At 41.2% G+C, this 144,179-nt stretch overlaps 5 protein-coding genes, 1 long non-coding RNA gene and 1 pseudogene across 10 annotated transcripts in view; 4 read left to right on the top strand and 3 right to left on the bottom strand.

Annotated features, from left to right (window-relative positions):
• pmpca (peptidase, mitochondrial processing subunit alpha) overlaps positions 1-7,042 on the bottom strand; it is an 8,996-nt gene extending 1,954 nt beyond the window's left edge. Inside the window, exons 1-11 of the mRNA XM_080432937.1 lie at positions 6,983-7,042; positions 5,311-5,513; positions 3,923-4,002; positions 3,587-3,669; positions 3,344-3,438; positions 2,634-2,734; positions 1,861-2,124; positions 1,429-1,521; positions 1,198-1,316; positions 441-531; positions 57-119 (exon numbers count right to left, since the gene is read on the bottom strand). Coding sequence (XP_080289063.1) covers positions 57-119; positions 441-531; positions 1,198-1,316; positions 1,429-1,521; positions 1,861-2,124; positions 2,634-2,734; positions 3,344-3,438; positions 3,587-3,669; positions 3,923-4,002; positions 5,311-5,513; positions 6,983-7,032 — 1,242 coding nt within the window. The 5' untranslated portion in view covers positions 7,033-7,042. The remainder of the gene's footprint in view (positions 1-56; positions 120-440; positions 532-1,197; positions 1,317-1,428; positions 1,522-1,860; positions 2,125-2,633; positions 2,735-3,343; positions 3,439-3,586; positions 3,670-3,922; positions 4,003-5,310; positions 5,514-6,982) is intronic.
• A 35,220-nt stretch (positions 7,043-42,262) lies between these two features.
• On the top strand, positions 42,263-58,031 carry LOC308088187 (mucosa-associated lymphoid tissue lymphoma translocation protein 1-like; annotated as a pseudogene). The gene is made up of 16 exons (XR_013935089.1): positions 42,263-42,513; positions 43,659-43,825; positions 44,462-44,583; positions 45,129-45,282; positions 46,803-46,980; positions 47,297-47,393; positions 47,894-47,941; positions 48,750-48,773; positions 48,898-48,948; positions 49,525-49,728; positions 50,667-50,844; positions 50,937-51,008; positions 51,238-51,365; positions 52,284-52,433; positions 53,782-53,924; positions 54,562-58,031. The product of XR_013935089.1 is annotated as a mucosa-associated lymphoid tissue lymphoma translocation protein 1-like (transcript).
• Positions 58,032-67,929: 9,898 nt separating this feature from the next.
• Positions 67,930-83,532, top strand: dis3l (DIS3 like exosome 3'-5' exoribonuclease). Its single transcript, XM_080432372.1, has 18 exons — positions 67,930-68,183; positions 69,505-69,658; positions 70,255-70,383; positions 70,903-71,038; positions 71,593-71,763; positions 72,360-72,438; positions 73,498-73,677; positions 74,530-74,699; positions 75,751-75,912; positions 76,168-76,409; positions 77,175-77,267; positions 78,063-78,351; positions 78,935-79,170; positions 80,420-80,574; positions 81,242-81,429; positions 81,963-82,108; positions 82,379-82,550; positions 83,028-83,532. Exons 1-18 carry the CDS (start codon positions 68,054-68,056, stop codon positions 83,334-83,336), a joined length of 3,141 nt encoding a protein of 1,046 aa, XP_080288498.1. The 5' UTR covers positions 67,930-68,053; the 3' UTR covers positions 83,337-83,532.
• Positions 83,533-84,891: 1,359 nt separating this feature from the next.
• Positions 84,892-103,045, top strand: LOC308088553 (beta-1,4-galactosyltransferase galt-1-like). The gene is made up of 6 exons (XM_080433030.1): positions 84,892-84,924; positions 85,025-85,190; positions 98,908-99,581; positions 100,722-101,049; positions 102,175-102,350; positions 102,686-103,045. The coding sequence occupies exons 3-6, from the start codon at positions 98,989-98,991 to the stop codon at positions 102,909-102,911; spliced, it is 1,323 nt and encodes a 440-aa protein (XP_080289156.1). The 5' UTR covers positions 84,892-84,924; positions 85,025-85,190; positions 98,908-98,988; the 3' UTR covers positions 102,912-103,045.
• LOC308088332 lies at positions 96,122-97,394 on the bottom strand. Its single transcript, XR_013933433.1, has 3 exons — positions 97,361-97,394; positions 97,185-97,259; positions 96,122-97,086 (listed from the first exon to the last, which is right to left on the bottom strand). It is a non-coding gene; the product is annotated as an uncharacterized lncRNA (long non-coding RNA).
• A 22,910-nt stretch (positions 103,046-125,955) lies between the features above and the next one.
• Positions 125,956-136,113, bottom strand: dpp7 (dipeptidyl-peptidase 7). Of its 3 annotated transcripts, none has more exons than XM_080434376.1 (14): positions 135,962-136,113; positions 135,296-135,428; positions 135,032-135,171; positions 134,387-134,550; positions 133,766-133,901; positions 133,173-133,254; positions 132,791-132,957; positions 132,012-132,072; positions 131,138-131,256; positions 129,886-130,042; positions 129,291-129,355; positions 129,142-129,212; positions 128,939-129,026; positions 125,956-126,412 (listed from the first exon to the last, which is right to left on the bottom strand). In XM_080434376.1, the coding sequence occupies exons 1-14, from the start codon at positions 136,052-136,054 to the stop codon at positions 126,305-126,307; spliced, it is 1,584 nt and encodes a 527-aa protein (XP_080290502.1). In that variant the 5' UTR covers positions 136,055-136,113; the 3' UTR covers positions 125,956-126,304. The 3 variants fall into 3 exon arrangements, with proteins under 3 accessions (XP_080290502.1, XP_080290503.1, XP_080290504.1); XM_080434377.1 differs by having other exon boundaries at positions 125,956-126,394; XM_080434378.1 differs by lacking the exon at positions 125,956-126,412 and adding an exon at positions 126,434-127,376.
• Positions 136,114-139,482: 3,369 nt separating this feature from the next.
• The window catches only part of noxa1 (NADPH oxidase activator 1), a 14,909-nt gene continuing 10,212 nt past the window's right edge, over positions 139,483-144,179 (top strand). The window contains exons 1-4 of one of the 2 annotated variants that reach the window (XM_080432864.1): positions 139,483-139,560; positions 140,602-140,808; positions 142,675-142,757; positions 143,897-144,005. In XM_080432864.1, the coding sequence (XP_080288990.1) occupies positions 140,635-140,808; positions 142,675-142,757; positions 143,897-144,005 (366 nt within the window). In that variant the 5' untranslated portion in view covers positions 139,483-139,560; positions 140,602-140,634. Of the gene's footprint in view, positions 139,561-140,569; positions 140,809-142,674; positions 142,758-143,896; positions 144,006-144,179 lie in introns of both variants that reach the window. The other variant, XM_080432865.1, reaches the window with a different exon arrangement.

The raw sequence follows: 144,179 nt of genomic DNA, 5'->3' as shown, positions 1-144,179 counted from the left end.
TAACAGTAAGCCATATCCATTAGTGTAGTTTTCCCTCTAGGAACTACTCCCCTTACCTCTCCTACTGTGCCAGCCATCTGAATGAATTCTCTGGTGATGATTTCCACCATTTCCCGTACCTGAAGAGGAAGGCATGTGTTGAGAGCAGAACTCAGCCGGACGCACATCCGGAAACTTATTTTTTAGGAACAGTAGCTCACAACGCAAGGTGCATATATTTTTTGCCACCTTCAACTGCGGCGAAAATATTATACATCTGCATTTGCAGGGACCCCCATTTAAACCAAAGAAAAATATGGGAACAAAGATCATTAGGTCCTTTTGTGAATTATCCCACACCCAACCCAGAACATTAAAAACAAAGTTGCCTTTTTAATCTGCCTGAATTCCAGAAGCACATGCGGGACGCAACGCAACGCACAACGCTAGCCTGTACCAACCTGTCTGGGGTCAGCGCTGGCGTGGATACACAACAAGCCACTGTCCTCATAGCTGTGGTGGTAGGCGGTTGCATTGTACATCCAATGATGCCTGGAAAGAGTGTCAGTTAATTAAAACACAGTATCTCAAGACTCAAACCTACTGTAAGATAACGTGGTAGGCTCACTGACAAGGGTTATTATAGTTAACTAAAACCAAGACTGATAAGAAAACTGAGGTAAAATAAATTGTTAACTGGAACGAAAAATAAATCAATTAAAATAAACTAAATAAACTAAAATGAAAACTAACCTAAAGATCATCTTTGTTTTAGGTTTTCTACCATGATTTCTGAAAACTAAATGACTAAACTAAAAATTGTTAATTCCTAAAACTACTAATGCACTCATAAAACATGATATATTTTGGTTAAAACTTTAAGTATTTTAGATATTCTGATTAATTGCTATAAAGTATTTGTTCAGTGACAGTGATCTCTTCATCTCTTGAATAAACAGAAAATACATTTTCAGGTGGGATGCCATAACTTGCCAATATCATCTAATCAGGAGAGAGTACCATTTTATTGGCTTCAGTTTTAGTGTTCCAGTCTCAATTCTTTTGCACAAAACACATCACTTACTGCACCTTTAAACTAAACTGAAATCAAACACCAAACTGAAAAACTAAAATACTACCAAGTAATTACAAAAAACGATTACAGAACTACAAGTGCTGCAGGTTCAAACGCCGTAATTATGGATGGAAGATGTTCACCTATTGAGGACATTCAGGTATAGACGGGTGAACATCCCCTTCCCAGGCCCTCCCGCCGAAAAGGAGCCACCTCCGCCCATCATCATGTTGAGCACGGCGAACGGGATGAAGTCGTCCTCCTACCAAAGAGAAACAAAACACCTGCATTGACTCGGGGACACCGTGGTTGACACAAACCGCTCCAACTGTTGGCGATTCTCCAAGGGGAAACTGATCTCTACAAGCACTCACCAGGAAGGAGCAGCTCTCCAAGCCGATCATGATGTGTGCGAGCTCTGGGATGGGGGTGGGGCCGAGGCTGACGTCTGACATGTCCTTTTCCATCTAAGTGGGATCAAAGTGACAGTTTTAATGCATCAGAATTAGGGGTTCAACAGTTAATCATACTAAAGAAAATATTAATAATTGATTTGAGTAAAAAATATATTTTTTTCTTTTGCGAAACTGTTGTATGACTTAAGTGTTCAATCAGACTAATACATCTATTAGATTTTTTTCACATAGCTTCGTTGATATGTAAAACAAACAAAATTCAAAAAAGTAATCGATAGAACAAGAAAATAATCAATAGTTGCAGGCAGTCCTAATTAGAATCATTATTCTAACTGAGAAGCTCCATCTGGTGGACAAATCTGCAGAAAAGTGACAAATGTACAGACAAACCTTCATGATGCCACCAGTGTACTGCGCTACAGAAAGGTCAACGTTGGCGGGCGTGCTCGCTCCCCACACCGGCTTGGCGTCCAGAAGGTACTTCCTGGCACACTCCACCAGCTGCTCGTGCTCGATGCCCACTCCTGCCAGCACCATGCGCTCAGGACAGTAGTAGCTGCTCAGGTAGTTGTGAAGCACTTTCCTGTCGATCTTGTCCACGTGGTCCACAGGGCAAAAGCGTGGCAGACCCACTGTGTTGCCTCGATATGCTGCCTGTAAAAAACAAACAAACGTTGCTATGACTTTAAAAGTGCTAGGATACTGTTAGGTGTTATGATATGATATTTAGGTACTACACACCAATAGTCCATTCTACAGGTCTTGGTATAGTCCCTTTTTCACTAAACTTCCTGAACTACATGTTTCAACAATATATGTTAATGTTTTATTCATATCCATTTGTTAACTAAAATCAGACTTCTGTATAACATAGGTTAAAGGGAATGAAGAGAAGATAGAGATTAAGTTGATCAATTACTTTCCAGTTAAAATAAAGAAGGCTCCAATGAAAACAAGAACATTTTTGTTCAATTCATTCATTAAAATAATACCCCGTCAGCGCAGTGTACAGTAACGCCTGTATAATATGAAGGGCTTGATATACTTTGTTGAGTGCGGTGTCGCTCACTAAGAATAACAGATCTACAAGCTCACAACACGCCGCAATGCAGTATTCTCACACAGAAGCAATGCATATTCAGTGGACCAACTGCTTGACTCACCGCGTGGATCATCTCTGTCAATAAGGGTTCGGGGTCTGGCCTCATGTTCAGGTCCTCAAGCTCAAAACGTACCGCCATTCGGGTCATCTCAATCTCCTCATCTACACAGGAGTCACACAGAAAACATCTCAGGGTGAAAGTCATAACAGTGATCGGGGAAAGAGACTTAAACAGTGCATGTGTAATCAGAGTGATTTGTCAGCATCAGTGGAAATTAATTTAAAGTATAAAAGGGCCAAGCCCATCCACTCCAAGAATGATATTAACTATAAATATATTGTTTTAAAAATCGAATCCAAACCACAACGATAACTATAATAACAGAGGCGAACGATATCATAGGGATCACTTTCAGAGCCGTTTTATGAAGAATAGAAAAACAGACAGCCAATCAAAATCCATCCAAAATAACAGGGCGTCCGTTCATTTTTTTTTACAGAACATTATCGTTCTTGCTCATATCGTTATACTTAATAAATAAATCATATCAAGTATCACGACAGTTATCAAGCTTGGTGTGGACGGCCCTTACCAGCTTTCAAACTGGCATCTCTATTTCGCACACATTATAGGCGAACATTTATTTATTTAAAAAATATATCAGATCTAAAAGCTCACAACATGATGTGATGCATTGTGAAGCTATAGATCTAATATTTTTGAAAGTCTTTTGAAAGTATAAAATATGGTTTAAAGTGGTTAAGACCGACCTAGGAGGCGAGGATGCAGAACAGCATCAGATAGAAGGCTGACGACTGTTTCTAAGCCTTTCACTTCAGCAGACACTGCATACATAGTGGTATCTCTGTAAAAGGAAGGTGCATTGTATCACATCTCAATGAAAAAAACACTCCTCAAGCCAGTGGAAAAGCCTATTTTGTCTTTAGAACATTCTGTGATACATAAGTACTTTGTTAATATGCTGAATGACGTGGTAGTGTGAAACAGTATACCTGGATGTTTGGCAGTCACATATTCCGCCGTGTTTTTCAAGCGTGAGGAGGATCTCATCTTTACTACCGTATTGAGCTGTGGACTACAATTGCAGACCAAGTCAATTATACACAGACAAATCCTCAGTTTTAATTTAACTATGAGTGTGTTCAAATGTAACCAAAATGGACCGTTGTGTGACATTTTAAGGTTATATTTCAGGAGGTTACATTTTAATCAAATGAACACTTGGGATTTTACAGTTCAAATGGCCATAGATGATAGTGGACATGTAGCTATTCAAGAGGAGGGAAGAAAGGTGTGAGCACATTGATCATCAACAGTTATATACTTACAGAAAAGGCAAGTTTCTCTAAGAAGTGTGCAATCCCACTTGGATACTTTGCCTCATACCTGGATCCAGAGTTTACTAAAACTAAGACAGACAGAGAAAGTTGTCCCAATATAATACATTATACATAATGTCATGTTGCTGTCGGGTCACTCGGGTGGAAACCCTGTACGTCTAAAACAGATACTTTTCAGGAAATAAAGTAAAACAGTTTTCCAATAGTTCCAATGTATTTATTATTTAGTCACAACAAGCTTGTCAATACTTTTCATTGGTTAAATATTTATAAAATAAAACCCATAGAGAGACTTGACCACTTTTCAACCTGGTGTCCACGCCTTATTTTGACCATGTTATTATAGGCAAAACTATTCAAAGATTTTCAAATAGCACATTTACAAGGTTACAATGTGGATCAGCTATATTCACAACTTTTGCTCAACGCTGTCATACTGCAAAGTATAAACTTGGCATTAGTTTATGAAAAATCATTAAATATGGAGATAAAAGGTTTCTGCCCGACAGCGACAATAATCTAGATCAGGGGTCTTCAACGTTTTCAGGCCAAGGACCCCCATTTTTTGTTTACGTGGTCTGCTCTTTTTTCCCTCTACACCTATAGCCTCTTTGCCAAAAATAGCAGATCTACAAGCTGCGAGGCGTTGTGAGCTTGTAGATCTGCTATTTTTGGCCAAAGTTCTCCTCAGAAAAGGGATACTAGGGTTCAAGTGGTTAAGGTAAAATAAAAAATCCTATCACACAAAGATTTGGCGGACCCCCTGTAGTAACTCTGAGGACCCCCTGTTGAAGACCCCTGATCTAGATCAGTCATTTTTCTCATTACTTTTTTTTATTTCAAGGATCCTCAACTTGAGCATTAGGCCAATTGATAAGATTTTGTCAATGGGATACCAATTTCAGAAGATTTTTTGTCATTAGACAAGATTTGGTCCAGAATAGCACAACTGTACTGTAGGTACAGCAATAACCGCGAAACCCATCAAAATAGTTTTCCAATTGTAAAAAGAGACGCATTGAGAAATACTAATCTAGACAGCAACTACAGGGTAAAAACCTCAGTGTTCATTTGTCCGTAACATAGAGAGTTATAGAGACTAGATATTACGCTTTGAGCTTCATGCAACACAAGTCTAGTCAACCACTAGTGGTCTTATCCGACTACAGGATCTACATTTCTCAATAGAAGAGCAGGGAGAGTGAGACCACCTCCAACCACCACTGTTGTGTTAGTTAGCCTATATTGTATTAACATACTCTACCATAAAGATGGTAAAAAGAAAACTATAAAAACAAATGGATTGCAGCTTTAAATGAACACAGAGAGGATTTTACATGGTGTAAATATACAGCACAACGGAACAGAGAACTTACTTCCAACCGTGCAGAATTGACCGAACTTATCCTGCGATGCAACTTTAAGGCCATTTTCCAAAGTAGTGATCTTGGTCTCGTATTTCTCCTGACCGTCCACCGACGCAAACACTGGCTTGGGGATGCCGGGCAGGGGCGAGGACAGCGAGATATTGGGGTATCCAGTACCACTGCTGTACCTTCTGTATGCTGCGACGCCAAACCTTTTGAGAACGTAACATAACGAGAGAACGTAACATAACGTGACTGTAGAAACTATCACTCGGCTGACTCGTTACCAGGGCACTATGAGGATATGTTTTAGGCTATGGGAATCGACTATTCCTGGATTCTCTTAGATGCTTCTCTCTCTGTAGGTAGTTAATGTCTCTCAAGACGTCTCCATATATGGAGCTGCCTATGTCAGTTATGCCCAAATATGGGACCGTGACGGTTATGCCTATATATGGAGTTTAATTCTGGGAAGGGTTCGCTGATGTCAGACTCCGTATATATGACACGTTTAGGTCTCTATGACGACCTTGTCGGTCGATTGTCTCCATCAATGTGCTCACATCTATGGGGATCTCCATATATAGGCTAGTGCTGGCAAATATGCCCTGAATGCTTTCTACAGTGACATTCCTTCACCATCAATCGGTCACAGTAACGTGGGATGAGCGACAAATCTCAAATGACCAAACACAAGAACAACATAGGTGAACATTCTGAGAGAATAGCAGCTCTATAAGCTCACAATGGATTTGCAATGAAATTAGCTATTTTCACTATTTGAGATGTACTACAAAGTATAAAGGCTTTAAGTGATTAAATGTACTAACACTGTACCTGAAAGGATGAAATGTGTGGTAATATGCAGGGTTGGAAAGTGCCTAAGTACATTTACTCAAATTCTGTACTAGAGTAATATTTTGAGGTACTTTTACTTTACTTAGGCGTTTCCATTCTTGATACTTTATACTTCTACTCCACTATCTCAGAAGCAAATATTGTACTTTATACTCAACTACAATTATTGGACTGCTTTACCAGCTACTTTGCAGATACAAAACACATACATTAGCTGATAAATTATGAAATATATAAATCATTATAGGTTAAGCTACCAGCAGCACAAAGTAATTCAAAATCAGCCCCACCTTTACCAGCTGCAAGGTCAAAGTAATAAACACAATGCATTTAGTAATTACAATCCAATATAGTATAATTGTCAAAGTACTTTCTTTGACACTTCAAGTATACAGTACGCCAAAACCTGTATACTTTTACTCAAGTAGTAACATTTGGGATGCAGGTCTTTTACTTGTAACAGTGGTTAATGTATTTTTTGTAATAATAATCAAAAACTACAAAGTTTGTCAAACTTGTCATATAATTGTAGTGGAGTAAAAGTACAATATTTTCCTCTGAGATGCAGTGGAGTAGAAGCAACTGAAGAAAGTAAAAAAATATCAAAAAGTTGTACTCAAGTACAGTACTTGAGTAACTGTACTTCGTTACTTTCCACCACTGGTTTGACAGCTAGGTTAGCATCATGCTAGCCTAGCAGGCTGACGACATGTAACATTAAGTGACACAGCAGAAGCTAACGGGTTAAATGAGCCAGGCTGTAGAAGTCGGTGTTGTTGTTAATGTCAGTGAGATGAATGAATGGATGATGGTGTGTTAATACCTGTGGACACGACGACTCCAGGTTCTACACTTGGACATGTGTGTCGCCATCTTGGCTCCTGTGTGACCACTGGAGAACCGCGCATGCGCGATGACATTATTCAAGCGCTTCCGTGACGGGAAGCAGGAGAGGACAAATGTCACTTTCTCAAACTTTTTCATGTCAAGGACCCCCAAAATGATATGTGTTTGGCCGCGGACCACCATCTCAAAATATTTAGCTCCAGGGACCCCCAGAAGCAAAGATTTGAGTTACAAATGTTCGCTTTAAGAATATATATAATTCAAAGATTTGCAAAAATGTAGATCTGCTATTTTTGAATAGCCAAAGTACAAAATATGGATAAAGGGTTAAAATGATTGTGACGCTTGATTAACAAATTATGCTGAGGACCCCCTGGTACCCCCCCAAGGACTCCACTTTGAGAACCAATGTATTAAGTGGTTCATGGTTCTCAAGGACAAGGACCAATTGATGTCCTTTTACCTCGTTGTTGTGTTGTGTTTGGGGTTTTAAAAAACATTGGGTTAAATATCACTTCCCAACAACAAAGCAGCATGCTCTGTAAAATTAAAAAACACTTGTGGACATGAATCCTAATTCCGGTGCCCACACATGTCCCTGTAGTGCCCAGATGGTTTTGGTGCCCAGTTGTCCTGGTGCCCACTCGTCCAGGTGCCCAGATGGTTTTGGTGCCCACCTCTCCAGGTACCCACTCGTCCAGGTCCACAGTTATCTCCACCCCTAAGTGCCCACATGTCCCTAGTGCCCAGATGGTTTTGGTGCCCAGTTGTCCCTAGTGCCCAGATGGTTTTGGTGCCCACCTGTCCTGTAACTAGAATGAACTAGAAAAAGTGCTCCTTGGAGCACAGGTCTCCGCGCAGGTCAGGTCAGGTAGGTAGCTGTTTTGTGGGCCAGCAATGTTGATGGAATATGAAGAATTTCGGATAGATCCGTTTTTGATCACATGACAGATGTGTACCGATTTGCGTGATGTTTGGACAAAATCTGTAGGAGTAATATAAAAAAATGTGTTTTGCGAAAATCGGCCTCCTGGTGGCCTATAATAGGGCAATGTCAAAAGGGTGGCATTTGTTCCTCAATGTAGTGTGAATGTGCGTACAAAGTTTCACCGCAATCGGACGCTGCATTGATGATTTGAGGCATTTTGTTCAAAACAGGCCACTCCTGCAAACTTTAGATGTCAATCTTAGCCAATCAGGATGGAATATGAAAAATCAAACAGATTTGTCTTGATCACATATAGAGATCATGTGTACCTATTTGTGTGAAATGTGGCTAAAATCTGAAGGCTTAATATCGAGTGGGCACCTAAATTTAACCAAAGGGTTACATTTGGGCCACAGTTGTGTTGTAGTCAGTGTGTTCTCAAACTTTTTCATATCAGGACCCCCAAATTAATTATGAATTTGACCCCCATCTGAAAATATTTTTGCGACAGGGACCCCCAATCTCCCCATACAAGAGTTGTGTTGTTGAAATGTTTCAAAAATATTGAATATAAGATTTTTTGAAAATAGCAGATCAGATCTACAAGCTCACAACAGATCGGCTATTTTCAAATAGTTAAAACAGATTTTGATATGAACAGATTTTGCTGAGGACCTCCTGGAACCACCTCAGAGACCCCTGGGGGTCCCCGGACCCCGATTTGAGAAGCACTTGTTCTGAGTAGTAACCCATGACTGTCAGGAACGGAAGGTGTTGTAGGACCCAAAAGCAGGAACTCAGACAAAGCAGATGAGGATCTCAAACATAACTACTAGTAGGAATAGTGCAGATTTAACAACCAATACAGAACTCATAACATTACACTAAACATGACGACAAGGAACCTGACAAACAACTTATGACCCAGCACTGAACACACACAGAAACACAGTCTTTATAGTCACAGCAGCTTGTCAGTAAACCAGGCTCAGCTGATCCTGATGGCATGGTGATGGCATTCAGGGCAATCAGACTCATGGAGCAGAGCAAGGGAGGGGCGAGGCACACTCAGAGGCAAACAGTCACATGGGCCCACTGTAGAGGCTGTGATCGTGACAGTACGTCCCCTCCATGGGACGGCTACCAGACGTACCTCCAGGCCAATCGGGACAGGCCTCAGAATGACGGGAGTGGGATGCGGAGACCCTCGGGCAGGCAGGGTAGGGTAGACACAAACAGCGAGGCAGGGAAAGGGGCTGAAACCCCCCGGAGCGTTCTTCCACTGCCAGCCATAGGACATAGAGATAGAGTCCAAACGGCAGGGGAAAGGGGCTAAAACCCCCCGGAGCTTTCTTCCACTGCCAATGGGGGACGGGATCCGAAGGACAGGGAAAAAGTGGCCAGCAAAGGCTCTGGCACGGGTCATCATGACGATACTCAACGTGGAGCAGAGGGCACATGCCAGTCAGTCAGGGCAGGAGGGTAGGGCAGGGTTTCCAGGTCAGATGAAGGCCAAGGTGTGTTTAGTTCAGCGCTGGGAGTTCCGCTGGGTCCAAGTATGGCTGGGTCATACTGTCAGGAACGGAAGGTGTTGTAGGACCCAAAAGCAGGAACTCAGACAAAGCAGATGAGGATCTCAAACATAACTACTAGTAGGAATAGTGCAGATTTAACAACCAATACAGAACTCATAACATTACACTAAACATGACGACAAGGAACCTGACAAACAACTTATGACCCAGCACTGAACACACACAGAAACACAGTCTTTATAGTCACAGCAGCTCGTCAGTAAACCAGGCTCAGCTGATCCTCACAGGTGATGGCATTCAGGGCAATCAGACTCATGGAGCAGAGCAAGGGAGGGGCGAGGCACACTCAGAGGCAAACAGTCACATGGGCCCACTGTAGAGGCTGTGATCGTGACAGTACGTCCCCTCCATGGGACGGCTACCAGACGTACCTCCAGGCCAATCGGGACAGGCCTCAGAATGACGGGAGTGGGATGCGGAGACCCTCGGGCAGGCAGGGTAGGGTAGACACAAACAGCGAGGCAGGGAAAGGGGCTGAAACCCCCCGGAGCGTTCTTCCACTGCCAGCCATAGGACATAGAGATAGAGTCCAAACGGCAGGGGAAAGGGGCTAAAACCCCCCGGAGCTTTCTTCCACTGCCAATGGGGGACGGGATCCGAAGGACAGGGAAAAAGTGGCCAGCAAAGGCTCTGGCACGGGTCATCATGACGATACTCAACGTGGAGCAGAGGGCACATGCCAGTCAGTCAGGGCAGGAGGGTAGGGCAGGGTTTCCAGGTCAGATGAAGGCCAAGGTGTGTTTAGTTCAGCGCTGGGAGTTCCGCTGGGTCCAAGTATGGCTGGGTCATACTGTCAGGAACGGAAGGTGTTGTAGGACCCAAAAGCAGGAACTCAGACAAAGCAGATGAGGATCTCAAACATAACTTTACTAGTAGGAATAGTGCAGATTTAACAACCAATACAGAACTCATAACATTACATTAAACATGACGACGAGGAACTTGACAAACAACTTATGACCTAGCACTGAATACTCATAGAAACACAGTCTTTATAGTCACAGCAGCTCGTCAGCAAACCAGGCTCAGCTGATCCTCACAGGTGATGGCATTCAGACTCATGGAGCAGAGCAAGGGAGGGGCAGAGGCACACTCAGAGGCAAACAGTCAGAGCCTTCTATTAGAGAGTTGCGCCAATGAGGGGTCAGAAACAGCGTCGGTCACGTGGTTCATGTAGCTGGAAATAGTGACAAGGAGCCGTCCACTTCAATGCATTCCGATGTACTTCCGGTTCAGGGATTTGTCACTATTCGCCAATGTATGTGTATGTAGAAGACCTGGCCCGTAGAAGTGAACAGTTGGCGTAACTCTCTAATAGATGGCACTGCAAACAGTCACATGGGCCCACTGTAGAGACTGTGATCGTGACAATGACAATGCCTGCATAATCTGTTCTAAAGAGAGTTGAAGATAATAGTTTTTGTGTAAAATCACGGAAGTCCCTGTAATATGGGGGATGTCCAGAGCTACTGTAACTGAAAACCACTTCAAACGGTTCCATTTGTACACTCTAGTCTAAGTTAAATAAGGATTTCAGTTTTAGACTCATTTGAAACTTTTGGAACTTGAAAAAGCAGCAGACACAGATTTGACCATTTATTTTACTTTATTTAATCTTAATTGTTAACCGTGAGTGAAAGCATTATGTAACTTTTTTTTTACTGAATACAAATTTATTTTAACCAACAGGTATTGTGTATTTGGTCTAGATCCTGTTGTCTGGTAGGACACCTGCTGGTTGACAAGTGGTACTACCTGAAAGCCTAAATTACATCTCTCCCCTGAGTGAACAGGTAATGTTCTATTAGCTCAGTGGTAAACAGCAGATATGAAACCCAGGTCTGCTATTTATTTTTTGCAAAAATAGCAGATCTACAAGCTCTCTGCTATTTTTGATACTTGCTACTTTTGCTTTTGTGTCACACTGTATGCCAAAGTAAGTCATTTCTCATTTACCAAAACAAATGTTAACTAGGTGTCCAGAGTATTTGTGCAATATATTAGTCCATATTTTTCAATTAAGAAGTGTTTTAATCCCGCCTGTGACCGATTCTGACGGAAGTTCCCAATGGGCGGTAGTGACGGGGCGCATCCGGTGAAAGCCGGAATTACACTCAATGTTAACAGGAATTAAACGAGGGGGGGAATGGCGTTCGGCCACAAACGGGATTAAAACACTTCTTTATTGAAAAATAACGACTAATACATTGCACAAATACTCCGGACACCTAGTTAACATTTGGGGCAAGCGGGTAAGCACCTACATCTACATGTTTGGAGAAATATGGGCTTTACTGGTGACATTCCAGGGCAAACTGGGGGGACGGTCTCTAAGACTCGTAGATAAAATACGAGATCTACGAGTCTTGATCTAAGGCTAACAGGTGCCAATGCAAATACTTCGGTGCGGCGTTTCATTTCGGACGGTATCATGATAGGTTTTTAAAGCAGTAGGTAGGCGGAGGTTTATCGAGAGAAAATGCATTACATTACTCCCACGTGTGGTCGCGGTCCAGTCGAGTGATCGAGGCGTTGGTTATAAAAGAAAGTTTCGGATGTGACTGCCATTGAGAGCACATTCAAAAATAAATGGAGATGGGCTTGGCTAAATGAAAAAGTTGAAAAGAGAAAGCCGTTAAGGTCATGTTGCAAAAAGCTCAGAGAACCGGGAGCATGTTTTTGTTCTGTGTGTGCAACAAAAAGTGCTTTTATATTCCGCCATAATAATGAACCGGTGTTTCAAATTGTAAGGAGACCAGATCAAGTTGAGACCGCGTCTACTGTCGTCCTAGTAACAGCAGATGTTGTCCCCGGTGAAAAAAACACGTAGCTGTCCTCGTCAATGCCGTTTTTTTTTCATATCACAATGTCAAAACATACCGATCTGATTCTTGTTTGGGTGAAGAAACGCCAGACAGACGAACACTCACGTTGCGTTGTGGACGGCTCTCCGTTGGTTTTGTTGTTGTTGTTGAGGAAAAGGAAGACAACCACTTCCTGTGTCAGTCTCTCTAACAATAGATTTACACGTTTTATAAATGCAACTATTTGCCATTGGAGTCGGAGTCAACATGTGTAAGGTACAATCACTATTCAGCCCATTCAAAGCGTGCAAATAAACGCATCAATGAATTAATAAATATATAAATAAATGTTCATTCCCTCCTGGGATTCGAACTCTTCCCAATGTCAGCATAAATACACCAGAGAGGCGCTTACTCCGGTGCGCCATTCTTTTCACAACAAATAGGTACCATAAACAAATCATAGAGTATACAACCAGCCATTAAAAAACAAAACAGACATGGTCACAGATTAACTTGAGACCTCAGTCACCACACTGATTTTATTTTACTGGTCTCCAACACGGCTGTTTACTACAGATTTGTTTCTAAAATATCTCACCATGATCATCTATTATTCATTATGTTATAGGCTACTTAGAAATAGTAAATATGACGCATGATATAGGTTAGATAAACTGTTTATAACATGACCAATTATAGAGAAAATATGGCCAAAAGTGTCTGAAACCCCACATTACAGTGACGTGATTATTGACCAGTCAATTTTAAATGTCCTACAAATTATTGAAGCTAATGTTTATGTAATCTAATCACCTGGAAATAGTATGTTTAAGATACAGTTGCAGTCGCTGCACAGAAAATGGCATTTCAAGGCATGTCCATTTAGAGCTCTGGTCTCCGTTAGGAGCGGTGCTCCTCCCATTGACTGCAAATTCCACTACCGTGCGAGGTCTCCAACTGTAGTAAAACTAAAGAAAACGATTTTGCTACTCATCGAAACAAAGGCTGTTTTGTGTTGCTGAAAAACTATTCTCCACGGTGGGTTACATCTCAGCACACCACCTTCTCTGTATAATACACTTTTTGTGCAGAAAATAAAATATGTATTGCAGGTGAGTATTAAATTACTCACCTGCGCCCTCTACAGATCTGGTCAATATAAATAACCATTGATCATTAGGCCTACCATTGATCATAAACGAACAGTTTATCTAACCTATCATGCGTCATATTTACTATTTCTAAGTAGCCTATAACATAATGAATAATAGATGATCATGGTGAGATATTTGAGAAACAAATCTGTACTAAACAGCCGTGTGTTAGAGACCAGTAAAATAAAATCAGTGTGGTGACTTGAGGTCTCAAGTTGATCTGGCGACCATGTCTGTTTTGTTTTTTTTAATGGCTGGTTGTATACTGTATGAGTTGTTAACGGTACGCAATTGTTGTGAGAAGAATGGCTCACTGGTGTAAGCACCTGTCTGGTGAATTTATGCTGACATTGGGAGTGGTTCGAATCCCCGAGGGGATAAACAATTATTTATTTATTTATGTATTCATTGATGCGTTTATTTCCACGCTTTAAATGGGCTGAATAGATATTGTACCTTACACACAATGACTCCAATGGCGAATAGTAGCATTTATAAAACGTTTAAATCTATTGTTAGAGAGACTGACACAGGAAAGAGTCTTCCTGTTTCTCAACAACAACAAAACCAACGGAGAGCCAGCGCCCAACGCAACGTGAGTGTTCGTCTGTCTGACGTTTCTTCATCCAAACAAGAATCAGATCGGTATGTTTTGACATTGTGATATGAAAACAAAAAACAACAGGCATTGACGAGGACAGCTACGTGTTCTTTCACCGTGGACAACATCTGCTGTTACTAGGACAACAGTAGACGCGGTCTCAACTTGATCTGGTCTCGTCTTAATCTTCCTGTTTTGTTCCTCCGGGTCACAAAGCTGCCGTTCGTGCTCTGCAACACATGTGAGGATGCATGCGTCACGCGAATCAATGACAGATGATCGTGTGTAGCCTACTGTGATCATAACTCTAAAACAGGGGTCTTCAAGGTTTTTTCAGTCCAAGGACCCCTTAGCTGAGAGAGAGAAATGAAGCAGGGACCCCCACTATGTGTTGCAGATTAAACTTTTTCATATATTTCACAGATAGATTCATAGACTTGTTTGACAGCATTATCGTTTTGTGTCAATTCATTTTTGTTTGTTTGTTTTTGTTTATACATTCTTTCTATTAAAGGTAGGGTAAGTGATTTTGTTTGATTAAAATAAGTGTTAAATAGCTCTATATTCTGATATTACTCATTGCCATAGTTTTTGTTCAGTAACAGGAGTCGCCATGTCTCTCCAGCTCTTTATTTAACAGAAATGGCATTTTCCGGTCGGGATACTAATTTTATCCAATCAGAATAAAGAACTCAGACAGGATACAGATTAAACAAGTGATATGACACTAAGAAATGAGCAGACAAAATTGGAAGTGGAACACTATAAAAATGAAGCTGATAAATGGGTACTTTCTATAGTTTGGCTGAGATTTTGTCATTTACCTGAAAATGTATTTTCTGTTTATTAAAGAGCTGGAGAGACATGGAGACTCCTGTTACTGAACAAACACTCTATAGCAATGATTCCTATCAGAATATAGAGTGTTAACCTTTTAACAAAAAGCTTTTTGTTTTAACCCAATAATATCACTTACCCTACCTTTAATTCACGTTAATATGTATTTTCAGACATTTGCACACAATGCTTAGTAAACTTGACTTTGGCTCTGTACTTGGTCTTCTCTTTTTCCTTTCTACACCAAATATTTTTTTAAATAGCTGATGTGAAAAAATAAGTTGCTATCACACAAAGATTTGGCGCCTCCCTGGTCTGAAAACCATTTACAGCCCCCCCCCCCACCCCCGGTCGGAAAAATAATTTCTGGCGCTTCTGGACCTAGTACAGGGGCTGGCACTGACATACTGACATTCTGACCATGCTACTGACTATGATACTGACCATGATACTGACATGACTGTCACACCCCTGTCTCGGGTGAGGGTAGTGTGCAACCTCTTAGCATGACTAGACATCAGAGGATGGCAAAGAACACAGAGCGGCAGGTTTTAACATCATTTATTTTCTCAAAATGTCATCATAAAGTGGCAAAAAACAAAGGATACCAGACATCTGTAAATAGAAAAATATTCAAAAAACAAATGCATCAAATGTCAAATAAATCAAGTATTATTAAAACTAGAGAAAGTGCTCCTCGGAGCACAGGTCTCCGCCAGGTCAGGTAGGTTATGGTGGGCCAGCAATGTTCGGAAATTTGCCAATCAGGATGGAATATGAAAAATCGGACGGAATCATCTTGATCACTTGACTATAGAGATAATGTGTACCTGGCATGATGTTTGGACAACATTTGTATGAGTAATATAAAAAAGAAAAGTGTTGCAAAAATAGGCCTCCTGGTGGCGCTATAATAGGGCAATGTTAAAAGGGTGATATTGGTTCTTCAACGTAGTGCAAATGTGCGTGCAAAGTTTCACCACAATCGGAAGCTGTGTTCATGATTTGTGGCATTTTGTTCAAAACGGGCCACTCCTGCAAACTTTAGATGTCAATCTTAGCCAATTAGGATGGAATATGATAAATCTAACATATCCGTCTTGATCACATAACTATAGAGATCACATGTACCGATTAGCGTGAAATTTGGATAAAATCTTAAGGCTTAATATCAAAAAATATGTTTTACATAAGTCGGCCTCCTGGTGGCGCTATAAAGGCAAATGTGAAAAATGCAGGGCAAAGGTTTTACCTTGGCCTCTAGAGAGTGTGCATACAAAGTTTTACACAGATCGTGCAGTTCTAGGTAAAAACGAGTCTGCCTGTTATAGCGCCACCATGAGGCTGATTTGAAACATTTCAAATGGCATTTCTTCCTCGGCCTAATGGGAATGTGTGTGCAAAGTTTCACGGAAATTGCATGCTGTGTTCATGATTTGAGGCATTTTGTTCAAAACGGAGTACTCCTGCAAACTTTGGAAGCCAATTTTAGCCAATCAGGATGAAAATGACAAATCTGAAAGACCCGTTTGCCTTTCGGCCTGGCGGAGACAATAAAATAAATACAACAAATGATTAAGCCAACCAAATTCTAATAACAAACGCATTTTAACCAAACACTTCACCTCATTGGAAATAGTGACAGATTCTAAGCACCTCAGCAGACAGACAACACAGACTATCAGATATACAGCTCACACCTTAAATACCCCATGGTCCCTCCCACCAGACAGAGCAAATAATCAGGGTGATTTATGATACTATGTCCTTCCTGTTCTTAAAGGCATACTAGGTAACGTTTTCAACAAAACTAAAGTTAAATTGTATATCTTTTGTGAGTGGCAAAAGTTTCACAACACCCACTCCATGAATTTCACCCCCGGAAGCCTTTTATTTATATATTTACTATTGAACGGTGAAGGGGGGGACTTTCCCGGGGAAATGACGTCATCTGGCCGGAAAACGGAGGCGGAAATGCACTGGTTTCCTGTTTGGCCAGGAACTAACGCAACGGTTTCCTGTTTGGCCAGGAACTACCGCGCTAATAACAAAAAGGAACCTCACGCTGATTTTAAGAAAATGTAGGATTGGAAGATCGAAAAAGAACAGAAAAAGAAAGCACAGCTCATGGTAACTAATGCTCCACTGGCTAAGAGAAACGATCCGTAGATAGTATAAAACAATTAAAAGATCGCTTTTTGAAACGCTTCCGGCTTCCGGTGAAAACGAATGGAATTCTGGGTAATCGAGGACTACGGAAATTGTATGCAGTGACGGTAGTGACCAGCAGAGGTTACTAAAAATCGTTATTTGTGATTTTGCATTGTACAACTTTAAGAAATAAATCAGCACAAAAATACATCATGTACATTTCATTTAGACATGTAGATTTTTAACTTTGCTTTCAGTGACCAGTGTCCCACTTTGACACATACAGTACAAAACCTTGTCCACAGACAAGGAGATGGTTTGTCCCAATTTGGCCCCAATCAGAGGTTGGTAGACCTATAAAATGGCCATAACTTTGACTTTGTCAGTTTCCAGAGCAAAGCCACGGTGAGAGAGATGATTGTGATTTGTTTGTTATGTTTTTTTTAAATAAATAACTTTAACGGTTGTAGTTTCTGTTTGTGTCCATAGTACACTACCTAGCTAGTGTGCACCCATGTGCCATGTACAGCACAGAACACACTGTCACACTGACCATGCTACTGATATGATACTGACATGATACTTACAATAATACTGACATGATAATGACCATGACTAACCATGATATTGATAAGATACTGACCATGATACTGAACACACACACACACACACACACACACACACACACACACACACAGACAGACGACTGTGTTGATGTTCTGTATACAAATTATGGTATCCATTTTGAATTTTTATTTATGATAATTTATATATAATCACCTGAGAGACCCCTGTTGAGCACTGGTTGAAGGAAATGATGATTTACGTGTTTTATGTTAATTTTAAAAGCAGTTAAAACAGGCTAGTCAAATTTGACCAGGAAGGTCAAATAAGTAAGGGGGTGTAGCGAACTAGCCTGGTAAAGCCCCTCCCTCCGGAATTCTCATTTCCATTTGATTTCAGGAGTAAGTGTTAATTTAACTTTTACAAATGTAACCAGACGGGTTTGTTTGGTTATTTGTACAGGATGTAAAGTCATGGTAATTGGTGGTGATTAATCAGACTAGTTATCTGCAGCAGAGCACATGACGGACCACATTATCTATGACCATGAATACACAATCAATAACCTTCACACAAACACACACACACATATTTACCATTAACTGGAAAGATTAATTTTTGTGTGTGAGTGAGAGAGAGAGAGAGAGAGCGCGCGAGAATTGAACATTTGACTGAAAAATGTATGATTCACATTTGGAGAGAAAAAATATTGAAAAGATAATTGAAAAGAAAATGATAAAGATCATCCCAAGATCAAGCACTATTCCCCATCAGCAGCCCTTGGTGGCTGTAGGGGCCTGGAACCACACATAGTCTTTCCAGACCGACGTGTCAGTCTGGAGGTTCCTACATATGTCAGTGTCTGTTGACAGGGCAATAACCTGCCTTTTTACCCGGGTTGGCACTTTAAAGTCTAGTCTAGGCCGGAACCAGCCAACACCACATACCCTGTGAGCCAGAACCAAGACTGTGGTGGACATCAGGCGTATCAAGACAAAAGATCGGCGACAAGGAGTCTGCAAAAAAGTTGCCTTAAAGCACAACTTATTTTTTTTTACAACAAGGGTTATTTTATTAGTTTGTAATGATAATTAAAAGATGAGTGTTAAAAAAAAATCATGTATTGCTTTCTATCGTTATAGTGATTTTAGTGATTTTGAACTGGGGGACGGGGCATTCTGTCCATTGGTAAATAGTCATGAACGCAGCCTCCGATTTCCGTGAAACTTTGTACGCACTAGGCCAAGGAAGAAATGCCACTCTACATTTTTTCAAATCGGCCTCATGGTGGCACTGTAACAGGAAGATTCACGTTTTGGCCTATAACTCTAGAACTGACTATATATTTATCACCAGCATGTCAGACATTCATCAGTTTGTGCCAAGTCAGAAAAGCCATCTACGATCTGGGAGAGGTGTAACACCCGGCATTTGAACCAGGGTCTCCCGCATGGGGAGGGAAACACTAAAGCCTAACATCTTAACCACTATATAGCATATAGAGGAAAATCACCCTCGGCTACGGGAGATATTAGGCTTTTGGTCTTCAGGCAGGCAGAGGCTCTGAGCAGTGGTGGAAAGTAACTAAGAATATTTACTTAAGTACTCTACTGAGTATTTCCAATTTCCAATACTTTCACTTCCACTCCACTACATCTCGGTTCCAAATATTGTACTTTTACTCCACTACTTTATTTGAAAACTTTAGTTACTAATTTTTGTAGATTTTGATTATTATTACAAAACATACATTAACCACTTCAGCCCTATATACATTTCGGCCATTTGAAAAAATCTACAAGCTCACAATGAGTCGCATTGCTATTTTCACATGATTTTGATGACATTTGAAAACTTACTTAAAGGGATACTTCACTCTCGGGCCGGGGACACATTTAAAAAAAATATTAAAAATAAATGAAAAAAGTTATGGAAAATTCATGGCCCCCTCACGCATTAGTAGGACACTCTAATGCGTGAGGGGGCCATGAATTTTCCATAACTTTTTTCATTTATTTTTAATATTTTTTTTAAATGTGTCCCCGGCCCTAAAGTGAAGTATCCCTTTAAAGACGGGGTGCCGTGATTTTCAGTGATTTTTCCCCCCTCTAAAACATAATCATAAGGTATTATACATGTGTGGCCGGTAGTCGGTGTCTGAGACCTTGGCCTCGTCTGCAGAGGCGATGAGGCAGGGTCTGGGCTGGTCCAGGTTGATGTAGGTGACAGGGCTCAGGCTGATGTAGTTCTCCCCCTCCAGGTGGGACAGAATCTCCTGCACCTCCAACACCATGCTGTGGAAGTCAGGCCTGCATTCAGGCTCTAGGTGCCAGCACTGGTACATGATCCGGTACCTGGTGGAAAGTGTGTGTGTGTGTGTGTGTGTGTGTGTGGAAAAAGTGGATGAATAAAATGAATTAAAAGTGGTGTAAGTTTTTTTTTTGTAAAACAAAAACATAAATATGTAAAGCTCTATTATTCTGATAGTAATCATTTCTATATAGAATGTATGTTCAGTAACAGGAGTCTCCCTGGCTCTCTGGCTTTTTTATAAACAGATCGATTGGATAAAATTGGTTAACCTGACTCCGCCAGAAGGAAGAAGCTTGCGTCACAAAGTCAATACCGCCCCCATCTGGCGGAGTCAGGTTAAAAATGGGTATCCTGCCCTGAAAATGCATGTTCTGTTCTGTTCACTGAACAAACACTATAGCAATGATTACTATCAGAATATAGAGCACTTAACACTGTATTTGAACAAAAATATATCACTTACAGCATGAACAAGCTAGGAAGCTTAACTTTAACTATGTAGCCGTTTGCATATGTTGATGTATGATTTTATTGATACTGGTGAAGATGATAAACTAAACTAAACTAAGAAGCAAGCAATAACAGGGTAATGAGACAACTGAGCATATCGTCACTATCGAGCAGAAATCTTGTATCTCCATTTTTCAACTTGTGTTTTTTTTGGTAAATTAATGCTGTACATCGTCATACAACAGTGTCACACAAAAGTAGCAAAATCTACGATCTACGCAAGAGCTTGTGACCAAAATATTAACTACATTGGATCCATTGGAACACAGATTATTTTCTTCCATTTCCTGAAACGTAACATACAAGGTTTGCACCCGACAGCAACGCTATGTTGCAGTGGTATATGTGTGTGACTCTTACAGAGCATCTGGACAGGACTGGGGCTGCAGAAGGCGACGTCCCCTCAACAGGTAATTGGTGATGTTGTAGGGGTCCTCGTTAAGATAGGGGCTCGTACCTCTGGTCAGCAGCTCCCACATCAGCACCCCAAACGACCACTGCCACGGGCGTTAACAGTAGAGTATATCATTTAAATACAGAACGTGTTTAGGGAAACACATTATTTAATTTAAGTGGATTACATAAACCCACCACATCAGACTTGGTGGTGAACTTCTGCGTCTGCAGGCTCTCAATTGCCATCCACTTGACCGGGAGCATGGCCTTATTAGGGTCCTGAATGCGGTAGTACGCCTTGTGGAAGACGTCTCTCGCCATGCCAAAGTCTCCCACCTTCACCGTGAAGTTCTCATCCAGCCTGCAACGTCCATGTATGTCACAGAAAATGAAGCACCAATCACTACAATTACATATTACAATTACAATTGACATATTTGTGGGTAATGTTTTGTAATAATAATAAAAATCTGCAAAGTAACTAGTAACGAAAGTTTTCTAATAATTTTTGTGGAGTAAAAGTATAATATTTGCCTCTGAGATGTTGTGGAGTAGAAGTAAAAGTACTGCAAATTGGAAATAGGCCTACTCCAGTAAAGTAAAAAATACCTCAACATTCTTAAGTACAGTACTTGAGTAAATCTACTTAGTTACTTTACACCACTGCCTAAATAATACGGTAGGCTATACTGCTGCTATTCAGACAGATTTGACAACAAAAGGCTTTGTCACTGACATTCTCAAAGTGTGTGTGATTCACACTCACATGCAGTTCCGTGCTGCCAGGTCTCTGTGGACAAACTTCTTCTGGGCCAAATATTCCATCCCCTTGGCAACCTGCAGCCCAAAGCCAATCAGGTCCTTTACCGTTGGGTTCTGTGGAAGAAACATGAAACCATGAAAATGTAAAAACCTGAATATCAAGTAGCTCCCAGTCAAATAACGTTGAATCTGCACAAAAGTGATATTTTAAGCAACAACTACAGAACCACGTTATAAAAAACACATCTGTTGCGTATTGCCATATAGCAAATAATGAATTTAATTTTTCATATATACACAGATTGCAGTATATACAACTCATAAACCTACAATTGTTTGAACTCGGAATATCCATCATAAATACTATCTATTAGAGGCACTAATTGCACAATTACCTAGTATTTTGTCTGGGAAAACGTAACACCATATGTGTAACTGCAGCTACAGCTTATTCGTTTTGGAATTATTTTGTTTTTGCCAATAATTCTTGTATTTTGACAAGCTGTCCGGAAGCTGTATTGTGACAGCTTCCGGCCGCTCCCTTATATGGTCTCTACCGGGTTGAAGGCTCACACAGCTCAGAGTGTCGGTGACGCTCACCGTGAGAGCAATGTTTGTATGCAGCGTGGTCGCTGAACCAAGGTTTGTTTTATTTTACATGTCAACGCTTATGTTCTTCAATGTCAATGAGTTGTATGTCATGTTTTATTATGAGTTTTATTTCAGTTTGGTTTCAGTGTTGTTGTTTGGGTTTCCTGAGGGCTCATTTCCCTTCTTTGATATCATGCAGTCAATGAGGTAATTTAATTTCTTAGGTGCATTTTTTATTCCTATGTTTTATGTGCGTTACATGTTTTATGTCATCCTTATCGTTGGTTATTTTTTGTGTGTTTTTGAAACAGTTTGACGTTGGTACATTAAGCTGAAAGAGATGCTTAATAAAACCCATCAGTAGCAAACCACATCTGCCTCGTCGTTCATGAAGGGAGTGACAATATGCAAAGAAGAACCTTAAATAAGAAACGCATCATATAACGGATGAAACAGTAGAAGTGTAGCAGCAGTCTTATTTGTTGCAGACATGACACGAATTCACAGGAATGGTCTAATTACAACATCCTCCATCCTTAAGCTTGAACATTTGACCAACAGGTCAAATGTTCAAGCTTAAGTTGCACGGTAATGCTGACTCACCCTGTTCTTAGACCGGATGAAGTGCCGAACGTCTCCGTGTGTCATGTAGGGGAGCACCACCAGGGGGAGCCCTTCTTTGGGCAGCATGACGCCCAACAGACACAGGAGATTGGCGTGATGGAAGTGTTTCATGATGATGCCCTCTTTGAGGAACTGCTCTACCTCCTGTAGGCCTGCGATCCCTGAGAACACAGCAAACGATGATATTATACACACTCTGTCTGAAATAGAGAGCTGTTAACTTGTGTTACGGTCGGACCGGTCGTTCACTTAAGCAGGTATTCACATAGGGGAGAACGGGGTAAGATGAACCTCTGGGTAAGTTGAACCACCCCCTGTATCTTTAAAACTACACATGAGTTGTCATTTGACCTTAAAATCATTTCTTTTGCTGGTCAAAGTTATTTTTTTACTTTTCTGGTATAATGATTTTAATTTTAAAGCAAATGTACCCAGGTCTAAACTTATATATCATGCATGTTGGTGATATTCCAATGTATAAAATCATGTGAATCATTTAGCTAAAGATTAGCCTGAAGCATTAAGCTAGCCAGGTTAGGTCAAAATGGTGGCCATGGGGCAAGATGAACCAAATGCCTTGGGGTAAATTGAGCCAATTATCCTAATATTAATCACTATTAAAAAAAAAAAATTATGTCTTTGCTTCTCAACAAAAATGCTGTATGACCTTTCATTTGGATGAATACACTAATTTAAGAGAATATTTCAATATTGTATTAACAATTGCAAATAAAAGGTTCTGAATAACACATTTTATTTAATTGGTTTTATATGGTTTAAATACCATTAAGAAAATAAATAAGACTATTTGCAAAAGGGAAATATCATATGGGTAAATGTACCCCTTGACTAGGATCAACTTACCCCTTACCTGGGGCAAGTTGAACCACGTGACCACTTTTTTTTTAGAACCCATATTTTTACAGCCCTCTGTCAGAGATGCCCACTCATTATTTCAATTGATAGAACACATCTTGAAGTTTTAGTATGTTTAGATTTACTTCCATCTAATTTTTCCTTGCCTAGAGGTCAACATAAGTAAAAAGTGGTTCATCTTACCCTGTACTCCCCTACTGTTCAGTGATTTTACAGCGCAGTGGATCACTTGATCATTGCAGTCCATCAGGTATCCATGGTAGACTGTCCCAAAGTTACCTGTATGAACACAACAAGTATGGTGTGAGATATTCTGCAAGAAAGTGTACAGTAATAAAATCAAACAATGTAGTGGTTAATTTAGCTTGTTGCTTTAAAGGGATATTTTACTTTCAAACATGTTTGGGGTCATTTTAACGTCTACTCAGGCTTTCTTGAGCATCCCAGACAGTTTTTAAGTTGCTTGATTAAGTATTTAGATATTTGATATTCATTTTAACAGACACGCCCCCTTCCTATACAAACCCATTGTAACTTCAAACTCCATTTTAACCACACCCATCCTTGGTTCTGGTGACTGATATTGTCCTTCTAAAAAAGTAATTGAAAAAACACGCATCTTCTCGCTCATTATAAGGACAATGTCAGTCACCAGAACCAAGGACGGGTGTTTTCAATTAGTCTATCATGGTTAAAATGGAGTTTGAAGTTACAATGGGTTTGTATAGGAAGGGGGCGTGTCTGATAACATTAATATCAAATATCTGAATACTGAATCACGCAACTTAAAAACTGTGTGGTTCTTAGTAGATGTTAAAATGACCCCAAACATGTTTGATAGTGAAATGTGTCTTGCTCAAGGACACTTCGGCACAAAGGAGGGACCGGGGATCAAACCGGGAAACCTTTTTGATTCCGACTCCCAGCCATCTGACCACTTGGGCTGCGTGCGTTTTCAGAGCATGTTTATTTTAACCCATTAAGACCGGGAACACATCTGTCATTTTTAGATTTCTTTGGCTATTAAAAAATAGCAGATATACAAGGTGCCACGCTATGAGCTGGTAGATCTGCTATTTCTTTTTAAAAATCGTGGAAAATGTGTGCAAATCTTTGAATATACATTTTTTTTAAGCGAACATTTGTAACTCAAACTCAAGCACTAAATCTTTGCTTCTGGGGATTCTACAAATGTCTTCTAAATCCTAACAGTTTTTAGAAAAAACTTATGTTGCTAATGCTATAATATCAGTGGTTCTCAAACTTTTTGTTATGTCAAGGAACACCCTAATGATATGTATTTGTATACATTATATGTATGTATATATATATATTCAAAGATTTGCACATTTTTACGATTTTTCAAAAATAGCATAGCTAGATAGCAAGCTCATAGCTCATATGAGCTTGTATATCTGCTATTTTTGAATAGCCAAAGAAATCTAAAATGACACAGATGCGTTCCCGGATTGAACGGGTTAATGAGCAATTCGTCGATTGTGTTCCGGCTTGGATCAATGAGACTAACATAGCACGCAGCTTATATTTATCGGTTTCACAATGACACTTGCAATGTCCTCATGGCCCGCCACTGTTCCCAAAATATTGGGAATCGCTGAACTACTTAAAAGGCCCACCTTTGCCAATGATCTGGTCATACTGAACTCGGAGCATCTCAGCGGGTATGAGGACATCTTTGACCTCTTCCAGCAGATCAGGGTTTATCCTTTCCTGAGGCAGCAGTGGGATGTTCAGAGGATCATGGGCGAGCAAGCCATGGAATTGATTGTGGTCTTCGCTAGGGTTCCGGTGTCCACTTCTGGGGGGCTTTGGTGGTGCAACAGGGGGAGGAGTTCCACTTCTGCTGGGCTTTGGTGAAACAGGAGGAGAAGGTCCACTTCTGCTGGGCTTTGGCGCAACAGGGGGAGGGGGCGTGACCACGGAGTGATGGGAAGCAGATCGAGGTAGGGGGCGAGGAGCAGGGTTTGAGCGGCCAGGGGGTGGCGGGGGTCGAACGTCAGGCCGGGGTGTGGAGGCAGAAGATGTGGTTGAAGGGGAAGGAGATGGAGGTGGTGGGTGAGGAGCAGGGTTTGAGCGGCCAGGGGGTGGCGGGGGTCGAAAGTCAGGCCGGCGTGTGGAGGCAGAAGATGTGGTTGAAGGGGGAGGAGGAGGCAGCTCTCCCTGTGCGGAGGGACGACGCATGGAGGTCTGGAGCTGAAGGAAGGGCAGGGCCTCGGCCACTACAGGACATACAGAATAAGAACAACAAACATGTTAGGAGATATTATTTAATGGGAGCTCACAATGAGATGTGCTGAGTAGTGCATGTTTAAAAACTAAAAAGGGCCCCAAAAGTCCTCAAGTGTGCCCAGACCTTTCACACATTGGAGGGCCCCATGGGAATTTTCATTAGGATAGATAGAACCTGTTGATGCTGTTAGAATGTGCTTGGGGCAGCTTGTTTATCATTACCCGTAACGTTTGTATCTACATAACTATACTTTTATGTATTTGTCTGTTTCACTTGCTGTGCTGAATGCCCTATTGCTGATCAAACTTTTCCCTCTTGGCAAATTTACTGAAACATTCAAGTTACATTTATTAATGTGCTTCATCCCTTCTTAAAGGTCCAGAACATACAGTGCTTCCTCTGTGTCATTAACCTCTTCTCAGGGCTATGTGCGTGTACACAGACTAGGTTTGGTTGACAGCTCCCTCACACTCCTGTTAGTTCTGTTGCACCTCTAATGGCAGGTCACGACTCACATAGCCCTGGGTAGGCAACCTGGCCTGGCAGAGTTCTGAGCTCTGAGGAGCGCACTTTTTAAGTGTTATGGGATAGTGGTTAAATAAAAAATGTGGGGTTTCATACCAAAACACCTTATATGTAGATAATATCATTAACTGTTATAAAACAGGGAGTAAAGTTTTTGTTTCAGGTACTTATATACATCTCAGGCAGAGTTATGGCAAGCTGCCCCAATGGCAGCGATGTTGACGGATGGCCCCATGCAGGGGTCAATGTGTTTTTATGTGTATGCTTAGATAAACCTACTCAATGACCCAGATATGTCTGCCATAGACTGTAGCAGTTGACTGAGATTTATTGTGTCAAAATCTCATGAGAAATCGATAAAAACAGCATGAATGTCAATTTTTGGGTTATTATTGAGCACTTGAGCAGAATCTGGATTAAAGCCATGTCAGTTGATCTGTTAGCCATGAAACCATTGTGTGAGATGTGACTATTATCAACTGGGAAGCTGGGCTCTGCTTTAAACATTCTCCTCCTCAGAGGGGAGTGCGTTTCGCTAGGGTTCCGGGGACCTCCCCCTGTCGACAACTGCTCTTACCTCCCTCATGGAAGTTCTGCTCATCCACATCGAAACCATCTACTCGTCCTCCTGTCTGTGAACATAATGTGGAATTGACACAAACGTTAAGTGAAAACGAAAATTCAGAAACATCTCAAACATCAATGGTATACAGTACAAAGTGGAATTAGATATAAAGAAAAATACCTGCTGGTCTTGAGGAACCACAATCTCCGGGGCCTGGTCTCTCAGTTCTCTGTAGCGCTTTCTGCATCTGAGTAGACATTTTGAGAAAGAAAAAAAAGCATCTCAACAATTCTTTGTTAAATGATTAAGAAATATTGTTTTATATTTCTCAATAAAAATTCAAATTGAAACATAAGAGAGATTATAGAGAGATTGCAACACTGCACCTGAAAAGAGCTGCAGTCAGAGCCACAGCACCAACCAGAGCCACAATGGGGAGCATGACTGTCAGAACAATCTTTTTAAAGGCTGAGGGTTGCACTATAAAATCACATGAAAGAGAAATATGTAGGCTATATAGAATTGTGAAAATGTGAAAATAGTTAAAATAAATGTTAATAAGTGTTCATTTAACTTTTACAAATGTAACCAGACGGGTTTGTTTGGTTATTTAAATTAGAATAAAAGTAACAATTGTTCATACCTGTAACTTTGATGAGCTTTTTGCGGTGAGTCCTTATAAATACAGGGCGTGGGCTTCCATTCCATAGACCGTTAACTCCAACTGTAAAGGGTCGGCCAGCCATCGAGGGGCTGAAGTTATTGATGCGGATACTGCAGTTCTTTTTGCTAAGATCTGGCTCCAAGAGGGTCACTCGACCCCTGAACTGGCCCGTAGTTGCGCTGACATTCTCAGAGTCGAAAATGACGTCATCCTCCCCACATGGATATTCACACCACATCAGTATTACAGACATGGGTTTGAATTCAGCAGGATGAGTGAAAGTACAGCCAATATCAGCACTGGTCCCAGGATCAACTGTTATGGGGTCTTCTCCATTGTCGTAGATGATTTTGTGACGAATACGATAATCAGTACCTGCTTAAAGCAAAGACAAAGCATACTGTGAGCAAATATCTTTAAATTATATCATTTTCTTTTCTTATTTTCAAAATATATTTCATGATGAATTGTGAGATGGTTCAAAACATTTAAAAAGTTTGCATATCAGAACATAATTAAATAAAGTGTGTGACAACAACACAATATACAATAAAGATTAGCCTGCCTCTTGTGCCACTTATCACATAAGCATAGAGCAGCATCGAGATGAGAACCAGATTCTTCATTCTTCAACTGTAGTTCCACTGTCCACCTTGTTCCTTTAAAAAGCACACAAATATTCTGTAATTAATTCATACTGATTACCTGGGGAAACTTACAGCACACACATCATTTTCTGTTGTGATCATGTTATCATAGGTGCAATTTTAACTTTGAAGGATGAATTATTTGTTGCACATTGAACTAACTGCACCGCAATCTGAGACTTTGAAAGTTGTAGTGTGTGTCATTGTTTTGTGACATTGAGTCACAAAAAAGCATAAGGATTAAATAAAGAATAAAAGCTGAAGGAGAACACGAGTGTGCTAATTATGCGGACACCATTTATAGCCAATCTGGTTACATGTGCATGTGGTGCTTTGGCCATTGTTTGGCCACTAGGGGGCAATGTTAACCTGTGTGATGGACCAGAGAGATTCATTCCTTTGCAGGACCTGCTGTTACATACACCTGTTTGATTCCACCTGTGGGAAGGTGTAGCTTATTGTAATCATTACTTTACATTGTGGATATACATTGATATAATTTCCATATTCCACATTCTATGAGAGGTCCCTTCCCTTTTGCTATAGTGCTTGTGAAGATGTCAAACATGTTTTGAAATTGAGATGTAATTGTATGAAATGTCATTCAGACTTTTATATGTTGTTTTGGTCAGGGACCACAAAGCTGAAACAAACCAGACGTCCAGAACACTGGTTGAAAAACTCTGATATAAGACAATTGTGTGTATTGTAGTTGTATGATAAGTTGACATAACAGTTTTAGCTATTTTCTCATAAAATATCAAATCAGAACCGAATGAACAGCAATAGCAATACTGTGTGCGGACATGACCTTGCTTTACTTCAAATCAGACATTCAACCTGAAACATTGTTCCTATGGGACATAGCTATGCCTAGACGGTGGAAACAAGCCATTTCACACACAGCCTCATGAGGAAACACTTTCAAATCAGCTTTTCACAGACATTACATTTTGCATTTTATATTTTATGTTAAAGGTGCTGTAATTTTTTCTTCTTTTTCTAAATAATAAATGTTAAGTAGCTCAGTTCTGACTGCAATGGGGAGTTTATTCTAGGGAGTCAGGAGGGCTAAGATGTACAGTATGACATCATTGTTTTGTACTAAACACACCCACCCACACACACACACACTCCTGGACCTGATGTTGACAATCAGGGCAGTAGACCATTATAGGCAAACATAGGTGTATTATGAGAAAATGGCCCCCCTGGACACAGACTTCTAAAAGTCCCATCCCAACCCCTGGGCAGATACACTGACTTGCAGTTGCAGTCAACACCACAGTAATCGCTCAAGACAGATACAAAGCTCAGGGGGAAAAAACAGCAGAGGGCGCTGTTTGACTATGGGTTCCCAGATTGACAGCACAGTAACTATTTTCAACTGCAGGCACATGCATAGGCTACACAGAACGCCACAATACCATATTAACACACCTATGTAGCAGGCAGTGGTGGAAAGTAACTAAGTACATTTACTCAAGTACTGTACTTAAGTAACATTTTGAGGTATTTATAGTTTACTGGAGTATTTCCAAATTTCTGTACTTTTACTTCTACTCCACTACATCTCAGAGGCAAATATTGTACTTTTACTCTACTACAATTATTTGAAAACTTTAGTTACTAGTTACTTTATAGATCTTGATTATTATTACAAAACATGCATTAACCACTTCAGCCCTATATACATTTCGGCCATTTGAAAATCCGATCTACAAGCTCACAATGCCATAGCTTGTACTTTTATAGCCATGGTTCACATGACGCTTGTATACAAGCGTCATGGTGCCGAGTCCCCCTGGTCTAAAGTTGTGTTCGATTTTTTCACATTGCCATCTCTCACATAAACATAAACGTTCAGATTTCAAATATAAAGTGCTTACCACCGAGCCACGGATGTTACAAGGCGATGCGGACCGCGATGAGTACCCGTATCTCCCGTATTGTTCAATAAAAAGCATTTTAATCCCATCGCCGGCCATTTTCTCCAAATTGTCTCCGATACTTTCAACCATGCGACACTAATGGTTGGGAGGTGTATTGCACTCTGATACATTACAACAAAAAAAAAAAAAGAAAAAATGGCCGGCGATGGGATTAAAATGCTTTTTATTGAACAATACGGGAGATACGGGTACTCATCGCGGTCCGCATCGCCTTGTAACATCCGTGGCTCGGTGGTAAGCACTTTATATTTGAAATCTGAACGTTTATGTTTATGTGAGAGATGGCAATGTGAAAAAATCGAACACAACTTTAGACCAGGGGGACCAGGGTATGACAGTCATGTTTCAGGGCTAGTACTTTTACTCAAGTAAATTCCGGACTTTTACATTTCTACATTGCAGTATTAGTGCTAGTTTTAATTATTTAGTATTATTAATGTATTAATTTAGTACGTTTTCCACCACTGGTAACCAAGGAACCAAGCACCAAGGGACAGTGCCCCTTTTACCCTTTTATCAAATGTTTGTAGTTCCTTTAAAACCCTATTCTTAGAGCAACTTGTCTAATATGAACTTTTGGGTGAGAACAGGCATGAACGAGTAGCAGTAGGCTACTCAAGGATAGGCCTACAAGCAATTACACCAAACATTACATGAATAATAATAATTAATAATACAATACTTTGGTGACCTCGAGAGTCAATTTGATGGACCGGATCAGAGAAACATATAGAACGCTGCTCAAACACCGAATTAGAGCGTTTTGAATTAAAGCAATGGTTTAAAATAAACCATAGGCCATAGGCCATCTATCCTGAACGTGTCGCCCCCCCCTCCCCACCCATCATAATTATTCTTTACCTGGTAAGACGCAGACAATTTTAAGCCTGGCCTATCCTATGTTCATAACAGATTAATAACAAAATGTGCCACATTTACCTGAAATCAGTATGTGTCGTCTGGATCGTGTTGTCTGGAGTGTGTCGCTGGATTGAAGGGAATCAAATTTATAAGGTCTGTGGATGCCATGGAATGTGTGATGACTGCATGGTCTCCATGGCGGTAAGTTTGATAAGGAATTGAAACACAATTGAAACATAGTTTGTCCATCTGATGTCACAATGCATGATAGTGTGTGACTGTGCGTGAGAGAACCAATGAGTCAGTTATTGTTGTGTGAGGAGCAGACAAAATTATTTTCAAAAAAATATTTTATTGCCCATAACTTTTACAACACTATGGGGAAACTAAAGGGAGGTGGAGGAGGTAGAATCCTTAGAATGCATGCAGGTCTGCGGGGGCGCACCCGATACCTACTGTATCTCACTGAAGAGGGATGGGTGCCCAAGGTCGCTGTCCAATGTGCTGAAAGACAAGTGTTGAAAACAACATGTGTTTCTGTCTGTAATCCAGACTACCAGGCCATTATGCTAATATAAACTGTCACTAAACCTAAATGAAGCACTGGCAATTAACCTTATTACCTTCACCTGCATTTACCCATCAAACGTGTGATGTGAAAAAGGTCCATTAATTTGCAACAGACATGAGATTGTGAGATAATCTAGTGTGTTCCAAACACATTTGTTGTTTTTGCCGTCTCACTCTCTAGAACTATATAGATTAGTGAGTAGTGAGTAGTGAGGGTTCATGAGTGATTTTGGAACACAGATTCTGTTGTGTGTTTTGACAGCGCCCCAACCAATCAAAGGTTGTTTGGTGTGATTTTAATGCAAATGAATGTTTTAAGTGGTTTTGAGCGTTTTATCATTTATGCAAGCAGTCTCTATAGAATTTTACTACATCCAGCAGACAGAACTGCAGCAAGCATGGTGGTGGTTATACATGGAATTCCCTTCTTTTCTTTTTTTTTAAATTATAGATGTTTATGTCAAATATGCCCATGTATGCAGGTGCAAATATGGTTTGACCCAAAAAGAATTGGAACAAAAGGTTTCTCAATGGTTTATTGTAGTATCAGGTGTACTTAATAACATATCAAAAGTTTACCGAAATCTGATCATAAGAAATGTCAAATTTCCAAAATGGCCATGCCACCAGGGGCAGCCATAGCTGAGTGGTTAGTGATCCCGCGTAGGGAGCCAGAGGCCCTGGTTGCCACAGGTACGATTCCAGGACACGCCAGCATATGTGTCGATGAAATGAAATTTGTCCCTGAGCAAGACTCTTAACCCCTAATTGCTCACAGGCCCTCATTGGAAACAAGCCCGCAAGGACTTTCATGAACGTCCTGTTAAAAGGAATTATCCATACCAGTTCCTTAAAAGACCATTACTCCTGCATTATTTGCCCTACACAAGTAATTTTGGTGCCTAACCCCATGTTTTGGTTATCTAGGAATCCAATTAGCTTATATAAATTATAGTCAAGTGATTTTAAGTACAATTAAAGCAATTGGTTATAAGCATATTTAACAATGTAATTGGACATTTCTCCCTTTACATGCCATAATGCCCTAGCCTGGTAAACCCTCCCTCCGGAAATCTCAATTCCATTTCATTTCAGGAGTGAGTCTGGCCTGATCCGCCTGTCTGCAATATTGGCTGTGCTGGAGTTGGGCGGGAGTAATACCGTTGACTGACAACCCCTTCAGCCAATGATAATTTTTCCCCTTCAGCCAATCAGCAGTTCACCAGTCTTAATGTGACGCGACGGGACTTTTGAGACAGCCATACCCAAAATGGGTTGCCTTTTTCGGGTACAATGGTGTCACTGCCCGCCCCTACCGGTTCTCTAATTATTATTTTTTAAATAGGCTTTGTCATGATTAATTGACCACATATATGAAGTTAAACAACTAAATTCTATCCAAACGATATCTTATAAGTAAATTCCGTGCCTCAAAATAGAAGTTAGAGAGCTTTTTGAAGTAAAAAAATAGCGGAGAATTGGCCGCACATGAAAAAGATGGCTGCCGTTCGTGTTTTGGGCTCACTCGAACTCGCCACCTGATTGGCCAACGTAAGCTGTCAATCACAGAACAATGAGCGACGACGCTGATAGGCGCGTCCGTTTGGCATACACAGCCAATATTGCAGAGAGGCGGTTCATGCCAGACTCACTCCAGGAATCAAATAGAAATGAGATTTCCGGAGGGAGGGTTTACCAGGCTAATAATGCCCAGGATTGGTGAATTCATCACCTATACATGTAATTCACCTTCTGTTGAAGCTTTCAAAATTTCTTTGGATACCAATAAGGATTAAATTAATAATTACTGGGTGGTACTGTGACATTTGTAAAAACATGGCTGCCAAGTGATAGACTGGGAATATTACACAATCTTGGAAGAAATTCCTTACCGAGAAATGTCTTCACCAATTTGTTTGTAAAGGTGTCTGGTTCCCAAACTGGGGGTCCCCCAAAAGATTTTTGGGGGTCCCCAGATGGTTAGCTTAATGTGCAACATTGTTTTCTCACTCAACAGTAAACAAATCAACATTTGGCACATCGGCACTTTCATGCATATAGTGTGACCCAGACTCAGACTTTGGCAGCTGTTGATCCAAGTAAACTACTTGATCATCATTCATTACATGCTGTGAAATCACACAGAGAACATGATGACTGTTTATACATCTCCCTTCGCTATAGAGTATTTTAGAAGCTTCAATACCCTGCACAGGTTGGACACACTGTGCCCACATGCCACACTCCCAAGACCAGATTTGACCTTGGGTGGGGGGCTGCTTTAGAGTTCACACAGCTCTCTATTGACGCTTGTTCAACTCTTAAACTCAGTTTAACAGTTGAACAGGCTTCAATAGAGCTGTGGGGTTTAAAGCTTCAGAGTGCTGTAAAGAATTGCCTTGCACAGGTTGGGCACACTGTGTGCCCACCGGCCACACTCCCAACACCAGATTTGCCAGCTGCCACAGGTGCAAACCCAAACCCAGAGATGGCTGCTCTTCCAAACCCAGAGATGCCTGCTGCAACAATGATGCCTGTTCTGCAGATAGTTCCAGTATTTGTAAGTCATTGTCTTCCAACATTTCTTAAAAGCTACACGTGGGAACATTCTTTAGCTAAATATTGTACTTGTTTTGTTATTGATGAATAGGTTGGTCTTAGCAAGTCTCCAAAAATCATCTTTATGACATGACACTGCATGAGACACATTGTTTTCATTCTGATTAGAGGGATCACCAAGGTGACACCCTATCACATGTAGCTTTAAATTATTATAATATATTATTATTGCAATTTTGACAGCGAGGAAAAAGCATTTTTGCTAACAGTAGCCGATCTGAGCCCAGCCAACGCCTTGCTAGTGGGGTGTAGTCACACCACATCCAGGGCTTAAAGTTTTCAGGGTTCTGAATTCCGGTGCGGGAATATTCTGGGCCAGGCTATTCAGTTGATTCAGGGCACTTTTCCTATCATGTGCACAGTAACGGAGGCACCCATAGAGGCCTAGACTTTAAGATTAGGGACCCCAAAGCCCTGGTCACTAGAATATTTCATTGATACTTGATGCTATACTCCTAGGCTGCACCAACGCTCCTGATTTCGTGTATAGAGGGGCGGGTGTATAGAGGCGCAGAGAGACTGCGCCTGATCCCATTGGTTCACCGATCTGTCCGTCAACCCCTGCCCCGTTAACACAACATTACGAGCGATGCCCACTGCACTCTGGTTGGTTGGGGAAATGAACACTTCCTCATACCGGGTACACCGACGCGCTGGTCCAGGCTTTTATTTTTTAGCAAAACTAAACAATAAAAGCCTGGAGATCGAGGCTACTATACTCCTGTCCCTGCCGTCCATTCTGACCCGCTTCCATTCTGAAAAAATGCTTTTGCTCTCGCGTGAATCACAGGTTTGCTGCAGCACAGCTTATCAATCACATCATCCAATAGTGTTTGGCAGGAAACCTTTGTGTGAGCTTCCTCCAAGAAGTGCTCGAGCTGGACAACAGCAATGCATGTAGTTTATTTGCCTTTTTGTCTGTATTCTTTCAGGATATCCGCGCTGTTCTTTCTGCCGTGCCTGAGGGCAGGTCTATAGTGGAGAGCTTGGACACAGACCAACTGATCACAAGAAAGGAAAGAATGGCCATGGTGCGGATTTTGGTGTCTCACCTCATTGAAAAATGTGGAGAAACGTGAGTAAAAATGTACAGAAGGATTTATTTTTTAGATTACTGTCCGCCCTGACTTTGAAAGGTCATGAGTTCGATCCCCAACCAAGTCATACCAAATGCTGTTCAAATTGGTAACCGATGCCTCCCTGCTTGGCTTTCAGTATCAAGGGTAAGTCCCTGTGACATACCGGCGTTAGACCTATGTCCTAAGATTGTACTTGTACATCAAGCTGTCTGACGCAACATACACAGGAGATGGGCTCCTGGCCTAAGACCACAATATTCTCAAATACTGTTACTTGTCTTGTTGACATTTAGAGTGTTTTTACAGTATGACGACTGTTTTATTGTCTAATGATCTGTACATGTTGGCCATTTTCAGACCTACCGCGGGGATGAAAATTGCTCTGGGTTCCGCTTTGGTTAATGCATTCCCCTGCTTAAACGATGACAGTGGCAGTGGTTTTGTGAGTACTTTTTGTAAAACTAAATACTATCTAAAAAAAGGATTGATCTTTTGTGAAAATGGAATGTATATGCACAGGGTCAAGTAGACATTTTAGGCTCATGGGCTTATATGGGGATTATTTTAATATCTTGTCAGGATTCATGGTATGCCAAGGGGCGATCCCACCACCCAGCAATCGGGTTCCTAGAAGAAAGACTCCGTAATATCCATAGGTAATATCAGGAAGCTGTTGAGGAGGAGCTCGCGCAGGCCCAGGCCACAGAGGGAACATGAGACTGTGCCCAGCAGGATAGTAGTCATACCAGGTAATGCAATGTCTGTCCCAGATTTGCCTCTGGTTTAGAGTGCTATTTGTAATCTGACTGACAGCTCTGCAACAAAGTATTCTCTATGGCGTCACATTTGTTACGCAGCCTGTAATGCTGCATCTTAAATCTCAGTGCAGAATTCTGCTCTGGCTTTAGAGCTGTTATTCCATTAATTGTGTTTTTCTGTGAAACTGCCTCAATTGCTGCATCAATGTTGTCTCAGGGGATTTCGCTACTTTTATATACCAGGAAGTTGGCACACGTATGCATCACTTCAAACCTGTGGAACCCTGTCATATCAGTGACATAAGAAAATAGTGTATAGCACATTGAGAGATCACCGGGGTCGCATGGCCTGATGTAATATTTATATTTGACAACAGTGATCTTTTGTATTTTACAGCAGCCACCGTATCTGAAGAGCGAGCTGTGCAGTTTGCAGAATGGCTGAAGAATAACTCGCCCAGGTGGAGGCATATATGCGCGACAGCTGCCAGTACAGGGCAGGATGGATACGGGCCGACAACTCGAAGTCCATTCTCGAAGTTCTGGCCATGTTCCCTCGTCTTACTACTCCAGGCATGGTATGTCAAAACTCAAATATATGTATAGTATCCTGGCGCCTGTTTGCTAGAGCAGTTTGGTAAATAGAAGCCAGGCTCTCCTCCAGGAGGAGACGCGTTTAGCCATTTTGTGAGAATGGAAACGGCCTCATTGCTTAAAGGAGAATTAGGACAGAACGACACAAAATGGAATATATTGCTTCTTTTAAAAAAAATAACCTGGACCATGTTTTTGGGGACCTGAGGAATACTTTAAAAGGTAGGAAAGTCGTTTTGGGCAGAAATTCTCCTTTAATCCAATAGTATACACAGGACATGCTGTATAAAGCCCACTTCTTTTCAGAAGTAGTAGAGTTGGTGCATATAATTCTTGTGCACATACAGTAGCTTGTGCACATTATCTTATGCATTGTCACTACTCGTGAGTTTGGATTCCTACAGGCTAAATCTTGGTCATGCATCCTTTTATTAACCTTGCTTCTTCCATTGGAGCTCAGCCATCATAGGTCTTGTCAACTTGCCCAAATTATGTCAATATCTTTATTTGTCCTGTATTTAAAACTTCATCACTTTATGGTCATTAAAATGTACTTTTTAATTATGCACTAGTAATACTTGTATTATGCAGTAGGAATATGCGAGTATATTGTCTAAATGACCTTGTTTCTCAATTTGTCTCCATCTTTTAGATTGCACAAGATTTTTCGATCCTCTTCGCAGAGGCTGCACCTAAACTCTTCGAAACGTGGGTTTCTCTTTACACTGACAAGATCATTCGTCTGGCGAAACGCGAAGGGGAACTCTCAGTGCCAGAGGAACAGATCAATCTGGGTAAAATAGTTATTTTATAACAAACTTAGCAAATGTAAAGAATACCTTACTAATAATAATGAGTTTGGTTTTATATCATGCTTTTCTGGGTACTCAAATGCACTTTACATAAGACCTTAACTAACAAAACAAACACTCAAACAAGAAAGTCAAGTAAGCAAACTGTAAAAGGAAAACACATTAGAAGAGGAGAGAGGGTGATGGCAGAGGAGGATTGTCAGATGTAGGTTATCTTGATGGGATTTGAGTTGACTTTTGCAGGAGGGGAGTCAAGAGTTATGGACGGCAATGGCTGGCGATGGCTTTGTGCCCCAGGGTATGGTACTTGCTTGGTGATAGGGGTGAGTCTGTTGGCGTCTGCAGAGGCGGTGAATGAGGGAGTGGCGGTGGAGACCTTATGGGCCCTTATTGTTGCCCATAAGGGGGCAACAACCTTGCCCCCTTATGGGCAAGGTTGTTCAGGGCTTTGTAGGTGATGAGGGTGATTTTGAAGTTGATGCGTTGCTGTTTGGGTAACCAGTTAAGTTGACAGAGCATTGGAGTGATGTGTTCTCTGGAGTGGGAGTGAGTGAGCAACTGGGTGGCTGAGTTCTGACACGGGGCAACATCAACAGAGGGGGACACCAAAAGGGGAGGGGGGATCCGTCCCCCTCCATCAGAAAATGGCAGATCTGTCACATTAACCTCTGATCTCAGCTTTATGTACGGTCACGGTCGACCGATCTTTGACTCCCACGTCCCCCAACCCCATGCCTCATGTTCCGTCGGCATACGTGAGTATGCTCACAGCCTAAGTGTTTTGGCGGCTGAGGAGGACAGGGTGGGGCAGAGGCGTGCAATTAGAGGTGGAAAAATGTTTTGGTGATTTTTGATTGATGTGTAACTTTATTATATTGTATTATACGGCTATTCGAGTCTGACACCCATAAATGTCCTCCTACAGATGCCAGGGGAGAAGTGGCCCTGATGCTGCTGCCTGTGATGCTCCCTCCGCCTGTTTATAAACAGGGCAGAAAAGTGGTCCGCGCCAGTGTGAAAGAATCAAAGAGATTCTTCATTGATGTTAAGCCTGTAAGTAATTTACCTTTGAACAGAAATTAAAATATAAATTCATAGTGAAACTAGAAAAAGTGCTCCTCGGAGCACAGGTCTCCGCCAGGTCAGGTAGGTTATTGTGGCCTCCTGGTGGCGCTATAATAGGCCAATGTGAAAAGGGTGCCATTTCTTCTTAGGCCTTGCATGGCAATCAGACACTGCATTCATGATTTGAGGCATTTTGTTCAAAACAAGCCACTACTGCAAACTTTAGATGTCAATCTTAGCCAATCAGGATGGAATGTGAAAAATCAAACACATCCGTCTTGATCACATGACTATAGAGATCATGTGTACCGATTTGCGTGAAATTTGGATCAAATCGGAAGGAGTAATATACAAAAATGTGTTTTACATAAGTCGGCCTCCTGGTGGCGCTCTAAAAGGCAGATGTGAAAAATGCAGGGCACAGGTTTTTCCTTGACCTCTAGGGAGTGCGCTTACAAAGTTTTACACAGATCGGTGCAGTTATAGGTAAAAACACGAATGGGCCTGTTATAGCGCCACCATGAGGCTGATTTGAAAATTTTCAAGTGGCATTTCTTCCTCGGCATAGTGGGAATATGCATGCAAAATTTCAAGGAAATTGCATGCTGTGTTCATGATTTGAGGCATTTTGTTCAAAACGGAGCACTCCTGCAAACTTTGAAAGCCATTTCTAGCCAATCAGGATGGTATATGAAAAATCTGAAAGACCAGTTTCGTTTAATGACTATAGAGATACTGTGTATCGATTTACGGGATTTTTGGACAAAATCTGTAGGAGTGCTGTCAAAAAATATGTTTTGCATAAATCGGCCTCCTGGTGGCGCTATAAAAGGCCCATGTGAAAAATTTGGGGCAGAGGTTCTGCTGTGGCATCCAGGGAGTGTGTGTGCACAGTTTCACTGCGAGCAAGCCAACGGTGCCGGAGATTAGCTGTCCACAGACAGAATGACGGACGGACGGACGGACACACACACGGACGGACGGACAGGGGGCAAAACATACTCTCTCGCCATGCCTTTCGGCCTGGCGGAGACAATGACTGCAATTGTTCTTTTACACTGTTGGAAAGCCTGATTCCTCTTTACAACGAGGTGCAACTTGTAAAGATTGTATTCGTGGAATGAGTGACACAGCTTAACGTTTGTCAGAATACTCATTTCATGAAGCACTATTCTTACAAGTTGTAACTCAGTGTAAGTTGTTACTCCATCGTAACGTGGGATGTATAAACCACAGACCACACATAAGTAGACTGGCCACACACCCAGAATAAATTGTTTTAAGACCACGCCATTGAATTTAGGCCCGTCACGCTTCTTTCTTATAGAGCTCTATTAAATCAGCTGATGGGGGTTGAAAGAGCTTCAGTAGAGAGCTGATGACAATTGCTCTGCACCGGTAGAAATACTTATCTTTTTTCTTTTCTTTCTCATCATAGGTCGGAACTAACATGGTGGAGTATTTGGAGCAAGCGAAATTGACCAGGTCGTGCCCGTTCGTGCTACTGCTTGCGGATGGGATGCTGTGCTCTCAAGCCTTTGTGGTGATCTCCAGGCAAGGCGATTGAGACTGAGACGGCTCTCGCAGCTGTGGATACCTGTTCCAAGAGTTTTTATGTCTTTGACATACAATATACAAGTCAGTGTTTGCCTACTTGGCAATTCTTCCAGGATGTGGTTTATGAACTCGGGGGAACTGTTCCCCCAGCAGTGAAGTTCCTGAAAACTGAAATACTTGCTTGCAAGTAGACTGACCTGGATCCCCCCCACCATCTCTTCCTTTCACTCTCTTCTCCCTTTTGTTCTTTCTATCACTCTCTCTCATATCTGTCAGCTTGTTTTAGATTTTTGAAGAAGGAAGGTTGCATCTATAAATAACAGGGCAGTGGCCAGTGTTTTTTTCCCCTGTTCTGAAATGATTCTTTATTTTCAAAGGATTCAAAAAATGTTTTTTGATAAAGGTAAATCTATTTAAAGGGACATTAAGTTCTTGGGAGACTGTTGCTGCTCTGCTTCACATCCTTGATAACTTTAGAAAGGGTCCACTTTAATTGTTAACCCAGTAAGATGTTGTCCAGTGCCAGTGAATTCCTGTGGTGATTTGGTGGCAGAAAAATGAGAAATCTGTCTGGCGCAGTCCTAATTCAAGTCCTTGTTGATTATTCGAGTGTTGATACGTTGCTACAACTATAGTTGTCATATTATTTCTAGGGTTGTCATGATTCCAGTTACATATTGTGAAGAATGGCAGGCTCCGTTCACTTGTGCACTCTGTCTTCTTTCAGAGATGTATCCAAGCGAAGGGGGTTCCAGGTGCTCTCCATGCAGCTAAATGGTTTAAAGTTAATTTAACTATTGTTACAGGTACAAATAAATACAACTAGAGAATGTACGAGAATGGCTATGAGTTACATTACACAGATAGGAATTCTGGGGCGAATGACAGACCATATCGGACAAATTCATGTCTATAACAATAAAAATGTTCTTAATTTAGGGTCCCAGAGATAAAAATATATCATCAAATGAGGGTCCATGGCCTAATGCATATAAAAGGGGGGTTCTTAGTTGTAATTAAAACGTTAAGAATCACTGTTCTATGTGAAGCCTAGCTCTGTTACATAGCAGAGTGGAGTGAGGAACTCCACTCTATAGTATAGTAACAGAGCTTTGTGAAGCCATATATTGAGTTGACCAACTAATGTTTGAGCGTTCCAGTTTATTTAATCTTGTAATTAAATCAAGCTTAAAATGTGTTATTGATTGATTGATTGATTGATTGAATGCTTTATTAACAGTTTGCAAAAAAAGCACAGAGGTACATTTATATAAAAAGGATGCTAAAAGGATTAAACCCCAAAAAGCCTATGGCTTATTTCCATTGGGGTCCATATTTAAACTAATGATAATGTATACTCAAGCTCTAGCTTTTGCAAACAAAATCTGTTAAGGTTATACACACCAACCAAGGGCAATAATGTCAAAAAAATCTATCAACTAAAACCAGAAGTTGACGACCGACTGTCGCTCCGGGCTATGTGATTAGTTACAATATGCACTGTGGTACCTGCGCGTCCCACTGGTGAGCGTAGAAGCTATGCGCGGAAGCTGCTGCCACTGGTGAAAAAAAAACTGATCTACGAGCTGACTACGCATCGCAACGTTACGCGTTGTGAGCTTGTAGATCAGTGCTTTTTCACCAGCATCGCACTGTTCGCACACCGTGATACCCCCGGAGAAACAACTCGTGTGGGCGTGTTGTGATTCTTTTCAGCGTTGCCATGTCCGCTTATTATAAGCGAGTGTGGGCTTGTTTTTCTGTGAAGTTGATTGTAAATATTGGTTAGTTGCGGGTTGCGGTTTTTTGGGGGCTTCAATTGTTTCTAAAGTGCAGTTGCTTATTTGGGCTTGTTTCCAAAACATTTTAATTATTATTTAAACCAGTGCATTTAAAATATTTTCATGTCAAGGAAGGACCCCCAAATTAATATGTATTTGTCTTTTTTGGTTGTTGTATTTCTCATGGTTATTTCTGCTTATTTCTCTCACACCATCTGGCAACACCGATTCTTTTTTTCAGGAAGTAGATGAATCTTTTTGAACTTGAAGTATGGTTGTGTTTAGTGATCAGTTTATTGATGATTACTGATGATCGATAGTTTAAAGCCTGGATCATGACGGACTCATCTATTGACCGCTCTACCAGCCTCAGCCTCCTGAAGGAGCCCGTTCTGAGGAGGCTCTGTGAGATCCTGGACCAGACTGGCGGCGCTGCCAACAATAAAGGATGGCGTAAACTCGGGGAGGTGGTGGGCGGTGATAGACGCTTTAGAGTCAGGTAAACTTTTTTTAAAATTTATTTATCATGTTGAACTAAACTTTGAACTTAATCTAGTGATTCATATAGATTTCTTTCTTTCTTTTTTTCTTTCTTTTAAATTTTTTTTTGTAGCACAGCATGACTTTTGCAGTCAAAGATTGTTGGAGGGTGTAAGTTGCAGTGGTTTACAAAGTGGGGTCTGAGAAGACCCCCAGTAGTCTTTGAGGGGGTTCTAGTCGGTCCCCAGCCAGATGAAGAACAGCTTAATTTGACTATTAGATTATTTCACTGCCTTTGAGGGGGTTCTAGTCGGTCCCCAGCCAGATGAAGAACAGCCCAATTTCATCTAATTTCATCTATAATCTATAGCCTAATGAGAGACTGTATAAGAATGAATATTATATTAAGAGGTTAGTTTCACTGTTATCTCCACTCCTACAGGCTATAATATAGAGTAGAGTCTGAGTAGACAGTTTAGAATTCATGTCTACTAAATATAATCTAACAACGAAAAATGGGGCCCTGGGGCTTAAAACTTTCTTAAAACTCAATTTGGGGGGTCGTTGACACAAAATAGTTTGAGAACCACTGAGGTATAAGACCGCCATAGTTTATTAGAATTTGCCCCATTAAATTCCTTGTCCTTTATCATGTCAACGAATTCCACCCACTGCTTTACACCTGTGAACCAGTGATAAAGTTGATTCTTGATTCTTGAGATGTGCTCTCTAGGTGTTGGATCTGCTCTTGTGGTTCAGAAGACTTGGAGATCTAAAGCAGTGGTTCTCAAAGTGGGGTTCGGGGACCCCCAGGGGTCCTTGGGGAGGTTCCAGGGGGTCCCCAGTAAAATGTGTTAATACAGCATCACAATCGCTTTAACCACTTCATCCATTTATATGTTGGCTATTCAAAAATAGCAGATCTACAAGCTCACACATCTGCTTGCACATCTGCTATTTTTGAGGCTTTTTTTTTAAATATCAAAAACTTCATTTTGAATCATTTTGAATATTTTTTTTAACCCAAGTTTTCTCATCTGGGCGTCCCTGGCACAAAACATTTTCAGATGGGTGTCCGCGGCCAAATATATATCAATTTGGGGGTCCATCGCATGACAACGTTTAAGAACCACTGCTCTAAAGTTGTTGAATCTCTCCTTGTAGTTCAGGCGACATGGAGATGTGCTCTCTGAAGGTGTTGGACATCGAGGGCAGTCCCAGCCGCGCGCTGCTCAGACTCCTGGGAGAGCGAGGATGTACCGTGGGTCACCTGCAGGACTGCATGCAAACCATTGGCAACTCGGAGGCGATCCAGTGTCTCAAGCCACCAGGTGAACCCTACTTTCTCACACTTTTTTATCGTCTACTCTGCACTCTCAACCACATTTGGGAATCTCACAGAATTTTGATTGAGCATAATTTGTATTGTAATTGTGTAGTCTAATACAATGTTTATTGTATGTTAATTATCATTTTGAAAAGGGCTCGTCAAGACCAGCAATATGAAATTTGAAAGTGGTTTAAGTCCTTTTTCTCTCTCCTACAAATAGAGTAGAGTCTGTGATTGATTGATTGAATACTTTATTAGCAGGCTTGTTAAAGGGATAGTTCACCCCCCAAATGACTTTTTTTAATTGATTAGTAACCCCATGGAGACTTGAATGCGTGGATATTTTTTTGTTTTTGTCGCATTCCCAAGCCAATAATTTGATTACCAGCAGCGGTTCCGGTAGGAGACACAAAGAGTCTCCTTTGTATCTCCTACCGGAACCGCTGCCTACCGGTCCGCTGGTCATCAAATTATTGGCTTTGGAATGCGACAAAAACAAAAAATATCCATGAATTCAAGTCCCCATGGGGTGACTAAGCGATAGAAAAAAAGTATTTTTTTGGGTGAACTATCCCTTTAACAGTACAGGTAGTACAGTCAAAGGTTGCGCTAAAAGGATAACACTGTGAACACACAGGCCTTCAGATCCTTGTCCAGCCCCAGTCTGTGTCTGTCATCTCTGGCCACAAGCTTCGCCTTAGCTGCTACGCTGTTGGAAAGACTCCTGTACAATACCAGTGGTTCAAGACTAAAGAGGAGGTAAGCTAAACATTAATATCCTCTGTGTTAATTTATCCATTCAGAAACATTTGTACACTCTCAGCTATACTTACCCAGTGCACATTATTCTATCTATCCTATTTAGCATCTCTGTGCATTTTGAAATGGGTTCGAAGCATTTGCAGTCGTCACTTATCGTAATTGTCATTTTTGGAATGTGACACGAGGATTAATATCCTCTATCCTATAGACGAATCCACAGACGCGCTGCCTGTAGGCGGCCATTGCTGCGGTGTCGCGTCCGCGGAGCGTTGACACCGCAGGGCAGCGCTCCGTGGATTCGTGTATAGAAGATGAGTTTGGATGTTCATGTTGGGCATTTTCATATGTTTCTGTTCAGCTTCATGTAAAATGTGACAACCTCTGTTTTACGCTGCCATTTAATAACAATGTAATCGACATTTCACCTGCCACAGGTAGGTACCCAACAGCTTCCTCTCAGACCTGATGATAAGTCCAATGTGACGACCTCTGTTTTACACTGCCATTTAATAACAATGTAATCGACATTTCACCTACCACAGGTACCCAACAGCTTCCTCCCGGATCTGATGATAAGCCCTGTCCGTCTGCAGGATGCCGGCCATTACATCTGCAGGATCAACTGTGGAGATGCGTTTGAGTTCAGCCAGCAGTGGGCTCAGGTGTCCTGGATCCTGGATACTGCCATGTGTCATGGTGAGCTACAACGCTCACTCAGGCTCATTTATACCAGTGGTTCTCAAACTTTTTCATGTCAAGGACCCCCAAATTGACACTAACTAGCCCGCGGACCCCCATTTCAAAAGATATGCCAGGGACCCCCCATAAGAGATGATTTCTTACGGCTCTAGCAGTGATTCTCAATCGTTTTAATTTCAAGGACCCCCAGTTTAACATGCATTAGGGCTACAGACCCCCATTTAATGGCATTTCTATCACTTGGACTGCAATTTATATTGTAAAATCAATGTTAATTTAACTCTGAGAGTGTACAAATGGAACCAAATGGACCCGTTAGGGTCCATTTGGTTCCATTTGTACACTCTCAGAGTTACAGACCCATAAGGGTCCATTTGGTGCCCAATCTATCATTTAGCTGGGGACCCCCTGGAACTCCCTCAAGGACTCCTGGGGGTCCCCGGACCCCACTTTGAGAACCAGTGATTTATACTATGTTGAGCGACAGTGTCCTTCGCTTAACCACTGTCAACCTGGCGTCTCAATTTTGTAGAGATGGTCTATTCCCTAGTATAGTATAAGTATAAAACAGGGTTTAGGTAAATGAAATGTGAGTTCAGGAAGCAGTATATTTGTGCCAATTTATGCCTGCCTTTATACCGAGGATGGAGTCTAATAGACCGCTGGGTGGTGGAGACTGAAAGGAAATGGCAAGAATCTGTAGATGTGAGAACGAGGGATATTGAACCTTTTTCGTGATTTGTTCAAAAGGGGATATTCCCTCTTGGATGAGTGGTAGATGTTTCGTCTCTCACACGGGTTCAACCTGGGTTCAAAACATAAAAGTTACGGAGTGCAGCATTAATGAGGCAGGACCACTGGACAAATTCTATAATAACCAGAAGAGATCTTAGTCCACATCTGGATATTAGCCACCCAATAATAGTAGTGGAAATTCCCAATAATATTAGTGCAAATTAGATTTTTTTTTTAGTTTTTTTTATCAAGAAATAGATATCTTTGTTTTCCAGGTGATAGCAAGAACAGGAAATAATAAGCTACAACAACACTAAAATCCTCTGTGTTCATTTAATTTATCCCTTTGTAACCCCGACACTCCATTTGGTTCGATTTGTACATTTGTATTCTCAGGGGCATGAAACTGTACACTGATTTTGTAGTTTCTGCTTTCCGGTTCAGGTTAAAAACTGCACAATGGTAAAACACAGCTACAGCACAGCTACAGCTAATCAAATGAATAATGATGAGTGTGTTAGATTTAGGTCTGCCAATGTGCAAGCATTGACAATACTGTTGAATAGCTGCAGCTGTTTTGCTTTCTAGCCTGCCATATCTTTGCAGTTTATGCAGTTTTTAACATGTACAGGAAAACAAACTGCAAACACTCCGGATTTGACTGAGAATGGAGAATCAATCAATCAATCAATCAAATACAACAACAGTTTGGATTCCAGAGGGTCATGGCATAATATGTAACAGATGTGATTCAGGTGGTCTTCTTCCTCCTTGCCACCCAGGTCAGAGCTACCATTCCCTGGAAGGCAGACTGAGGGTGGTGGTCCAACCCCAGGCCCAGCGCCTGTTGCTGGGGGACACTTTACAGCTGGAGTGTGGAGCTGTAGGGAAGCCCATCCCTCGCTACCAGTGGCACAGGAACGGAGTCCCCCTCCCCAACGCGACAAGAGGAAACTCACGGTGAGGGGAGGACCTCACCGCCTGCATACATGTCATTGTTTATTCTCAGCTTCGGACACATATCGTACATAATATAGACTATTTTTCTGAACTAAAACTAATCCATTCCTAAAACTAAAACCACTCATGCAATCATAAAACGAACAAAAAACTAAACTGAAAAATAAAAATGCATTTAAAAACAAATCATAAAGCCAGCCATACTGAAAATAGCAGGCCTAACAAGCTTGTAGGTCTGCTATTTTCAGGGTCCTGCGACAGAGCATAAATTAAGCTTAACTCTGGTCTGACTGGAGAGAATGTGACATTTCCACAGATCCAGTTCGTGATGCAGGACCACCAGGGGAGGTACCGATGTGAGATCAGCAGTAGCACTGAGAGAATGTGGAGCAGTGAAGTGGACGTTATGATAGGTACATATGTTATGTTATATTGTGCACTGTAAAACCCTACATGTTAATAGGTCCTTAAACACTGCAGGCATTTCTTCCATGTGATTAATTCGCTAGAAAATATAGTGTTGTGCAGTGAAAATTGCCGATCTACAAGCTCACAACGGGTCGCATCGCAAACGTGCTGTGAGCTTGAAGATCTGATTAGATCTTATTTGAACATTTTCATCTATAATGACATGCCCAAAATGGGGACGCCAAATGGAAACATGTTTGTTTAAAAACTTACACCATGAAACTTTTTAAACAAAAGAAGTCAGCACTTGCGTGGGGGACCTTGGTTTGAATCTCGGGTAGAAACCTGAAATCCTGAGTGCAGTTTAACAGTCAAGATTTTTCTTCACTTGTACCACCCAATTTCCATCATTTGCAGTCCCATCAAACGGCAATATCACTGTGTTAGCTTAGCAAATGAAATTAACAAAACAAAATGGTTAATTTACTTTCTTCTTGACCGTAAGGACCAAGGATATCTATCCAGGTTTCAGGGGCAATGGAGTGCTCGGAAGGTAGAGTGAAAAGAGCCTGGCACTTGGCTCAAACTTTGAGACAATGCTGCATGAAAAGGTTAAAGGGGTGTATGTGATATTGCTTTGTTGAAAGTAGTGTTAAACAGCTCTATATTTTGAAAGCAATCATTGCTATAGCGTGTTTATTCAGTAACCGGTGCCTCCCTGCCTCTCCAGCTCTCTAGTAAACAGGGAAAAAAAAAGAAGTCAGGATACCAGTTTTATACAACCAGGAGACAGAACTCATAGGATCATATCAATGGAGCTCTCTTTCCTGATTGGATAAAACCTCTTACTGAACAAACATTATATAGCAATGATTACTATCAGAATATAAAGCTTTAACTTATTTTATTTTAAATTTGACAAAAATAACATCACGTACACTCAATAACAACTGTAATCACTTCGAATGTGTCTTGGTAACTCGACACACTAAAGTGTTAACTTTGTAGCTGCATGTGGGTCAAGGTTCTTCATAATACTAACTAGCACAGTGCTCAAATGGTGGGATCTCCTTGTTTTGCATGAGTGATTGTTTTCTCTGGGTTTGAATAATGAAAATCATCTTTTAAAAATGGCCTTTTGAGTTTTCACTTGCCGCTGATCTGAAGTGGGCCTTAGCTCTAACTACCTACTCACTTAATCACACATCCACAGATTTGATTTCTAATAACCTACTCACTTAAGCACTCATCCATAGACAGAGAAAGTAGTAGTAGTAGTAGTACTTTATTTATTTAGCAAAAACGTTCAGTCTATAGACAACTTATACTTATAACTTATACTTCTGTTTCTGTTTCCTTAGATGACATATATGCCTTTGGATCAAGTAAGTAGCAGTTTAATCATTGAAGGTTTTGTTTAACATCCTTTTTTATCATACATTTTCTTTACAAAGATCAAGGCCTATTGTGTTATCATATTGTTTTATTTGTGTTATTGCATTCTTACAGTAGGTGCCAATGAATTCTTCATAAATAACACACCTGAACAACAGCTTTATGGTGAGTGCTTTGCGCTACTTTTTTGTTCTCAGCCTGGGAGTGAATAATGTCCTGGTCAGAATATTGCTGACCCCTACTGGTTGGTTTGGGGATGGTGTAGCCTGGATTTAACCACTTTGAACCTGCCCTCCCAAACAAATAGTGAAAATAGTGGATCTCTAAGCTCACAATTTGTTGCGATGCAACGCGTTGTGAGCTTATAGATCAGCCATTTAAGCGACCCCTAAACATCTGCTGTTTAACAGTTGTTGTCTCACCCGGGTCACTGTTCCGTTCTAAAACCTATTCTGATCATAAATGTCTTTGTTGTGGGTAACTTGTTTTCCTTTCTAACAGTAGAGCAATCAGGTGATCGAGCGGTCATCTGGGAACCGGATGGTCTCCGGGTTCAATCCCCCGCTCCTCTTGGCTTTGTGTTGAAGTGTCCCTGAGCAACACACTGAACGTATAAGACACTGAACGTATAAGAGCTCCCCCAAGCACCCCCTGGGGCTAGCAAATACAGAAAAGTCATTCCCCCCACAGGGATCAACACTAATACCCATTTATTTCTGTCTCTCCCGTGTCCTGTGTTAGCGGCTGACAAAGTGGCACTGCTGATAGGCAATCTGTCCTACCTGAACCACCCCCAGCTCAAAGCTCCCATGGTGGATGTGTACGACCTCACCAACCTCCTGCGGCAGCTCAACTTCAAGGTTGTGTCTCTGCTGGACCTCACCGAGTCAGAGATGAGGAACGCCGTGGATGAATTTCTGCTGCTGCTCCACAAGGGAGTGTATGGTATGGAGCCAGTAGTCTATAGCAGTGGTTCTCAACCCTTTGAATTTCCTCAGACCCCCAGTTTGATGCGTTTTATGCCACGGACCCCCATTAGATGCCTCTTTTTTTTAAATCTCTGGGGCCTCAATCTACACTGTAAAATCCTCAGTGTTTATTTAACTCTGGGAGTGTACAAATGGAACCAAATCTGAAGTTAAGAAACAGTGTTCTATAGCACTGAGCAACGCTGACAAGTAGATTCATTTACATTTACCAGTTTTTAAGCATTTTGCAGACACTCAAAGCAACTTACAATGAGAGTAAAACGTATGCTATGACTAACGCACATAATTCACTATTGTTCTTACGATTGCTGCTATTCTTTATTATTTCGTTATTGGTATTTCTGCTACAATGTTGAGGAACCAAAACAATAGAATCTTACTCTTGTGTGTCTTGACTCTTAAATCACAAATCTTGAAAAATATGTAACCAGTAAGAAATTAAAGTTAACTGGAAGTGATTTGTTTTAACCACTTAAACCCTATATACTTTGTTGTACGTCACATAGCGAAAAATAGCCGATCTACAAGCTCACAACATGTTGCGTTAAGGTTGTAGATCTTCTATTTGCACCTATTTTCTCCAAAAGTTCACCTATTATGGCCCAAAGAAGGGACGCTAGTGTTAATGTGATTTAGATGCATGTTATGTAGACCATTTCCAGGTTCATTTGTTGACCTGCCATCCTATAGTTTGTATAGTTTCAATGCACATATCATGAATCTTTTGATATTATAATGTTTAGACTGGTTTACCTATGATCCTAGATTACTGAGGCACTACACTGTCTCTACAGTATGCATTTGATGTATTACCTTGTGTTTACCCTGCTTACTGTAAATAGTTCTGGATTAAGAGCATCTGCTAAATGCCTAAATTGAAAATTGTATTTCTAGGGTTGCTGTACTACGCTGGCCATGGGTATGAAAACTATGGTAACAGCTTTATGGTGCCAGTAGACGCACCAAACCCATACCGCTCTGCCAACTGCCTGTGTGTGCAGAGCATCCTCAAACTCATGCAGGAGAAAGAGACAGGCCTCAATGTGTTCCTCCTGGACATGTGCAGGAAGAGGTGAGTGAAAAACAGCCTGGAAGGCAGTTTCACATCCTTTATTTTTTTTACTTCATTTTTCTGCATAATGTTTCTTTTTACATTTATTTCAGGAATATTCACGATGACACCACTCCAAACATTGTATTGAGGATCACGGCTAACATTGTCTTCGGATACGCTACGTAAGTTTATCTTCAATCATAAATGAATGAAATTGTATAAATGACCAAATCACTTTTTAACCACTTAAGCCCTAGTATATACTTCATCATTATGACAAATGGTAAAAAGATCTGCAGTTTTTGTCACTTTTAAAAATGTTGAAAATTATTTGAAAGTGTGATAGTGGGTAAAGTATACAAGATGCTTTGTTTTGTAATATATATATAATTGTCTCTTATCGCTATTCAGTTGCCAAGACGCTGAAGCTTTTGAGCTGAGCTCCAGTGGCTTTACCAACGGCGTCTTTGTCAAGTTTTTGAAGAAGCGTCTTCTGGACGATGAGAAGATTACAGTGGTGCTGGACAGAGTAGCTGAGGGTGAGATTACACTAGAGACATTAGACATTAGTTAGACATTATCTAACACTCAGTAGAGTACATACCTCCACCAACACTATGCTATTGTTGGATATCACTTCCATGAGTGGTATAGTCATTTTGACCTTGACGACAACCAAAAGTGAATCATCTCTTTGCGACAGCCTACATATATTTCCCATCAAGTTTCATGAAAAGGTTTTCTTTTTTTTACCACTTAAACCCTTTATCTATATCTTGCTGTGCTTTCTTCCTCTGACACCAAATCTCTTTGCCGGAAATAACTCTTTCTGGTGAATGTTTAAAAATGAAGATTAAAAAAAGAATTATTGCAAGTAAAAGGTATTTTAAGTTATATTTTATGGTTAAAACAAAGGTTTTTGCTATAGTCTTGCTGAAAAAAAATTTTCAGATGGGTTGCCAATTTTCAAGAGAGAGTCCCCATTTATCAGCTTCAATTTGATTGTGTTCCAATTTCTTTGTGTCATCGCTTCCAATGTCACTTGTTTATCCTGTATGAGTTCTCTTTCCTGAGTGGATATAATTGGTATCCCCACCTGAAAATGCATTCTCTATTTACTATAGCTGTTGAGACAGGGAGATTACAGTGATATTTAACACGTCTTTTAACAATGAAATATCACATACTGCACCTTTTAACCCATTAAAACCGAGAAAGTGTCTTGTCATTTTAGATTTTTGCGTTGGCTATTCGAAAATAGCTGATCTACAGCACATTGCTATTTTTGAACATTTTTTAAAAAGTGTGAGAACTACTGATTTAAAAGGTATTTGTAGAATCGGCCTCAGGTCTTAATGGGTTAAGAAGACAGTGCAGGTGTCCTTAGTAATGTGGTTAAGAAGTCTTATTGCTTTGAAGATGTGAATTATGTTATTATGTTAACCTTCTGAGTCCAGATATGGGTCATTTTGACACCACCAAGGGGAAGCAGGCCCTGGAGATCCGCAGCAGCCTATCAGAGAGGAGAGCTCTGACCGATCCCGTTCTGCCTGGCGACAGCGCTGACATGACCCTGGCACACAGCCGCCAGTGGGTTAAAGTCCACGGTGAGATGCATGCGTGCTAACTCGCTATCTGTGTGGATGTTATTACTCTATAAAACATGAAGCTAACATGGAGTTTAGTCACATTAGAGTTTCTGCAATCTGGGAACCCAGATCCAACTGAAAATGAAAAACAGCGACCTCTGCTGTTTGTTCTATGTCTGTTGGCTCTGGGCGGAAGAAAACGTAACACCAGTGCGCAAGGAAACCGGGGTTTAGGTCTGCCTTCAGCTTTCACTTCCGGTGGGTGCCACTATGTTTTCATTCCCACTAACAATATTTCTACACGGAACACTAACACCACTTCTCCCAGAGAACATGGATCGTTTTGGTTATAAGCCCACTTGTTTCTATGGTGAAAGAGTAAGTTAAAATGTGAATATCTTTCTGTGGTTTTGTCTGCTCCGCGGACGCTATTGTTAAATTAGTTTGGGTTTGTTTCGAGGGTTAAAGATCGACGGACATGTGAATCCCGCCCACTACATTTGATTGGGTAAAGCGCGGCCTGCTTCCTGATCTGAAGGCACGCCCACTTGTAGCCAATGCGCACACGTTATGACGAACCTCCCCGACAGATTCCAACGCAGTGCAGAATCTGTTCTTGAGAGATTAGAGTTTCTGTAATCGACCAGAGGTATAGATATTCTAACTCTGTGTTTCTCAACAGGTATGCATAGGTACGCTACTTGAGAGAAAATGTAAAAATAATTTTACTTACTATTCTTAATGATAAAACATTGACAAACAATACTACTACAGTATAAAGTGTAAAACCATATTGAATCAAACCGTGACTAGTACAACTGGTAAAGGCCAGTTCATACATTTTCGATATTTTTTCAATATTTTTGTATAGCCAACATATAAATAGATAAAGTGGTTAAAATGATTGCAATGCTGTATTAAAACATTTTGCTGGGGACCCCCTGGGACCCCCACCCCACTTTGAGAATCACTGCTCTAGCGGTGCAACAGTTAATCGAACTAATCAATTTAATTGATTATTAAGTTGCATGTCACATTATAGGTGCAAATCTTTCATTATGCGATATGTGGTGTGCTTGTACATTTTTGTGTGACACCGGTGAATATAAGATAGCAATTAAGTGGTTAATCAGACTAATCAATTTAGTCAATTATAAAAAATCTATTAGATTTTATTCAAGTTGATTTGTTAATGTATAAAAAAAGTATTTAAAATAACTTGCTTCTCACTTATTCAATTAATGGAAAAGGTAATTAATAGATTAATTGCTAAGAAAATAATCAACAGTTGCAGCCCTATAGTGATCATCACCAAGCACATTCCAAACAGAGTTTGAATATGCTAATTGTGTACATTGAATTTAAGAGCTAACAGCCACCCTGACCTTGATGTGGATCCTAAAGAGATGAACAGAGAGATGAACAGAGGAGACGGGCATCTACCTCCTGTCCAGCGACCTGCCCCAGCACTGCCTCTACACCAGACTGAGCTCCTTACAGAAGCTCCGGGTACAAAACATGCTCATTATCACCTAGTGGCACTAATGCTGGGCTCACACTACAGCAATAGGGTGCCTGAACTTTTCAGGCCGCGACCTCCCCCATGTTTGCGTTGCTCCTGCAAGTCCGACAATCTTAATACAATTCTGTAGTGTATGATGCAGCTTTATGTTTAAAACGTGTAGTGTGTGCATGTTTAAGATAATCTTCTAAGATTATCCTGTAGTGTGTGTGTGATGCAACCAGATTTCCAAATCGGGGAAAAAAAGAAAAATAACTCCTGATTTAGATCTGATATTTTCACTATTTCTTATTTTTTTATTGTTCATTAATCGTAACCAAGGCAAAAGTTTGATATTGTCTCTTTCGGTTGGAAACCTCATGACCACCGTTTTTACATCTGCAGGCTGTGTGACTGTGTAGGATGATTAAGTAGGGCATTCATTTACGAAAAAAACACAAAAAGTTAGAATATGGAGATAGGAGGTTTCTGCCCGACAGCAACGATATAATCGTGATATTGATTTGAAGTCATTTAGCCCAGCCCTAGGCTCCTGACCTATTGACCACATGGCTCGGAGGCTTACTTACTTACTTACTTACTTACTTACTTACTTGCATGTGATACTTAATGTCCTTGGTGCAGGAGGAGCTGGTGTTCACCGTGTGCCTCCAGGGCACCTTCACCGCCCTGGGAGACGAGACCGTCCACTGGACCAGGAGCGTCGACATCGGCAAGCCGCTCGTCGCCAGGCTGGACCTGCACCGAGCCATGCGCCGCAACAGCTGCCTGCAGACCTGCCTGATGCCCCACAGCCCGTCCCACAGCCCCTGCCACAGCCCCGGGTCCGAACGCCACCTCCATCACCATCATCAGCAGCAGCAGCAGCAGCAGCAGCAGCAGCAGCAGCAGCTAGCCCATGATCGTTTGTCCCCCCACTGCCCCAGTCCCTACCTGGAGGTCTACGAGCCCCTACAGGGGGCTATGGGGGGCGGCAGCGGCAGCGGCTTTTGCCGCCATCACAATAACCTCAGTACCAGTACAATAACACTTGGCCACTTGGCCACCAGACCAAGTTAAAAGATTATTTCCCTTTTATATATATATTTTGAAGGTGTATATTGTTGGTTGTGTATGAGAGAGAGAGATTGATTACTGTATAGATAATATATAGATTCTACTCACTAGGTGATCAAGAAAAACATACTTTAGAACTGAATTGCTATCACGGCCACAAGGGGGCGATGTTACTGTTACTAGTAGAGTATGAAAAACTGAAATTATTAAACAAGCAGGCAGTTACAAAATCCAGTTGAATTCAGTGCTTTTACAAAGGTTTGATCGATGAAAAAATGTCGTGTCATCATGTCAACACTTTGATACTAGTTAATTCTGTGTTGTCTGTCTATTAACTGGATGATACTAGTTATTACTAGGCCCCCTCCTGTTTTAGCTATACACTAAATATCTTCGCCAAAAATAGCTGATCTATAAGCTCACAACGTGTTGCGAGCTTTTAGATCTGCAATTTTTTTTGACTAATGCCCCCAGAATAGAGATCCTAGGGTTCATGTGGTTAAACAGTTTAACTGAGCAAATTGCTTTAGGCTTCTAATAGAAAGTTCACTAGTAAGAGACCACACCTTCTGCTCAAGTTAAACAGTATTTATTGAATGGAATGAGATGTACAGTATGTGTATTAATGAGGAGCCCGAGGTGGGGCGAGAGTGTGTGTGTCTGTCTGTCTGTCTGTCTGTCTGTCTGTCTGCGTCCGTCCGTCCGTCCGTCCGTCCGTCCGTCCGTCCAGGGCCCAGAACACAGATTTTTGTATTTGGCAGTGGCTCAGGAGGTAGCTTGGCCGAATCGGATGGTTGCCGGATCAATACCCGCCTCCTCCTGGCTGCGAGTCGGAAGTGTCCTTGAGCAAGACACTTAACCCCTAACTGCTCCCAATGTGCAGGTTGGTGGCTTGCATGGTTGCCTCTGCTGTGCACCATTTAACAGAAACGACAGTCCATCTGATAAATAACATAATTACCGGTATTTCATTATTACTTGGTAGCTGGTCTTGCACGCACATTCTGCGTTCACAGACGTGTCATGTTGAGTTAACCAGAGTATTGAACATCTACCTTATTTCCCCCCCTAAAATCACTAATCATTGCTAGAGTGGTGCATTATTTTCAAATGGAACTATTGACGTTTTGTTATTTGCAGATCTGCATATATAGGGTGAAATTGTGTATCCACTGCTTTTTTATATCACATTCACAATATTTAGGACAAAAAAAAAATCTGCCCAATATCACTCAGCACTAGTCTGGGTGTGCTTTTACTTATCCATAAATGGTTCTGTGACTCCTGTATAATCTTAATTCATACACCATCACACAAGGGTGTAGCTTGTGAAAAATAACAGACCTACAAGGTAACAATGCAATGTGTTGCTAGCTTGTAGATCAGTTATTTTTGGTAAAGCAACACCACTACTGTACTAGCAGTGGCTTAAGCATCCTACGATGGAATTTAAATTAGGCTATAAACTCCTGTATTTATGACTGTGAGTTACCTAGCCCTCTGTCCTGCTCGGTTCGTTCATAAAGTGTAGATAGCCGCAGGGCTGGCCTGGCAGTGCTACTCTGTGTTTAATATGTTTTCTTTTGACATGGGAACCATTATCACCACTCTCAGCTCCCATCTGCAGCACGAAGCGTGGTAGTGAGGCGTGATGGGTGATTATGGAGCATTATGAGAGACTTCTCCCTCAGTACCCACAGCATGCACTACATTTGTAATTCACAGCACCTGGGTCTATAATATTCATAAAATATTCTACAGTATAGTTCAACTCATTATCAAGCACCTGTTTGATACAGAAACAGTTTTGTTCCTTGTGGTAAAGTGCTGCTATTGCTTGATGGTCCAAGCTGCAGTTCTCTCCATCACCACCAGGTGACTCTGTACTCCCAAGTCTGTGCTTTTCATGGCTGTGCACCTGTTTCTTCTGCTAGTGTAGTATTGCTCTATCCGCCATCCCCCTATTAGTCAGGGCCCTTAAGTCCGTTTTTATGTTAGAATCGTTCACTTTGTGATACAAGTGCCAAATTTGGTATGAACAATGCCTAGGACCTACTTTTACAGAAAAGCCTGTTAGCCACAAAAAAAAACAATATGGCTGCCATTTTCCAAAATGGCTGCTGGCGAAAGACATTTTATGTGTATTTTGACCTGGATTGTGATTGGATTTTGATTATTTTGGTATCAACATATGAGTTTTTACCCATGTCTGGATCACAAATTGTTCTAATCGTCACATTTGCAGGCACTCAGCTGTGTGAAGGCCAAGCACTTGCGTCTACCACGACGTTCAGTCTTGCACCGGCATTTTGTCAGTTGTTCACAAATCTGGGCAATTGGTAGTGTCATCCATGCTACTTGCCAAATGTCATCTTCTGCTCGCCATCCCCAGCTGACAGGGCTCTCTGTATGCATTTGACCTACAGTTGCCTGGCTTCAGACACGGGCAACTTGATAAGTGGCATGCTTCACATGATGTGCAAGAGATGCCCTTGTAGGTGGAATGGCATCATAGGACCTCTGCTTCCATGCAAACAGGTAAAATCTTGCATCATCAACCTTCTTGTCAAGCACTGTTACTGGAGGGTATTGACTGAGCTTCTGGAAGACATGAGACACTTCAGGCCACACTTGCCGGGTTTGCCATGCTGTCTTTTTGCCTTGACACGACATCACATCCAGTGAAAGCGTGAAAGAAAAGGATGCCAATGGAGTTTTCAGGGCCTTGATTCTTGTACAACACATGTACAACATAAACACACAATGTCTTTATGTTGAGGAGTACCGGAAAACCACAGGTCTCACTGGTATGATGTATGACCCCATGCAGTGATGTTATGGTAACAATATATCTCCTATAAGATCCGTTTTTGATCACATGACTATAGAGATGTGTACCGATTTGCGTGATGTTTGGACAAAATCTGTAGGAGTAATATTATAGTATCAAAAAATTGTTTTGCGAAAATCGGCCTCCTGGTGGCGCTATAATAGGGCAATGTCAAAAGGGTGGCATTTGTTCCTCAATGTAGTGTGAATGTGCGTACAAATTTTCACCGCAATCGGACGCTGCATTCATGATTTGAGGCATTTTGTTCAAAACAGGCCACTCCTGCAAACTTTAGATCTTTAGGTCAATCTTAGCCAATCAGGATGGAATATGAAAAATCAAACAGATTTGTCTTGATCATATGACTATAGAGATCATGTGTACCTAGGCTATTTGTGTGAAATGTGGATACAATCTGAAGGATTAATATCGAGTGGGCACCTCAATTTAACCAAAGGGTTACATTTGGGCCACACAGTTGTTCTAAGTCAGTGTTCTCAAACTTTTTCATATCAGGACCCCCAAATTAATTATGAATTTGACCCCCATCTGAAAATACTTTTGCGACAGGGACCCCCAATCTCCCCATACAAGAGTTGTGTTGTTGAAATGTTTCAAAAATATTGAATATAAGATTTTTTGAAAATAGCAGATCAGATCTACAAGCTCAGATCGGCTATTTTCAAATAGTTAAAACAGATTTTGATATGAACAGATTTTGCTGAGGACCTCCTAGAACCACCTCAGAGACCCCTGGGGTCCCCGGACCCCGATTTGAGAAGCACTTGTTCTGAGTAGTAACCCATGACAATGCCTGCATAATCTGTTCTAAAGAGAGTTGAAGATAAAGAGTTTTCAAACAGGAAATAGTTGTTGTGTACTGTGCTATAACTGAAAACCACTTCAAACGGTTCCATTTGTACACTGACTCTAGTCTAAGTTAAATAAGGATTTCAGTTTTAGACTCATTTGAAACTTTTCCATTTGGAACTTTGGAGCAGCAGACACAGATTTGACCATTTATTTTACTTTATTTAATCTTAATTGTTAACCGTGAGTGAAAGCTCCATTATGTAACTTTTTTTTACTTAATACAAATTTATTTTAACCAATCTGTATGGTAGAGTATGTTAATACAATACAACTATAACACAATTGCGGTGGTTTATTAATGATTATTGTGTATTATTTGGTCTACCTGCTCTTCTGACATGTAGATCCTGGTTGATGCTGGTTGACAAGTGGTACTACCTGAAAGCCTAAATTACATCTCTCCCCTGAGTGAACAGGTAATGTTCTATTAGCTCAGTTGTAAACAGCAGATGTGAAACCCAGGTCTGCTATAGCAATAAAGTTCATAGAAAGGAATGCCAGCACTCACTTCAGTCCATTTAGGCTCTTTATTTATTAGGTCATAGCTCCCCAGCATACAGCGTCAAAACCGGACGTTTCGGCCCAGAGGCCTTCTTCAGCGTATAATGACATCACACTGTTTTTGTGTCACTTATAAAGGGACCTTCGTGCAACGCACAGAGCGGTCCGGGTAACAACAAAATAAGACAGTCATTTTTTAACAGTCATTTTTTAACACAAAGGGTCACCATAAAACAGAAAATAAGTATATAGAAAAAAAAGAAAGAAAGAAAGAAAAAATAATTATTACCTAGAACACATTTTTTTTAGCAGTAAAGCGGCAGTTTTACAATCTTAGTCTGTGCGAGTCCCTCAGTACTCCTTCATAAAGACAAACTCAGATTTCATTCAAGACTTGCATATTTCTAAAAAATGTAAAACACATTTTTTAAATACCGAAGTATACACAATGTCACTTGAGAAAGAGGCATTAATCATTCATTGTCACATCATCAATTCATTGCTCTACAACATAAACTCATTTCACTCTCAAGTGGTATGCTCTGTCTGTTTTACACACAATAAATACTATAAGAAACAACCTAATAAAAGTTCTTCATTTAGACCTTTAGGGTGTTCTGTTTGGAGAGAGTGTATCCACCATGCCTCTCGTTGCAATAGAAGTTTTTCACGATCCCCACCTCTTTTTAAGGGCAATATTGCCTCAATACCCTGAAACCTTAAAGCACAGACTTCATGTCCCACCGCATTAAAATGTCTAGCAACAGGTGATTTTTCATCCTTGTTTCTAATATTACTTTTATGTTCTGAAATTCTAGTTCTCTTTTGGTTTTACCCACATAACAAAGGCCACAAGGGCATTTTAGCAGATAGACCACAAACTTAGTTTTACAGGTGATGATGCTTTTAACATCAATCTTTTTTCCTGAATGTGGATGCAATACATGATTCCCTCTGATCATTGCATTGCAATGAACACAGTTGTAACACGGAAAGTTGCCCGTAGGCAAATCTGACATAAAATGCTGTGGTGGAACGTAACAGTCTGCCCTCACTAAAGAGTCCCTCACATTTTTGGCACGTTTGTGTGCAAAGATGGGGGGCTCCTTGAAAACATGACCCACATTAGGATCACTCGATAACACATACCAGTATTTTTTCACAGAATTCTTAATATCAATGCACAAAGGGGAATAGGTAGTGGACAAAACTATCTTTGACTCCCCTGCACGAGCAGGTTTTGGAGTTAACAAGCTAGAACTCTCTTTCTCTCGAGCTCTCTGTACATTAACACTTAGCACTTTATCACTATAACCTTTAGTTTTGAAACGATCGCACAAGTCCTTAGCTTGTCTTTCGAAAGCACTGTCAGTACTACAGATTCTTTTCGTCCTCAATAGTTGACTGTAAGGTAAGCTTCTCTTTAACCCTGACGGGTGATAGCTAGCAATAAGCATAAAATAGCAGATCTACAAGCTCTCTGCTATTTTTGATACTTGCTACTTTTGCTTTTGTGTGACACTGTATGCCAAAGTAAGTCATTTCTCATTTACCAAAGAAATATGGAGAGGTTTCTGCCAGACAACAACAATATGAAAGTTACATAGTGCAGCCTTAAATCTATCATGGTTGTGACATTCAATTTGAGTGTGATTAGATTACTATTGTAAAACAAGTGTAAGCAATGGTTCATTTAAGTTCTTCTCCATGGGGGGCTAGGGGGGGTAGTGGTGACATCCCGTCCCTCTCCACCAATAGGAGTGCAGCTCTTCTACAATTCCTGCTTGTCCCCTGGGCAATCCTGTTAATGCAGTGAGAACACGGGAGAACAGGAATCACAACAGATCTTCAAAAAACATCCGTAGGCTATTCACAGTACTTTACTCTGTATTGTGAGTGTGTAACTCAGTGGTTCTCAACGTGGGGTTCGGGGACCCCCCAGGGATCCTTGAAGGGCTTCCAGGAGCTCCCCAGCAAAATGAGGAACAGTTTAACCACTTCAACCCCGTTTTATATTCCCGCTATTCGAAAATAGCTGATCTACAAGCTCACAACGCGTGGCATCGCCATGTGTTGTGAGCTTGTAGATCAGCTACTGTATTTTCAAAACATTTAGAAAAATTGTGAAAATTTGGATTCATTTTGAAAATGTTCGACAAAATCTTCTCTTATGAGGTCCCCTGGTGCAAAATCCTTTCATGGCCAAATACATATTAATGCGATTATGTGGGGGTCCTTGACATGAAAACGTTTGAGAACCACTGCCGTAAGGGACCCTTGAATCTACATTCACAGTAGCTTAGGGCTAGGCTACTTCACTTCGCTTTAAAAGCTTAGTTAGTGCTTATGAGTTATCCAGTTTAGTATTGTATTGTGAATTGTACTTCCATGTAGGCCTACTGTTTTCTCATGTCTTACTAAATAAAGTACATCAATCAATCAATCAATCACTGCAACTATAGGGCTGTCACGATTACAAATTGAATTTGACGATTAATTGTCACTAATAATTGCGATTAACGATTTAATTGTGTTTTTGGCATTGAACATTGGAAATTCTGTTTGCCTCGCTATCAAAACATTTACAGGGCAGATATGACAAATAACCGAAATAAATAAAGAAATTACTGACATATTTATGAATTTTATACTTAAAAAAAGGTTAAAAAAAATAGCGGAAATCGCTGATCTACAAGCTTACAATGTGTCACTTCTGACTCATTGCTTGTAGATCTGCTATTTCAGCTTTTTTTTTAATGTATGAACATTTGTCAACATGGAACATATGACGATTATTACAAAATAATTGCAATTATCTCAACTAATAGCGATTAGCCGATTATGTAATAATTGTGACAGGCCATAACTTGTAGGCTAACACTTACAGGAACACACAATTCGACTGTCGGGTCACACAGCTCTATCTGGTAATGATCGAAGCCTAGAGTTGGACCTGGAGGCCAGTTCTGGATTGTTCACGACAGCGAAACGAACGCGCAGGGAAGAGCCGTTCTCCAGCATGGTCACCTCGGGGCCAACGGGACACCTAGAACACAGAAGAATCCAAGGTTGTTATAGTTTTGCATGTCTTTCATTCGTTTTTATTTTAATTTTATTTTGACTTCTTGTTTTGAATTTCAGTTTGGTGTTTTTTTAAAGTGGGTTTGCTAGTTTGGTTGAATTTCTTTTTGAAAAACCTTAGTTTTAGTTTAGTTTTCTTTTGATTAGTTTTAGTTTTATTATGGATCCCCCATGGCATTGTGAGCTTGTAGATCTCCTATTTTCTTCCCTCCTATATTTCTGTAGATATATAGAGACTAGCTACATTTAAAATAAACAGGCCTATATATATTTTTTTTAAACACGCTTCTTGATTATTCGATTAATCTAAAAAGTAATAGATTATAGAGATATAAATCATCGATCATTTTCGTAGCGATTATTCTCATTATATCATATAATGAGAATAATCGCTACGAAAATGATCGATAGTTGCAGCCCAAGACACAAACCATCTGCTGACGTACCCGTTTTGAATGAAGGCGGTGCTCATCCTCGTCGGGTCGACGTACCAACTGACGCGGTAGTCGAGCAGAACGGCCACAATTCTGTTCAAATCTTTGATTTGACAGTTCGGCTGAATCGTCAAAGTTGCTTGGAAATACAACATCACAGCACCATTTGTGAAAGGATCTGTGTAGTTGGAGTCTTGGAAAAAGGCCCAGCTAAATCTAATGTCCAATGTACTTTCAGGACGCACACCTGAAATGCCCCCCAAAAAAGAAGAAAATACAACATATAGTTGGGAAAACAAATTAGTAATGTCATAATAACTATACACTACATTTTAACAAAATGTACATTTCTAAGTACAGTATTTATTAAAAGTACACAAAGTACACATCATATCATATCAATCGATTGTTGCAGCTCTAAAGTCTAGACCCAAACCATAGATATATTGATTGATTGAATACTTTATTATACTCCATACTCTTACTTCCCTTATGCTTGTCTTTGCAAATGGTTAATAAAGTATTCAATCAATCAATATTAACATGATTGTTCACAGTACAGGTATACACAGTCAAAGGTTATGCTAAAAGGATAACACAAAAAGCCTTGGGGGAAAGTATTCTTGTTGTGAAAGACAAGATAGTGTGTAACCTATTATAAACATATAACCTCACCCACAGGGTGGAGCTGTTGGCCAACCAGTAACACAAGATAGTCCATGAGCCAGACAAGATTTCATTATCGAAAGCTTGGGCAAAACCATACCTATATGAAATTGTTCATAGGGTCAATACGAGTAAATAAATATATGATAACCTTTCCACAGGAGTAGCTTTTTCATGGTTATCACACATTTTGTTGACTAAATGTCTAATTTGCATATTTAAATATACAATTTCAGAAAACTTGTAATACGATAAATCATTGTCTTCATGTAAGTAATCAACTCAGGAAGTTTCATTATGATAACTCTTTTTTAAATTTTGTCATTTTTTCACCTGTCATGTACGTATGGGGAAAATAACTGTAATAAATGTGTGATAACCATGAAAAAGCTACTCCTGTGGAAAGGTTATCATATATTTATTTACTCGTATTGACCCTATGAACAATTTCATATAGTTATGGTTTTGCCCACTCTTTCGATAATCATTGCTCAATTTTGGGGCTCTGGCTCATGGACTAAGACACCTGACCACCAAATGCATTATTTGTCTCACATACTGTACACAATATTTCCAACTTGTCTTGTACAGTATGTCTAGTCATGCTGTTCAGAAACTATACTGAACAGATTTGTGGTATCATGAAATATATCAGAGACAAGCATCTAAAGTTCTAAGCAAGTCTTTTGGATATGTCATAAACAGATACAGGACACACATCACAGCATGCTTACCTGGAATGAACAGGGTGAAGAGAAGAGCTGACACAATGAAACGCATCCTGTAGAATGTAGATCACACAAACCTGTCGAAAATGTAAAAAGAAAAATAAGGGAAAAAAAACATTTAAGAAAAGATTAAGGGTCTTAAACCGACTGCAGCATTGTTACACAGAAGGCCAACATTACCAGTTCACTGCAAATGTAACAAATTTGAGTGTTTAAGTTATGTTAACACACAAATCACCACTTGAAACTTTAAAGCCAGAAAATGCATATCTTCATTAATAGTCTGGTGCCTCTCTGCTTACCTTTTGGAACCTCAAGATTCCACTTGTGAGTGAAAGTTTCTAAGCCTGTGCGCTGACTTATTTGAAGTGATGACTAAAGTAGGACTGCCTCTAATCAGTGGCAATTCCCACCCCCAAAGTCAGATATGAACACAATGACACATCACCGCCACCTTTCAAATGGGAAGAAATAAAAAACACACTTTTAGCAGGAGTTTTGTCCACTCTACCATTGAACCTACGTATTATACTTCGTTGACCGGGGTCCCCCAGGGGTCTGTTCTTGGGCCCCTCCTTTTCCACGGCAACACCAAATCTCTTCGCCAAAAATAGACGATCTACAAGCTCACTACGCAAAGAGTTGTCCTCTAGAATAGGACGTTAGGGTTCATGTGATTAACCACTCAAACTCTATATACTTTGTTGTCCCCGGTGTCCCCCAGGGCTCTGTCCTTGCCCCCTGCTTCTTCCCCTCTCACCAAATCTCTTTGGTGAAAACAGATTGTTTATTTTTGCAGAATGTTTGCCTAATATGATGACATGCCCAGAATAGGGATGCTGGGGTCCATGTGATTCAACAAAATGCTTTGCTGGCAATGTGGTGCTGCCATGTACAGTATGTCTATACTGTATGTATGGATATTCTATGTATTGTGTGTTTATCTGTATGTCTGTCTTTATGTGTTTACCTGTATGTTACTGTGTGTTAATCTGTCTTTATGCGTTTACCATATGTTACTGTCTTAATGTGTTTCTGTGTTGAAAACAAATCTTCCTCCGGTACACATAGTCTAATCTTATCATTTTGTGAAGGCCACATACCTGATTGTTGCACTTGGAAGACATTTGGCTCAGTAAAGAGACATTTTAGTTCAGGACAGCCACACTCCTCTGTTTCAAAGACAGATAAACATTGTTCATTGTTCATTATTCAAGTTTTTCACACATAGATCCTTTCAGCCAATGAATGAATGGTAATAGATCATGACTCATTTATTTATTTTATTTATTTTTTGCCCATATTTGAAAAAATAAAAAAGATAATCAGATACCTAGTTGGTGGTGTCGGGCAGAAACAAAGTGAAAGTGGTTAAATGTGTCTATGGGCTTTATACATATTATTGAACCAATGAAGTATTAACAAGAGCTTGTGACTAAATAATAACTACATTGGAACACAGATTCTTTTTTTCCATTTCCTGGAAAGAAAGGGTTTTGGAGATGCAAAGTTTCCACCAGACAGCGACAATATATGTTAAATCAGTTGTATTATTGTGTAGTTCAGGACTGTGTTACATGTTTCAATAGTCAAAATGATTGCCTCACCATATCGCATCAGTCCATCTGAAGTCTCTCTAAATATCTTGAGGCCTGGAGGCCAATCCACCGGTTGTTATGGCACACACACACACACACACACACACACACACACACACACACACACACACACACACACACACACACTGACTACAACGGAAACAAAGGGGGAGTTGACTGCCTTGGTAATGCAGGTGTCATGCATTTTGTCTTTTACTAAGGCAGATGAAATATTGTTTCCAATCTATTCACTCACAGATGGTGGAGGGAACCTGGCAAGGCACCAACCTGCTCATCAGGAGCAGTTAAGGGTTCAGTGTCTTGCTCAACGACACGTTGACACGCAGCCAGAAGGAGCTGGGGATCGAACCGGGAACCTTGGCTTCTGATTCCAAGACAGTCACTCTAGCTCCTGATCAGTCACTGGTGTGTATGGCGATCAACCGAGCCTGGGGTCGTTTCAATAGGAGACGCTTAGTGACAGGGCCTGGGAAAGATCAACTGATTGTGAACCAGGGACCAGAATCCTGACAAGACCACTGTTGTGTCAGTTGGAGATATGGGCTAAGATTTGGGGTTTTCTTGAGTTGCACACAGTCTGTCTATTGCTGGCTATATGGCCTAGTGGTGGACAGGGACAGAGTCTCATAACATTTCCCGCTCCAAGCTTGACCCGTACTTATTCTTCTTATATGTCAGCGTGGAACTCTCACAGAGATACATTGTTGCAAAAAAAACGCTTCATTGCGTTTACTGTAAGCTCCTGGGAATTCTGCTCAATCCAGAACTTCACAAGGGTCTGTGTTTCATACCTGTGCCTCTTGATAGAGTCTGTGGATCTTAAGTTTTATTTTAAAAATAACTACGATCTCTGCCACTCTGAAAGCAAGAAGCCATAGTTAGTGGCTAAAAGCAGCCTTGTTGTGGATCCTTGGCACAACCAGTAGACAACTACCAGAGGACCTATTATGTCTGGTCTGCTCCATAGACCCATGGTTCTCAAAGTGGTGTCCTTGGGGGGTTCCAGGGGGTCCCCAGCAAAAGTAGTTAATATAGCGTCACAATCTACCACTTTATCCATGTTGTCTATTCAAAACTAGCAGATATACAAGCTCACAGCGAAAAATATTGAAAATGTTTTTTTTTAACACAAATCTTCTCTTCTGGGGATCCCTTGACCACAACCTTTTCAGATGGGGGTCCTTGGCCAAATGCACATATCAATTTGGGGGTCCTTGACATGAAAAGGTTTGAGAACTACTGCCATAGACTGCTCGTAGGTCAGCAGGGTCTCTCAATGACTCCATCTAGTGGCCAAAGGAAACACTGGCGCGAGTTGGTGAAAAGTTGTGGGAAATGTTGTCTTTTGAAATATGAAAGAAAGCAACATTCAGAATTACACAATGATTTTTTTGCCTTTAGACATGTTGGTCTATTTAATGGTGGCATATTGGCCTTGGATAAAGACTACCATAGATGTATTTGATCGATTTTGACATTTTTATATCTACGATAGTCTTGGGTTTAGCTCTGGTCCAGAGCTATCTTGGGCTGCATTCCCCAGTGCGTCCTGCACTTTCACCAGTAAAGCCCGTATTTCTCCGAACATGTACAAATGCAAAATATAAGGTGCTTACCCGGTTGCCCCAAATGTTAACGCGCCCTTCGGAATCTTTGTGCAATGTATTAGTCCGTATTTTTAAATAGATATGTGTTTTAATCCCGACTGTGCCTGAACGCCATTTCCCCCCTCGTTTACTTCCTGCTTACATTGAGTGTAATTCTGGCTTTCATCTGATGCGCCTATCACTACCGCCCATTGAGGATTACAGGGAACTTCCGACAGAATCGGACACAGACGGGATTAAAACACTTCTTTATTGAAAAATACAGACTAATACATTGCACAAAGACTCCGAGGGTGAGCTAACATTTGGGGCAACCGGGTAAGCATCTTATATATCTTTCTGGTACATGTACGGAGAAGTACGGGCTTTACTGGTGAAAGTGCAGGACGCACTGGGGGTTAAAGGCCAAGACTGTAGATACGAAATTAAAAGTCAGACTCGATAAAATACATCTATGATATGATAGTCTTGATCCAAGGCTAGTGGCATACTAGCTGGCATACTCCCTAAAAACCCACTCACGGACCCGTGTCATGACCCGTGTGGGAGTCCCCGGACCCCACTTTGAGAAACCATTACCCAGAATGCAACGCGTCACATGGTCTGTCGCTGTTTACTGTTTACAGTTCCAGAGCAAAACTTCCAGCAGCTTTGATGGCAAAACAAAACAACAAACAATGTAACCGCATGATGGCTCTGTAGGACTATAGGATCCAACACTATGATCAAGACGGAGAAGATCGTGCACTTGAAGTGTTCCGGAGGTCGCAAGCTTCGGGTGGTCCGAGAACATTACCTGAGAGAGCATGTTCCCTGCTACAATGCTCTGTGTCAGGCGGGCTGTGCTAACGGTAACTAATATTAATAATAATAATAATATTAATAATATTGTGATAATACAAAAAAAAATGGCTATAGGCTGAACCTAGCCTTGGATCAAGACTATATGTATTTTATCGATTTTTACATTTACATATCTATAATCGAAAGTAAAAGTCAGACTGACACTCGATAATATACATCTATGATAATATGTCTTGATCCAAGGCTAGGCTGAACCATTGATTTGTTCATTCATATAAAAGATTAGCCCTGAAACATGACTGTCATACCATGACTACAAGCGTCATGTGAACCATGGCTAATAAAAGATGTATTCATGTCTGATATCTGGCGTTTAGTATGGACCAAGAAGAGCCTGTCTGACAGAGATTTATTTTCCCTCCCAAATCGCAGAAAAAAAAGAAAGAAATAATAATGCTGATACACAACAAGAGCCTCATTATAATTGTGTGAACTTTATATTTCCTGTAAGATAGACATCTACAGACATTACAGTAATCTAACTCTGAGAGACAAAGAGTGTACAAATGGAACCAAATGGACCCAAGGGTCCAATTGGTTCCCCCAGAGTTACAGATTGAGAACGCATAGGATTTAACTGTGTATTAAACATTGTTGGGGTGGTTTCTAGCCTTGAATCAAGACCATCATAGTATTTTATCGAGTCTGACTTTTGCTTTCGTATCTAAAAGCAAAAGATAGACTCGATAAAACATCTATGATCCAAGGCTAGGTTGGTTTCATACATTTACAAAGGTTCTTGTAACAATTCAAACCAACAGAACAGTGACATTTTTCAGTCACTCATATTTTTAATCAATCAGCATTAGTCGATCAACATTGGATAGTCAACTGAGGGCACATCATTATAAAAATCCATACAAAACAAGGTTTTTGTTGCAATATCATCTTGCTGATCCAGTCTGGAGTCTTGAGCGGACACTGGAACTGTGCAGTGTATGTGTGTGTGTGTGTAGTCTCTCAAACCAGACAACTCTTCCACAATCTTCTAATGCTGAGAAAAAAAGAACAAAATATATTTTTTGGGGGAAAATGTTTGTCTATAATAATGACATACCCAAAATAGGTACGCCAGGCAAAGTGGTTAAGAATGTATGGTTGAAAACGCATATCACATGTAGATGGAAGTGTACTAGAAATCGGATTAATCTGCAAATAACGTTGAGGTTACATGCGAACGCTAGGGCTTGGCACAACTTGGCAGTTGCCATAATCCCCTGGGACTCCAAACGGAGTTTACTTTCCATGGCTTGAAGAACCCTGTTGATTCTCCAAACTGTGCTGTTCTTCCCACACTCCTCCAATCAGATGGCAAGGTGCTGTCAGCAGAGGTCACCCACTACGTGGTGCCTGATGCTGGGGTAGCAGGGGACTACCTGGAGATCCTGGACTTCACAGAGCTCCAGGGCATCGTGTTCACACAGACCGCCTGTCAGGCTGTACAGCACAGCAGAGGACGCAGGTACATTCACAGCTATAGTGTGTAGTAGAGCCCGGTTTGACGATATCTGCAATTGCGTAGCCGATGTGTCCAGGTTTTTAACTGCTTTCAACCTGGCATCCAATTTTGGGCATTTGGTCGTAGAAGAAAGTTTTCAAAAGTTTTCAAAAATGTTTCAAGGTCTACAAGCTCACAGTGCATCTTGTTCAAAGCATTGTAAGCTTCTAGATCTGCTATTTTTAAATCTTTGAATAGGGCTCAAGTGGTTAAAAATAAAGTTATTTGTGTTTTATTTTTGTTATTTGGATATAAGTTAAACGTTCTCTAATAGAAACGTTCATCAAATCTTAAGTATCAAAATAAATATCTGGCAAGACATCGGTAATCAGTGGTCTTGGAGGGTGAGAAATGAAGGGAGGGAGGGAGAGAGAGAGAGAGGGTGAAAGGTGTAGGCTATTGTATATCTAACAATAATGCTTAAAAGCAGTCTCTTAACAATTTGGTAATCTGACTCGGACCTTCCTTAAATTAAACCAATCATCTTAATTCATCACGCTGAACAAAAAATGACTTGCTGGTGCTGACTATATTTGATCCCGTGTCTCAATTCTGAGCAGGCAGTACAACCGTCTGCGCGGCCTCCTGAAGGACCCTCGGCACGACTGCGTGCTCTTTGCCAATGAGTTCCAGGAGTACTCGTATTGTCCCAGAGAGAAGGGAGAGAGCCAGGACAAGTGGCAGACCAGGTCAGTGCTCAATGCTCCCCCAGTGTCCTCTCTCTATGTCAGTGTGTCCAACCCCTGTGTCATTAGCAGCACATTTCGCTGTCCTGGCTGTAACGCAGGACATGTGTTCTCTAGGCAGGGATTTGCTAGAAGACTGTTTGTTAGGCGTGGCAAATATTCAGAAAGAAAAGTCGCCAGAGCAGCGGATTTTTCTAATTAGATTTTAGTTAGACATGCACATCCCTAGTCTTCTCGGTCAGTGCATGCAATCACTGGCTTAGAAATAAAAGCCATAGGTGGTTTGTTTTCTTGTATTATATATTATGATTAACTTTGAATTGCACTGAGATTCTCTGACTAAACTCAGTATTTCAAGATTCACCATGAATTATAAATACACCCTAGGTGGGGACTTTCACCGAAAAGTTTGACAAGTCAAATAACGTGTGTGTGTGTGTGTGTGTGTGTGTGTGTGTGTGTGTGTGTGTGTGTGTGTGTGTGTGTGTGTGTGTGTGTGCGCGCGCGTGTGTCTGACCTAAGGTGTGTGTACAGCGCAGCAGTGTGGTACCACAACCATCTGGCAGGTCTTAAGCCTGTGGTGATGTTAACAGAGGACAAGGATGCCGTGGATCAATACAGCAGCCTCAACGCTGGAATTTATGTCATCTCCATTCAGGTATACTTATCCTGAAAAGGCTGGTCTCCGTATTGATTAAATCAACTAATTGAGTAGCCGACAAATTCCTATGACCATAAGTCTGCTAATAATTTCTCAAGGACGGTGCTTCAAATACAGTAAAACCGCTACAGTATGTTATTTTAACTCTGAAGAGTGTACAAATGGAACCAAATAGACCAGTAAGGGTCCATTTGCTCCCATTTGCCAAACAATGACCATTGTGAAACGATGTTAGCCTATACAGAATCAACATGACTATGGGGCATCTTCGCACTGAGCATTCAGTGCAAGAGCCTTGTACAAGGAAGGATGACTATTATGCCATCTGTAATGGCTAACATTGTATCTACCGGTAAATGCTACTAGAATCTACGTTCTGCATGAAAAATGTTTTAAATCTTTTGTTGTGAATCTTTTCCTATGATATGCGTTGTGCAATGTTACGTTATGTACCTCATTACAGAACATAATCTGGCCAATGAGACCACTTTTTGCATGATCAGTTTACAGCATTTCTTTTTCCTATGTTTTCCTCCCAATGTATTTGTCAGGACTATCTGCAGAACTTCTGGCCAGAGCTGCAGGCAGCACAGGAGTTGTACTGTTCCATCACCCAGGCCTTGCAAGAGAAGAAGGAGAGTGAAAGCACAGAGAGGGAGTATGCAGAGCACCTGCCTGCTGAAATCCTGGAGGCTGGAATTAAGTCTGGACGATACATTCAGGTGTGTGTGTGTGTGTGTGTATTTGTTTGAACAAGCCATATTTTACATAAAGATAAACAATTAAGATATTTTTGGGCTTTTCTGCCTTTATTTGGATAGTACAGTGGTGAGGGACAGGAGACAGGGACTGACACGCAAAAACGGTCACCGGGCTTGGGCCTACATGAGGTACGCGCCTTAACCGCTAGGCCATCGGCACCCCCATGTTTACTAACTTTGTGGGGACCACACAGATAGTATAACCCAGTGGTTCTCAAACATGTGCAAAATTGTGAAGTTCCTGCCCACAGCTGGGGAGACTGGGGTTCGATTCCACCATGGTGCCTCTGGCTTGGCCAGGCGCTCCAACGAACACAGTTGGCAGTGCTTGTGGGTGGGAACCTGGCTGGGGAGTGCAAAGCACATGCACACTGAGAAAATCACTGAAAATCCACTTTTAGCAATGTTAGCCCACACTCCTTCCTCTCACATTCTCATATTCATACTACTGGCCTGCTATCTACCACCCCCTTGAGGATATTATTAACAGTAAGATACTTTTGCTATCTCCTTTATTATTTATTCTTTCATTTATAGGATATCATTTATTTTTGCAGGGCACTCTGAATGTCAACAAGCATCGGGCCCAGCATGAGGCCTTCCTCAGAATGGAGGGTTCCAGTAACAAGAACACAGGTGTGAAGCAGTGGCGACCAAATGTGGATGTTGATTAATAGCCAGTGGTTCTCAAACCTTTTCATTTCAAGGACCCCCAAATTGACACTTACTAGGCCGCCGACCCCCATTTGAAAAGATATACCAAGGACCCCCATAAGAGAAGATTTTTAGGCCAGTGATTTTCAACCATTTTGATTTCAAGGACCCCCTGTTTGACATGCATTAGCCTACGGACCCCCATTTAATGGCATTTCTATCTCTGGGACCTTAATTTATATCAATTTAATCAATGTTAATTTAACTCTGAGAGTGTACAAATGGAACCAAATGGACCCGTTACGGTTACAAAGTTACAGACCCATAAGGGTCCATTTGGTTCCTAACTATCCATCATTTAGCTGGGAACCCCCTGAAACTCCTTCAAGAACCCCTGTATGAATTCAAGTCTCCATGGGGTGACTTATCGATAGAAAAGTCATTTTGGGGGTGAACTATCCCTTTAAGTCATTGAGTGCCTGAATTATTTCTGGCCAGTACGATTTTGATTTAGATTTTTTTTTTAAGTAAAAAAAAAAGTGCTTAGGAAGCGAGATACAGCCTTTTTCAGTTATAAGTTAAACAAGGAGTGGATGGAGCTGCAAATCTTCAGATAATGATATCTTGGGTTCTAAAAAACAAAAACACATGAAACACGTTAATGGCACGTTGCACCATAGCGGTAAAACATGTGAAACACGTTAATGGCACTCAATGAGTTAAGAACCAATGGATTAAGCATCTTTCACAGACCACAGATAGGGCAGCCACTTCCATTCTTCATCACACACAGCAAGCAGGCCCTACACTGTAAAATACAGTGTATTTCAACAAATGATTGGCTACAATTGCACACGAAAGAGTCCATTTGCACCCATAAGGGTCTAATTTTTGTTAGATTTGCACACTCGGGCGTGGAATTTTACAGTGCACTACTCAGTCCGTAGTGCAGTTTCAGGAGAAAGGAGGAAAAAAGACCTCCTCCTTTCGGTTTGTCATATTCCCCCTGTCATCCTCTCCTTCCCTCTCTCTGTATACCAGATATGAACAGCGATGTGTTGGTGAGTGGCAGTAAGAATCGGAACAGAGCCGTGCACGGCGACACGATCGTGGTGGAGCTGCTGCCCAAGAGTGAATGGAGAGGAAAGGCTACATCCCTGACGGAGGGAACGGGGGAGGAGAAGACGGGAGAGGACACCCAGAGCCAACCCATGCCCACAGGTGAGACACGCATGCAGAAGATATTGTCAGTCGAGACTGTTTATTAGTAGCCTCGATCTCCAGGCTTTTATTGTTTAGTTTTGCTAAAAAATAAAAGCCTGGCCCAGCGCGTCGGTGTACTCGGTATGAGGAAGTGTTTCACTTCCCAACCAACCAGAGTGCAGTGGGCGTCGCTCGTAATGTTGTGTTAACGGGCGGGGGTTGACGGACAGATCGGTGAACCAATGGGATCAGGCGCAATCTCTCGCCGGCTCTGTACACCCGCCCCTCTATACACGAAATCAGGAGTGTTGGGGCAGTCTAGTTTATTAGTCTCTCAAGCCTCACTATTCCACAATCTCCGACATGAAGCTGTTATCTGTTCATCATTTCCGTTCACAAATGTATATTTTAAAATATCTATTTCAAATATATTTTTGAATTTCCATTTCTTAAGTAGCAATCTATGTGCTTCGACTAATTCGATTTCAGAAAGACAAATGTATATTCCTGCAAAACGGAAGTGGAGGGAGGCGGACATCTGCTTTACAATCTTTGCAGTTTCAGCACTTCCACTGTATGCTGGAAGCTTTTGAAAATTGTGTGAGCCAGCAGTCTGAGACTTGGTGAAACTACCACAAACTGCCTTGTGGTATTGATGCCATAACATGATGCAACCTGTTATGGCATCATTACCACAAGGTAGTTTGCCTCTAGGGGAGAAATAATCGACCGAAGTTAAGTTTCCGAACTTTTTGTGGGCAGTTTGATATATAGCAACATAAGTTTTTCAGAAAACTGATTAGGATTTAGAAGGCATTTTTAGAATCACGTTTACATGGGTTAACCCGTGAAATGACTCCCTGGCTGCAGGCCGTGTGGTGGGGATCCTGCAGAGGAACTGGAGGGACTACGTGGTGACGTTCCCCCCCAGAGAGGAGACTCAGTCCCAGAGCAGGAGCTCCCAGCGCATCCTGGTCATACCCTGGGACCAGCGCATTCCCAAGATCAGAATCAGCACTCAGCAGGCCGAGGCTCTGCAGGTCAGATCTACTTCTCTCCTGCTGCTGCTGATGTGTGTACTTTCATGTACTCGCTGCTTCATTAGTGACTTAGAAGGCCATTTTACCACTTAAAGGGATAGTTCTATCGATTAGTCAACCCATGGAGACTTGAATTCATGGATATTGCTTTGTTTTTGTCACATTCCTAAGCCAATAATTTGATGACCAGCGGACCGGTAGGCAGCGGTTCCGGTAGGAGACACAAAGGAGACTCTTTGTGTCTCCTACCGGAATCAAATTATCAGCGTCCAATCAAATTAGCTACATTATCTACAAGCTCACCATGCATCGTGGTGTGACACGTTGTGAGCTAGTATATCTGCTATCTGCGCAACACTGGCGTACGAAGTGTATACATTAAACATATAGGCCTCTTTGTGTTCATTTCTGCCAGTAACGACATGCCCAAAAATAGGGACACCATGGTTAACACATTCCATGCCAGAGTTTAATCTCATAATGTACTCACCAGTGCCAGCGTTTTATTGTTGTTTTTTTGTTTTTATCATGTCGCCACAGACCTCGCTAAATAAGTTAAAAGTGCGCGTTCATTTGGTTCTAAACACACAGCGGATCCGTGAGAAACGTCCAGCGAAAACAGTTTCCAAATGCGAGCCGCCATCTTGAAGCTACAGCCGATACACGCTAAACAGTGATCAGCGAGGAGAAAAACAACAAACCGAGAAAATCGAGTTTTAAACAGGATCCCAGACAGGAAGCGGATACGATCGAAAAAACCGGAACCCGAATAATTCCGTTTCCGACCGAAAACCGGAAACGGAAATGGATCAAAAAAAATCGGAAAGTGCACCTTGGGCGATTAACATGGGAATCGGCGGTTCGCGTAGATCTACGCGACTGGCACGCTGCGGCTTTAAATAGGTTCGCGTAGATCTACGCGATTGGCATTCAATGTGTTAATGTGGTTGTTGCACCCTGATCATGCGTGCAATTTTAGATGAGATCATGAAAATCCATGTGTACTGTTGATGGAGAATGCCTCAAGCCCTTCCTTCCTGTCTCTGTGTAGGACCACAGAGTGGTGGTGCGTATCGACTCGTGGGAAAGCACCTCACTCTACCCCAATGGCCACAGTGTGCGGGTGCTGGGTCGGGCTGGAGAGCTTGAGACAGAGGTTCAGACCATCCTTGTAGAGAACTGCATTCACGTGCCTCCCTTCTCAGAGGCCCAGGTCTGATTCTTTAATTTATTTTATCAACGACCATGTCCAAATACTGTACTTTAAACTGAAGGAAATTAGATGCCTTATACCACATCTAGCTATTAGCTCATTATCTTTGCCAGGCCAGGGATGGAGATTATGTTTTTGCCCCTGTGTGTGTGTGTCTGTGTGTGGCCAGCTAATTTAGCAAACTACTGGACTGTGTGTGTGTGCGTTTGCGTGTGGTGTGAGGGGGCTCATGTTTATTTATGTTTCTGCGTTTAGCTGAGAGAGATGCCAGTGAACTCTGCAGAGAACCCATGGAGAGTGGACCCTGCCCAGAGGCATGACCTGCGAAACACCCACCTGGTGTTCAGCATCGACCCGCTGGGCTGCGAGGACGTGGACGACACTCTGTCTGTGCGCACGCTGCCTGGAGGCAAGCGCCTGGAGCTGGGGGTTCACATCGCTGACGTCACTCACTTCGTCACTGAGGGATCACTCACCGACCTGGAGGCGCGAGCTAGGTAAGACAGATAGATGTATGTAAGACAGGTAGATGAAAGTAAGAGAGACAGATAGACAGGTGACTATAAAGCCTGATTGATACTTAGTCGGGCGGTGGTGTTGCGGACCGAGAGTAGCCGACCTACAGCTTCAAGGTCTGCTATTCTCGGTTGTTCTCGGCGAGTGACGCCATCGCGCGATGGAGCATAAATTAGGCTTAAGACAGACAGACAGATAGCGGGACAGTAAGACAGCTAGATTAACAAATAGAGGAAGTTGGTGATTTCAAAAGGTCAGTTTGTCAAAGTTTAGTTTCATGGGTTGTAACCCATGAAACTAAACTTCAAGTCTTCAAGTCAACTTCAAGTCATAATTGCAGTGACATGCACTGTATGACTATTTCCGCAGTGACTAGGACGTCGAATGACATAAACCTTTCCTAATGATTTATTTACTTTAGGCACTTTCGGTAGCGTGAGGCAGCTTGATGTAGAAGTACAGCCCTGGGACATGACGCTAGTATGTCGCAGGGATTTACCCCCAATCCAACCCTTGATGTTGAGTGCCAAGTGCCAAGCAGGGAGGCATTGGGTACTATTTCTATAGACTTTGGTACAAAAAACCTCTTTTGGAGCCCCCCAAAATGTGTCTATGCAGGAGATCCCTGGATCTACAAGCTCATAACACGATGCTGTGTCCGTGCTTATAGATCTATTTGTGGCGTGTGACGCTGTCATACTGCTAAGTAACGGTTTAATGGTCTACTTCCTGTCCTGTGTTTCTAGGGCTACTACGTACTACATGGCAGACCGGAGGTATGACATGTTGCCTGCTGTCCTCAGTGCAGACCTCTGCTCTCTGCTAGGAGGAGTGGACAGGTCAGTGATACGGTGTTTGGGACTGGGGGGTTGTGGATGCATGTCGTCACTGCCGGGCGGAAACCTTGTATGTCCAAAACCGCTACATTTCAGGAGTTAGAAAAATGTAGTGTTCAGTGTTTAGTGTTCCAATTGATCCAATGTAGTTATTATTTAGTCACAAGCCAGTTGTTGATACTTTTTATTGGTTAAAGGTAGGGTAAGTGATTTGCAATTATTCAAATAATTGCAAAATGGGTCTATGTTCTGATAGTGCTCGTTACTATAGTGTCCTGTCCAAATAAGGAGTCTCCAATGTCTCTCCAGCTCTTTATTAAACAGAACCTACCTGAAAATGTACTATATTCTGTTTACTAAAGAGCTGGAGAGACCCCTGTGACCGAACAAACGCTCTGTAGCAATGATTACTATCAGAATATAGTACTTTAACCTTTTTTTTTTTTTTTATAAAAAAAATCACTTACCCTACTTTTAAATATTTATAAAACCCACACACAGGCTTAACCACTTTCAACCTGGCATCCCTGTTTTGGGCCTGTCATTATAGGTGGAAAAAAAGGTTGAAAAAATAGAACAAATAGCCGATCTACACGTTTTCAGCTTGTAGATCGGCTATCTTCGCTCATAAAACATAATATGAAACGGTGCATTATTTTAGGAAAAAAACAAAAAACGATGAAATATGGAGATACAAAGTTTCTGCCTGACAATGAGGATATGTTTAAGATCTAAATAAATAAATAAAAAACAGCTGTTTGTGCGCATGCACTGACTGAACTCACGTATTTGATGCAGGTACGCCATGAGTGTGTTGTGGGAGCTGGATGCACAAACCCTAGAGGTGAACAGAGTGTGGTACGGCCGCACCCTGATCCGCTCATCCTACCAGCTCCACTACGAGCTGGCCCAGGCTCTCCTCAACGGACAGGAGACGCAGGTGCCAGAGCTGGCCCAGCTCGGCGCCGATGTGAGGGATGCCAAGCTGGCCCAACTCATCCAGGCTCTGAAGATGCTAACGCACATAGCCAGGCACCTCCGTGCACAGAGGGACAGAGGAGGGGCACTGGAGCTGGAGGGGGTGGAGGTAGGATTCGGGGCTGCAACTATCCATTATTTTCTCAGCGATTATTCTATCGATTACGTTTTCGATTTATCGAATAATCGAGATAATAATCGTTTTTTTCCCGTCTGGCTAACCACTTAAGCCCTATTTTAGACTTTGTTGTACAGCGGTGTTGTGCAAAAATAGCACAAATAGCAGATGTACAAGCTAATAGAACTCTTTTTTAGTTCTGCTATTTAAATTTTTTTTAAGAAATGGAAATAAAACAAGCAAAATGTCATTGTTTTTATAAAAATTAAGTATCTTGGCCCGCTGGCGTAGAGGTCCGGGCACCTAGGCTATAATGTAGCCTGACAACGCATCGCGGGTTCAAGTCCCGTTCCCGACGATGTCTCTCCCCATCTCTCTCTCCCTGTTTCCTGTCAATCTCTACTTTCCACTATAAATAAAGGCAGAAAAGAAAAACAAAACCCCAAAACAATTAAGTATCTTCTATTTTTTTTTTACAATCACTTAAATTGATTAGTTAGAATAGTTCCATTAACTGTTGCACCCCTGATCATATTTCGAAATGAGTTTTGTCCCCTTTTGCATCCCTGCTCAGGTGCGTGCTCAGCTGGACGAGGAGAAGAACATCACGGCCCTGGTCCCTCGTCAGCCGCTCGAGGTCCACGAGACCGTGGCCGAGTGCATGATCCACGCCAACCACTGGGTGGCGCGTAAGATCCAGGAGAGCTTTCCTCAGCACGCCCTGCTGCGTCACCACCCACCGCCGCGCCAGGAGTTCTTCAGTCAGCTGGTCGACAGCGCCAAGGCTAGGGGCTACGCCATTGATACCAGGTGACTTAAGGCCAATTCATGCTTTGAGGCTGGGGTCTTCAACAGGGGGTCCGGGACCCCTAGGGGTCCTCAGAGTTACTGCAGGAGGGCTGCCAAATCTTTGTGTGATAGGAACTTTTTTCTTTTTCTTTTTAAAGCCACTTGATCCCTAGAATCTCTATTCTGAGGGGAATATTGGCTGAAAATAGCTGATCTACAACCTCACAACGTGCGAGGCGTTTCTGAGCTTGTAGATCGTCTATTTTCAGCAAAGAGGTTTGGTGTGTAGAGGGGAAAAAAGATCAGACCAAGTACAGAGCCAACGGTCAAGTTTACTAAGTATTGAGGGTTAAAGGTCTGAAAATACACATTAACATGAATGAACATATTAATAGAAAAGATAAGTCAATTCATTTACACACTGATGGCAGTGCTGTCAAATAAGTCTATGAAGCCATCTATGAAATCTATGAAAAGGTTTCTGCAACACTATGTAGTTGGGGTCCCTGCTTCGTCTCTCTCAGCTAAGGGGTACTTGGTGTGAAAATTTAAGAACCCTGCTTTGAAGGAAAAGTGTCCATTTTTGTTATTTCTCTTTTTATGGAAATAACAAAAGAGACAATAAAACGATGGAGCTTGCACAAAAACAAATCTCACCCACTGTTTTACGCCTGTAAACCTGTGATGTGACAATAAAGTTGATTTCTGATTCTGAAGTGTCGACCGACACGTCGCACTACGCGTTTCTTAGTGTTCTGAGTTTTGAGCATTCATACTGTCTGCGATTCACCGCAGTCTCCATGAAGTTTCTCTTCTAGGCCGTTTTCTACTTCTACGCTTCGCAAACTCTAGGGTCGAGACCTCTAAACCAAAAACATTTCTGGGGCGTGATGGTATTTACAGTAAATGTCACTTATCGCAACATTTATCAACATCTGTCCATTCTTACGCTGTGATTGAGATCAGACCGTTTAATAAATCACACGTGAACCTTGTCGTGAGATGATTTCTGCACTTGGATCTGTGCTGGTTTCTGCATTAGATTGATAAATGAAGGCTAAAATTTGTAAAATGGGAGACTTGGGGTCAAGACTCTGTCTGCTGTTGTTAAAGGTTTATAGCACATGGGTAAAAAAATATATAAGATGTTGGACAAAATATTAGTTATTTTTGTTGCACAAGCAGTGACTAGGTTGAGGGTGTTTCAGGTAAAAGTGTAAATCAGAGATGTGTACATTGAAAACATGTTGAGCATTGTGTTTTCCACCAGGTCCAACAAAGCTCTAGCTGACTCTCTGGACTGTGCCACGGACCCTCAGGACCCTCTGGTGAACAGGTTGCTCAGACTGATGGCCACTCAGGCCATGTCCAATGCTCTCTACTTCTCCACTGGATCCTGCCCTCAAGATCAGTACTACCACTACGGTACTGCCACACTGTTTCTCATCATAGTCAATGAAATTGCATTCGTAAAACCCCTTTCATGGGAAAAGAAGGGAAGAAACCTCAGGAATGATCACAAAATGTTATCGACTTTCCATTGCGGACAGGTGTGCTATAGGTGCACAGTGGGGAGTATACATCTGCAAAACAAACAATGTAAAAGGGGCAAACAAAAACAAAAATGTACTATCAGCAGGCATGAGGGCATTAATTAATTCATTCATTTTACCAGGAAGTCCCATTGAGATCAGAAATCTCTTTTACAAGAGAAACAGGTCAAAGTACCAGCAGCCATATAAAAACACGTACAATACAGTAAGAAATAAAACATTTAGAGAATCAGACAGTACAATTACCAAAAAGTATGTTTTAAACACATATATTATATAATATTATATATTATTCTGAGGGCAACCATTCCTCTGAAACAAGCTCACAATGCGTCGCATTCCGCCGCAATGTGACACATTGTGAGCTTGTAGATCAGCTATTTTCGGTGAAGAAATTTAGTGTAGAGGGGAAAAAGGAGCAGCCCTGGTATAGACCTCTGGTGGACTCACCTAGGAATATAGTGTTTAAGTGGTTAATAAATTACTTTAAAGTATTTTTTCGTGAACCTCTCTCTCCATCTCCCCCCTCTCTGTCTCAGGCCTGGCTCTAGACCGCTACACACACTTCACCTCACCTATCCGGCGTTATGCAGACATAGTGGTCCACCGCCTCCTCACTGCAGCCATCAACCTGGACAAGGGCGAGGTCCCCAAGGGCCCCAGCAAGACATCAGTGCTAAACAAAGAGCTGGAAGAAATGTCGCAGCACATCAACTGCAAAAACAGGGTCTGCAATATTTACCTGGGCTATTTTTGCTTACAACAACATTTGTTTATTTCACTTACTGTAATTTCTTTGTCTTCACTGGCTGCCTATGACAGTGCTCAATGCCCATGTGCATTATCAGATTGATTGGTCCAGGAGGAGGAGAAAATGGATGCAGCCAGACAGAGTTTTCTCAGTTTTATAGTAGCATGACATACCACTGGACATGAATCCAGAGAAATGCATAGATTAAAAGTAGGTAATGAATGATAAAATATTAAAACAGAAAGACAGATACAACTGATATATCAGGAGAAAAATTGGGAATGGGTAAAATTGCAATTTAATTTAATTATAAAGGAAGGGAAAAAAATAAAATGAAACGATTGAATCAATCTCCATTGGGGTTGTACTTTCCCATATGATAGAGGTCGATAAACTCCTCTTTGTCTGAAGAAGAGCCTAAAGCCAAATGTGTGTTTTGTTGGTTTTACTTGCTGAAAATAATGGATTTGAGCTGTTTTTAACTGTTGGCTCATGTTTGATTTGCGCAGGCGGCCCAGCAGGCCCAGAAGTTGTCTACCGAGTTGTTTCAGGTTCTCTACTTTAAAGATAAAGACCCTCAGATGCACCAGGACTGCGTGGCTGATGCCGTCATCTACGCCATACGAGCCAACGGCGTGCTGGTCTTTGTCCCACAGTAAGACACCATGATGAATTGAACTCAAGTCATACTCCCATGATCGCATAATGCGCTGTCAGCTTGAAGATCTGTTCTTCTCAGCAAGCTTCTTTTCTTCTTTTACCGCATAAAATCACATAAAAAAACCTGCACATTTCATCGCAAAATCAAGGACTTTAGCCCGCATGACCATTTGACCAAGGATTTTTGCACACATTTTTCTCGAGGATCTAATTATTAGTGTGGCACAGCAACACTCTTAACACTGACCTCGTCCTTCAACACCAGGTATGGCCTCAAGGGGGCGGTGTACATGAGGAGCCGCGAGGGCCAGGTGGTGAACGTGAAAGCGGACGGCAGCTGTGAGTGGCAGAGTGGCTCCATCCAAAGACATCCAGACCACATCAGCACCACCAGCAGCTCTGGCATCTCCACCTTCAGCCTGTTTAATCACATCACTGTAAGTCACTGTTTCCCAATCGTTTTCAGCTCGAGACTCCAAAGGAAAATGTGGTGTCTCACCCGGAATCCAAACTTAGAAAAATACAGTATGAATTAATTAATGTATTAATGAATCACTTAAGCCTCATTTGAAAAATTATAATATAATAGATCCTGTAGATCTGCTGAAACCATGCCCAAATTTGGAGTCCTTTGTCATAGATATGTCATAGACTGCAAGACTGATGTCACAGGCTGTTGTTTACCCAAAAGCTAATCATTTAATTTGGACAGCATACTGATTCCCATGGAAGTGCACCCATCGGAACTAGAGTTATTCTGCAAACAGTCATAAAAACAGACAGACTAGAGTGAATCTATGTGGTTGTATTGTGACTTTGTAGATCTGCCATTTTAGTCACGGGACACATCGTACGACAGAGTGTAGATTACGCATAACTCCAGTTAGAGGTAATACGTGCCCTGTCCTCTACAGGTGCGGATCTCCATCGAGTCATCCCGCTGCCACTCCGATAGCCTCCACATGGAGATGATCAGCAACAAGCCCCACCAGAGCCTCAACCCCCAGAGCACCCAGACCCAGGGGCGTCCCAACCTGGTCCAGGAGGTGGTCCGCCAGGCCGAGGAGGCCTCCCAGCAGGCCCAGGAGAAGGCCGCCCGGGGCCCCGAACTCTCCAAGGAGGAGAGAGAGTTCCGCCAGAGTAAAGTCCCTAATCTCTACTCCCTCCTGGAGGAAGTGAGAGAGCTGGCCTTGATGGACCTGTCCAGCTGTGCGACCAGATAGTTTTCTATAATGATCAGGACTCTTTGACCTCAGGGTTAGTGTAGGCACTGATGAAACATTAGTGCTTCAATCATTTATTACACTGTATGAATTTTTTATCAAGTATATCCTTTTAGTGATAGTGAGATGTGAAGAGGAACAATAAAACCTACCTGGCAGCTCATTTTGTTATTCTGAATTAAAGTTGCATGTTTGGAACCAATGGCTGAGTTTCTCATTTAACCACATTAACCCGGTGTATATTTTGGACAAGAATGTTCACTTATTTATTTAATTGAATGCAAAAACATTGTGTACTGTACTTAACTCATTCAGTGCCAATGACGTCGCCGACGTCTCCGACGTCATGAAAAATTTTTTTTATAATACAAATATATTTAAAAACAAATTAAAAAATAAAATAAAAAAGTTCAGAACCCAAGATATGATGATTTGAAGATTTGCTGCTCCATTCACTTCTTGTTTAACTTCTTATTGAAAAAGGCGGTATCTCGGCTCCTAAGCACTTTTTTTTACAATGTATTTTTGGCCTTGGCACAGGGGTGATATAATATAATACTTTTTTGGCACTGAATCAAGTACTTTTTTCTGTTTTTTTATGTTGGAACTGAAAAACGGGAGGGATTGTATCGCTTGTGACGGCACGTGCAGGGGCAAATCAGTTTGGCCTGTGTGGAGACCAATTTACATAAAACCCCAGATATGCTGTGAAAGCCTGAGTGCTCAAACTGGGGTATTTTTGGGGGATAGAAGAGAGGTAGGGGAGACCAAAAACACACAGAAAAGAAGGAAAAGTTCAAATTCATGGTGTAGTACCTTTTAAAGTGACAGTCTATAAGGCCAGACCGCACCAATGCAACTAGTCACAACACCTTGCAACAAAACAGCAGTGGTGGAAAGTAACTAAGTACATTTACTTAAGTACTGTACTTAAGTACAATTTTGAGGTATTTGTACTTTATTTGAGTATTTCCAATACTTTTACTTCTACTCCACTACATCTCAGAGGCAAATATTGTACTTTTACTCCACTACATATACTTGAAAACTTAAGTTACTAATTACTTTTCAGATATACATTTTTACATTATAAAACATACATTAACCACTTTCGCCTTATTTTATACCTAGGCTATTTGAAAATAGCCGATCTACAAGCTCACAACGCGTCGCATCGCGACGCGTTGTGAGCTTGTAGATCGGCTATTTTCAAATATTTTACTTTTAATATTTTACTTTTACTTTTACTTATGGTACTTTAAGTACATTTTGATGCCAATACTTTTGGACTTTTACTTGTAACAGAGTATTTTTATATTGCAGTATTGGTACTTTTACTTAAGTAAAGAATTTGAGTACTTTTTCCACCACTGCAAAACAGTTTTAAGGCCAGTCCACACCAATGCAACTCCAATGAACTGCCATTGGGGATAATGGTTGCAAATAGTTGCATTGGTGTGGACTGGCCTTAAATCCCAATACTCTACTCTAAATATTATAGAAGCTAGAGATGAGAGAGATTATTACTTAAGGGTTTTGACAACAGGTGGTATGTGGATCAGTAAACCAGTATCTTTGTCTGTAACAGGTAAACAAGTACTTTTTAAGCCTTTTAATGTAATCAAAGTCAAATATTTCCTGACAGTCTCAGCAACTGACATCCATCTTGTTTTTATTCTTCTGATCAGAACTGTCTGCACGTGTGACCCCGCCCCTCCCACTGTGTCAGAGGGGAGATGTTTCACTCATCTTGTAAACCAAGTCCCAACATTGTCTGGTTTAAAAATGGACAACGAGTAGCCAACGCAGAATTCCAGGCCAGGATAGAGGATGCTGGGGAGTTACCTGTGCAATGTGAGTTTATATGTGAGGTAACGTACAGTATGATGTTATTTGTGTTTTTGATGTGTACTGTATAGATGCACCAGTGAGTGTGTTGGTGGAAGTGAGACTGAAGAAGTTGCTGGAAGCAATGATTGATTGTAATGGAATATACCTCTGTAGTCTGTAACCTGGCATCAAAATCTTTTAGCTGTGTGCCGAAGTTAGCTGATCTGTAAATCTGACCGATCTACTGTACAAACTCACAGCGTGTCGCTCTGCGACGCGTTGTGAGCTTGTAGATCGGTTATTTTCAGCTAAGCATAAAACGTTCTTAGTTTTTATTTGCTGATGAAATTGTCTAATATATTTAGTCTTAGTTTGTCATCATAGCGTAGTTTTATAGTTTTATATTTTTTTGTCAGTGAAAAAAGGTAGTCAAAGATACTTTTTCGTCATAGTTTTAGTCAACAAAATTAACACCGACACACACACACACACACACTTAAGAATTAAAATATTAAAATAATGTCCTTTACAGTAAACGTGAGGATATTTGGTTCTCACAAGTATTGTAATACAAATACACACATGTAGCGGACATGGCGTAATAATTATGGGAAATAATAATGATAATTATGAAAATATTGAAAATATTTTCTGAAAAATCTAAATATTAATTTTCACCAAAAATTAAGGAATTGTGCAAATTAAGGGATTAATTTGCACCTCAACACAACCATGAAAAGGGCTACGCAAGAATCTTGGACACAGTATGATGCATGGATTCTGGTTAGGGATTGATTGGAAATATATGCTTCGAAATCATTTGGAAAAGGACTTCTTTTTAGATCAAAATAAAGTGTTTATTAAGATAACTCCTAGATGATAACAAAACAACCAATGAAATGGGGAAAAGAACAATAGATCAATACTTCATAAGATGATGAAACCGGTTAAAATCTCAACAATATACACATAACAGATCTACAATCTGATCAGATCAAATGGCCACATTTTAATATACTAAAGGAGAAGAAGGGATTAAAGTCATAAAGAAAAAAGAAAGATCAATGGTTAAAAATAGCTAATCTGCCCTCAAAACTACATTCCATTGTCTCTGGGGAAGAGGCCATGAGGTAGTTGGCTAGCAGGCTTAGCTAGCGTCCAGGCAGTGGCGTCTGTGCTGCTACTTCACTGCGTCACGCAGTCCTCCTCAGTCTCCACTCAACTCGGATTGAGGAGACAGTATTTGTGGCTTTTGGCCCACGTGTTAGAGGGAGCGGAGCAGCTGTTCAGCCGGAGCAGGAGCAGGGCATCTGGCCTTGGCTGGGGAGAACCTGAGGCGTTGGCTAGCATGGATAGCTAGCGTCCGTGCAGTAGCGTAGAACAGGGTGTCACCCGCGTAGAGATGGGGGGAAGGGACTTCTAGTCGAACCTTCTGTTGCTGCGTGGTCAGGAGCGTGGGGGAATTTTCACCCCGGAGAGAGCGGCGGGGGACGGTGTTGGCTCGTCACCCCGGATTATGAAGAGAGCAGGAAGAGGGGACTCAGGAGAGAGTCGACCCTCTTGTTCATCGAGAGCGCGGTGGAAGAGAGAGATGAGAGGGGTGTCCCCTCTTATTTATAGGTAGAAGGGGGAGCTTAGGTCCTTGGTCACACTGGAGGCGGGTTGGAGGCAGCTGTGTGGGAGGCCACTTCTCCTTACTACTATGAAAAACTAAGCTTTTCTGCTAATTATCTTGGGGGACTTTCTATTAATACATTTGACTGGATATTTGGAATCACAATGAATTAAGAATTGTCTAGATATTAAACATGACAGCATTATATCAACTAGGAAGCCGGTAAGCATTGAAGTCCAATTTACAAGAGAAGCATCACATTTAAAAACACAAAAGTCCATATTATTGTTGTAGTCCTAGTACAGGACAATAATTATATATTTTAAAGTGACAGAACATAACACGTAAACAGTTTATTCACATTTGCTTGTTGTAGGTTCCATTCTTATCTTGAAGATGCAGGACAGAGAGAGGGAGAGAGAAAACCAAATAGCCTGTGTGTGTCTCTGACGACATTCCATTGAGCAATAAAGGCTTCCCCTTATCTCAAAGCATGCAGGGTCCTTTAGAGATCTGTGTTCCCTCTGAAAGGGGGGGGTCTTCTTGCGATGAGGGTCCATTTGGTCACGAAACCAAAAGCTATATTAATTTGCTTTCTTTGTCCATACCTGGGCCTATATCCCCACTAGAGATGCGCGGATGGCTTTTTTTGTCACCCAAATCCGCGTTAACAAGTTCATTATCCATCCGCCATCCACCCGCGGTACTTATATCATCCTATTTATAGATCCGCACCAACCGCACCAAATAATTGTTATTTTCCTGACGTTAGTTTTCTTATAAACAGTGTTACTCACCACTGTCGCGATGCAGTGACTGTATACAATCCACAACCATGGTAACAACAAGCACACGTCTTCATTAAGTTACTTTCGCTTTCAACCACTTTGTTGCCATGTCGGCTTTTTATAAGCTTTTTATAAGCGACTTTTAAAATAATAAACTTTATTTATATAGCACCTTTCATGACATAAATGCAGCTCAAAGTGCTTTACAGAAAAAGAAAGAAAAAGTGAAAACAAAACACAGAGCAAAAACAATGCTCTGTGTTGCGACTTTTGGGCTTGTTTGGCACTTGTTTTGGGCTTGTTTTCATAGACCTGGCTACTTATTTCTCTCGCAACCTGGCAACACTGGCTGCCTGTAAAGCAACATGTCGTGAGCGGCTATTTTTTGCCTGGTGTAAAATGACGTAATATTAAAATACTACAAACGCACACACGGTGAAATTTAGTGCTTTTTAAAAGCTATTATAGGCCTATAGATTGATATCATTAATTTAATTCCCGCATTATTTCACCCGCGGTTTATCCAATATGAATTAATAATTATATTTGATTGACCCAAATCCACCCAAACTGCGGTTAACTGCGGCAACCGCGGCTAAAACCGCGATCCGCGCATCTCTAATCCCCACACACACACACACACACACACACACACACACACACACAGGTGTCTTGTATCAGAAACACATAAGCATATTTTATTATCATCATCACTAATCTACCTAGTGCCCCAGGGGTGTGCCCCAGGGGTGTATACCAGGGCTCCTTCTTGTATCCTTCCTGTCTTTTTTTGTTTTGTTTTTAGGAATGTTCCCCTATTGTGACATGCCCGGAATAGGGATGTTAGGACTCATGTGGCTCCTTTCCGCTATCATGGCTGAAAAGGAAATGTAATCTGATCCTTGTGAATAAAATGATAAGAGAACAGAGACAGCTTAGGTAACATTGTGGGAATAATGTTGACCTAAGAAGTTTAACCAGAAAGCTTGCTTGCTCATAATCAAGATCAAAGAACAATGTCAGTTCTTGATGTTCTTACAGTGATGGAAGAAGTACTCACATGTTTTTTACTTAAGTAAAAGTATCAATACTGCAATATAGATACTCTGTTACAAGTAGAAGTCCCATATTCAAAATGTTCCTGAGTAAAAGAACCGGCATCACAATATACTTACCTATACAGTACCAAAAGTGAAAGTACAAGTTCAAAATGTATTAAAAATATTTTTAAAATAGCCGATCTACAAGCTCACAATGCTGCGAGTGACGCATTGTGAGCTATTTTCAAATGGCCGAAATATATAAGTGGTTAATGTATGTTTTGTAATAATCCAAATCTACAAAGTAACTATTAACTAAAGTTTTCAAATAATTGTAGTGGAGTAAAAAGTGCAATATTTTCCTCTGAGATAGTGGGGTAGAAGTAAAAGTATTGAAAATTGTAAATACTGAAGAAAGTAAAAATACCAGAGTCTCCGCCGGGCATCAAATTACTGGCTTAGTAATGCGACAAAAACAAAATTAATTCTACATGAATTCAAGGCTTCGTAGGGTTGTAATAGTTTTTCTCTAAAAAAAAATGTATCCCACGATTTTGTAACCCTTTTTTCACCCGGTGCCAATTTTCTAAGTGATCCTGGGCGCTACACTCCCCCCACCAGCCTAGGGAGCCCAGGGCCTAGCTAATGCCTCCTTCAATGCATGAGAGCCAACTGACCTTCTTGTCACCTGACAGGGGGGAGTTTCCCCGGTAGGACGTAGCGTGTGGAAGGAACACGTTATTCCAACCAGTTCCCTTCCCCTCCACAAAGTTTTCCTGCGTTCATCTTCTAATCCTTTGTGTTGGTATTGGAGTCGAGGTGTTTCATGTCATCACACTTAAAGTGACAGTCCCAATACTAATATTAAACTACGTGTATCCTGTTATTGTCAGGATTCTGGCATGGACAAAGCAGTGAGGAGAGCTAAATTATTTTCATCAATTGCAAGTATTTATACAGATTAATTTTATACATCATGATTTCTTCTTGATTATAATAATAAGAAATAATAATAGCTTGAATTTATGTAGCGCCTTTCATGAACCCAAGGACGCTTTACATCAAAAACAATGAACAACCAACCAACAAATAAACAAACAAAACAACAAACAACTATTTGCCGTAAGCCTGAGAGAATAGATCTCTTTTCAAGGCAGCCTTAAAAGAGTCCAGAGTTGGAGCATGGCCAATCACCATTGGGAGAGAGTTCCACAGGCAGAGGGTGGGGGCTGCCACACTGAAGGCTCTGTCCCCAAAGGTTTGCTTGCTAGTTTGGGGAATAGAGAGTGAGTATATATATATATATATATATATATATATTATATATATATATATATATATATTTTAATATATATTAGTGATGTGCGGGTCAGGTTTTTTCATGACCCGCCCCGCCACGGAACCCAACCCGCCTCGCGAAGCCATATATAAATCTATGGCTCAACCCGCCCCGCGGTGGAATAAAAAGAAGATAATGATCATCATAATAGCTCAGATTTATATAGCGCTTTTTTAAGTACCCAAAGTCGCTTTAAATGTCTACAGTAGCACAACATTGTCATGGGCTAAATAAACAAGCATGTTGTTCAAAATATATATATATATTTTTTGCGTGTGAGAGCGGCTGACCCGCTCACCCACAACCCGCATAATTGCCTCTGAAATCCTGACTCGACCACCCCGCTGCGGGTTGACCTGCGGGACCCGGGTCGGCCCGCTCATCCCTAATATATATATATATATATATATATATATATATATATATATATATATATATATATATATATATATATATATATATATATATATATATATAAATAAATAAATAAATAAATAAATAAATAAATCAACATAATCAATATATATATATATAAATTCCATAAATCGTCAAAAATAAAGAAGAAATATAGTGAAAATAGCAGATCTACAAGCTCACAGCGTGCCACATTGCGAAGCATTGTGTGAGGAGGTGTCGCGTGTGTAACGACATCTGTCCTGTTTTGATTCAATTGCATTTCTATGCTATAGGTGTTTCTATAGGCTTTGTGCCTTTGGCGACTGCATTTTTCTCGCACGATCAATAAAGGTCTTATCATAGTGGTTCTACAACCAGTGCATTCATTAGGAGGTTCCAGAGTTCTCAGGTACTGTAACATGTATTGTACTTTTGAATACTTAAGTATTCTAAACGCAAACACTCCAGTATCTCAAATGCATAATAAAAGGAAATCAGAGCCGGTAGTCCCAGGAAGGCAGGTGTGGATTCCTGTCCTGGCATCCAGCCCACTATGGGTATGGCCAGGAAATGTGCCATGCAGTCTAGTTGCCACACTTCCTTACTGGTGACACACAAAAGGCCTCCCATCTTAACCCATTGAGACCTGAAGCCGATTCTACATGTCTCCTAAATCCCAACAGTATTCTGAAAAACGTATGTTTCTATATCAGTGGTGCCCAATCTTTTTCATGTCAAGGACCCCCTAAATGATATGTATTTGGCCGCGGACCCCCATCAAAATCATTTGTTCCAGGGACCCCCAGAAGCAAAGATTTGAGTTAAAATGTTCGCTTTAGAAATATATATATTCAGAGATTTGCACACATTTTCACGATTTTTCAAAAATAGCAGATCTACAAGCTCATAGCGCGGCACTCGGTGCCGTGCTATGAGCTTGTATATCTGCTATTTTTGAATAGCCCAAAGAGTAAAATAATGCTTTTTAGCTCAAATCTAAAAATGACACAGTTCCAGGTCTTAATGGGTTAACAGCTAGTATTCTTCACTTCATACGGTTTGGGTGAGTTGTGTGGATAATAATTACTAACAGTACTTTTTATAAAAAATTATGATCTGGCAAAAAATGCAATTATAATCTTATAAGATATTTGAATACATTTCGACATTTGCCCTCTAGGCTTTAGCCTAAATGAGGGTTAATGTCATCAATTTGAATTGATTCACTAGTCGGTAACACGGAACAAATAACACAAAAACTAAGCATTTGGCAACGCCTGTTGTTTTAACCTTAATTGAGGTTACAGTTGTACAATCCTGATTAAATAGCTGCAAGATTTTAGCTTACAGGTTAGTTACAGTATAACGGTAGCACTTGCTATGCATCCTATGTGTATAACGCATCATGAACATACTTATAATGCATTATAATCTGCTCATAACCCTGTATAATCATATTTATAAGAGCCCATAAATACTCATAATGCTTTATAACCATAACCATAACACATTATAAGCTTGTTATAATGACTTATAAGTTCAAGTATAAATACATTGTATTATGCTTATAACACTTGATGATTACAGTTATAAATATTCATAACGTATAATGCAATCATAACACATTATACAGCATGTTATAATGACTTATAATGTCAAGTATTATAATACTTCATAATTGCTACCCACTTAGCTATGCAACCCAAAATGTATTCTCATAGTTATAATCCATTATAATGAATCCTTTATTATCACTGTTATAATGCGTTATAATCACAGTTATAATGCATTATAAGTGATAATAAGGCATTATAACAGTGATTAAAATGCGTTATGACAGTGAGTATAAGGCATTTTAGACGTTATATGATACGATTGTCATTCCTTCCCAGTCGCAATGATGAGGCAGATCGTTCGGATTACAGATGTTTATTTAAACACCGTCAAACTGTGATAGAAAAATAAAGCAAAGTAAACATATAACATAAACACCAAACCAAACCATAACGTGTAACAAAAAGAAAACAATAGAAAACAAATCACCTTTCTGGCTGCATGTAGGTATGAAAAGGAATGCACGGGGGGGAGAAGGGAGTCCAGGTTTCCCAAACAAAACTGAAAATAATACGAACAACCAATGAATGAAACTTATAATAAAATTAGACAAAGAACCCAAAATTACAAATGAAAATACAAAACATGAACCAAAAACGCACCTTTAGATGTCACCGGCCAACACACGGAACAAACAATTCATGCCTCCGCTGTCTGCGGAGACACGACAAGACTGTAGCAGGAAGCGCAATACCCAGCCGTGTGGAAACACTTTCCAAAATAATGTTCCGGCAGGAAATGACGTAATATTGGCAACTTTATTACACAGAGAAAACAACAACAAAAAATAAAGTCGAACAGAAACATAGTGCGGCAGCCACACTCCCACCAAATCATGTGAAACACATGGATTTCATAATAACAAAAAAAACAAAATCAATCTTGACCGTTTTTATGTACAATTTTATGTACAGTGTAACAATCGCCCTTTTACTCTTAAGGGAAAATTATTAACTAAAGGAAATTACAACAGGATCGGCAGGTTTTGAACTTAAATACTTTATATAATAAAGCCACAAAATAAATAATTGACAACTCAAATGGTAGACAAATAATACACCTCGGGTTTATACTAGGTTTCTGTCCCTGTATCTCTTTCCCTGATAAAATAAATAAACAAGCAAACAAACAAACAAATCCAAAACAAACAATAATCACTTTACACGCTCTTCCCCAACCCAAACAACCCCCACTGTCTTTTGTAACCCCACGGATCACAAGTCACACATAAACAATAAACAGGCACGCACGGTGTTTAGATGTCCGTTACGCACGCACGCGGTTTGAGTAAGTAAACAAACAGTCCCCGCGACCGTCCTCTTCTTACAGCGCTCCCGCGACGCAAACGTCTCCTTAATCCAAACGAAAAGAAAAGTCTCTTCCGTGCACAGCGGCCCAAATAATAACTAAGTTTCGGGGTACCCCTATAATTTGTAATCCCAACAAGAAATGGACGCTCGGTTTGGTCTCACCGGCCTCGGCTCCTCACGACTCCAATGAATCCCGACCGGCGTCTCGATCCCAGAACCGCAGCGCTCGAGTCCCACGGCACAGCAGCAACGGCAGGTCCAATGGGCTCGTATGTCCTTTGTTGCTGGCTGCAGTTTACGTTTAAACTTTGTTTACTAAACTGTATAACTGGCGCCTCGGAGACCTCCGCTTTACACCCGTCCTCACTGGTACACGGTTTGTTTGTTTGTTTGATCTCCCCTCGTGTCACACCCTCTATTAGTAAAGTCGGGTGGCACAAATCGTTCAATCAACCACTGATCAGACCCATTACCCCTCACGTGAATAGGAAATGTTCACATATCTCACAGTGTCCAGCATGTCACATATCAATCAGATATAATAACATGCATAAGTACATCAGATGTTACATATCAAACAGATATAATAACACCCCTAGATCAAGCAGATAAATATAATGTGCATTTGTCACAGTCCCCCCCCCCCCCCCAGCTGGAAGCTATTTTTCCCAAGTCCTCCCAACGGAGGGTTTGAGGTTGACCACATTAAAACATATCCACTTATCACTCTTTCCATTTCACTCAGTAATTTTTAGGGCCTCTCTGACTCGTCCTCTAAGCTGGACCTGACCATTTCGGGGGCACTAGCTTTGACGAGTCTGCTTCTAATGTTTTTGAAAGTGAACGTTTTCTCGCCCAGACCAAATCGCCTGGCTGGAACTGCGCGTGTTCCGCCAGGAACAATCGTATTTGGCTTGCCTGGCGTGAGAGACATCCGCCCTTCGTTTAACTTCTTTGACCATGGCCCACTTGGTGTTATAGTCAATGGTGACCAGCAGCATGGTGTTCCTCTTCTCCCTTCTCGGGAACGGCCCCGTCGAGTCGATCCCAAGGGACTCTCCTGCTCGGCCTACCTGAGTGGACTGTATCAGGCCGGACGGCTTACAACTCTCTGGCTTGCCATGCTGACAACCATGACACCCCTTCACGTACTCCCACACATGTCTGCGGATCGTCGGCCACCAGGCCACCTCAAGGATTCGAAGGAGTGTCTTCAGCCTACCTGGATGACCACTCGTGGGGCGGTCATGGAAATATTCCATGAAACACTGGACAAGGCTTTTGGGTACCACCACCTGATATTTCCGTCCAATGTCTCCAGTCGGCTGCCTTCGATACAGGATTCCCTGGATCTCCTCATGTCGATTGACATCATTATTTCTTTCATAGGTTAATCGCATGGGTGGGGTTCATTAGTTTCCAAAGTGTTTCCGATTCATACAGGGGAATGGCCATTCTCTTGTTCAGTTTGTAGCAAAGGCTAAAACGTCGGACAATGGAATGAGGTGGAGAATGAAATCCATTTATTTTATCCCTTGTATAATGACCTGAGAGATATACTGTTTTTTACTCCACATTTGCCATGTCTGCTTATTATATAGTAAGACACACACAGATAGTTTGATTGAATATAGTTTATTAACAGTTCGCACAGAAAGTACACTTGATTCATTTTGGAGAGAGTGTGTGTGAGTGAGTGAGTGAGTGAGTGAGTGAGTGAGTGTGTGTGTGTGTGTGTGAAACAGGACGTCCCTGACATCGCTGAAAAGGAACTTTACCCAGCCCTGCATAACACACACCCACGCTCACGCGCGCACAACCACACGCACACACACACACCCCCATTCCTGTGCATAGTTTCCTAAAGAGGAGCAAGAGGGAGAAAGGGACTTAATAATGTGTGCATGTGAGAGAAAGAGAACTACAGACTTAATGTATGTTTTGTAATAATAATCAAAATCTACAAAGTAACAAGCAACTAATGTTGTCAAACACAGCGCAACCAGTGTTGCCATGCATCCTTATTATAAGCGACCTGTTTTCCTATAAAGTTGTAACAATGACACACACAGTGTTGTGCAAGAAGGAACGAGCATTCAAACATCATCCATTGTACCGGTGTACTGTACACCGGATGATGTTTGAATGCTCGTTCCTTCTTGCACAACACTGTGTGATATCTTAGCGTTTGATTGACTTGGTGTTGCCTGTCCTTTATCCTCAGTGAAACTGAATTCCCTTTTGGGTTGTGGCTTCACACGATCTTCATCGTGAAGACAGGTAGGGTGGCGTCTGTTGCAAGTATCACATGTCAATCTGTCTCTGCATCCTCTTGATTGGTGCCCAGGTGTCAAGCAGGCAAAACAAAGCTTCTCTCTTTGCACATACTGCACTCTGTCAGCGAGTGACTTGGCTGAAAAATTATGACAGTTGTGCAGTCCGTGTCCTTGTTTATTGCAGAGGAGACAAGTCTTTGCAGGAAATACATCTTTTCCACTGTTGGGACGTTTTTCCTTTCAATTAGAGTTTGAAATGATGTTTTCCATAGGTTATATTTTAATGGATCATTGGTGAAAACGTTGGGCTCCGGTATAGGTAGCCTATTAGATGTAATGGCTTCAGAGAGGCCAGTCTAATAGCTCTTCCCCAGTTTGTTGAATCAGTGTTTTCGCATCATGGACAAGATTTGATGTGACCTCATTACACTTGTCAATTCTACGACGAAAATTGTGTGTTGGAATTTCCATTTTTCGATATTCATTATACCTTTCATTTAGGTCTTTTGAATAATTTTCCAACGCATCAACATTATCTTGCAAGGTTTCAAGTGCAGCGTCATTAACAATACCCTTCTTTGTATTTTTAGCCTCGACCTTCCAGTGTTCGTAGACACGGTCAAATTTACCCAATAATGCATGTAATTTGTTGGCTTGGAAACCTTTCCCTTTCTCAGTTGGTCTGCACTCTCTCTCTCCTCTACGAGGCTCCAGAGCCTGTTTCTCAATATCTGTACCAGCATCTTTAACCACTTTAGATGCCCTTGATTTGGGTGGCCCCGATTCCTTTGATTGCAATGGTTCCATTTGTGTAATTGGCAATATAGGTTGTGCAGTTTCTTTTGGCTGTGACGGCCCTTTAGATGTCGGCAGTGACATTCTCAATATGACCCAAACACTTTACCAACAATAAAAACCAAGCACTTATACCTTAAAATTCACCTAAACCATTTCAAGAGCCTCATAAACAAAGTGTTGAATGCGCAGGCATTTAATTAAACCAAAAAGAGCCATTTGGCAAATGCATAGACCAACCCATTGTCGACATGAATAAAGGACTGAAAGTGTTGCACTCAATGCCCCATTTGCATATGAATGTAAACGATGCGATTTTCCTCAGAAATGTCTCTTTAATGTCTCTTCCTTGCACCTCACAAAGTAGCCTCACAGTTCCTTTGGAACACCAGTGTAGTGTAGACTACTAACCTTTGTGCCTCTTTGATGACCAAGCGAAAACGTGTGTTGGCTGGTTGACGCGCACGCAATAGTGAGTAGTGTTTGTTGGGGGGGGGGGGGGCGTGAAGTTGCCTCTGCACTGCAGCGTCTAGCTACGGACTAGCAGCGCTAGCGACGCCGCCACTTGATGCCGGTTCTGCTGCTGGGCGCCGCTCCACTGCCGCTGGTAGACACGCTGCCGCAGGCTGGTGGTGGTGATGGCCTGGACTCCCCGATGGATTATGCATAAAGTTTGACTGTCATTCCTTCCCAGTCGCAATGATGAGGCAGATCGTTCGGATTACAGTTTATTTAAACACCGTCAAACTGTGATAGAAAAATAAACAAGCAAAGTAAACATATAACACAAACACCAAACCAAACCATAACGTGTAACAAAAAGAAAACAATAGAAAACAAATCACCTTTCTGGCTGCATGTAGGTATGAAAAGGAATGCACGGGGGGGAGAAGGGAGTCCAGGTTTCCCAAACAAAACAACTGAAAATAATACGAACAACCAATGAATGAAACTTATAATAAAATTAGACAAAGAACCCAAAATTACAAATGAAAATACAAAACATGAACCAAAAACGCACCTTTAGATGTCACCGGCCAACACACGGAACAAACAATTCATTCGTGACACGACAAGACTGTAGCAGGAAGCGCAATACCCAGCCGTGTGGAAACACTTTCCAAAATAATGTTCCGGCAGGAAATGACGTTATATTGGCAACTTTATTACACAGAGAAAACAACAACAAAAAATAAAGTTGAACAGAAACATAGTGCGGCAGCCACAACGATATACAGCATTATTAAATGATCAGAAAGTAACAAACGGCACTTATAATAACTTATGATCATAGTTTATTGCATTATAACAGTAATTATAATGCATTATAACAGTGATTTAAAGGCAATAAAAATGTAATACCACCTTATAAAATGATCATAATGTCACATACTGTATGTTCACTTTATAATAACGTATAATCACAGTATAGCGCCTTATAAGTGATAATAAGGCATTATAAACTTGATAATAAAGCCTTTATAAAATGATCATAAAGTAACAAATGACCACTTATAATAACTTATAATCGTAGTATAATGCATTATAATAATGCATTATAATGGTTATGACACATTATAACAGTGATAATAAAGCATTATCAATTGATTATAATGGATTATAACTATGAGAATTAATTTGGGATGCATAGAAACTGTTACCAATTTGGCAGCAATTATGAAGTATTATAACACTTGATACTTATAAGGCATTATAAAAGGCCTTATAATGTCTTATGGTTATGGTTATAAAGCATTATGAGTATTTATGAGCTCTTATAGATATGATTATACAGGGTATTATACAGATTATAATGCCTTATAAGTATGTTCATGATGCGTTATACACATAGGATGCATAATTTCATTTTCATTCTGACCACTATATTTTGTTACTGTTTGGCATGTACAAAAATGTGGTTGGCTGTCTGCGTAAGCTAATAACATCTGTGTTTCAGGCGTGGTCAGCTGTCATCCGTAAATATATTTGCCATCAGTAGTTTCATTTTGATACTAATTTTAAAAAGCCCTTTAGTTTTCTCGCGTTGCATCTGGAATGGATCATTTAATAACCGTAAACATTTCCCATCAGTGCAGTTATAGGGGCGGCTACACCGCCCAAAAAAGAAAGGCACAGGTACAATAAGCTGGGGCAGTGTGGGTGAGGCATATCAGGGTATATCATTTTTTGAGGGGGAGAAAGCCAAACTGAGGGGCTACTGTACGCGCGGCCTTGGCCTTCATGGCCTCCATGAAATTCCTGCCCTGGTACACATCATAGAAATTCACTTCACACAATGTATTTTGTATGGTCCCGGGGGCCAGTGAAGGATGTGGGGGCTCGTTTGTGAACTCCACTGCCTCAGGGAAGCAACCTTTCAAGTGGTACAAGGAAGACGTCTTGATAGCTCTACCTCTTGCCGGGAGTTTTTAGAAGAGGGCGTGACCAGGGCGCTGTTAAAGCAGTTATACACAGATGGCCAGCTGCTTCACCATATGTTTGCTTGGTTGAAATGTAAATTTTGTATAGTGACAGTATTGGTGATCCATACTTTTTATGTATCATCAGGTACCATCAAGTCCTGTCTACAGCTGGTTGATGAATAATCAAAGATTTTGGAAGAGCTGCATCGCTACTGCCTGAGGCTGGATGAAGAACCAAAAATGGTTTTGCCTTGCTGTTTTCTTAATTTCTTCATTAACTGGTGGTATATGGTATATAACTGACCCAGTTATACTCAGACCCATTCCGGACCCATGTCCTGCCCAACATATGTGCCCCTACCGGACCTCTACCCAGACCATAACCCCTCTCAACAACACCAAACACCTGCTGATTTCAGCCTACGTGGACCGTAGGGTAGAGGGTTGGGATTTGCGCATCATTGGTATATTCAGGAGAGATTCCATCATGCCCCTTCACTGTGTTTTCTGCTGTAGTGGCAACCTCATCCACGGCACTCTGGCTAGCATTTCACAGCACGCAGATAATTTCGGTTTTCCCTTCGTGACTACGGACGTCATGTGTCGGATCCCCGCGGGCTGTGACGCGACCCACGTTACCCTGTCGATTCACCAATGCAGCATAGAGGCACACCAGCACGACCTCCTCCCCATAGGTAACCTGGAGAGCAGCGGGACAGAGGAGAGAAAGCCCCAGTTTGACTTCACGGTCTGCATCTCCACCCTGTTCGGAGACTACAACAATGTGCTTCAGTTCACACAGACACTGGAGATGTACAGGTCAGCCCCTTTAACCACTTCAACCCTAGCCAGCAGCTCCTACCTGAAAGCCCCCCCACCCCCTCACACCCCGACTCCCACACTTGAACAGAGATCTCCACCTGCTGATACATCTGGTGACATCTAAATTCAATGAATGGGCTAAAACTGTCTGGAAACACTTCGGCAACTTAAAAAATAACAGCCTTGCAGAACCAATGCAAAGACTTTAGGTCGATCCTTCATATTGGGATGGTATCAGGAATTCAGGATTGGTTGTCAAAGCAGTGGGCGTAGGTTTGTTAGTGCTGGTTTTCTCTGCCATTCAAGCCCACACGTTTCATTTAGATTTCCTCAGACTTATCAGTAGTTGGAGATGTATGATTGTCTGGCCACACAAGATTACTTAACCCTATATACTTAATTGACAGCTGGGGTCCCCCAGGGGTCTATCCATGGCCCCCCCATTTTCTCCATCTACACCAAATATCTTCCCTGAAAATTGCCCATCTACAAGATCAAGCTTTTGGATCTGCTATTTTTTGGGCGGTGAAACCGCCCCTATATGTGAGGTTTGGACATCGACATTCGCTGCACTGTGATTGGCCACCATTGTACCCCCCCCACCCATTGCACCCCCCAACCCTGCGCTGTGATTGGCCACCATTGTACCCCCCTAACCCTGCACCGTGATTGGCCAATCACAGTCTATTCAGGACTGTGATTGGCTAGTGAAACATGACACATGTGCATAGCCCTATAAATAGGACTATGCACTTTTAAAAAAAAAACATTTATGGGTTTTTTTTCTTCTTAAAAAAAACACATTTATGGTTTTTTTTAAAGTTAGGGGTGTACAATGGTTGGTCCACAATATTACTTTTCTTTAAGTGGACTTCCATCACTGTGATGACCACTGTGACCACACCGCCCACTTCACACTGGGTGTGATTTTTTTCTGAATGTTCACCTATTATGACATGCCCAGAATTCTGGTGGTTAAATAGTAAAAAGCCTACTGGTTTTCATGCATTTGTGTTTATGAGATGGGTGCATTCTAATGCATTTATGTATGAAAAAAAACACACTGAATGCTGACAGAATTGCTTTGTGTTTGTTTTGGGCACCTCACTTGATGACCCGCAACTCACCGTACCCCAGGCTGCTGGGCGTGGACAGAGTGGTGGTCTACAACACCAGCTGTGGTCCAGATCTTGACCGCTTGCTGCACAGTTACAGCCAGGAGGGTTTCGTAGAGATGGTTTCCTGGCCTATAGACAAGCACCTCCAACCGTCACGGGGATGGAAATACTCACATGGAGGTGACCTGCATTATTTTGGCCAGCTGACCACACTCAATGAGTGTGTATACAGATACATGAGCCGCTCTCGCTATGTCTTGTTGAATGACATGGATGAGATAATAGTACCATATCATCAGAACAGCCTTGTATCTCTGATGGACCAGCTCCAACAGCAGCAACCGAAGGTAAGGGCTCACTATGGATGTGTGTACAGATTTTCCATATTCCATCCTGTTTGGCTAAGATTGTCTTCCAAAGTTTGCAGGAGTGCTCCGTTTTGAACAAAATGCCTCAATGCATGAACACAGCTTTTCATGCACATTCCCACTAGGCCGAGGAAGATATGCCACTTGAAATTTTTTGAATCAGCTACATGGTCGCGCTATAACAGGCCGATTCGTGCTTTTATCTATAACTGCGCCAGTCTGTGTAAAACTTTGTATGCACACTCCCTAGAGGCTAAGGAAGAATCCTTATCCTGCATTTTTCACATCTGCCTTTTAAGGCGCCACCAGGAGGCCGACTTATGTAAAAAAATAAAAAGGAAGATATTACTCCTTTCAGATCAAATCAGTACACAATACACATGATCGCTATAGTCATGTGAACAAGACAGATCAGTTTTATTTTTCATATTCCATCCTCATTGGCTAAAATTGAGTTAAGTTTGCCGGAGTGGCCCGTTTTGAACAAAATGACGCAAATCATGAACGCAGCACCCGATTGCGGTGAAACTTTGCACGCAGATTCGCACTACGTTGAGGAACAAATGCCACCCTTTTAACATTGCCCTATTAAAGCACCACCAGGAGGCCGAGTTTTGCACAATTCTTTAATAATTACTCCTACAAATTTTCACGCAAAACGGTACATATTATAGTATCTATATCTATAGTCAAGTGATCAAGACGGATCGGTCCCATTTTTCATATTCCTGATTGGCGAATTCCGAACATTGCTGGCCCACAATAACCTACCTGACCTGGTGGGTGGAAATGCGGATATGCACTAATAATTGGTTTGAAAGAGAGACAATGCATTTAGATTTTACATGCTACATCCTTTTCACATAGTTTGTTTTTTTAAACTATGTGAAAAAGGATATTTATTGCGTGCTGGCTATTTCCTTACTTTCATCACATTGTTGAGCCGTGCACCTTAACACTTTTATTTAACCTGGAGTGTTGTGGGCCTTCTGCTTTGAAGTCATTTCTCACATGTTACTTCATAACATAATAATCACATACAGATATTAATTTCGATTTGATCTTCTATTCATCTTCAATGCCCTATGCCCTTCCATCCTATAGGCTGGGGTGTTCCTCATTGAGAATCACATCTTTCCATGGCACCACTTTGAGCCCAGTGCAAAGTTCCACCTGGCCCAGTGGGAAGGGGTGCCAGGAATAAATATTCTGGAGCACATCTATAGAGAAGAGCCAGACCGAACAAAATACCACCCATACAAGATGATAGTTCAGCCAAGGTACAGTAGGCGGCCAAATGATACTACATTTGTGAGCCTCAAATATTATCATTTTGCTTTCTTTGAGGCTATCGATAGTTCAACTCGAAAGTTATGCTATAAGACTTTTCCAAGTCAATACAATGTGGTGACACAACACCTATCTGCACATACTTTACTAATACACTTTCTGTACAAAAAGAACCAGTCTCAAAGTGTAAGACCACAGAGCAAAAACATTGTTGCTGTCAAATCTGCATTTAGAGCTCTATAGCATAGTATCAGATATGAACATAACATGAGCAGTATCAGCTGTGGCAATCGTCTGATTTATTTTCTGTGTGCGTGCATAACAGGATGGTGGAGCAGATATCAGTACACGAAGTGCTCAAGAACTTCGGGGATACATTCAAGGTCCCTCCAGAAATGTGTCGGATAATTCACGTCCGGGTTGCTCTACGGGGCAGCTTGACCATAGAGCAGCTACACGTTGACACCCGGCTGTGGGACTTCCATGAAAAGCTGATCCCCAGAGTGGACAAGGTCCTGCGGGGAATAGGGATGCTGAAGACAAAGGGATAAAGATGATGGAGCATGGACGCACTTGCACAGGCTGACACGTGCAGTGCAGTAGCCTACAGCCACAGGTTTGGTGGGGGCTACCAGCTGCCCGGGGGCAAAGTCAATTCATAAGATTATTGTGCAGTTTAATTACTTTCAAGCTGGCGTCGTTATTTTGGCCATATCATTATTGTCAAACATTCTCCAAGAGTTTTGAAAAAGATTGGCTATTTTCACTACTTTCACTACTTTTTTAAAGCCATTTCGCAATAGAGGGGCCACAGACAGAAGCTATGGCTATTTGGGGAACCCCTGCATACAGCAAAGGATCTTTTATTATATATGATATTATAGGATATCACCTTTAACAATCATTGTAAACAAATAAAATAAAATATAACACTGATCAGAATTTTTTAATTTTATACACTAGACCAGTGGCTTTGAGAACAATGAAAGTCAGGAACGATGCAAATTGGAAGTACATGCCCCACCCAGTTACTGTATGCAATACCCGCTGTACGTGTGTCAGAGACCCGTTGTACCTGTCAGTCTGTCCTTTTTATGCCCATATGTGCATATTTCTGTATTTGTCTGTGTCCCTATTATGGCCATATATGGAGTTCCGTGTTAGGCATGCCCAAATATTGAGTCTAGGTCAGTCTGTGATCAGGGTACTCCATATATGGGGATTTGTATTTTTTCTATATTTTTGGAGACCCGCTGATCCGACCGACTTCCCACTCAAAACATCATGCCCTATGGTCAGCGATATGCACAGCAAGTTTGAAGTCGGTCGGTCCCATACAGGCTGTCTGCAGTGTGTCCCTTTTGCGCCCATATATCGAGATCTCTTTATCTGTCTCTCTGTCTGCCTGTGTCTCTTTTACGCCCATATATGGAGTGCCCTGATGTCATCAGTATATGCATATACATATAGAGTGTGCCAAAAATCCTGAAGGGGGCGTCAACAAGTGTCTCTTGGTAGCGGCGGACATTTTGAGGGGTAAAAACCAGGTTGACTTAACATTGCCCAATGCCACGTCCCCCGTGGTGACGACACGTTGGCACTCTCTATACAGAACGACTCGACGCCGGACACTGCGCTCCCTCAAGTCCTCTCCGAGTTTGAAGTCGGTCAGTCCACATACGCATATGACCATATATGGCCATAGCGGTCGGAACGGCGGTTCTGGACAACCGCCTATCCGACCAACTCGACACCGGGTCGTTAGAGGCGACCCGCGCGCCGAGCTCAATGTCAATCGGTCGGACAGGTCTCGAGATACGTGAACAACAGACGGATGGACGGACGGACGAATGGACGAACGGACAGAGATTTTGTGCATTTATTGTCTACTTTCATTTGTGTGCTAAAAGTGTGACTTTGAGACCTGTTTCACCATGCAATATACCTACATCAATGGGGGGAATAAAGGCCTATAATAGTTGTTTTTGTGTTTTGATGTTTGGTTTGTTTGATATTAGCCTATAGTTTTATTTTGTCTCTTTTTACATTTTTTGTTGCAGTTGATCTTTTATTGTTAAATGTCTGGCCTTCATCCTACTCCTCCGCATACGTGCAATGACCAATATCACCCTCCCCGCCCCCGGCTTCCCTCCCCCGAACACGGGCGGGCCAATTGTGTTCGCATAGACGCCCGACAAAGCCGGATGCACCACAGTGGATTCAAACCCACAACCTCCGTGGCGGCGGTGGGCAGGGACTTTACCACTGCGCCACCCGAGTGCCAAAATAAACTCATTTTGGAAAAGATTACAAAAACAAAATAATAAAAACTCCAAACCAGTCCTGTCCAATACAGAAATTCCAATTACAAATAAAGGGGCATCTTAGCGCATCACCCGCGAGCAACCAATTATAACTGAGGTGACAGTTTTGTCAACTGACTTATATATTTTTTTGTAATTCAAGTATTTATTCATTTTTCAACAAATAAACATGACATAACATCAACTGACTTATATTGAGTTAAACTATGTTTAGTTTGCTTTGGCACGGATCTGTGCCCTCTTGCCCGAGAGGGCCTGGAATCCAGTCCTGATAGTAGTGACCGAGCAGCGGGAGTGGCATGTCTCACATTGTAGGAAGTAGAGACGCGTGTCCTTTTGAAGGATGGTTTTGGGGGAATGGCAGGTGTGACACCTCACATATTCCTCGATGTATCTTTCCAAAATGTTTTGTATTTGGTTGGGTTGGGTTTAAGTATAAGTATGTATTTATGCGGAGTGATGTTTCAGTGGCAACATTTTAGTGACCTGACTCTTGAATGATCAAATACTTGATCATTTACACATAAAAGTAATCTATCAGGAATCTGTTGCGTTTAATGACTCTTAACCACTTTAACCCTAGTTGGCTGGGGCACAGGGTCTGAACTCTGAACTAGGCAGGCCACCTGCCTACTGTAGTTCAGAGTTCAAAGTTAAGTTCACTAAGTTAAGTTCCTATAAACTTAAAGGGTTCATGTGGTTAAGACAAGTTGTTTAGAAGTGTGCACACAGTTGGACTCAACTAATAAATTCCACGCAGTTCAAAACACAACCTCTATGTGGCAGTGTTGTATTTCTGTTTGCTTTTGCTAATGGACCCTTCGCTGACGTACCCAAACCCGTTGGAGGCTGCTTTTCCCAAGCTGAAATCTGCACTTAAACTGCAAGGCTGCTTGGTTGTGTTGTTGAACACATAGGCCCTACACAGCTTAACATCAGGAAAGTTACACGACTCACTCGCCCAGGTGGTGTCAATAATAGGCTACTAATCACCGTAGCCTAATCCTAACAAAATTCAGAATCACAGCGCTGCCTGTTTCGGATTCCGCACGTTAAAGTATATTAAATTCATTTGTTCGTCTATTTATTAACTGCTACTGCAGTCTTACCCTGCGGTACATGAAAACTCCTGTTACAGTAATGGATCAACTTCAACCTGGTGTTTGCACTTTCTCCATTTATGGTCCCCACATCTATATAAACGTTCAGATTTCAAATATAAAGTGCTTACCCCATGGCCACGGATGTTACAATTATGCACGGGACTCTCAAAAGTACCCGTATATTCTGTATTGTTAAATAAAAAGCATTTTAATCCGATCAGTGGCCATTTTCTTATAATGTATCAGAGTGCAATACACCTACCAACCGATAGGGTCGCTCAGTTGAAAGCATGTGGAGAAAATGGCCACCGATCAGATTAAAATGCTTTTTATTGAACAATACGGATGATACGGGTACTTCTGAGAGCCCGTACATAAATATAACATCCGTGGCCATGGGATAAGCACTTTATATTTGAAATATGAACGTTTATTGAGATGTACGGGTCATAAATGGAGAAAGTGCAAACACCAGGTTGAAGTTCATCCATGACGGTCGTGACAGTCGACCGTCGTGTATCCATGGCTATTACTCCCTCTAACATTTCCCATGTTTTTAGTTTCTTGAAATAATGTCATGCACATTTGTCCAGAGATTTTGAAGCTCTTGCTCCTGAAATTATCGATTATTTTTTAAGGGGAAAAGCCATCATTTAACATGCAAGTCAATGGGTTATTAGCAGAGTCAATTAGTTGTTTAGATCAATTAGCAGAGTTTGCCAGGCGCTGCCAGGCCTGGGTGTGACTAACTTCGCACCACCAGTCACAGAGTGGAGTGGGTGGGGCTTAGCGAAGGGTCCATTAGACCTTCAAGTGTAGGCTAATAAAACTCCAGTGTATTCATGAATTTGTAGGTTGATTGTATAGACCTTCAGTACATTTTAATGCGATAATTATGTTGCTATACATACGCAATGATACACAACACGTAACAGTCACTGTGCTGCACTGTAGCCTGACAGGCGACACAAAGTTCAGTTTTAAAGTAAAACATTGATTATCCCATGTATAAGCTGTTAAATACTTTTCTTGGATGTAAAAAAAGATGATAATAATGAAAATGCACTAATTACCTTTGTGTTTATTTGGTCTGGCCCTCAGTACACTTTGGACTTGCCCCCCCCCCCTCTTTCTCTCTCTCTCTCTCTCTCTCTCCCCCCCCCCCCCCTCTCTCTCTCTCTCTCTCTCTCTCTCTCTCTCTCAATTCCATTACATTCAATAAATTCAATTCAAAATGTGTGTGTGTGTGTGTGTGTGTGTGTGTGTGTGTGTGTGTGTGTGTGTGTGTGTGTGTGTGTGTGTGTGTGTGTGTGAGAGAGAGAGAGAGAGAGAGAGAGAGAGAGAGAGAGAGAGAGAGAGAGAGAGAGAGAGAGAGAGAGAGAGAGAGAGAGTGTGTGTGTGTGTGTGTGTGTGTGTGTGTGTGTGTGTGTGTGTGTGTGTTTTATTATTATTATCATTATTAGTGCACACTGCACAACCTAGAATATATAATGTTTTATACCTTCAACTGTGTCCTGTCCAAGTTGAAGTAGGCCTAATTTGGATCATGTACTTTAATAATAGTGATAATGATAATGATAAATAATGATGATGATGATGATGATGATGATGATGATGATGATGATGGTGATGATGATGATGATGATGATGGTGATGATGATGATGATGATGATAATAATAATAATAATAATAATAAGGACTGATAAAAATGATAAAATTTGCTTTGTGTGATGATAATCTCATTCTCGCGTCACTTGTTTTCCCTGCAGTACCTGTGGAAAGCTAGCTCCATAAAGAACCTCTCACTCCGCTATACAGCTCCGAGATGAGGTTCTATGTCGTTCTCATCCAGAATCGGTGGAACGTCCGCCAAGGCTCCGTTGTTTACCCTTTTATATACATCGTATCCCAAAACTAATGGTAGATTCCAAACCACACGGATGTTTAAGGTTTGGTTCGGAGCATAATATTTTAGGTCCGGAGCGAAACTACCCGTTTAACTCGCTTATTTAGTCAGCCTGTGGCCATGTCTCCCATTGTAGCCAAACCGGGAGCAGTACTGGCAGCGGACGTAGGGGGGTTTTCCGGGTTGAATGGGAAACATGGCCACAGGCTGACTAAATAAGCGATTTAAACGGGTAGTTTCGCTCCGGACCTAAAATATTATGCTCCGAACCAAACCTGTCTCTGTTTCTCCTCTGAGAAAGTATTGAAAATTGTAAATACTGAAGAAAGTAAAAATACCAGAGTCTCCGCCGGGCATCAAATTACTGGCTTAGTAATGCGACAAAAACAAAATTAATTCTACATGAATTCAAAGCTTCATAGGGTGTGTAATTGTTTTTCTCTAAACATTTTTTTATCCTATGATTTTGTAACCCTTTTTTCACCCGGTGCCAATTTTCTAAGTGATCCTGGGCGCTACACTCCCCCCACCAGCCTAGGTGGGGGGGTGACAGGGGGTAGTTTCCCCGGTAGGACGTAGCGCGTGGAAGGAACACGTTATTCCAACCAGTTCCCTTCCCCTCCATCAGGCGCCCCGGCTGTCATGGGGGAGGCGGTATAGCGACCAGGATTACTGTATGTTTTTGTGAGGGTATTAACTACCCTAGGAGACACGGGGAGAACATGCAAACTCCACACACACTCCATGGGGTGTGGAATTGATAGACATTGTATTAAAGTGTATAATGGATTTTTAGATGAAAGTCATCAAAAAAACAATATTGGCTGATTTCCTCCTCTGTTGATAATTAGTTTTAAATATTGTTTTAAAGTTTTCCTGCGTTCATCTTCTAATCCTTTGTGTTGGTATTGGAGTCAAGGTGTTTCATGTCATCACACTTAAAGTGACAGTCCCAATACTAATATTAAACTACGTGTATCCTGTTATTGTCAGGATTCTGGCATGGACAAAGCAGTGAGGAGAGCTAAATTATTTTCATCAATTGCAAGTATTTATACAGATTAATTTAATACATTATGATTTCTTCTTGATTATAATAATAAGAAATAATAATAGCTTGAATTTATGTAGCACCTTTTATGAACCCAAGGACGCTTTACATCAAAAACAACATAATCATTTCCACTTCCACATTAAAAAATTAATACAATATAAATTCCATAAATCGTCAAAAATAAAGAAGAAATATAGTGAAAATAGCAGATCTACAAGCTCACAGCGTGCCACATCGCGATGCATTGTGTGAGGAGGTGTCGCGTGTGTAGCGACATCTGTCCTTTTTTGATTCAATTGCATTTCTATGCTATAGGTGTTTCTATAGGCTTTGTGCCTTTGGCGACTGCATTTTTCTCGCACGATCAATAAAGGTCTTATCATAGTGGTTCTACAACCAGTGCATTCATTAGGAGGTTCCAGAGTTCTCAGGTACTGTAAAATGTATTGTACTTTTGAATACTTAAGTATTCTAAACACAAACACTCCAGTAGGCTATCTCAAATGCAAAATAAAAGCAAATCAGAGCTGGTAGTCCCAGGAAGGCAGGTGTGGACTCGCCTGTCCTGGCATCCAGCCCACTATGGGTATGGCCAGGAAATGTGCCATGCAGTCTAGTTGCCACACTTCCTTACTGGTGACACACAAAAGGCCTCCCATCTTAACAGCTAGTATTCTTCACTTCATACGGTTTGGGTGAGTTGTGTGGATAATAATTACTAACAGTACTTCTTATAAAAAATTATGATCTGGCAAAAAATGCAATTATAATCTTATAAGATATTTGAATACATTTCGACATTTGCCCTTTAGGCTTTAGCCTAAATGAGGGTTAATGTCATCAATTTGAATTGATTCACTCGTCGGTAACACAGAACAAATAACACAAAAACTAAGCATTTGGCAACGCCTGTTGTTTTAACCTTAATTGAGGTTACAGTTGTACAATCCTGATTAAATAGCTGCAAGATTTTAGCTTACAGGTTAGTTACAGTATAACTAACTATTAGAATTATTAGCTTATGAAGTATCCCTCCCCCCAGGAAATATAGCCTACAACACCACTGTTCGTCTTCTACAGATGATTCATTTGGCAAGTGTGGGGATGATGCTCATTTGGAAAGGTAATTTCATTTTCATTCTGACCACTATATTTTTTACTGTTTGGCATGTACAGAAATGTGGTTGGCTGTCTGCGTAACCTAATAACATCTGTGTTTCAGGCGTGGCAGCTGTCATCCGTAAATATATTTGCCATCAGTAGTTTCATTTTGATACTAATTATATCTGAGTTTATTTTCTTTAGTGCATTCTTATACAAAGTGTATTATTATGTTTCTATTGTATCATGTGCATGATGTGAATGCTTCTTAGCTCTGCTATTAGCTCTTAGCTCTGCTATATAAATTAAAGTGTCTCAAAACAAAACTGCACTGATGGGAAATGTTTACGGTTATTAAATGATCCATTCCAGATGCAAGGCGAGAAAACTAAAGGGCTTTTTAAAATTAGTATCAAAATGAAACTTCTCGCCCTGCATCTGGAATGGATCATTTAATAACCGTAAACATTTCCCATCAGTGCAGTTTTGTTTTGAGACACTTTAATTTATATCAGAGCTAAGAGCTAATAGCAGAGCTAAGAAGCATTCACATCATGCACATGATACAATAGAAACATAACAATACACTTTGTATAACAATGCACTAAAGAAAATAAACTCAGATATAAATATGTCACTGGTTGCATATAACTTGTTATGTTAATGTTTAAACCTTGAAGCAAACAACTTCCTCTTGCTTACATGCCAGTGTATCCTCTTACAACACAAGGGGTTCTGTGCAAAAACCCACTTTGAAACTGATTACAAAAAGATAAAATAAGAGAAGTGAGCAGTTACAGAAGTGGTCAATTTCACCATCAACTTCATGTTGACATTTGTGAACCAGTAGATCATATGACCAATATCACCCTCCTCCCCGTCCGGCTTCCCTCCCCCGAACACAGGCCAATTGTGTTCGTGTGTCGACACTCGACAAAGCCGGTTGCACCACGGTAGATTCGAACCCACAACCTCCGTGGTGGTGGGCAGTGACTTTACCCCTGCGCCACCCGAGCGACACCCCAGTGCCTTTGTTACATGTGCTTTATAATGTAACATTATAACTGCAGTAACAGTGTAACCTGTGTGGCATGCAGTGTAACCTGGGGGTTACAGGGCGTCACCATCAGCACTCGCTATGAAAGGCTTTTAATAACACACAGCAGCAGCAGAAGGAAATGGACACATTTATCAGACAGGGTGAACTGTGGTTTACAATAGAGTACAGAAGTCCTGACGTCACTCGTTCATCCTCAGGTTCGTAAAGTAATTTCTCTATGGAGAACAACATTGGGTCATCATAGAATCGTCTCATATAAGAATTGTGGTCCAAAAGCAAACAAACTGTCTCGGCGATATTGTCAGGGCGATATTGTTCTGTATCGTTTATGATAGTCAGTCACTTATATTTGATACAGTCTGTTTCTGGCGAAAATTGTACTAATTCGGCGGAAGTAACATTATCGTTTTCTCACCGTCAGTTGATGCTTCATATCCATAAGAGTAAAACCGCCCGGGTCATTTGTTTATTTTTGGAACACAGTTCTTATTTGACGCGATATTAAATACGTCTATGGGGATTCAGAATGGGGGTGGAAAACCGCAAACCAGGTAGACTAACCTAGGATGTGTAAATTTTACGTCAGACTTCGGTGCTCTATATAGGACATTATTCGAGTCACGCTCAAAAGTGTGGACTTGGTGCAGTAGGTTCTGCTGGCAGGTGTTTTAATCATGGGTTAAACTGTAAAAATGCTTAGGGCTTATCAATAAATCATTATCATTCATTTTTGTAACTTCTGGGTCTATATTGTTTAACATCTCTGTTTTCAAAAATGTACTTTTTGTGACATGACATTGCCATGCCCTCTTGTAATCCTATCTTATCCTATTATATATATATATATATATATATATATATATATATATATATATATATATATATATATATATATATATATATATATAAGGCTCTGTCAGTCAATCAGTCAGTCTGTCTGTTCTGCATGTTTCTCCTCAGTGGGTTGAGCAATTGATCTGAACTTGCACACAGGCATTGACCATTAGCATATGCAGACAGTGTCATGGCCCGTTTTTCACTTTCCCCAAATTCAAGCTGTTTATTAACGTTTTTGTGTAAACACCGGAGATTCAGAGTTTAGGCTATGGGGTCTGTTGTCATGGTTCCAGCCCCGCAGGCTATGGAATCTCTGCTGCCTACACTTAGCTTTCTTTTACACCCATGCTGCCAGAGAATGCCAGGACAGACAGACGCTGCCTGCAAATTTATACAATTTTTTGAGCGGGACGGCGCTTTAGATATAATCTCCATAGCACCAGGGCTGCCAACCCTCCTGGATCCTGCAGGAGTCTCCTTCTGTACTCCTGGATTGTCATTTCTCCTTGATTTCTCCTGGATTTGGTATCAAACTCCCAAAATTCACCAGAACACAGGAAATTACATCTATTATGTTTTTAAAAATTCGAGGGGAGGACCCCCGAACCCCCCCGCTTGGGGTAGGGTGGTCAGTGTATGCAATCATACAGTCAGAGATATTAATTTTTAAGCAGTGGTGGACACTGGACAGTAACAGAGTACATTTACTTGAGTACTGTACTTAAGTAAAGATTTTGAGTAATTTGTTTAGATTAGATTAGATTTTTTAAATACTTTTTATGTTCACTCAAGTACATTCCCAAGACATATCTTTTACTTTTACTCAAGTACGTGTCTAGGAAGGCTGTGAAGTTACTTTTAGGTTGGCTGTTCTTTTTCTTTTTCTTTTTTTTCCCCTTCTTCCCTAAAATGCAATTGGCCACACGCTGTGTTCTTCAAAGAAGGAAACCTATCACAGTACACACTCTCTAGCCTGGTAAAGCCCCTCCCTCCGGAAAATCTCATTTCCATTTAAATGAGATTTCCGGAGGGAGGGTTTACCAGGCTACACACTCTCCACTGTGGGATCTACATCATGGGTATTCAACAGGGGGTCCGTGACCCCTAGGTGGTCCTCGGAGTCACTGCAGGGGGGCCACCCATTTTTTTCCTGATACTTTTTGGCTTGTTTTAAATGTCTGAAAATATGCATGAATCCAACATACTATTAGATTATAAATTGTAAGAAAGACTGCCCAACTATTAACCCCCACGGTGTGAAGGACAGTCGCAATTTAAGCAACAGATAAGTTAAACAATATATAGACCCAGTCTAGTAAAAGTGTACATACTTCATATAATTACAAATATGAATGATAATAATTCATTGATAAGCCCTAACAAAAAGCCTGTCAACAGAACCTACTGTAGCAAGTGCACACTTTTGAGTGTTACTTGCATAATGTTCTATAATGTAAACCACACTTCACCCCCACATATGTCTGAGAAACGTTTATTCTTCTGCTGCGTTTTTTAAAAAGTGTTGCATAGCGAGTGCTGACAACTTATTTTGCCATTTTTGTGCCTTTTATACTCTGGTTTTAACAAGAAACATGGAGACTGCCATGTTCAACTAAAACAGTTTTCAGACAGCGACCTAACCTACTTTGTATTGAATGAGAGCAGGGTGGAGAGCAACTGTGGTTCAGCAAGACCAATATATACATAAGAGAAGGGTGATTTCTCCTATGAGAGCAAACAGGCAGGTGCTCAAGCACTGGTTGGCTCCAATGTGTGCACCTGGTGGAGGCACTGCATGCTACACTCACAGGTTAAACTGCATGCTACACAGGTTACAGGTTAAACTGCATGCTACACAGGTTACACAGGTTACAGGTTAAACTGCATGCTACACAGGTCACAGGTTAAACTGCATGCTACACAGGTTACAGGTTAAACTGCATGCTACACAGGTTACACAGGTTACAGGTTAAACTGCATGCTACACAGGTCACAGGTTAAACTGCATGCTACACAGGTCACAGGTTAAACTGCATGCTACACAGGTTACAGGTTAAACTGCATGCTACACAGGTTACAGGTTAAACTGCATGCTACACAGGTTACACAGGTTACAGGTTAAACTGCATGCTACACAGGTTACAGGTTAAACTGCATGCTACACAGGTCACAGGTTAAACTGCATGCTACACAGGTTACAGGTTAAACTGCATGCTACACAGGTTACACAGGTTACAGGTTAAACTGCATGCTACACAGGTCACAGGTTAAACTGCATGCTACACAGGTTACACAGGTTACAGGTTAAACTGCATGCTACACAGGTCACAGGTTAAACTGCATGCTTCACAGGTTAAACTGTATGTTACACAGGGACTAGGGAGTCGCTTGTAACGTTGCCAAAGAAATTAGTGCTGAATTGTCAGATGTCATGAAAACTGAAGAAGCTGTGAAGAACACACTGCTCTACTTCACCATTCTGAGGTTCGATGGCTTTCACACTGAACAGTGTGGTCTGGCATGTTGAAGTTATTTGTCTTGTCGGGAGTTTTTACTTCTCCAAAACGGCACAGAGCTGACTGACAATTTCAATGACGATGTCTGGGTTATGAGCTGAACATAATTTTAAAGTTCTATGCAAGGCCACAATGCACACGCTATTATATATAGTTTCTGTATGGCAGTCACAGAATGGTAAGCGTTCTAAAAAATGCTTTCTATCAGCTAAGGGATCCATGGCTCGAAAAACGTTGAATGAATTGCATTTGCAGACCCCTGATCTACATAAAAGCAGAAATACGTCATCCAGGCGCTCAAACCTATCCATATATCCACCACTTTTTTGAGTTCTTATTTCAACTCAAAACAAAACATGGTAATGGTGGCAGCAGGAGACGAACGAGTCTGATCAGCAGCTGAATCAGCCTGACAAACCTCCAAGAACAACCCATGGCCTTATAAGTCTGTATTATGAAAAACGCACATACAGACATAAAAAACATACATTTTCAAATGCTTACTGTGTTTACCGAAGACAAACTACATCGCTTACAAGGTTCTATAAATTAATTGTGAAAACATTACAGCAACACATTGATATATATTTATATATAAAATAAATGTACTTTTACTTTTACTTTTACTTTTACTTGTACTTGCACTTAAGTATTTTTAAAAGCATGTACTTTTGAATACTTAAGTATATTTAAAAGCAATTACTTTTGTACTTTTACTCGAGTAACATTTTGACAGAGCTACTTTTACTGTGGAGTGATTTGACCATTAGTATCTGTACTTTTACTCAAGTACTGGGGTTGAGTACTTCGTCCACCACTGCTTTTAAGTAATGAGGTGAGGCAGTTGACTATCAAATGATGGTAACATTTTACCTCTAACTTAGAAACTCTAGGGGGTTTGATCTTCAGTGATTTTTAATATTATCCTCTAAAACACATTCTAGAGCGTTGACTGTGCAAAATGTTGACTCATTACTTGACTAATTATCCCAAATCCCCCCCACCACCAAAAAAAGAAATCTCCTGTATTCTGACAGTCCAATGTTGGCAGCCCTGTAGCACGCCACTAGTAGGCAGACTGACACGTGCAATGTTCAAATCCAGGTTGTGTTATTAGCACACATAGCTTAGCTGAAACAACTTAAACCTCAACTTCTCATAGTTGTGGGTGGCAACAATTCCACGTCGGGTCGTAAATGATCGGGTTGTCACACACACTCCACACTCCAACAGGATTAAATCACTGTCCAAAACGTAACTATACATACCGAGCGCATAACCCAAAAGTCAGCATATAGTTTTGGCTGTGCACATCACAGTGTATGGACTAGTACGGGTGGATTTTACCGTTTTTCCTTCGCCCGTGCAAAAATCTGTCTATAACTTTTTGAGATATCTTGCTAAAAGATATCTGATACAGACAGATGGACAGACAGACAGACAAATTAATGAACAAACAAACAGGAGCAAAAACATCAGCTCATTTGCACTCATCTGAGGGAACATAGGGTGAGGGAACATAGGGTCTAATTTAGGAAGTGGGAACATATGGTTGAGGGAACATAGAGCGGAGGGAACATAAGACTGATAAGGTTGAGGGAACACAAGGCGGAGAGAACATATAGGGCTGAGGGAACTTACGAGTACAGTCCCGTTCAAAGAGTACATGCTTTTTGGGCCAAGGTTGCATTATTTCTCTCTGACATAATTGATATAAATATACCTTGTTTGCCACACACTTTATTATTTAAGGTAGGGTATAAGTGATTTATTTATTGTTGTTAAAAGATTAAAGCACTATATTGTGATGATAGTAATCATTGCTATAGAGTGTTTGTTCAGTAGCAGGGGTCTCTGCGTCTCTCCATCTCTTTAATAAACAAAATACACTTTCAGGTGGGTGGCCAATCTTACACCAATCAGGAGAAAGTACCCATTCATCAGCTTCAATTTTTATAGTGTTCCAGTTCCAATTTTGTCTGCTAATTTCTTGTTGTCATCACTTCCAAATTCACACTGTGTCTTGTGTGAGTTCTCTCTCCTGATTGGATAAAATTGGTATCCTGACCTGAAAATGCATTTTCTGTTTTATCAAGAGCTGGAGGGACGGGGAGACCCCTGAACTAACACTCTATATCAATGAGTACTATTACAATATAAAGCAATTTAACACTTATTTTAACCCAAAAAATATCAATTACCCTACCTTTAAATGATGACTCATCTCTAAGCTTAACACGTCATAAGAAGAGAGCGTTACTGGCCGGTTTAACGGCAGCAAAGAAAATGCTAGTAATGAGATCGAAACCACCTCATAACCGTATTCATCGTTGGAAGCTTCTGAGATCTCATAGAATCTATGAGATCTTGAGATTGGAGGGCGTCCAGTGCTCGAGTACAGGGAGCTAAGACAGAATTGATCCAAACATTACTTACTGCGGCCCAGAGGGTTAAATCTGTATCCACTAGGTTGAACACCTCTTCGGTATCAGAGAACGAGCATTTAAGAATGTAAATTGAACGTGTTTTTTCAATAAGCAGGTTCAGAGGGTATCCAGTTATATATGAGTTGTCTTTCTTTTTTATTTCATTTTTTAATATTCTCTTATAATATACGTACACATCATTGTTTTATTTTCTGAGGGTAAATGAGTATTGTCTGTGAGAAACCTGCGGTCTGGTGGGGGGGGGGGAGTGTAAAACAGGAAACTGAAGTCTAAACACTTTTCAAATGCTTCCTTCCGCCATATAGTCTGGAAGGGCTGATTGCAAGCGTTGCATCTTAAGACAGCCTGTGATTCACAGCCTGTGATTCTTCACTTCATGCAGGTTTTGGTGAGTTGTGCGGGTAACATTTACTAATGGTAATTATGATTAAAATGACGATCAGAAGATTTGACAATCGCCTTTTAGGCTTTAGCCTAAATGAGGTTTAGAATTGTGTTTGACCGGGAATCGGTTTGAATTGTGGTCAACTGATCGATTCACTAGTCGGTAACAGAAGAAATAACACAAAAACAAACAAATGTGGAATTTTCTACCGTAGCCTTTTCTTTCTTTGAATTTTGATGTTTTTTTATACCTCAGTTGACGTTACTGTTGTACATTCCTGATGACATTTTTGCAAGATGTTAGAATTTCAGCATTTAACCAAAGTAAGGGGATGTCTCAGAAATTGCCTGTATGGGAAGTATCCCTCCCTCCAGAAAATATACAACACCACTGTTTGTCATGTACAGATGGATTTATTTGGCTCAAAATCATCTGTATCCATCTTAATCCACCTTAATACAGCAATATGGCAGCGGTGGCCTTAACCAGGGGAGCGCACTTGTTGCCGGGAAAAGAATACACTGTTGATCAATGGACGATTAGATTAGGCTGTGTCGTGTATTAGAGGCATTAAACTGCGTGTTATCAGGCTTGTAGTTGTAATGAAGAAGAGGAGAAGAAGAGACATCAGGTTTCCAGGTTCCATGTTCATTTATTCAGCATTCGAGTACAACAGCATCAATAGCAGAGAACCAACATCCAGGGGCAGAGCCCTGTTCCTCAGCCCTTCGGCCCAGGACTGCACTAGTACTGAGCTACATTTCAGTCTAGCGGTGCAGTTTAATGCCTCTAATACACGACAGCTGAATCTGAGCAGTGTGTGTGCTGAAGGACCTGTATGCCTAGCTGTTAATGATGCTCCTCCTCCATTTCCTGAGTGTTAGGATATGTGGTGTGTCGTGTTGTGTAACTACACAAGGCCAGCAGTATTGTTATTCCTCCATAATCTCAAGTATATTTTCCATTGTAATTAGTTCGTTCGTTGAAAGTGAGCAGTGCATACTGGGGCAGGAAAGTCGCCCAGGATGGCCAAGAATGTGACTGGACAGTTTCAACTGTCTGCCTGAGCTGGTTGTAGAACTGTGCTTTGTCGCCATCAGCAACGCATTCAGTTGGGGAGTATGCTACAATGACTGTGAGTACAGGGTTTCCCTGGACTGATGCTGTGATAATTCACTCTGATATGTATTCAACGCCAACCAGTGGCGTCTGTGCCTTTCTTTCGACAAGGATCCCGAAATTGGCTTGGAAAGGACTGACCTATTTCCTTAATTCCCCTTTGCTCTGTTATCTGACACTGCTTTTGTCCAAAGGACACAGTCAAGTTTGATTGGTTTATAATGACACCCTCTGGGCTCTGGCACATAACATTTACAGTATACTTTTCATACAGAATATTTGTTATTACATACAGATATAGCCGATGTATGTAGTGATGTGTGAAACGGCCATTAATCTTGTTTTGCCATAATATCGAACATGGATTTTCTATACACCTTCCACATAGATTCTGTGTTATAACACCTCTTTGAATCCCAGAATTATTGTAATTGCCAGGTATGTTTGCACATACTGTACAAGGCATTTGTGTTGGTGATGTTGGTACATTACTTTGAACAAAAAAATATTATTTATTGCACTATTGTACACAGAGGCAAGAGCATAGACATTCTGCATGCAAATTATTGCATTATTACACTTGTATTAACTACACATCAAGTGTACTCAGTGCACATCATGTGTACTTACACAGAAGGTAGCTGCATATACAGTACACATCCGGCCTGGAATTTCATAATTTTCGAGGCAAGGCCACTTGGCCAAATTGGTCAAATTCTGAGGGCACAAAAGTCAAATGCCAGGACAGGAAGGCCATCAAATAAAACAATGGTTTTAAGTTCACGGAAGTAATTCAATGTATACATGTTTTAATATGTAGTATACAACTATCGTTAAAATAAGTACATAAATAAGCTGTTTATTTCACAATAATGTATTGGGCTTTACAAATTACCTATATTCAGCGTAGCGATTTATGTAGGCACAGAAGGCAGGAGGTTTACCATGCTCGCTCACTCTCCCCGAACCCCCCCCCCCCCCCATTCATTCTCTAACAAGTTAATTAATACATACACCTACAAATCAGTCTGTCTCTCCACGTTCAACCTCACTTCATTTCCATTCGCTACAAGCTAACTCACACATGCCCTCATATACCCACAGTGCAACTCAGGCAGTTCATTTAAGCAGTCTCTATTCACTGTTCATTCTACAGTACGTGCTACGCTGTCTCAGCTGGTTGTACAGCTGTCAGTTTTCAAATTCCCTCCACCTCCCCGGCCTCCTCCCTGTGGCATTTAGTTAGTTAATAGGATGATTCTGTGGATTGTACTATGATATGTGGTAGTTTAATTATGCAATTGAAGGTTCAATGTTATGTTCATGTAATAACTGTATCTTATGCTCTGCTCCTGGGGGTTTGTGATCTCAGATTCTGTGTCACGCTTGTGCAGGTAATCTGCATCATGAGCAGAGTCGCATCGCTAAACTGATGATACTGATGAACTGCGATAATTAGTGAAGTACTTTGGATCCTCAGATTAAAAAATAGGAATGACTTTTGCTATCTTTAGGTTATTTGGTACAACACCAGTTGCCAGTGAGATTGAACATATAAAAGTTAGTGTGTCAACGACAGAGGCTTTTACCTCCTTTATGAGTGTAGTTCTGATTTCATCATGTCCAGCTGCTGTTGGTTTCGGTTTTTCCATAATGTCTAGTACCTCCTGAGGATCAGGGCAGTCAAAGTGATCAAATACAGGGTAACAACCATCGATATAGTCCGGGGGACTTCCATCTCTAATTACAATTTTTCTACTAAGACAGGCACAGATACGCTCGGGTGGCGCAGTGGTAAAGTAGCTGCCCACCACCACGGAGGTTGTGGGTTTGAATCCACCATGGTGCATCCGGCTTTGTCGAGCGCTAATCTCTCAAGAACAGATTCTGCTCTGCGTTGGAATCTGTCGTGAAGGTTTGTCATAACGTGTACACACTGGGCTACAAGTGGGCGTGCCTTCAGATCAGGAAGCAGGCCGCGCTTTACCCAATCAACTGTAGTGGGCGGGATTTACGTGTCCGCCGATCCTTCCCCACTCGAAACCAACCAAAACTAATTTAACAATAGCGTCCGCGGAGCAGACAAAACCACGAAAGATATTCACATTTTAACTTGCTCTTTCATCATAGAAACAAGTGGGCTTATAACCAAAACGATCCATGTTCTCTGGGAGAAGTGGTGTTAGTGTTCCGTGTAGAAATATTGTTAGTGGGAATGAAAACATAGTCGCACCACCGGAAGTGAAACGCTGAAGGCAGACCAAAACCCCGGTTTCCTTGCGCACGGGTGCTCCGTCGTCATTGTCCCAGAGCCAAGTGAGATAGTACAAACAGCAGAGGGCGCTGTTCTTCCTTCTCATTGGCTCTGGGTTCCCAGATTGGTCGAGCGCCTACACGAACAACACAATTGGCCCGGGGAGGGAAGCCGGGCGGGGAGGGTGATATCGGTCATTGCACGTACTCTTACGGGCTGGGGCGGAACCTGTCAGCGGGGAGTGTTGGGCGGGAGGAGTAGGACGAAGGCTCTACATCCTCCTGGTGGGGGCTCCTCACTGGCAGGTGAGTCAGTAGGATACGATAGCAGTGACAACAACACAGAAATGTGTGTGGGGAGGAATGAATTGGCATAACAAATGACTAAATTGGGGAGAAAAAGGGCGTGGCTACTCTAAATTTAAAGTAAAAAAATATTTTAAAAAAAGAGAGGCACAGGTACAATACGCTGGGGCAGTGTGGGTGGGGCATATCAGGGTATATCATTTTTTGAGGGGGGAAAAGCCAAACTGAGGGGCTACTGTACGTGCGGCCTTGGCCTTCATGGCCTCCATGAAATTCCTGCCCTGATACACATCATAGATTTACTTCACACAATGTATTTTGTATGGTCCCGGGGGCCAGTGAAGGATGTGGGGGCTTGTTTGTGAGCTCCACTGCCTCAGGGAAGCAACCTTTCAAGTGGTACAAGGAAGACGTCTTGATAGCTCTACCTCTTGCCGGGAGTTTTTAGAAGAGGGCGTGACCAGGGCGCTGTTAAAGCAGTTATACACAGATGGCCAGCTGCTTCACCATATGTTTGCTTGGTTGAAATGTAAATTTTGTATAGTGACAGTATTGGTGATCCATACTTTTTATGTATCATCAGGTACCATCAAGTCCTGTCTACAGCTGGTTGATGAATAATCAAAGATTTTGGAAGAGCTGCATCGCTACTGCCTGAGGCTGGATGAAGAACCAAAAATGGTGTTGCCTTGCTGTTTTCTTAATTTCTTCATTAACTGGTGGTATATGGTATTTAAATGACCCAGTTATACTCAGACCCATTCCGGACCCATGTCCTGCCCAACATATGTGCCCCTACCGGACCTCTACCCAGACCATAACCCCTCTCAACAACACCAAACACCTGCTGATTTCAGCCTACGTGGACCGTAGGGTAGAGGGTTGGGATTTACGCATCATTGGTATATTCAGAAGAGATTCCATCATGCCCCTTCACTGTGTTTTCTGCTGTAGTGGCAACCTCATCCACGGCACTCTGGCTAGCATTTCACAGCACGCAGATCATTTCGGTTTTCCCTTCGTGACTACGGACGTCATGTGTCGGATCCCCGCGGGCTGTGACGCTACCCACGTTACCCTGTCGATTCACCAATACAGCATAGAGGCACACCAGCACGACCTCCTCCCCATAGGTAACCTGGAGAGCAGCGGGACAGAGGAGAGAAAGCCCCAGTTTGACTTCACGGTCTGCATCTCCACCCTGTTCGGAGACTACAACAATGTGCTTCAGTTCACACAGACACTGGAGATGTACAGGTCAGCCCCTTTAACCACTTAAACCCTAGCAAGCAACTCCTACCTGAAAGCCCCCCCCACCCCCTCACACCCCGACTCCCACACTTGAACAGAGATCTCCACCTGCTGATACATCTGGTGACTAAATCTAAATTCAATGAATGGGCTAAAACTGAAAATATGCCTTGCAGAACCAATGCAAAGACTTTAGGTCGATCCTTCATATTGGGATGGTATCAGGAATTCAGGATTGGTTGTCAAAGCAGTGGGCGTAGGTTTGTTAGTGCTGGTTTTCTCTGCCATTCAAGCCCACACGTTTCATTTAGATTTCCCCAGACTTATCAGTAGTTGGAGATGTATGATTGTCTGGCCACACAAGATTACTTAACCCTATATACTTAATTGACAGCTGGGGTCCCCCAGGGGTCTATCCATGGCCCCCTCATTTTCTCCATCTACACCAAATATCTTCCCTGAAAATTGCCCATCTACAAGATCAAGCTTGTGGATCTGCTATTTTTTTCTGAATGTTCACCTATTATGACATGCCCAGAATTCTGGTGGTTAAATAGTAAAAAGCCTACTGGTTTTCATGCATTTGTGTTTATGAGCTGAGTGCATGGTAAAGCATTTATGTATGAAAAAATAAACACACTGAATGCTGACAGAATTGCTTTGTGTTTGTTTTGGGAACCTCACGTGATGACCCGCAACTCACCTTACCCCAGACTGCTGGGCGTGGACAGAGTGGTGGTCTACAACACCAGCTGTGGTCCAGATCTTGACCGCTTGCTGCACAGTTACAGCCAGGAGGGTTTCGTAGAGATGGTTTCCTGGCCTATAGACAAGCACCTCCAACCGTCACGGGGATGGCAATACTCACAGTATGGAGGCGACCTGCATTATTTTGGCCAGCTGACCACACTCAATGAGTGTGTATACAGATACATGAGCCGCTCTCGTTATGTCTTGTTGAATGACATAGATGAGATAATAGTACCATATCATCAGAACAGCCTTGTATCTCTGATGGACCAGCTCCAACAGCAGCAACCGAAGGTAGGGGCTCACTATGGATGTGTGTACAGATTTTCCATATTCCATCCTGTTTGGCTAAGATTGTCTTCCAAAGTTTGCAGGAGTGCTCCGTTTTGAACAAAATGCCTCAATGCATGAACACAGCTTGCAATTTCCGTGAAATTTTGCATGCACATTCCCACTAGGCAGATATGCCACTTGAAATTTTTCGAATCAGCTACATGGTCACGCTATAACAGGCCGATTCGTGCTTTTATCTATAACTGCGCCAATCTGTGTAAAACTTTGTATGCACACTCCCTAGAGGCCAAGGAAAAATCCTTACCCTGCATTTTTCACATCTGCCTTTTAAGGCGCCACCAGGAGGCCGACTTATGTAAAAAAAAAAAAAGGAAGATATTACTCATTTCAGATTTTATCAAAATTTCACGCAAATCAGTACACATGATCGCTATAGTCATGTGAACAAGACAGATCTGTTTTATTTTTCATATTCCATCCTGATTGGCTAAAATTGATATCTAAAGTTTGCCGGAGTGGCCCGTTTTGCCAACAAAATGACGCAAATCATGAACGCAGCATCCGATTGCGGTGAAACTTTGCATGCAGATTCGCACTACGTTGAGGAACAAATGCCACCCTTTTAACATTGCCCTAATTCTTATTTAATAATTACTCCTACAAATTTTGTCCAAACATCACGCAAAACGGTACATATTATAGTATCTATATAGTCAAGTGATCAAGACGGATCCGTCCGAATTTTCATATTCCTGATTGGCGAATTCCGAACATTGCTGGCCCACAATAACCTACCTGACCTGGGGCCTGTTCCTCAAAAGGTGAATTAGAGCTAAAGCCTGGCTTTTCCACCTATCCTGGCTTAATTTAGCCAGGATTAGAGCTGACTCGGTTCCTCAAAAGGTGAATTATCTTGAAGATTAGTTTAGCCAGTTCACCCTGGCTAAGTTTAGCCTTATCCGATTCCTCAAAAGAGAATTGAAGCAAGCCTAGCTTAGTTACCATGGCAATTTAGCTGTGAAGTTAGCCTGGTCAGGAGCAGGCTAACAGCCAAGCTTACTTAATCTAGTGCCTTGTTCTTCAAGTTTTTCCACAGTTAATTCAAAACATGTGTTTGTATATGGACTCATTTTAATGACCCTGCATTCAAATAAAATGAAATAAATACAATAAGATATAATCAAATTAATTACTGAAATAGTGTGTGACCATGAATCATAATCATAATTGTTTCACAATGACTCATGTGATATGTAATTGTCACTCTGTTATAGTTAACACTATAGTTCATCTTGTTGTTAGATGTTTGATAATATATTCCATTTTTTTTTTAATATTATAAAAAATGTCTGACACATACATACACACACATATACCCGTAACTAATAATTTATATATATATATATATATATATATATATATATATATATATATATATATATATAAATTATTAGTTAAGGGTTTAAAGGAGCCTCTTTGTAAGTCAATGAGGAGCATATTTTAAATTATCAATTTCTAGTCAATGGAGAAATTATTTTTTATTTCTTGTCCACCTTTGGAGTTACATCATGATGGCAAGGTAACTACACAACCCAAACCTCTACCAAAGTGGTCTTGCAAATGTGGGGTTATTTATTGCGTGTCTCGTCCCGTCCCGTCCCCCCCGCTCATCCCGTCGCGGTCAACCCCCCCCCCCCCCCGTCCGTCCTGTCCCGTCCTGTCCCGTTGTGGCCCCCGTCGCAGTACACTGCCCCCCCCCCCCCCGTTCCCGTTCGTCCCGTTGCCCGTCCGTCTCAAACACACACACACACACACACACACACACACACACACACACTGTGTGTGTGTGCAATACTTTGCCATGCTTTCTCCCTGGATATATTTATTGCGGTCGCGTTTCCTTTCTTGCTTAAATACATTTTACTTCCTTGTATGATTTCATGAGCTGCTGCAGTGCTGCTATTCAGCCACAGAGAAGAACGCTGCTCTGGTTTTGGACTCCGTGATTGGTCAAGTTCAAGGAATCTGTGCTCGAGTTCATGGTCTTTTATAGAAATACGTCGCCGGCGAATCCCCGCCCATTCAGCCTGGCTTCATTATCCTGGCTGGACACAGCCTGTCTTGACAAGGTCTAGCTCGACAAAGTTGCTCCTTTTCAGCCTGGCTTGGCGTCTGAGGAACGGAACAAACGAGGCTTTTCGGACCCGACTTTGTCAAGCCTTGATTTGGCTTAAGGCCAGGCTTTGTTAATTCACCTTTTGAGGAACAGGGCCCTGGTGGGTGGAAATGCGGATATGCACTAATAATTGGTTTGAAAGAGAGACAATACATTTAGATATTACATGCTACATCCTTTTCACACATATATTTTTTTAAACTATGTGAAAAAGGACATTTATTGCGTGCTGGCTATTTCCTTACTTTCATCACATTGTTGAGCCGTGCACCTTAACACTTTTATTTAACCTGGAGTGTTGTGGGCCTTCTGCTTTGAAGTCATTTCTCACATGTTACTTCATAGCATAATAATCACATATAGATATTAATTTCGATTTGATCTTCTATTCATTTTCAATGCCCTATTCTTCCATCCTATAGGCTGGGGTGTTCCTCATTGAGAATCACATCTTTCCATGGCACCACTTTGAGCCCAGTGCAAAGTTCCACCTGCCCCAGTGGGAAGGGGTGCCAGGAATAAATATTCTGGAGCACATCTATAGAGAAGAGCCAGACCGAACAATATACCACCCATACAAGATGATAGTTCAGCCAAGGTACAGTAGGCGGCCAAATGTCGCCAAATGTCGCCTACAAAGGCTATAGATAGATCAACTCGAAAGTTATGCTATAAGACTTTTCCAAGTCAGTACAATGTGGTGACACAACACCTATCTGCAAATACTTTAATAATAAACGTTCTGTACAAAAAGGACTGTTGTAATGAATGAGAATACATTCAAATAAAATTTTACTGTACGTTAATCCTCCAGTCTCAAAGTGTAAGACCACAGAGCAAAAACATTGTTGCTGTCAAATATGCATTTAGAGCTCTATAGCATAGTATCAGATATGAACATAACATGAGCAGTATCAGCTGTGGCAATCGTCTGATTTATTTTGTGTGTGCGTGCATAACAGGATGGTGGAGCAGATATCAGTACACGAAGTGCTCAAGAACTTCGGGGATACATTCAAGGTCCCTCCAGAAATGTGTCGGATCATTCACGTCCGGGTTGCTCTACGGGGCAGCTTGACCATAGAGCAGCTGCACGTTGACACCCGGCTGTGGGACTTCCATGAAAAGCTGATCCCCAGAGTGGACAAGGTCCTGAGGGGAATAGGTATGCTGAAGACAAAGGGATAAAGATGATGGAGCATGGACGCACTTGCACAGGCTGACACGTGCAGTGCAGTAGCCTACAGCCACAGGTTTGGTGGGGGCTACCAGCTGCCCGGGGGCAAAGTCAATTCATAAGATTATTGTGCAGTTTAATTACTTTCAAGCTGGCGTCGTTATTTTGGCCATATCATTATTGTCAAACATTCTCCAGTTTGAAAATCGCGAAAGATTGGCTATTTTCACTACTTTTTTTTCTTACTTTTTTAAAGCCATTTCGCAATAGAGGGGCCACAGACAGAAGCTATGGCTATTTGGGGAACCCCTGCATACAGCAAAGGATCTTTCATTAGCTTCTCTGCACCTAAACAAAGTGAACTTTAAACGTCCAGTGGCAGTTTGCAGGTTAATTTCTTTGACCAGCTGTAATAACGGAGTGTGTTATAGTGAAAGAGAAACACACTCCCCTCCCTCAGCACTGCCAACACTGATGCTCAAACTATAGTTGAAGTACAATTCAACTTTGATAGAGGTTTGAGTTGTGTAGTTAACTGGCATGTTGTTACTACTTTAGTTTAACTTGTGCCGTAAAAAATTAAAACGTAATAATCCTCCAAAATCTTCTCCTCACTGACTTAAAATGCACATCACACTTTAAAAGACCATTTTCAACCTATCTTCATATAATTGGTCCTCACTAATGTTCATTTATTTCTACACGGTCTGTGTCTCATAGGAGGACTGTGTACACCTCAGAAACCTGCTTACCAGTGACATCATCGTTTGGCAGATTTTCTTTTTCAAACAAGATTTCAATGTTTTTATTTCGATCGATTTTTATTAACGTGAGAACAATGGCTTCCATTATAGCATGCTAACTTTCCAGGAATAGAAAGCCTGACGTTTCTATTAGCTTGGATTCCCCATCGATGATGTCACTGGTAGGCGGGTTTCTGAACTATCCACAGCCCTCCTGACACAGAGTGAATAGACAAAAACATTACCATATTATAATGAGCATTAGTGAGGACCAATTATACGAAGATAGGTTGAAAATGGGTGAAGTCGTCCTTTAAGCACACAAACAGACATGAACAAAGTGGATTCTTCCAATGCAATTACAAATCTCAGTTCAGTGTCTTTTGGAAATAATTATGCCATGTCAAAAGATTTTACTATTTGAATTATAAGATGTGCGTCCGCGACAGAATCCCTGTTTCTTATTGTGCGGTTAGGGAACTATGATATTACCTTTGCCAATCATTGTAAACAAATGAAAAACAAAAAATAAACACTGATCCGAGTTTTGTCATTTTATACACTAGACCAGTGACTTTGAGAACAATGAAAGTCAAGAACGATGCAAGTTGGAAGTACATGCAATTAGGGACAGGTCGATTTTTAAAGAAGGGTACCCCTGGAGAAAATGTATAGTGCCCTGATCTAAAATGCCATGACCCTCCCTTTGACCAAAAAAAAATCAATGACCCTCCCCAAGTGATTAAAAAACAAAGATTAACCCTCCCCGCCTATAGGAGTGTCACGATATATTGTCCCACAATATAGCCTATCGTGGTATTAAAATGTGACGATAGGTATTGTCAAGATGTCATACTGTATCGTAATATTTGTTTAATTGTTTTTCTTTTCTTTCTTTTTTTTGCCGGTGAAAGTTATAGGAGTTCTTACTGTATGGTGTATGATAGGAAATGTAAAGCTTATCATAATCACAGTAATTATTAATCATGTCTTCCGTCATATTCAAGATATTTTGGAGAGAAATGAGTTTCAGCACTGCAGAGGGGAGGTGTTGTGTGTCAGCTGATGCTCGTTGACGCTTGTTAATGTGACATGCGTCAAAGCAGTTATGCCTCTGCACTCTCAAATAGGCCTACATCTAATCTAAGATTGTTTACATGGTATTATACTGTATCTGGTATTATAGATTTTTTTTTAGCTGTTGGAAATAACTAGGCTGCTCTTGGTTCGTAAAGTCCAGATGACAAAATATGAGGTTTGTGGAATTTATAGTTATGCAGTGTTATATTATATTATATTTGTTATATTAGTGTCTATCTGTCCTCTGAAACAATGGGTTTATAGTTAGTGAGAACTTCACTTCTCCCTTAAGACCATTTTTCAAATATTGAATTTTTTAACATTTTGGACAAAATAGCTAATTTTACATACTAGAGGTGCCCAGATGTCCCTAGTGCCCACCTATCCTGTTACCGTCATGACAATAGTCACACCAGGCCTGTGACTATTGTCATGGCAAACCTACAGTATGAACTAGTGTTGATTTTATCAGCACATTTTGATTCAGTTTTAGTCAGTCTTTTGAATAAAATTCCATTTAGTTTTAGTCATATTTAAGTCATATTTAAGGCTTAACCCCTAATTCTGCTTTCGTGAAATAGGCCCCTGGTTTACAATAAAACGCTGGATTTCGCTTTAATTTTGTAAAAATAAGTAAATATGCTTGTGTCAGTCATTCATGAAAATTAAGCCACATTAAAATGACCGTAATCTCACTCTTTCCATCTTCACCCACTGGGCAATGACATCTGATTCCGTCTTCCTGGCATTTATTACTGACACTGGGTCAGCGTCATTAGATTCTCTGAATGAAAAAGCATGACATGGGGAGACATTATCATCCAAAATAAATTCTATGTAATGAAGCATAAAATCACTGTCTGGTTAAATAATCTATGAGCAGATAAGCCCAACTTTACCTCAAATCTAAATGGTGGGCTCCTTCTGGTATGTTGATTGCAATCAGTGATGTGCTCAAGGACTTCCGCACCTAATGGGAAAAAAACTCTGAGTCCCAGATTGCTTAATTTAATGTTTGATGAAACAAAGTTGCTTGTGTAAATGTTACCCCTCCATTTGCCCATGGGTCCAGATCTCCATTGGAGAAGATTATGTTGCTGGCTGTGGAGAGGTCTGAAATGGAAGAAGCACAGGCTTCACAATAGAAGATGATGTGATGCTACCTTTCCACATAGAGTCAAATTCAAAAAGGGACAACAGTTTAAAATAAACATACAAGTTACTTTTATACGAGAACCTAGTCTAAAATGTCTGGTTTTATTCAATGCAGCTATTTTTGAATAGCCAACGCAAAAACCTAAAATGACACAGATGCTTTCTCGGTTTAAATGGGTTTTAATACAGCAGTTTCAATCAGTTTAACCACTTTGACCCTATACAGTACATCAGCTACAGTATTTGAAAATAGTAGATCTACAAGCTCAAAGCTTTGCGTTGTGAGCTTGTCGATCTGCTATTTTCAAAAGCATTTGGAAGAAAAGGGAAATATTTCGAATGGGTTCGAAACATTTTAACAACGCAACAGTTGTTAACGTGTCAGACCACGACAAGTTATGATATTGTAAATGGGCTGTGTTTTGTATGACAAATTATACAGGGCTTTAGTGGTTATGTTTGTAGTGCTTGTAGACAGCAGCACTCACCATTTCCCCAGTACTGAGTTTTGAGCCAGCCGGGTCGCGGGATCACGCCCCAGCGCTTGGAGCAGTACGCCTCGCGGTCCCTCTCCGTGAAGGGCATGGGAGGAAACATGTCCGTCACATTGTTGCTGTTGTAGCAGAGCTCAATCTCTGTACATGCCTGCAACCACAAAAGGAGGTTAGAAGATGCACTGTGGTGCTCACAGGGTTCCTATAACAGAACTCCATGCTTTTTTAAGTGACTTAGATTTTGTCAGAGGATTTAATGATTTGGGATCAGCCTTCAATAGGCTGATGGCAGCGGTCAACTCTGCCATATTGTCAAATATCTGAGGATTATCCTTCACAGTGATAAATATCAAACGAGAGTACAGTCTTCTTCAAAAGTGCAGACTTGTTAGTCAGGACTAAGCATTTTCTCTCCCATACTTTTGAAATCCTGCAAATTCCAACAAACTATTAAATACCTGGATTATTTTAGCTCGCCCTAGAACGTGCGAACAGGGGAAGGTAATTGACGTCACGTGAGTGTGTTGAAGGTGCAAACAAAGCTGCTTCTTGGGCGGATTTGGCTCCTTTTTGTGGATGGTGAGCTTGAAAAACTAATATTTGGACATATATGGTGGTTGTTGCAGGTCTCTGCACTACAATACGCAACCATAGTTTTGCTCTAGGACAGAAAATTATATCACTGCATACATTCAGTTTCAAATGCTGAACGAAACCGGTTTATCACACTGTCAAAGCTGCTACGTAGACTAAACGTCTGCTATATAATTACAACACCGGTGGTTCTCAAATGGAACCATAAGGGTCCACTTGGTTCCATTTGTACACTCTCAGAGTTACAGACCTGTAAGGGTCCATTTGGAACCCCCTCAAGTAACCCAGAAGGTCCCTGGACCTCACTTTGAGAACCACTACAATAATATGTATGCAATACTGTATCTATCATTGAATTTGTTTATCAAAAACTATAATGAAGGGAAGGGCCAAAATTAAATAGATTTTCGAAATATAGGAATCGTTAAAGAGAACCTTTAAGGAATTAAAATCCTAAAGGATCCCAACCCTAATGTTGTCTGCACCTTCAACACAATGGCTTATTCTACCATGCCCCCAAATACCTATACTGTGGTCTCAAATAATAATAAGTCCCTGAACCCCAAAAGAAATATAATGGTTGATTTTTTTTCTTGTATTGTTGGTGACTGACACTATGGTATGACAAAGTATAAATTAGCCTTTTGAGTACCTGGTAGTCCCAAGCCAGACTGTTGAATCCCAGCCCACAGCCAGTAGGATCAGCACACTCCACATACAAAGAATACAGGTCAAAACACTTCAGGTCCCCTGTAGAGTTGTACACTATTCCTAGAGGGAAGCCATTGAAAGGTTTTACAAATGTTCACTGTTCATAAGAAGATTCACTGTTAAGTCTGATTTATACTGTGTTGCGTCATGTTCATACAAGCTATAGTTCTGCATGTCTTGTCTCCTATCCATCCAAGTTACTTTGTAGCACTATAGTTTTCTTTGCACTCTATTTACTTTATCATTTATCCTGTCGTTTGTTGTTGGGTTCATGCCATTTACTAAAATATTACACTTTTGAAACTGACTCTGGATAAGAGTGTCAGCTGTTTTTAACCCCAAGTGGAGGACATACAGTATCTCACTAAACTAAACTTGCAATCACTTCCTGAGTTTGAAGGAAGCAGACTAGTGCCCCCTAGAGTGCACTGATATGAAAATCATCTGAATGGGTATTATGCATTTCAAATTGTGGAGTGGAGGTGAGAAAATAGAGGAAAATAAATAGTCGATTCAGTAGAGAGCAGGTAAGAAAATCAGGTTTTGAAGTTAGACAGCATCCTTTCATTGATAACTTAAACTCTATCTTGATCGTATTGCTAAGGGCTCTATACTAGCCCCCCCCCGCTTTTCGCACAATAAATTTCTTCGAAAACAGCTGATCTACAAGCTCTCAGCACGCCACAAAACCTTGTGAGCTTGAAGTTATTGTTGTTATTTGTTATTTTCACAGGTTAGCCACAGAATAGACATGCTAGGGTTCAAGTGGTTAAACTTTAAATCATACATAATTTTGATTTCATTAATCATTTTACCTGCAGTGTTTTTGAGATTCTCCAGCAGATCAGGTCCACTTAACATTGTGTCACATGCCACCTGGAAACACAGATTAAAAGATTCAAACAAGCTATGGCATCTTCAGTGGTTCTCTGACATTTTCATGTCAAGGACCCACACATACAGTATATAGATTTGTGTTGTTAAAATGTTTCAGAAATATTCCTAATAACATTTTTAAAATTCAAGCCTTTTTGAAAATAGACAGATATTTTCAAATATCCGATAGGGTTTAAGTGGTTAAACTGATCTTGACACTACTGAATATAAACACGTTTTTGCCGGGGACCCCCTGGAACCCCCTCAAGCACCCTGGGGTGCCCCTGGACACTACTTCCAGAACCACCGTCTTAGATTATAGTCATTTTATCCTCATTCTATTTTACTTTCTTATGGGTCGTTCACACCAAGTACTATATAACTATACTGTAACTACGGTATATAAAGACATAGTTTTAAAAATCATTCTAACTCAAGTAGATGGCTGAGTCTAAACCACAACTAGAACAAAAACAATCATGACGGATACAGTTAGTTATCGTTATAGTGACTTATATAAACTTGTTTAATACTGTAATTCATGTCTGACATTTTCATGGTCAGTCTTGTAATTTATTTCTTACTGCTGTATTGCTTGTAAAGCCACTTCCACAACCACTTCTAAAAGCTGCTGTGCATGACACATTTTGAAAGCTGAAATAATTATACTCTTCCCTGAAAAAAGGTGCATGAGTTGCAGTTTATTTATTTCCTGTACCTTGACTGGGTTGGCTGGCAAGTTTCCCCAGAAGTGTGTACTGTATGGGTAGTCCAGCATTGCCATCAGGGTGAAAGCATTCCTCAGCAGACCTTTCAATTGGTGGATGTCCTTGGGAGAGGAGGGGGGCTTGCACAGGGAGAACTCCGATTGGACACGACTGTAATCTGTGGAAAGTCAGATACCATGAAAGTGTTCATTTTCTATACCCTCCTCCTGCATGTTTTCTGTGCCACTGTTTGGAGATGCTGTGTATGGCATATGACGCCATTTAATTTAGGCACTATTTATATAGAAATGCTGGACATTTACCATTAAGTCATGCATGAATCAACAGCTGCCCCATTGTCCTGACAGGGATTCAGTTCATTGAAACATTTACCTTGGTGTTCAGCCAGGTCCTGTAGACGCTGGAAGGCTCCGGTCACTGCATCTTTACATTCTGGGGCGTAGTTCTCAAAATCCTTTGGAGGAAATTCAGCAGGCAAAAACATTATTTTTATTATTAGATAATACAGCATTCTCAAAGTAATTCATCTTCCATTTAGAACTTGTAGATAAGAACACACACAAACACAAAGACTATATATACTGTGCTCTGTATGTATTTGTAGTTGAGCAGTTTCACCACAAAATGTGCCCATTTGCAAAATATTACGGTCAGGAGAACATTGGTCAAAAATAGCCAATCTACAAGCTCACAACACGTGTGTTTTGAGCTTGTAGATCGGCTATTTTTGGCAAGGAGATTTGGTGTAGACGGGACAAAAGCGGTCCAAGTATAGTTGCGACTCAGGTCCGTTTTTGGCAAGGAGATTTGGTGTAGACGGAGAAAAAAGCGGTCCAAGTATAGTTGCGACTCAGGTCCGTTTTTACTAAGAATGGAGGGTTTAAGTGGTTAAGAAACAGCTTAATATACAGTAAAACGCCATTATATATGTCTTATTCCTCTTATTTACACTTGTTCCCACTCACAGACGTAACGTCCCGGAAGAACTGTCCGGCGTCTCCCATCCCTGCCGTTGATAAGATGGGGGCGCTAGCAGCCAGAGCCCCGGTTACTATGTTGGGATATCTCAGTCTCATATAGACGGACAGCATTCCTCCATAGCTGGAGCGGAGAGATGAGAAAGAATCATTCAACGATTATCATTTGATTGCAAAGACATTTTCTTGCTTTGAGAAGGGGTTAAGAACACTGCACTATGGTGGAGGGCATCTGTGCTCTTCAAAACCGTCACAGCGTCTACATACAGTAAATATCGTCTCGAGCTACCTGGCGTCTCATTGTGCATTGCCAAAACAATAGGCATTGAATCAGAGAGATACGTAACAACTTTGTTATTTAAAAAAGGTCTATTTTTGCATCAATATAGGCTCATCTTTTCTTCTCATACCAGGATTACATATAAATATAAATAAATAGGTTCATTGCCGAGTTGGCTAATTACAATGCCATCTAATTTTGAAGAGAATCATTTCCTGGAGACTTTTCCTTAATTGGGAATTGTGTAATTGTCAATACAATGAAAATGACTATAACGGCACACTCATATCTAGTGTGGCATCATATTTTAAAAACATGAGAGTTCTTACCTGCCACCAAATACAATGACAGGACATTCTGTGGCACCTAGTTGCAATTTCAGCTCATTGATCATAACAGCGAAGTCAGCTAGTGCCTGTTCCACTGTCAGCAAGCCAACCTCTGGGATGTTGAAGGACTCTTGGCCAAAAGGGAGTGATTTGCCATAGTATCTCTGTCAGAGGGGGTGAGACGGTGTCAACTTTGGTCAGGCATCAAGTACACATGCATGCACCGTCCATTGTAGTGTATAAAGTCAGCTTGAATGACACGCTGAAGGATATTATGAGCACATATTGAGTAACAGCCACAAGTGCTTCTCTGGTCATGAGTTTCATGTGACTCAAACAGACAATGTAGGAAACTTCCTACTTTTTTTGTGTGTTTGATCATGGTTTTAGCAGCTTTGAGGACCACAATGGAAATAAGTCTCACGACTTTGTGGTGACTATATACTTGATGTTTCTCGGATAAACATGTAGCATGTGTTCTTCTTTTATGACATTAACACATCAAATCAGCTGAATAGATTTTTAGAATACAGTTGCCAATTGTTTGTTTGCAATACCGGTCTACTCAATGTAAATTTGTACACTGTCAAGAGTTAAAATTAAGTTTTTACTGCGTAGCAGAGCAGACACACATGGCAGCCTTACGTGTTCAGCAAATATGACCAAGGCCCCCTGCTGTGCAGCCAGCTCTGTGATGAATCCAGAGTTGAGAGCAAAATCCCAGATGTCGCCCTCGTTGCCCGTGTAAAAGAAAATAGGCCCATAGCCTTTCTTCCAATATTCGTCTAAATAGGAAAGATAACACCATTTATTTTGTAAGGAGTGTAATTACTAGGCAAAGTTGTATGTTTTCTGCTGTCTTCCACAGTACGTCCACGAAAGAAAATGTTTTAATGTTAGAGACTTCACCTGTAATTAAGTAACGCTGGTTGTACGTGCCATTTCCCATGCTATTAAAGTTGAAGTGGTCCAGGGTCTGAGTGAAGTATTTCTCTGTGAGCTTGGGTTCATGGTCTGTCTTAAATCTGTGGCCCCCATGGGACTGTAAAAAGAAAAGGGGGGTGACATGACAGTTAATGGATTATTTCAGAATTTTATGCTTGGGTTTGATCACACTTCCCAATAGCCTTGGATCAAGACTATCATAGATGTATTTTGACATTTGCATATCTATGATAGATACGAAAGTAAAAGTCAGACTCGATAAAATACATCTATGATGGTCTTCAAACAAGGCTACCTTCCCAAGGTACTTTTTAATCTGCTAGCGGATCAAAAACCATATACCATTCCTTTAGCATTGTTATAGCCTTGGACCAAGACAGTCATAGATTTATTTTATGAAGTCTGACTCTGACATTAATGTCAGACTCAATAAAACAATGACAGTCTTGGTCCAAGGCTAGAATTGTTACAACATGAATGCTAACAAGCTTCCAGTAGACATTTCTCAGTAACTGTAATGCTGATATGGGGTTTCAACTTTGATAAGTACATACTACCCACTTCCTACCCAAAGGGAAGGAAAATGTTAAAACAACAACAACAACAACATTCTAAGAAACATTACACTACCTGTAAATATCTTCTTGGCAGAGCCTGTAGCACCTCTAACAAGAAAAAGAGAAGCAACAGAAGGGTAAATGAAACAAAGGGAAACAACTTCATGTTGACTTGTTTACGAATGCATTCAGTTATGAGAGAGATCAGCTGCTGCTTCAAATGCCTGCGCCTGTGCCACTGATAGAACTCACTGATATCACGTGACTCCCCGTCTTCCTGCTTTCTGCCAAGGTACATAAAAAAAGGTACAGACAGAAACGATATGCCGCTGTTTAGATGCCTCAATAAAATTATACAGTGTGCACTGCACATCAAAAAACTATTGATTGGAAAACAACCTGTGATATGTCTTCTTTTACATTCCTGAACCGATTAACTGACAAAGGACACAATCGTTCAGAAATAGACAGTGTTTGTTCACAAGCTGGTCCAGCCAGCTCCCATGTGTCCCGTAAGCTGACTGCACCTTCTTAATTATAGCCTTGCTTTCTGCAGCATGCTCGTCAAGTTATACACGCATGTGTCCTCCGGTCGTCGGACTTCAAAATAAAATGTACCACTAAAATGTTTTGATTGATTGATAAATTGATTGAATACTTTAAAAAATATATATAAAATAAACACAGAGGTACAGATTCATACAAAATAATGCTAAAAGGATAACCCAAGAAAGACTATGGCTTGTTTCCATTGAACAGCAGATTTAAATACCTGAACATTTGACATTTAAGCCCCAATATTTCAACAATTGCTACAAATTGCTACAAAACCTGTGGATATCCAGTCATTATGGCATAAACAATACATTGAAGGTTACATTTAGGTCTGTCTGATAATGATGTCCGTGCATGTTCAATCATGTAGCCATTACATTATGTCAGGCCATTTTCCAAAGCATACTTTTATTCTTTACTTTTTCACATTTAGGGAAAAAAATCCCCAGATTTTGCCCAGACTTATCAGGTGCCCCCTCCTCCTGTATCCATGCAGATATTGAGGGTCAGATGCAGCATGGATAAGAGAGTCTGCTAAACGCAAAATCATGGGAGGAGAGGTGGTTTTGGACTTGACCAACAGGCTGCTGAAAGGGATGGGAGCAGGGGTCATCAATGTGTCCGCACAGACAAAATGTGACAGTCCGTGGCAAGACTTGGCCTTGTCCGGTGGCATTTTAGATTTTTTATTTTTTACATAACATAATGTTCTTATATTGATCATAAGACCCAATTACTGAATGTCAGTCTCCCGGTTTTCCTCAGAATATGTATGACACTGATTTACTATGACACATTAGGAGTCCACTAGGACAGTTATGAAACTTTTTCTTTTCAAGGAACCCCCTAACTCTGCACAAATGGACTATGGGTCCATTTGGTACACTCTCAGAGTTACTGACCTGTAAAGGTAATTTAAGGCTATAGCTCTTTATGTGTTTCCAGTAATATTATTGTCAGCTCATTTTGTATGTCCATGGCAAAAATTTAATTTTGACAAAAATGTCCACCTCAAGACAGCCATAGTCATCTCTATAGTCATCTTAATGTACTATCACAATGAAAACCAAATTTTCTATTTTTGTCTTCCTCAGGCCGAAAGGCATGGCGAGAGAATATGTTTTACCCTGTCTGTCCGTCCGTCCGTGTGTCCTGTCCTGTCCGTGTGTTAGCAACTAATCTCCGGCACCGTTGGCCCGGTCAAATTTCGCACGCACATTCCCACTAGGCCGAGGAACAAATGCCACCCTTTTCACATTGGTCTGTTATAGCGCCACCAGCAGGTCTAATTTCACAAAATATGTTTTTGGAACAAAATGCCTCAAATCATGAATGCAGTGTCCGATTGCCGTGAAAGGCCTAATAAGAAAGGGCACCCTTTTCACATTGGCCTAATATAGCGCCACCAGGAGGCCACAATAACCTACCTGACCTGGCGGAGACTTGTGCTTGTACTTTTTCTAGTTTTTACATAATTTATTTTAAATATTCATGCTATATTGTCATTAGAATCTTAGTGTTTTGCCAATTATTTGGGGGCCCACTTGCAATATCCTCATGGGCCGTCCATCAGTGCGCCGCGACCCACAGGTTGAGAAGCACTGAAGAAAGACAGTAGGCTATGCAGTCTATGCAGTATGAATTTTTAGCCACATTCTTATGACATTCTCATTTGTTTATTAAAACAAATGAACACAAAGTACCTTGTAAAGCCAGTTGCCCAAGTAGCATCTCTCTGTGTGTTTGTGTGTGTGTGTGTGTGTGTGAGAGTGTGTGTGTGTGGGCGGGCGGGCGGGCGGGCGTGCGTGCGTGCGGGCGTGCGTGCGTGCGTGCGTGCGTGTGTGCGTGTGTGTGTGAAAGAGAGAGATATCATTTAAGGTATTTCACAATCACACTATCCCTTTATGAACAAATTTGGTAGGATTACCATTCCTAAGGCTAACACGTTTTCATTCAAGGTAGATTATTTTGGGCTCAGCAGCTGCAGAATTACGTTTCTTCCTACTTCCTTCTGCGACTCTTGAGAAGATCAGAGGACAAAGGTCAATGTGTGAATCGAACTCATTCACTCCCAGTATTTCCCAGACCAGCTGTGATGTTGTCACTGTACTGTGACGTCAGTCAGCGCTACACTGCACCTGTAGCATTCCACCTCAGTGATTCAGAAGAACATTTTCATGCAGACTTGTGTTAAATAGAAGCGGCAGGTGATGATGATCCTTGCTGCTTTGAAGCCTAACACAATTCAACAACGGCCAGAAAGCATAAATAACCACAGAAAAATATTTGGAAGTTAGTAAAATATACAGTACTTTTCAGTGATACAATACATGACACCCATCCAGCGCATTCCAAGCTAGTTATATCACATGCTAAAGCCTGTTTTATATTTAGTTGTATTCATGTGTCACTGTCACGTAAAGAAAATAGCTGTAGATCGACTATTTGTCGGTATAAATCAGGCACAGAAATGTTATCTTTTATTTAATGCAGTGATGGAAGAAGTACTCACATGTTTTACTTAAGTAAAAGTATCATCATGTAGATATACTTTGTTACGTTAAGTAAAAGTCACGTATTCAAAACGTACTTGAGTAAAAGTACAAAAGTATTGGCATCAAAATATACTTAAAGTACGAAAAGTACATATTGTGCAGAATGTCCCATTTCACAAGTTCAAATGTAGAAAACATCTTTTGAAAATAGCCCACAAAAATATCTACAAGCTCACAATGCATCGCATTGTGACGCATCGTAACTAACTAAAGTAGTATAGTAACTAAAGTATCTAGTAACTAAAGTTTTCATATAATTGTAGTGGACTAATAGTACATGTACATGTAGAGGTAGAAGTAAAAGTAACAGACAAAAATAACAGATCTGTTATTCCATGTGATTGTGGTACATGTTTGGGTGCATTCCATGCCCTGCTTGCCACACCCCCAACTTTTTCTGGGGAATGTGGAAGGAGGACTTCCTTGTACAGGCAGAGGTGGAGACTCCAGCTGACTCTCCCAGCCTGATCCTGCCCTTATATTTACCTGTTGAACTTGGGTAGACAGCAGGTGCTCAGGTGGATCTACAGTCTGAGAGAGGATTTTTTCTTAATAACAAAAGGTACGTGTTATTAACTTTGTCAGTCATCGATCTTTTTGACCTGAGAGTATAAATCATATATCAAGGTATGATTTACAACATACAGCCAATATGTTGTATTGTAGGAGCTGTTTGTATAATACGTATAAGGAAGTAACAAAACATTATTTCAGTACTCCTATTGTACAGTATGCATAGTGTAGTGTTCCTTCTTTTGAATCACTGAAATGATGGTCAGACAACCCCAGTACTGCTTTTAATTAAACTTTACTGCAGGTTCACATGCGGCAGCATTAGAAATGGGCATAGCATAAATAGAGTAGAGCAGTGACAGGTGCATCCAATGCAATAATTAAGCAATACATAGCCAATCACCACAATGCTCTAATTAAATGTTCTCACTTATAGTATGTTCCATGATATTATCAATTCTAATGCCTCTAAATATCTATTTCAACTATTAATGTGTGTAGTTATAAATCTTAACCATGTATTAATCATTTAAGCTTACAAAAAGGCATTGTGTTCTTGATTTTCCAAAGCATGTTATGTCAGAGTTCATATAAAAAGCCATGTCGGTTCCATAGTAATTATATAACTTTATGTCCACCATTACAGACATACTTCATGTGCTGTATAAATGGAGGGCTTATTTCCAAAACCCATTATCATACTAAATACTAAAAATGTAATGATAAATGCTTTTTTGCTTACTGCAAGAATTCTTGAAATAGCCAAGTCACAGTCACACAAAAAGGTTTACCCAAAATCTGTTGTCGTCCAGTGTTTCTCAACCTTTTCAGGCTGTGACCCTCCAAAATAATCATATTTGAACTAGGGACCCCCCACCCTGACATGCAATTGGAATTGTAGGAGTTGAGGCATTACATTTAGTTTGACTCGGTTCCACAGATACATATTGTGAAAATAGCCGATCTACAAGTTCATAACATCATATGGGGACCCCCCCTGGGGGTCTTGACCCACAGGGTGAGAACCACTTTGTCACCAGTCATTTGACAAGCTGTAGGTGTGTCCCTCCCTTGTATCTCATGTGTCCAGGAGGAAGAGAGGAGCAACAGGCAAAGCAGGATCATGTTGTACACGGAGTTACTGCAGCTGTGGAATGAGGCCGTGAAGTTGGCAGATGTCAAAGACTGGGAGGGAGCCCTGGGTATACTGGACCAGATCACAGAGCCCACCTCCAGGACACTGTTCACCAGCGCCTCGGCCTACCTGGCCCTGGGCCAGGTGGAGGCTGCCCTGCAGGTTGGTTTGTGCACAATGAATGAGAGCTGGGTGCGGAACCGTGCATTATGAGCATTTTACTGTGTAGCCTACAGGCTTTTTATTCAGCTGGTCAAGCATTGAATCCTGTGTCAACGAAGAAAGCATTTATCCAATCCTAAATGTGAGAATAAGTAAGTAGTCTAGTGTCTAGTCTATCCCCCTTTTCAATGGGCTAGACTAGAGAGCTAGACCTCTGGGAGGTGAATAGGCTCTATGCACAGTTGTTACCAATGATACTAATGAAGGCTCTGTTCCATTCTGGTCAAACAGAGTCAGGGTGCTGATATTGTGCATGTTGGCTTACTGGACACTCTGCTACACCAGTGGGTCAAGTGTGGTCCAGGGTCCCTCAGATTTCCTTGAGGGGGTTCCAAATGGCCCCTTACGGTTGTGTAACTCTGAGTGTCCAAATGGAACCAAATGGTCCCGTAAAGTCCATTTGCTTCCATTTGGACACTGTCAGAGTTTATGGAGGTCCTTGAAATTAAGAAGTTTGTTTGAGAACCATTTGCTAGAGCCAATATTGCTGAGGGCATGTGCTGAGGGCACATGCAGGGGGGGGTTGGGTGCTTGAGTACCTGCCCTTTTGCCACAAATGTAGTGCCCAACATCCATGGCCAATATCAAGAAGAACATTTGACAAATAATTATAATTTAAATCAGCTGGCTGCCATCAGTCAGTTTTAGTTTAACTTTTTGCCTGATGCAGTGAGTCATTAACCTGGAAGAAGCTTGCGACACACACTTTGTTTCACAGAGGAGGGAGGAGGGTTTACCAGGCTAGTGAGTCATAAGTGCCCTCCCACCTCATTAACCTGGCAGCTACAAACAACTTGACTGCATGGCACTCATCAAGCATGGTACTGTGGGTTCACTCCCCATCAATAAATTGTTGCTTTTGCACTTAATGTTTTGTGCAGATTGGCTACAAAACTGAGCCGTGTTCATTTCATGAGCTTGTGTTAGTTTAGTTTGTACAGAGTCAGGTTAATTGCTTCCCCCCTATTTCTAATCAATGTGATAATTACGTAAACTGGCTGTAGCTGCAGAATTATTTCTCCCTTGTCTGCTATAATTGTTGAAGCATGCTACTGCATTATCTGTTTCTCACCTCAAATGTTTTCAGATACACGTTTTAGTGTATCGTTTATGTTTAAAACATGTAATGCATTATCCAGCCTAGCTGAACCAACAGTACCTCTATAATTAAAATCAAGTGTGTTTAAAGGAGGGTGAATGAAATTACATTTTTAATTACATTTTGTCTTTAAGCTGGATCATTGTGTCATAAATAGTTCACTTTGGAATGTATAGTCTTGCTCCATTAGCATAAGTGTTGAAATTGTGTGAAATGGTACAAGGAACCCCCTAAAATACCCCAGTCCAAAAATGTTCCTTTTTCAAAACTTTGAGCACCTGGCCCTTCATTGCTCTCTGCAATGCCCTGACCGTGGTTGGGAGTAGTGGGATGTCGAACTTATGAGCAGTCACCCCTGACAGTCAGCTCCCAGTACTTACCACACGTTTTGAGTCATGCTACTCATACAGTACGCTGAGTTGGCTGTGCCTGGGATCGAACCCAGAAACTGGGGGTCCAAAGGCAAGTGCTCCACATACTGAGCTACCTGGTGGAGAGAACAATTTGTTGAAATAGTCAATCTAATGGCATCAATTCTATTGTGTGTAGGCAAACATTTTAAGATGACTAAAAACGTACTAACTGCAACCCATATTGTGCCTTATTTTCAAGCAAGCCGCTCGCGCATGCGCGTGTGTACACTGTATGTGTATATGTATATCCTTTTGTTTTCCTTGAAAGTGCTCTCCTCCCGTTTCCACATCCAGGCCTTGGACCAAACCATTGCCAAAGATGAGCGACTTGCTGTCGGATTCTTCCAGAGGGCTGCAGTCCTCATGCAGGTTGACAAGTAGGTGGGAGACATTTATTATACTGATATACTGTACAGGTTTTAATGCATTTGAATGGTGGCTCTTATTCCTAGCACCTTAGAATTGAATAGCCGAACTATAAGCTCACAACGACTCGCACTGCGAGTGCGAGGTGTTGTAAGCTTGTAGATTGGCTATTTTCACAATGTTTGCCCCTTTCTTAGGTAATATTTGACAATTTGGCCAATTTGGTATTAAAAAGGTTTTAAAAGTCATTAAATGGTAACTTTAGAAATGCGCAGATACCCTGTATACACTTATACTGTATGTTGTTTGTTTACTGTTGAGTGAGAAAACAATGTTGCACATTAAGCTAATCAAAATAATTTGGGGACCCCCTTTGGGGACCCGACCTCCAGTTTGGGAACCACGCTGCAGTAGGTCATAAGCACTCCACTTCCATGTTAACAGCCATCAGTAAAATCCTCGATGTTACTTTTTACTCTGAGAGTGTACACATTTACCTTGCTCCTTATTGCTATGGTTACCATTATACATATATATGTAGGCATCTTCATATTGAACAAACTTGTCACAGAGGATTGATTATCTCCTCTTCATTGTCTGACAGGGAACCACAGCGTTGTCCTTTCTATAAATCTAGTTATGTCTATATAGATCTCCTTCTCCAACTACACAGTATGTGATACATTCAGTTGCCCATACAAATTCTCCAGTCCCTAATTCACAACACTGAAAAAATGTGAAATAGAGAATTATCAAAAGAAGGCGCTGAGACGTGTCATGGTGATGAACTTCCAAGATCGTATCTTGCTGCTCACAAACTAAAGTCTCATTGTCAAAAGACTGTAAATCCCAGGGAGGGAATTAATTGTTACACAATTAAAGTGGATGCCATAATACAACAAAAAGATACTGATGATCACATCCCCTGAAAGGAAAAGCATTATAACAAATGACAAGTTAATTAATCACTTCAGAATTTAAATTTTATCCTAGGATTCTTTTGATCTGTGTCACATCATCGTATTCTGCTCATGAACAGCTCATTGTGAAACAAAAATTGACAAAGTCTTCCTCTCAAAAGGCCTCAACTTGGAGACATGAAATGTCTCTGTCTATAGATAGATGTGTCTCAGACTCTGTGTTTCTTCAGACTGGAAGATGCTCTGTCAGACTGTATCTGGGCTCAAAAACACATGAGGGGGAACGTGGTCATCGACTACAAACAGCTGGGGCTGCGCTACAAACTCTACAGCTGGCAGGTCAGACCACTGACTCACGCACACGCACATGCGCACACGCACACGCACACACGCACACGCACACGCACACACACACACACACACGCAGTATAGACTGTAGACACTATATTTTTCCTCTGTCCATAGTTTATTCACACCCATCATCACATTCACACTGTACCAGCCTACAGTCCC

This window comes from Gymnoscopelus braueri, assembly GCF_963280865.1.
Source record: "Gymnoscopelus braueri genome assembly, chromosome: 7".
Classification (NCBI taxonomy): domain Eukaryota; kingdom Metazoa; phylum Chordata; class Actinopteri; order Myctophiformes; family Myctophidae; genus Gymnoscopelus; species Gymnoscopelus braueri.
This window is presented reverse-complemented; position numbering and strand designations above follow the sequence as displayed.

Excerpts from the sequence above, each read along its gene's own strand:
- LOC308088553 (XM_080433030.1), top strand. The coding sequence starts at position 98,989 with ATGAAGAACCAAAAATGGTTTTGCCTTGCTGTTTTCTTAATTTCTTCA. Across the intron at positions 99,582-100,721 it reads CAGACACTGGAGATGTACAG|GCTGCTGGGCGTGGACAGAG; the intron begins GTCAGCCCCTTT and ends ACCGTACCCCAG. Across the intron at positions 102,351-102,685 it reads AAGATGATAGTTCAGCCAAG|GATGGTGGAGCAGATATCAG; the intron begins GTACAGTAGGCG and ends CGTGCATAACAG.
- dis3l (XM_080432372.1), top strand. The coding sequence starts at position 68,054 with ATGATCAAGACGGAGAAGATCGTGCACTTGAAGTGTTCCGGAGGTCGC. Across the intron at positions 69,659-70,254 it reads CAGCACAGCAGAGGACGCAG|GCAGTACAACCGTCTGCGCG; the intron begins GTACATTCACAG and ends AATTCTGAGCAG. Across the intron at positions 77,268-78,062 it reads CTGCTAGGAGGAGTGGACAG|GTACGCCATGAGTGTGTTGT; the intron begins GTCAGTGATACG and ends TATTTGATGCAG.
- dpp7 (XM_080434376.1), bottom strand. The coding sequence starts at position 136,054 with ATGAAGTTGTTTCCCTTTGTTTCATTTACCCTTCTGTTGCTTCTCTTT. Across the intron at positions 133,255-133,765 it reads TCTTCCGGGACGTTACGTCT|GATTTTGAGAACTACGCCCC; the intron begins GTGAGTGGGAAC and ends TTTCCTCCAAAG. Across the intron at positions 129,213-129,290 it reads ACCCATGGGCAAATGGAGGG|GTGCGGAAGTCCTTGAGCAC; the intron begins GTAACATTTACA and ends TTTTCCCATTAG.